At 39.8% G+C, this 121896-nt stretch overlaps 2 protein-coding genes across 5 annotated transcripts; one reads left to right on the forward strand and one right to left on the reverse strand.

Annotated features, from left to right (window-relative positions):
• The first annotated feature begins 27116 nt into the window (after positions 1-27116).
• On the forward strand, positions 27117-93965 carry METAP1 (methionyl aminopeptidase 1). Of its 4 annotated transcripts, none has more exons than XM_054485393.2 (11): positions 27117-27419; positions 59969-60020; positions 65344-65456; positions 66522-66582; positions 70492-70583; positions 72201-72284; positions 74405-74543; positions 76336-76467; positions 79883-80026; positions 88901-88966; positions 92307-93965. In XM_054485393.2, exons 1-11 carry the CDS (start codon positions 27306-27308, stop codon positions 92468-92470), a joined length of 1161 nt encoding a protein of 386 aa, XP_054341368.1. In that variant the 5' UTR covers positions 27117-27305; the 3' UTR covers positions 92471-93965. The 4 variants fall into 4 exon arrangements, with proteins under 4 accessions (XP_054341368.1, XP_054341370.1, XP_054341374.1 ...); XM_054485395.2 differs by having other exon boundaries at positions 27150-27419; positions 74462-74543; XM_054485399.2 differs by lacking the exon at positions 79883-80026 and having other exon boundaries at positions 27217-27419.
• An 8148-nt stretch (positions 93966-102113) lies between these two features.
• On the reverse strand, positions 102114-121041 carry ADH5 (alcohol dehydrogenase 5 (class III), chi polypeptide). The gene is made up of 10 exons (XM_054485402.2): positions 120862-121041; positions 119845-120074; positions 116266-116367; positions 113131-113272; positions 112521-112608; positions 107865-108084; positions 107453-107713; positions 106069-106204; positions 103710-103848; positions 102114-103576 (listed from the first exon to the last, which is right to left on the reverse strand). The coding sequence occupies exons 2-10, from the start codon at positions 119854-119856 to the stop codon at positions 103552-103554; spliced, it is 1125 nt and encodes a 374-aa protein (XP_054341377.1). The 5' UTR covers positions 119857-120074; positions 120862-121041; the 3' UTR covers positions 102114-103551.
• Positions 121042-121896: the final 855 nt, after the last annotated feature.

A 121896-nucleotide genomic window follows, 5' to 3' on the forward strand; every position in this document is an offset into this window, starting at 1 on the left:
AGAGCTAGGATTCTAGCCAGGCAGTCTAGCTTTTTTATAAGCAGTGCTCTCTGCTTGTATTCTGTGAAATCTCTTTATATTAGGATCTGTTCCTTTATTTTCTGAATTGAGACCGATAATTAAGCCAAGAATATTCTTACTAAACTGTTGATTGCATATCAATCTTTGAGTATCACTAACAGTATTAGTAAGGAAGATTCTTTCAACAATCCCAGAAATTCATCAAATGCTTTCTTCCTAAGTGAAAAAGAAAAAAGAGATGTTATTAGGGTAGATATTTTCTTTCAATGTTATTCAGCATTCCAGACCTTCAGGAGCATAACATAATTCTGTTCAGGGACCTGTACTGTTTTTTATATTCAAAGAGGATAGAAGCCTTAAAAGAGCAGCTTCATTAATATCAGATTTTTCAGAGTCCTCCAGAAATGTTTTATGGCATGTCCTATTCAGTTTTTCTAAATTATAGACTCAAGTATTTATAGACAACAATAGCATTGCTTTAAGTAAGATGAAATGATGTTAGGAATTGAAAGCCTATCCTGTTCATCTTTGTAAAAAATATCAGAATAGTGGGAGCTTAAAAAATTAAGACAATTGAACTCATGGAGATAGATAGTAGAATGATGGCTACCAGAGGCTGGGAAAGGTAGTTGAAGAGTGAGTGGTTAACAGGTACAAAAATGTAGTTAGAATGAATTAGCACAACAGGATGACTACAGTACAACAATAATTGCACATTTTAACATAACTAAAATAATATAATTGGATTGTTTGTAGCACAAAGAAAGGATAAATGCTTGACGTGATGGATACTCCCTTTATCCTGATGTGATTATTATGCAATATATGTCTGTAGCAAAATATCTCATGTGCGTCATAAATATATACACCTAGCATGTACCCACACATTTTTTAAAAAATTTTTTAAATATCAGAATACATGTAATAAACAATAATGAAGATAAAATTACTTGAGAATCCCCGTTACTTGTATTCTTGTAGTAAAGACTATTATTGGAAAAAAAAACCTTGCCTAAATGCAGCAAGTGTTTTGAGAAGAAATAAGATTTAACTGTAAGATATGGAAGGAGACTGAAATGCATTATTCAATTGCGTTATTCATTTTGATGCTGATAAGACTGAGATAAAGCAAAGTGGATGGCTTATGCAATCCCAGGTTGCATATTGCCACTTTTGGAATTACCAAGAGACATTTGATTAAATAGCATCACACAGTCACGGTGGTCATTCTCACAACAGCAGCTGTACTCACATCTGGGTGTAGAGGCATTCTCACAAGGCATTCTGACCTTGGTAGCATGTCTGACCTCTCCTTTGAGACTTCTCTGCTAGCCCCTGTGGATCTCCCCTCTTGCGCCACTTTCAGACATGCCCAGAATAGGGCTGAAATGGAGTCCTGCCATAAATCAAAGTCCGTGAATGGATACTATAAAATTCCTAATTTATATGCTATGTGGTGTGTGTTCCTTTGAGATACTTAAAAATGAGCAAATAGAGTAACCAGAAAGGACTGATGTAAAAGTACTATTTTGCTAAGAAAAGAAGCAGCAGCAATCAGTAAACTCACTTCATATGAGTGTACCACTAAGCAGTGTGGAATGGCAGCTGGAGAGGGGCTTGTAAGAAGCTGATAAATGTATATCAAACAGAGGCTTATCTTTCATTTCCAAACTGGTTTGGTGTGATGTAGTTGTCTTTCCTGCTACCTACTTGGAAGACATGACAAAGCATTCTGTGTAATTTGAGCCCAAACTGGAAGGTATGAAAGAATTGTACTTCCCCTTCCTTTTTTCCTCTTTCTGGTCCTCTTTCTGCTAAAAGGGTTGTTATGAACTCAGGCAGAATATAAAAGGTTATTTCCTAACATAAAAATGTCATGTTCCTGGATAATCAAGTCTTTAGATCCTACTAGCCTGTATGATGTATTACTTTCACAGTTCAAATGAGAAATAAAGTTTTGCAATGAGGCTTTGGTGTTAATGTACATATCCAATATTCCACAATTTATGGATATTTGTCTTAACTCTAATTACTCAAAGTTTCCACTTATTTTAAATTTATCACAAGCACTCAAGACAGAAGTCAGAATGGTGCTTATTTTATACCACATCTCCAGACCCACTTTGAAAAAAATTACTTTTAGTTCATCTTGCCTCTATAATCAATCTTAGAACAGTTTTGTAACACACTGTATAATACGTCAGCAGAAATCAATTCAAGCAACCCTTCAGCAGCTCATGCTAACCTCAAAGGAACAGCAGATGACACCACTTGCCATTTTAATTTGTTAAATGGTATGGAGGGAAACAAGATATGGAACACATATTTCCAATTAAACTTTATAATGCTTGGTTGATATTTATCTGAGGCATTGCATTTTAGATGGTAGAATTGTAGTAGCACCAAATTTTAGTCAACTAATTTTGAGGCTGAATTGTAGGATGAAACATGGGTTTAATATGAAAAGTAGAAAGGATAGTACCTGAAGTGTGTTAGGCTTGTGAGTCCAGAACTCTTTCTCATGCTACTTTTTAGAAATGCTGATGTAGAATTCTCCATTGTTATAACTGAACTGAAATCTAGACCCTGTAATAAATTAAAAAGAAATAGAAAATTTTGGACAAATAATGTGGGCATTACATTATTGTAAATAGCATATTATGTAAGTTTAAAAATAATGTTCCTTCTTTTAAAAATAGCTTTTCCCCTTCTTTTAAAATTATTTTTAATTAACGCATAATAATTATGTGTACTTATGATGTTCAGTGTGATATTTCAATTCATGTATACAATGTGTAACGATCAAATCAACCCCTTAATTTATAAAAAAAATTTTTTTGAGAAAGGGTCACACTGACACCCGGGATGGAGTGCAGGATTGCGATCACGGCTCATTGTAGCCTCAACCTCCTAGGCTCAACCAATCCTCCTGCCTCAGCCTCATGTGGCTGGGACCACAGGTGTGTGCCACCACACCCAGACAATTTTTGTATTTTTGTAGAGATGGGAGTCTCGCCATGTTGCCTAGGTTGGTCACGACTCCTAGCCTCAAGCGACCCTCCCACCAATGCCTCCCAAAGTGCTAGGATTACAGATGTGAGCCACTGCACCTGGCTTCAACCCCTTAATTTTAAGAAATCACATATTCATTAATTGATACTAGAAAATATGGAAAAGTATAAAGAAAAAACTGTCATTGTCCACTAAAGATAGGTATTAGCTATATTTAGGTATGTTTCCTTTATACTTTTTTTTTTTTTTTGAGATGGAGTCTTGCTCTGTTGCCCAGGTGGGAGAGCAGTGGCACAATCTTGGCTCAATGCAACCTCCACCTCCCGAGTTCAAGCGATTCTCCTGTCTCAGCCTCCCGAGTAACTGGGATTGTAGGCGTGGGCCACCACGCCTGGCTAATTTTTTATTTTTGTAGAGATGGGGTTTTGCCATGTTGGCCAGGCTGGTCTCAAACTCCTGACCTCAACTGATGCCCCTGCCTCGGCCTCCCAAAGTGCTGGGATTACGGGAGTGAGCCACTGCACCTGGCCGTTTCCTCTATACTTATTCTTTTGTTTTGGGTTGTGTGTTTCATTTATTTTATTATATTATTATTATTGTTTTAGAACTGGGATTTCACTGTGTTGCCCAGGCTGCACTCCAGCTCCTGGGATCAAGTGATATTCCCGCTTCAGCTTCCTGAGTACCTGGAATTACATGTGCATGTTCCACTGTGCCTGGCTCTGGTGTGTTTATTTTTAGAAAATTTTTTAATTCTTGCCTTTTCAGTTAACAATATATAATAGCATTTCTCTGTGAATGCTAATACATACCTTTACAAAGAAATTTAGAGTATAGTACAATTTTCCATTACATGCAGTTTCCATAATTTATTTATTTAGTCTCAGATCTTTTTAGGTTGACCTAAGTTTTCCCTTTCATAAAGTATGCTATTATATCTTTATGTATGGAAAGTACTCTTAATTTTGAATTTTAGATTTTATATTTAGGCTTTTTTTCTCAGAAAGGAAATAAAATTTAAAGACTCATTCAAAAATGAGTATTATCATCAGAAATCTATGACAATGCTTTGCTTGGTGGCAGTCTTGCCAGCATTGAATAGCATCATGTATGTATATATATATATGACTTCCTATTAAACATGGTAGAATGACCATATACATTTATTTTCTCCTCTACTCAGAATTTTATTAAAGAGGCAGCAAAAGAGTAAAATATATGTACAGACCCATAAGATCAAAGAAAATGAGAGTGAAAACAGGAGATTTGGAGCACAGAAAGCTGTGACTTCAGGAGCTGACTAGGAGAATAACATGGAAATACATAAACTCTTCTGGGTTTCCTAGCCTCAAACACAGACAGCCAGATGTATGCCTTTTTGGCATGAAGTAGGAGAGTTTTTTTTTTCTTTTTTGAATTACAAGATTAGGAGAAAGGACAACCAAATAACAATATTCTGGGTTCCCAGTACAATTTCCAGCTTGTTGTCCAAAATATTCAAACAAAAACTAAGAGAAAACAAAGGATAGAAATAGAAAAGAGCTTAGAAACCATATGGAACATGAAGAAGTAATAGAATATATGTGTAATTGAAATTTATTTTTAAAATTTCAGTATAAATTGATAATTGATAATTGTATATATTTGTGGGGTACAAAATGATGTTATGATTTATGAACATGATGTGGAAAAATTAAATCAAGTTAATTAATATATTTATCACTTCAAAAACTTACTATTTTTTGTGGTGAGAACATTTGAAATTTGGTCTCTTAGCAATTTTGAAATGTACAATACACTGTTACTAACTATGCTCACCACACTGTGCAATAGATTTTTTTTAAAACCACCTTATTCCTCTTGTCTAACTGAGATTTGTAGCCCTTTGACCATCATCTACCCATGTTCCCCACCCTCCAGCCTCTCACTACTATTCTACTCTCTACTTCTATGAGTTTGATTGTTTTAGATTTCACATCTAAGTGAGAACATACAGTATTTGTCTTTGTGTGCCAGACTTATTTCACTTAGCATAATGCTCTCTAATTCCATCTAAGTTGTTGAAAATAACTGAAAGCTGAATGGTATTCCACTGTGTGTATGTGCCACATTTTCTTTATTCATTCTTTTGTTGGTGGACACTTAGGTTGACTCCACAATATTGCTGCTGTGAATAACACTGCAATGGCCACGGGAGTACAGATATTTCTTTGACACATTGATTTCAAAATTTTTGAGTAAACACTCAGAAGTAGGTTTACTGGATCGTATGGAATTCTATTTTTAATTTTTGAGAAACCTCTATACAGTTTTCTATAATGGCTGCATTAATTTACACTCCCAACAACAGTTGTACAGGGTTGCCTTTTATCCACATCCTTGCCAACATTTATCTTTTGTCTTTTTGAGAATAGCCATTCTGACCAATGTGAGTTGATTTGTAGTTTTAATGTGCATTTCTCTAATCATTAGTGAAGTAGAACATTTTTTCACCTATCTACTGGCCATTTGTATATCTTCTTTTTTTGAGAAATATCTATTCAAGGTCCTTGTCCCCACCAACTTTTTTTTGAGACAGGATCTTGCTTCTAGGCTGGAGTGCAGTGGCACCATCACAGTTCACTGTAGCATCCAACTCCTGGATTGAAGCAATTCTCCCTCATCCTCCAGAGTAGCTAGGACTACAGGTATGAACCACTGTGCCTGACCTTTTTGCTTTTTTTTTTTTTTTGTCTTTGAGATGGAGTCTTGCTCTGTTGCCCAGGCTGGAGTGCAGTGGCGCGATCTTGGCTCACTGCAAGCTCCACCTCCCGGGTTCATGCCATTCTCCTGCCTCAGCCTCCCGAGTAGCTGGGACTACAGGCGCCCGCCACCACGCCTGGCTAATTTTTTGTATTTTTAGTAGAAACAGGGTTTCACCACGTTAGCCAGGATGATCTTGATCTCCTGACCTCGTGATCCATCCGCCTTGGCCTCCCAAAGTGCTGGGATTACAGGTGTGAGCCACCGCGCCCGGCCCTTTTTGTCTATTATAAATTGAATTTTTTTTTGTTTTCTTGCTATTGAGTGGTTTGAGTTCTTTATATATTTATCAACTCCTTTAGGACGTAGGGCTTTGGCTTACAAATGTTTTCTCCCAATCTGTAGGTTTGAGTCTTCACACTGTTAATTGTTTCTTTTGCTGTGCAGAGGCTTTTTAGTTTGATGACATCACATTTGTCTACTTTTGTTTTTGCTTCATGTGCTTTGGGGACCAAGTCAAAAAAAAAAAAAAATCATGGCCAGAAAAATGTTATACAGTTTCTCTTCTATGTTTTCTTTCGGTAGTTTTACAGTTTCTGGCCTTTAACCCATTTGGGTTGATTTTGTATACAGTGTGAGATAAGGGTCCATTTTCATTCTTCTGCATGTAGATATCCAGTTTTCTCAGCACAATTTCTTGAAGAGATTATCCTTTTCCCATTGTGCATTTTTGGCAGTTTTGTTGAAAATCAATTGACTGTACATGTATGAGTTCACTTCTGGGATCTCTGTTCTGGTCCATTGATGAATGTATCTATTTTTTTTTTATTCCCAGTACTGTAGTGTTTGGGTTACAATTGCTATATAGTATATTTTGAAGTCAGATTACTGTGGTGCCTCCAGCTTTGTTCTTTTTACTCATCGTTGTTTTGGCTATTTTTTTTTGTTTTTTTTTTTATGGTTTCATATGAATTTTAGGATTGTATTTTCTAAAATGACATTGGAATTTTGATAAAGATTGCATTAAATCTGTAGATTGATTTGAGTAATATGGACATTTTAACAATATTAATTCTTCTAATTCATGAACATAGGGTATTTTTCTATTTATTTGTGCCTTCTTAAATTTCTTTCCTCAACTTTTTTTTTTTTCACGAAAATCAAACTATCTTGTGCACCCAAAGACATTATCAAGAAAGTAAAAGGCAACTCACAGTATGGGAGAAAATATTTACAAATCATATAGCTGATAATTTAATATCCAGAAAACACAGTAAATTCCTAAAACTCAACAGTAACAACAACAACAAAAACAACATGTTTAATACCACTTAACTGTTTAAAAATGGTTGAAGTAGTGAATTTTATAATTTTACCATGATAAAAAAATTGGAAAAAAATTTATAGGCTATCCAAGGTTTCAACTACATTCTCAACACTTACACCGCTGTATCTACTGACTCCCTTTCCCAGCCGAAGCGTGTGTTTAAAAAAAAAAAAAAAGAAAATCCAGGATGAAAACACTAAAGAATACTGCAATTTCTTAAATGAGTTAACATATTTAAAGTCTCTCATACATAGTAAGCGTTCATAAAATGTTAGTTATTATTCTATAGATGCTAATTTTTTAGGAACTGGTAGAGGCATTTTTTCAAATTATTTTATTTATTTTTTTGAGATGGAGTCTCGCTTTGTCACCCAGGCTGGAGTGCAGTGATGTCATCCTGGCTCACTACAACCTCCACCTCCTGGGTTCACGCAGTTCTGCCTCAGCCTCCCAAGTAGCTGGTATTACAGGCATGAGCCACCACACTCTGCTAATTGTTGTATTTTTAGTAGAGACAGGGTTTCGCCATGTTGCCCAGGCAGGTCTCTAACTCCTGATCTCAAGTGATCCACCCTCCTTGGCCTCCCCAAGTGCTGGGATTACAGGTGTGAGCCACCATGCCCGGCCATTTTTTCAAATTTAAAAATAGGTTGCAATCTCATTATAGAAAAGTATATTATAATCCAAGAGAAAATATTACAAATAGGATGGAGCAATCCTTTATTTTTTACACACTTTGACAAAAAGGTTTTCAGTAAACAATGTTTCGTGTGAAGAACAGAGAACATGAAAATCAGCCTCCAGCCATCAGCAGCTGCTCTGCTTAGGGCCTAGGATCCCCTTGCCGAATCGGTGAGGTGGAGAGGTATATTACCTTTCCTTTACTAGCTTGTTCTGCTGCTTCTGGATGGTACTCACACGTCTGATTTTTTCTTGCCAAAACAAACACTATGAAATCATCAAATTTTATCTTGCACTCTTTCTCTGTCCGGATACTATGGATTCCTTATGCACATTCTTTCCATTCTTTTTCAAACCCATGGCATTGAGCAGGAATCTTGTAGGGCTGTTCAGCACTTTGGATTGTCATCCATCAATCTATGTTAAGGCCAGACCTTTTTTGCACATCCAAGAAAGGCATGGGCTGGGCGTGGTGGCTCATACCTGTAATCCCAGCACTTTAGGAGGTGGAGGAAGGAGGATCACTTGAGTCCAGGAGTTCAAGAACAGCCTGGGCAACATAGTGAGTCCTCGTCTCTATGAAAAATAAACAAAATTGGCCAGGTGTGGTGACATGCACCTGCCGTCCCAGTTACTTGGGAGGCTGAGGTGGGAGGATGGCTTGAGCACAGGAGATTGAGGCTGCAGTGAACTGAGATTGTAGCACTGAACTCCAGCCTGGGTGATAGGGTGAGACCCTGTTGGAGGAGGAGGAGGAGAAGGAGAAAGTTTGTGGAATTTAGAGGAATTTATTTTTATTTATTTATATTATTATTAATTTTTGAGACAGAGTCTCGCTCCGTCACCCAGGCTGGAGTGCAATGGCATGATCTTGGCTCACTGCAACCTCTACCTCCCGGGTTCAAGCAATTCTCCTGCCTCAGCCTCCCAAGTAGCTAGGATTACAGGCACCCGCAAACATGCCCAGCTACTTTTTTTTGTATTTTTAGTAGAGACGGGGTTTCGCCATGTTTGCCAGGCTGGTCTCAAACTCCTGACCTCAGGTGATCCACCCACTTTGGCCTTCCAAACTACTGGGATTACAGGTGTGAGCCACCACGCCTGGCCAGGAAGTTATTTTTAATATGTGTTGTAATGAGAGATATTGGCTAAGAATTTTCAAAATCTGGCAAGAGACATTCATCCAAAGCATTCATAAGCTCTAGACTCCAAGCAGGATAAATACAAAGAAATCAGATCTATGTACAAATATAGCAAAACTACTGAAAGCCAAAAACAAAGAGAGAAATCTTAAAACCATTTGGAAGGAAAAAAAATTACTTTTGAATAAGCAATAAGACTAACATCCAGCTTTTAAACAAAAGTATGAAAAACAAAAAAGAAAGAGTATGAAAACCAGGAGACATTGGAACAATAACGTTAAAGTCCTTTTCAGGAGCACTTCCAGGAGTCAGCCTTTATATCTTTATCTTTCTTTTCACTTTGCTTCAAAGTTATTTTTGTTTTGTTTTGTTTTTTGAGACGGAGTCTCACTCTGTCACCCAGGCTGGAGTGCAGTGGTGTGATCTCGGCTCACTGCAAGCTCCGACTCTCGGGCTCACGCCATTCTCCTGCCTCAGCCTCCCATGTAGCTGGGACTACAGGCACCCACCAGCACGCCCGGCTAATTTTTTCTATTTTTAGTAGAGACGGGGTTTCACCGTGTTAGCTAGGATGATCTTGATCTCCTGACCTCGTGATCCGCCCTCCTCGGCCTCCCAAAGTGCTGGGATTACAGGCGTGAGACACCGCACCCGGCCGCTTCAAAGTTATTTTTAAAATCATGAAACCACAGGACACAGAGCAAAGTAAATTTTTAAAATTGAAATGCAATTAATCTACCATAAAATACAGCATTTTGCAGTGTACAATTCAATGACTTTTAGCATATTTACAAAGCTGTATAACTATCATCACTATCTAACTCTAGAACATTTTTATCACCCAAAAAGAAACCCTCAGTCACTCCCCATTTTATCCTCCCCTTAACCCCTAGAAATCACTGATTTACTTTCTATGGATTTGCCTGTTCTGGATATTTCATAGAAATGGAATCATAAAATATGTGGTTTTTTATGTTTGGCTTCTTTCACTTATTATAATGTTTTTCAGATTTATCTGAGTTATAGCATGTATTCATTCCTTTATATGGCTGAATGATATAAATTATAGGGATACAGCACTTTTTTAAAAAAAGTCCACTCATGGGTGGGAGGAGGGTAAGGATTGAAAAATTACTTAACAGGTAGTATGCTGATTACCTGGGTAACAAAATTAACTCTACACCAGACCCCCATGACACACAATTTACCCAGGTAATAAACCTGCACATGTACCCCCTGAAAGTTGGAAAGGCAAATAAAATAAAATGTTTTTCATCTCTAGGAAAAAGCAAAGTCCATTTATCAGTGGATGGATATTGGTTTGTGTCTTAGTCTTTTTAGGCTGCTATAACAAAAGACTTTAAACTAGGTAATTTATAAACAACGGAAGTTTACTGCTCACAGTTTTGGAAGTGAGAAAGCCCAAGATCAAGGTGCCAACAGATTCAGTGTCTGGTGAGGGCCTGCTGATCATTGATGGTGCCTTCTATGTATCCTCACATAGTGGAAGGGGTAAACGAGCTCCTTTGGGTCTCTTTTTTTTTTTTTTGAGACAGAGTCTCACTCTGTCACCCAGGCTGGAGTGCAGTGGTGAGATCTTGGCTCACTGCAACCTCTGCCTCTGGTTCAAGCGGTTCTCCTGCCTCAGCCTCCCAAGTAGCTGGGATTACAGGTGTGCACCACCACATCTGGATAATTTTTGTATCTTTAGTAGAAACAGGGTTTCACCATGTTGGCCAGGCTGGTCTCAAGCTCCTGGCTTTGGGCCTCCTTCGTGAGAGTACTAATTCCTTTTATGTGGGTGATGCCCTCATGACCTAATCACCTCCCAAAGGCACCACTTCTTAATACCATCACATTAGGGATTAAGTTTCAACAGATGAATTTTGTGGAGACACAAACATTTAGACCATAGCAGATTATTTTCACGTTTTGAAAAATAAATGTATGAGTTTACTTCTGAACTTTCAATTATATCCCACTGATTTATGTCTATTCATAAGCCTGTATGTTCTTCTTCTTGATAGCAGTTATCTACTCCTGATATTTATTTGATTATTGTCTGAACCTTCAAAAACATAAATTCTATGTTGTCTACTGCTTACTGATGTATCTCGAGAACCTAGAACAGTGCTTGTAATGTTGTAGGTGCTCACTAAATACATGATAAAGTTGAATTTTGGACATATTCTTCCGTTTTTAATAATTTTTAAGTAGAATTTTAGAAAATTCCGATTTTATTTATTTTAGTTATTCTTTGGCCAATCTTGTTATCTTTAATTTTTTACTTTTGCTCTTTCATCAGGATTTTTTCCAAATTGTTAACCACTTTTTCTAAAATTATTTGATCATTCTTCCCTTTTACATTAATTTGTAGTATTTTCATTAGACATCACATATGAAGAAATTATCGTATATAGGAGAGGATAGGGAGAAACTAACTGCAAAGCAGATGAATTAGAACTTGAACTCTGGCCAAGCATGGTGGCTCACACCTGTAATCTTAGCACTTTGGGAGACTGAGACGAGAAGATAGCTTGAGCCCAGGAGTTTGAGACCAGCTTGGGCAACAAAGCAGGATCTCCTCTCTACCCACCCCCCCAAAAAAAAGAAAGAAAAAGGAGAGAGAGAAGAACTTGAACTCAGATATTCTTATTTTTCCCACTCTGCTTTCTAGACTGTTTTGTCCCTTGGGACTATATTATTATTATGGTAGCATCTCTATATGGTAGACTTAGACTTTTCATTTAATTTATGTCTCTTCCATAATTTTGTGGCTATCCTTGCCTTATTCAAAAAATTATTTAAATCATTTCAATACAATTAACAAAATAATATCTCTCACCGGTTTTGTAGTTGTAACTAACCTATATATTAACCTGGAACAAACTGACAATTTTTTTTTCTTTTCTTTTTTTTTTTTTGAGACAGAGTCTCGCTCTGTTGCCCAGGCTGGAGTGCAGTGGCATGAGCTCGGCTCACTGTAACCTCCACCTCCTAGGTTCAAGTGATTCTCCTGCCTCAGCCTCCAGAGTAGCTGGGACTACAGGCCCACACCACCACACCTGGCCAATTTTTGTATTTTTAGTAGAGATAGGGTTTCGCCTTGTTGTTCAGGTTGGTCTCGAACTCCTGACCTCAGGTGATCCACCTGCCTCAGCCTCCCAAAGTGCTGGGATTACAGGCGTTAGCCACTGTGCCCAGCCTCAAACCGACATTTTTTGAAAAATTTGTCTTCCTGTGTATAAATATGTGTCCTTCCATTTATTTAAGTCTCTCAATAAAGTTTTCTAAATGTTTTCATCTTGATATTAACCCATTTCTCAACAAGCTACTCGTTGGTATTTTAAAAATTGCTATTATAAAAGACATATTGGCCGGGTGTGGTGGCTCACGCTTGTAATCCTAGTACTTTGGGAGGCTGAGTAGGGTGAATTGTTTGAGCTCGGGAGTCCAAGACCAGCCTGGGCAACATGGTGAAACCCCCATCTCTACAAAAAATTCAAAAAATTATCCGGGTGTGAGGATGCATGGCTGTAGTCCCAGCTACTTGAGAGGCTTAGGTGGGAGGATCACCTGAGCCTGGGGAGGTCGAGGCCTCAGTGAGCCATGATTGTGCTACTGTGCTCCAGCCTGGGCACAACAGAGTGAGACCCCATCTAAAAAGAAAAAAAAAGAAAAGAAAAGAAGAGAAATATTCTTTGTTATTTTTCTTAGTTTGCTATATCGACTAGATGTTCTTTACAAAGTGAGAAAATCATCCTCTTAAAAGCACTAATAAGGCAGAGGGTGGTGGCTCACACCTGTCTGACCTCAAGAGTTTGAGACAACCCTGAGCAACATGGTGAAATCTCGTCTCCATTAAAATACAAAAAAATTAGCCGGGGTGGTGGGTGCTCCTGTCCAGCTATGCAGGACAGGAGGCTGAGACACGAGAATTGCTAGAAGCCAGGAGGCAGAGGTTGCAGTGAGCTGAGATCATGCCATTGCACTCCAGCCTGGGCAACAGAGAAAGACTCTGTCTCCAAAAAAAAAAAAAAAAAAAAACAAAAAAAAAGCACTAACAGATGTTTATCAGCTAATATTTATTGAAAATCCATTTTTGATATGGTTTTAAATGCAAATTTCATATTTTAAATATTTTAAGAATCGTGTATTTATGTGTAAGACAGGTATGGGAGTTTCTTTTCCCCGATGATGATTCCACATACACATTGGTAATTTAAGACTAATAGAAATTTTGTTATTCATATAATTTAATCAAAACAACTATTAAAATGCATTTAGTTCTTTATAATTTAATAAGAACAAGATACCTTTATTCAGAATTATAAAAAGCCTGTCATAATCTATTTTTTAAAGAAAATTTAAAAAGCATATTCTGGAAAGGCACTCTATGGCAATACAGTAAAGGAAATACTGACTTTTAGAGAGTCTGCAGCAAAACATGCTAATTCTATTGCAATTCCTTGGTAAGAACCATTATTGGAGATGCAATTTACCATATCTACTGTCCAATGACCCCATGGATATTGAGTATAGGCACACAGAGATATGTTTTACATAGCTCACAGCTGAAACGTGCATTTGTGCAACCCTGTTCTTCTGTTATTTTATTACTCTGTGCACATAGACATCCAAAAATGAATGTGCAAGTATATAACATTTGTTTCTTAATTGTAAAAACTATTTTTTAGTAGAATTAAAATAGGCATGTGCTAAAATTAAAGCATTTCAATCAAGTTCAAGCTATCTCCTCAGAATAGGTCAGACAATTTTCACAACATCTGTGGGTCAGGCACTGGCTCTGCCCATCATTTAAAAAATAGTTTATTGTACTATACATTAGAAAAATGCATTAAATTAGCACACATAAGGCATTATTTTATAAATATCTTGCATTGAGTAGGCAACATTTCTTGAAACAATCTGAAACTTACAGAAAAGTTGTAAATATAGTACAAAAATTACTTTTTCTTAAACGGTTTGAGAGTAATTTGCCAGCCTGATGCCCCATCAGTTCCTCATACTTCAGAGTATATTTTCTACAACTGGGACATTCTCCTACATAGCTAAACACTACTAAAAAAATCAGGAAAAACACTACTAAAAAAATCAATTACCATTGGTACATTACTACCATTTAATCCTCAGACCTCGTTTAAGTTTCACCAAATGTTGGAATAATGCCCTTTAGAGCAAAAGGATCAATTTCAGAACCGTGTCTTAACTTTAATCATTACGTCTCATTAGTGTCCTTCAGCCCTGTCTTAGTTCAGACGGAATGGCTTAAACAATCAACATTTATTTCTCACAATTCTGGAGGCTGAGAAATCCAAAACAAGGCACCTGCAGATCTGATGTCTGATGAGGACATCCTTCCTGGTTTACTGGCTGCTTTCTTGCTGTATCTTCATATGGGGTGGCGGAGGGAGAGAGACAGAGAGAGGAAGCAAGCCTTCCTGTCTCTTTTTTATGAAGGCACGAATCTCATTCATTCAGGAGTTCACCTTCATGACTTAATTACCTCCCAAAGGTCTCACCTCCTAGTAGCATCTCATTGGGAGTTAGAAATTCAACATATGAATTTGGGGAGGGGGACACAAAACATTCAGTCCATAACAAATCCAAAAACGTTTCCTTAATCTTTCCATTATTTTCATGACCTTGACTCTTTTGAAAATTATAAGGCATTGTTTGTATAACGTTCCTCAATTTGAGTTTGTCTGATGTTTCCTCATAATTAGATTCAGGTTATGCATTTTTGGGAGGGGCATCACAGAAGTCATGCTACATTCATTTTATTGCAGCCTATCATGTGGAGAGCACAATTTCAATTTGTCCCATTGCTGATATTGTTTACTTTGATTACTTGATTAAGGTGGTGTCTGCCTGGCTTATCAACTCAAATTACTTTTCTCCTTATAATTAATAAGCATTTTGTGGGGAAGTACTTTGGGATTATGTAAATATTCTGTTTCTCATTAAACCATCAGTTTATTCATTTATCATTTTATATCAGTATGATTCATCATTTAATATTAGTTTGAAATCACAGCCTATTTCAACAGGCCGTAATCTATTGCTATCATTATTTATTTTGGAGCTAATATTCTCTGTGATTTTGACTGTGGGAACTTCATCAAGCATACTTTTCTGGTTCTTCTGTATACATCTTTGTTTTACATGTCCCCACAATTCTTTGATTATTGGGGAAATTCACCCCCCATATTTCACATAGGTTCTTTTCTATTTTCCCTAAGTGTCTGCTGGTCTGAGAAGTAAAGCGACAGAGTACAAAAGAGAGAAATTTTAAAGCTGGGTGTCCGGGGGAGACATCACATGTTGGCAGGTCCCGTGATGCCCCCCAAGTTGCAAAACCAGCAAGTTTTTATTAGTGATTTTCAAAAGGGGAGGGAGTGTGCGAATAGGGTGTGGGTCACAGAGATCACGTGCTTCACAAGGTAATAGAATATCACAAGGCAAATGGAGGCAGGGCGAGATCACAGGACCACAGGACCGGGGCGAAATTAAAATTGCTAATGAAGTTTCAGGCACACATTGTCATTGATAACATCTTATCCGGAGACAGGGTTTGAGAGCAGAGAACCGGTCGGACCAAAATTTATTAGGCGGGAATTTCCTTGTCCTAATAAGCCTGGGAGCGCTACCACAGACAGGGGCTTATTTCATCCCACATTAGTCTTCCCTTTCCTTTCTTTTCTCTTTTTTTTTTGAGACTGGGTCTCACTTTGTTACTCAGGCTGGAGTGCAGTGGTGTGATCTTGGCTCACCGCAACCTACACCTCCCAGGCTCAAGCAATCCTCCCGCTCCAGCCTCCAAAGTAGCTGGGACCAATTCACCTACCTCGGCCTCACAAAATGCTGGGATTACAGGTGTAAGCCACCATGCCTGGTCTACGGTCTCTCCTTTCTAAGCGATGACTTCCTCATATGGCTTAGGCTCTGACACCCTATGCCTGCCCCTTTCCCAATGGACTTCTCCTCACCACACTAGGGTTCTGACTCCCATGCTGGTTCACCCCTGGAGGACACCCTCCTGACCCCACCAGGGGCTGACTTTTCATCCTGAGCCTCCTCCTGTGTGGGCACCCTTCTCATCACACTTGGTGGATGATTCCCCTTGCCAGGCTGTCCCTCTGTGGTAATGCTCTTCTCACCATACCCAGGTTATAACATACCAGCCTGGACCCTTACACTGCAGAGACATCCTCATCATTGTTCTGAGGCTCTGACAACCTACTCCAGGCCATCCCCTTCAGGGAGACACCCTCTTGATACTGAGTATTACAGCCTGACCAAGATGAAAAGGGAATTCCCAAAGAGAGGCAGTCTAGGGTGGGAGTTGGAACCTGAGCAAGGTGAGGTGTGTGTCAGGCTCTGGCAGTCAGCCTCAGTGCTGAGCTGTTTCCTTGCATGGACCCCCTCCACATCTTGTGTAGGTTCTGACAGTTTATTCTGAGCTGCATGGATCCCACCCCTGTACGGACTCTTTCCTTTTGAGCTCTTATACTCTCAGCCTCCCTTGGTGTTAAGGACTGCAACTGTCTTGAAAAAAGAACTAAATGTGAGGGTTTGCTCTTTCAGATAGCAAAACTTATTATAAAGCTACAGTAAATAAGGCCGTATTGTATAGAGGCAAGGGATAGCCAAATAGAATAATATAGAATGTTAAGACATGACTCCACTCACATATGGTTACTTGATATAAGACAAAGATGGTCTGCAGAGCAGGGGGTAAAGGGTGGGCTTCAATAAATGAAGTTTTCCTGTCCTCTTTAAGGAATCATTACCTTCCATAAGGTTGTGAGGATACTGTCCAGTGTTATCATCTAGAAGCTATATTGTTTACTTCTCTTATTTATGTCTCCACTTCCCCCAAAATCAAATTTTTAGGCAGCTATCCATACAAGACAAAGAAAAGAAATGTGACCTCTATGCAGAAGTCTTATATGGTTGTTGGGTACCTACTGAGAAAAAGTGTTCTAAGAGGGGTTAAGGTTGAAGCTCCAGATCTCTGAAGGCCTGACTTCAGAAGTTTTAACATTCACTTGATCCAGGGCTGCCCACCTGTGAAGAAGATTGAGGTGGAATAAGAGCAAAACCTCAAGTGGGGCCATTTTTGCTTCAGAATGGAATAGAAAAAGTTAGTTTCTTGGCCAACAGAAACATATTATGAACAATCCAAGTGAGATTTTGCAAGCAAAATTTCAAGAAAAAGAACTTTTGGCTCTGCCTCTTAAGGAAGGTAGATGCTGTCACAACATTATCACAGAATGGGTCTAGTCCGTGAGGCCCATACTAGAGAATGGGCCTAGTAATGGGGAAACAGCAGCATTTGGTGACAAATTTCTCCAAATCCATTCTGGGAAATGGAACTTTTTTTTTTTTTTTTTTTTTGAGCTGGGGGTCTCACTCTGTCAGCCAGGCTGGAGTGCAATGGCCCGATCATAGTTCACTGCAGCCTCAACCTCCAGGGTTCAAGTAATCCTCCTGATTCAGCCTCCCCTGTATCTGGGACTACAGGCATGTGCCACTATGTCTGGCTAATCTTTAAAATTATTTGTAAAAATGGGGGTCTCCCTATGTTGACTGGGCTGGTCTTGAACTCTTGGACTTAAGCCATTTTCCTGCCTTGGCCTCCCAAAGTGCTGGGATTATAGGGATGAGCCACCATGCCCAGCCGGAAATGGGACTTTTGGGAAACTACTATTCTCTCAGTGGGGCCTTAACAGCAAATAGTGAAAATGCTTTAGGCATTTTAGCTGATGCAAATTCAAGTTTAAGGCATTATTGAGAAGCTAAAAAACCAAACCTAAAGGAATATAGGCTACATTTAGATATGTATATTTTATTCATTTATTAATGTATTTATTCTATAAATATTTATCAATTGTTGTAGCGAAGACTGGCTAGATGTTGATCAAACCAATTTTGTTTTATTCCTAAGGCCACAGCTGAACCACATTTTCTAGCAATCCTCAGAATAAGATGTGGTCATTGACTGAATTCTGGACAATGGAATGGAGTAGAGTGAAATACATCACTCCTAGGTTTGGCCTGTCAAATCTCATGCACAATTCTGTACATTCATGTGCCAGCCTCTCCTCGGGTGGGGACTCCAAGCACTTTGGAGTTGGTGGAGCCACAAGATGGATCTGAGATCTTTGCTAAGGTAGGGTTTCCCTGGCTGGCCTATAGCTGACTATGACATAAGAGAGAAATAAATTTTGATTTTCTTAAGCTCCCAAAAGTTTTGAGATTGTTTGTTACAGCCATTAGTCTTTCCTGATTAATACAAATGCAAAGCCTATTCTGTGCCAGCCTTATTCTGGGTACTAGGGATGCAACAGGAAACAAATAAGAGACATGATTCCTCCCTTTCACAGGAGATACCTTATAAAAGGGGTGGCACACAATAAACAGTGACAACTTACATTTGCATGGTGCTTTACTGTTTACACAGTGCTTTCATGGGCACCAACTCATTTAATTTTTTTTTTTTTTTTTTTTTTTTTTTTGAGATGGAGACTTGCTCTATTGCCCAGGCTGGAGTGCAGTGGCGCAATCTCAGCTCACTGCAACCTCTGCCTTCCAGGTTCAAGCGATTCTCCTGCCTCAGCCTCCCGAGTAGCTGGGATTACAGGTGCATGCCACCACAACTGGCTATTTTTTTTTTTATTTTCAGTAGAGACGGGGTTTCTCCATGTTGCCGAGGGTGGTCTCGAACTCTTGACCTCAGGTGATCCACCTGCCTCGGCCTCCCAAAGTGCTGGGATTACAGGCATGAGCCACCGTGCCTGGCCCGATTTTTATAACAATATTTTACAGATAAGGAAACAAAGGCTCAAAGATTTAAGTGTCTTGTATGAGACAAGGAATTAGGAACTAGACACATGAATCAGTTTTTTGGCTCCCAACCCATTACTCACAATGATTCTCAAGTATGAGGATATGACAGAGCAAGGAAAGTGCTAATCCTTGTTAGAAAATTCCATTATTCAATTTTACGTCTTAAAATAATGTATTCCACAGAAGTGTAAGACTATTCATGGCAGCATTGATTGTAAGGGCAAAATACGGAAAACAAGATTTAAATATCCGTTGCCAAGAGAATGCACATATTGTGATATAGTCAGAGAACAGAAAATTATATGGTAGGGAAAATAAAGAAATTAGGGATTCAAGTATCCCTAATTTCAAGGATGAATCTCACAATCATGATGAAGAATAATGAAGGCAAGAATGAAGACTACAGAGTATAATGCCATTACAAAGGTTTAAGGTCTTCATGGGAATGATAAACACCAAATTTAGGATAGTGACTCTGCAGAAGAGAAGGCGGCGGATGGCAATCAGAGAGAGTTACGCTGAGGAGATCAACTGTATTGGCCATATTTCATTTCTTAAGTTGGGTGGTGAATACAACATTATTCTGGATTATCTTCCTTTTGTCCGTCTGAATCCATTTTCTACCTTCTCATTTCGCCCTCTGTCCTGAGAGGCTGACTTGTGTGGTCTTCTGTAGGATCAATGGGCTCCTTGTCCCAGCTTTCAGAAGATCATAAGGTGGAAGAGAATGAAGTCTCAGCTTCCTGACTTTTTAGGATGACTTTGGGCTGGCCAGGTCTCTTAAGCAGAGGTCACATCTCCTGTTTGGAGGCCCTCTCTACCCAGCCCACTGTGAGTTTTGGTAATTGCCCAGACCCCTTGTGCCTGCAGGGCCAGAAATGGAAATGTCCTATTGTTAACACTCAGTTACCACACCATTCCTTACAGTTTTCCGAAACCTTGCCACCCAAGCTGGAGTGCAGTGGCTGGATCATAGCTCGCTGCAGCCTTGAACTCCTGGGCTCAAGCAATCCCAGGGAGCTGAAGCTAAAGGCATATGCTACCACCTGTGGCTAATTTTAACTTTTTGTTTTTTAATTTCTTTTAATATTAATTTTAATTTTTATTATTTTTAGATGGCGTCTTGCTCTGTCGCCCAGGCTGGAGTGCAATGGCGCGATCTCGGCTCACTGCAACCTCCGCCTCCAGGGTTCAAATGATTCTCCCACCTCAGCCTCCCCAGTAGCCGGGATTACAGGCACCCACCATCATGCCTGGATAATTTTTGTATTTTTGTAGAGATGGGGTTTCACCATGTTGTCTGGGCTGGTCTCGAACATCCGCCCACCTTGGCCTCCCAAAGTGCTGGGATTACAGGTGTGAGCCACTGCACCCGGCCTTTTATTTTTTAAAGAGATGAGGGTCTTGCTATATTGCCCAGACTCGTCTGGAACTCCTGGCCTCAAGCCATCTTCCTGCCTCAGCCTCCCAAAGTGCTGGGATTACAGGTAATTTGAAAAGAATGAAGAGTTTAATTGAGACTATAGCTATCCTGAATTAAGGACCAGAGGAGGGGGCAAAGAAAAAGAAGAGACTGTAGTTGGACATGGTGGCTTGCACCTGTAATCCCAACACTTTGGGAGGCTGAGATGGGAGGATGGCTTGAGGCCAGGAATTGGAGACCAGTCTGGGCAACATTTCGAGACCCCATCTCTATAAAAAATAAAAACAAAATAGTTGGGAGTGGTGATAAGTACTTGTAGTGTGAGACACTCTTATTTGAGCCCAGAAGCTCAAGGTTACTGTAAGCCATGACTGAGCCACAGCACTCCAGCCCAGGGGACAGAATGAGACCCTGACTCTAAAATAAATAAACAAAAATACCATTTTATTTATTTGGTATTACCCAGCTTCAGAGTGCCATCTGTTTTTTTGCTGGGTTGCTGAGTTCTGACTGATAGAATAGATATTCTCTCTCTTTTTCTCTCTCCAGACACATGAATCCTTTTTTTGCATATTTGACATAATGTGCTAACAGGTTGAGAAGAAAAAACTTTTATTTTTAATTTTTGATACAGGGACTTGTTCTGTTGCCCAGGCTGCAGTGCAGTGGTGTGATCATAGCTCACCGCAACCTCAATCTCCCAGACTCAGGTGATCCTTCTGCCTCAGCCTCCTAAGTAGCTGGGATGACAGGTGTCCACTACGAGGTCCAGCTAATTTTTAAAATTTTACTTTTAGGCTGGGCACGGTGGCTCATGCCTGTAATCCCAGCACTTTGGGAGGCCAAGGTGGGTGGATCACCTGAGGTCAGGAGTTTGAGACCAGCCTGACCAGCATGGAGAAACCCCGTCTCTACTAAAAATACAAAATGAGCAGGGCATGGTGGCACATGCCTGTAATCCCAGCTACTCGGGAGGCTGAGGCAGGAGAATCGCTTGAACCCAGGAGGTGGAGGTTGCGGTGAGCCAAGATTGCGCCATTGCACTCCAGCCTGGGCAATAAGAGCGAAACTGTCTCAAAAAAAAAAAAATTACTTTTAGCAGAGATGAGATCTCGCTATGTTGCCCAGGCTGGTCCCAAATGCCTGAGCTCAAGTGATCCTCCTGCCTTGGCCTCCCAAAGTGCTGAGATTGTAGGTGAAAGCCACCATGCCCAGCCAAACATTTATTGAGCACCTATTATATATCAAGCATTGTGCTAGGGTTGTTTGGAGATAGAAAGAAAAATAAATTAAATCTGTTGTTAAAAGGAAGTCACAGTCTAGTAGGAGACAGGTGAAAAATTAAAGGCAATGAAGTATAGTGGCTAAAAACATGGGATTTGTAGTCTGAGAAACCTGAGCTCAATTCTAAGCTCTGTTACCTACGGCTATGTGAACTTGGGCTACAGAAATAAAAATGGGATTACTACTGGTACCTTCTTTATAGTGTAGTTGTGAGGATTAAAAGTAAAAGCACTAGTATCTATACTTTTACATCTCACTAGTTATGTGTTGCTTAACCATGGGCATATGCTCTGAGAAACGCAGTTAGGTGATTCTGTGGTTGTGTGAATATCATAGAGTGTCCTTACACAAACCTAGGTGGTATAGCCTACTACACACCTGGCTGTGTGGTGCACAGGCAGTCTACTGCTTTGAGGTTACAAACCTGTACAGCATGTTACTGCACTGAATACTGTAGGCAATTGTAACACAGTGGTATGTGTGTATCTAAATGTATCTCAACATACAAAGTTCCAGTAAAAATATGGTATAATAATCTTATGAGACCACTGTTGTTTATGTGCTCCGCCACTGACCCAAGTGTTGGAATGTCATACACATGACTATATATGCCTAGGATATATTAAGCCCTTAATAAATGTTACCTAAAATTATTGTCAATTGTAACAATCACACTTTGTACTTGGTTTAGAGGTAGCACAGAGGAGGCACTGATTAAGTAGAGCTAAGGAGGTCAGCAGAAGTTTAATGGGTGAAGTGATGTCAGAGCTGGATCTTAAGGAAATGGTACTTTCACCAAGAGATCAAATGCGGAAAGGCAATCCAGACAGAAGAAACAACATGTATAAGAACATAGAAGAATGAAATAGCACTATGTGTTCAGGAAAACATGAGCATCTTGCTATTGCTAAGTGGTCAAGGCCTAGGCATGAAAAATAATGAGATGAGGCTGAATGAAGTGGAGGTATACACAAAAAGCCTGGATTGGACTTGATCCTGCAGTTGAGCATCTAGGAAGAATTTTTAATTCTAATTTTTAATTTTCAGCACCATTTACTTGCTTTTGAGAGGAAGAATTTCTAAAACTTTTATTTTAAAATAATTTCAAAGCTGTATAAAAGTAGCAAATAGAAAAAATAAAAAACTCTGGTATACCCAGGTTCTCCAATTTTTAACGTTCTCTCACATTTGTCTTATCATTCATTTCTCTTTCTGACTTCCACTATGTGTAACTGTCAAAATCAGGGAATTCATAAGGATACAATGCAACCTAATTTCCTTTATAGCAAAAACCTTTCTTTCTTTTGATCCAAAAATCCAACCCATGATCATGTGTTGCATTTAGCTGTCAGGTCTCTTCAGTCTCCTTGAATCTGGAAGAGTTCTTCAAATCTTTGTCTTTTGGGACATTGGCATTTTGAAGAGCATAGGTCAATTATATTGTAGAATGTCTTCAGCTTGCGTTTGTCTGATATTTCCTCATGATTAGAGTCATTTATGCATTTTTTTTCAGGAATACTACAAAAGATAGTGCTGTATTCTCCTCAGTGGTTCACATAGAGAGGTGTACAATATCTATTTGTTACATTATTGGTGATTTTCACTTTGATCACAATAAAGAGAGTATCTCCCAGGTCTCTCCACTTTAAAGTTACTATTTTTCCTTTTTAAATGATAAATGTTTTGTAGGGAGTTACATTGAGATATGTAAAAATGTGGCAAACAATATAAAGGACAAAAGACAGTGAAAACTCTTTAACACAGCAATTCCACTTTTAAGACTGTATCTGAAGACCTCCTCGCCTCATGCCTGCATGCAGGCTGCATGCCTGCTCATCCCAGTACTTTGGGAGGCCAAGGTGGGAGGATGGCTTGAGATCAGGAGTTTGAGACCAGCCTGGGCAACATAGGGAGACCCTGTTGCTATTAAAAAAAAAAAAGAATATATCCTAAGTAAATAAGGATGTATGTAAAGTTTTAGCTAAACAGATAATCACTGAAACCTTGTTTATAATAGATAACAATTTAAAATAACCTAAATGTCCATTATTAGTGGATTTGGTTCAGTAAATTACCCATACAATAGAATATTATGCAGACATTAAAATTATATGGTAAAAGTATAATTGATGACAATAAAGAATGTTGTGTGCAGTGCTTGTGCCAGTAATCCCAGCACTTTGGGAGGCGGGGGTGACAGGATCACTTCAGCCTAGGAGTTCAAGACCAGCCTGGACAACATAGTGAGACCCCCGTCTCCACAAAAAAGCTAAAAAATTAGCTGGGCAAGGTGGCGTGTACCTGTAGTCCTAGCTACTCCAGAGGTTGAGGCAGGAACATCACTTGAGCTCAGGATGTTGAGGCTGCAGTGAGCTGTTGTGTCCGGAATTGGTGGGTTCTTGGTCTTACTGACTTCAAGAATGAAGCCATGGACTCTCGCGGTGAGTGTTACAGTTCTTAAAGGCGGCATGTCCAGAGTTTGTTCCTTTTGATGTTCAGATGTGTTCAGAGTTTCTTCCTTCTGGTGGGTTCGTGGTCTGGCTGGCTCAGGAGTGAAGCTGCAGGCCTTCGCGGCGAGTGTTACAGCTCTTAAGGCGGCACTTCTGGAGTTGCTCGTTCCCCCGGGTGGGTTGGTGGTCTCCATGGCTTCAGGAATGAAGCTGCAGACCTTCATGGTGAGTCTTACAGCTCATAAACGCAGTGTGGACCCAAAGAGTGAGCAGTAGCAAGACTTATAGCAAGCAGTGAAAGAACAAAACTTCCACAGGGCAGAAAGGAACCCCAGTGGGTTGCCACTGCTGGCTTGGGCAGCCTGCTTGTATTCCCTTACTGGCCCCACCCATATCCTGCTGATTGGTCCATTTTACAGAGAGCTGATTGGCCCATTTTGACAGGGTGCTGATTGGTGCGTTTACAAACCTTGAGCTAGACACAAAAGTTCTCCAAGTTCCCACTAGATTAGCTAGACACAGAGCACTGATTGATGCATTTACAAACCTTGAGCTAGACACAGGGTGCTGATTGCTGCATTTACAAACCTTGCGCTAGATACAGAGTGCTGATTGGTGTATTCACAATCCCTTAGCTAGACATAAAGATTCTCCAAGTCCCCACCAGATTAGCTAGATACAGAATGCGGATTGGTGCATCCACAAACCCTGAGCTAGACACAGTGTGCTGACTGGTGTGTTTACAAACCTTCAGCTAGATACAGAGTGCTGATTGTGTATTTACAATTCTTAGCTAGACATAAAGGTTCTCCAACTCCCCACTAGACTCAGGAGCACAGCTGGCTTCACCCAGTGGATCCCGCACTGGGGCCACAGGTGGAGCTGTGTGCCAGTCTGGAGCCGTGAGCCCGCACTCCTCAGCCCTTGGGCGGTCGATGGGACCAGGTGCCATGGAGCAGGGGGTGGCGCTCGTGGGGAGGCTTGGGCCACGTGGGCAGGAGCCCACGGTGTGGCAGGGGGAGGCTCAGGCACGGCGGGCTGCAGGTCCCGAGCTCTGCCCTGCAGGGAGGCAGCTAAGGCCCGGCGAGAAATCCAGCGCAGCACTGGTGGGCCGGCACTGCTGAGGGACCCGGCGCACCCTCCGCAGCTGCTGGCCCGGGTGCTAAGCCCCTCACTGCCTGAGGCCCGGGGGCCGGCAGGCCGCTCCGAGTGTGGGGCCCGCCAAGCCCACGCCCACCCGGAACTCTAGCTGGCCTGCAAGCGCCCCGGTTCTAGCTGGCCCCGCCCCGGTTCTAGCGGGCCCCGCCCCGGTTCTAGCTGGCCCCGCCCCGGTTCTAGCTGGCCTGCAAGCTGGCCTGCAAGGCCCGCGGGGCCGGCAGGCCGCTCGGAGTGTGGGGCCCGCCAAGCCCACGCCCACCCGGAACTCTAGCTGGCCTGCAAGCAGCCCCGGTTACCGCCAGTGCTGCTCCCTCCACACCTCCCGCAAGCCGAGGGAGCCGTCTCCGGCCTCGGCCAGCCCAGAGAAGGGCTCCCACGGTGCAGCGGCGGGCTGAAGGGCTCCTCAAGCGCAGCCAGAATGGGCGCCGAGGCCGAGGAGGCACCGAGAGGGAGCAAGGGCTGCGAGGGCTGCCAGCACGCTGTCACCTCTCACTGTGAGCACCACTGCACTCCAGCCTGGTTGACAGAATGAGATGCTGTCTCAAAGAAAAACCAAATGATAAACAAAAAGTTGACATAGTAACTGAAGAAATCAGGTAAGTAAATTACTTTACATGGTATGGTACAGTTTTTAATATAAAAATATTTTATATATACATATATACATACTTATTGATTTTTCTTTTTTCTTGTATACAAAAGTATATGTATGTATGCATGTAAACATTCCTATTACTTGATTTTATAACATCATTTTTACTGCTTATATTGCAAAACTAAGTTCTTTTTTTTTTTGAGACATGGTCTTGCTCTGTCGTCTAGGCTGGAGTGCAGTGGCAGGATCATAGCTCACCATATCCTTGACTTCTCAGGTTCAACGGATCCTCCCGGCTCAGCCTCCTCAGTAGCTGGGACTACAGGGGCCTGCCACCATGCCTGGCTAATTTTTTAGTTTTTAGTTTTAGCTTTTGTAGAGATGGGGTTTCGCCATATTTCCACGCTGGTCTCGAACTCCTGGCCTCAAAGAATCCGCTGGCCTTGGTGCCCTGGATGCCCTGGCCTCTCAGAGTGCTGGGATTGATTACAGGCGTCAGCCGCCGCTCCTAGCCAAAACAAAGTTCTTAAAAATAAAAGTAATACGAGCTTTGAGCTTTTCTGGTGTATTAAGTACGGAGAAGTTAAAAAAATACAATAACAAAGTTCACAGCCTTTTGTGATCATTAAATGTTAGTTTTTCGCTCCTCCCTAGTGACAGGGAGGCACTCAAGCATGAGTTACAACACAGCCGACCTGGAATACAGCTGAAAAGATTGAAGCAACAGGTTCGCAGCGGAAGGCCTTTACAGCTTCTTTGGACTCTGACATTTCAGGATCAGCACAATTCTCCCCTATTTACCGCTGAAGCAATCAACAGGGATTATACAAAAAAATTATTATTTGTATTGAATACCTGATAGTTGTGTTACTATTACTAGCACTATCGGTTTTGAAAGGGGGGAGGTGGTGTGTGGGAAAAAAAAGGCAGGAGGGAGGGCAGATGTGAATCCCAGCCCACCGTCTCATTGACAGCTCTATGGCTCTCCTTTCTGTGAATGAGCGGTGGTCCTTGGGCCTCAGACCCGACAATGTCAATGAGAAACAGAACTTAACCCAAGGGACTGTTCTCCAAGGAGCGGCGGGGGGAACCAACGCAGAGGAGCGCAGCGCCCTCTCCAGCCGCCTGCGGGTGTCGGGGATGATCAGGGCTCCTGGGTGTTCGTCAGTGAGGACGACTGTCTTATCTGACTGTAGGCACAGAGAGTGCGCCGCGAGAGGGCGACTCCTCACCGCCAGGCGTCCGCAAGTCGCGTTCTCTGCTGGCCGACGCCCGACGGCGCCGAATGGTGGGGCCCTGCCGAGCTCCCTTACAGCCCCAATGTGCGCGCCGCCGGGAGGCTTGGGCACGCAGGCACCACCGGCGAGGGGCGGGGCGAAGGCTGCGGGGCGGGGCACCAGCTGCGCGCGCGGGGCGGGGGCGGGGCGAGCTGAGTGGTCCCGGCCGGCCCTGGGCTCCTCCCCCTCCCGCGCCCAGGCCAGCGGCTGGCCGAGCTCCTCCCCCGACTCGGTCTCTCTCCCCTCCCCTCCGCCCGGCCGTTCCTCCCTCCCGCCGCCGCCTCTTCCTCGGTGAGGCGCTCTTCCAGCGGGTAGGCAGCATGGCGGCCGTGGAGACGCGGGTGTGCGAGACAGACGGCTGCAGCAGTGAGGCCAAGCTCCAGTGTCCCACCTGCATCAAGCTGGGCATCCAGGGCTCGTACTTCTGCTCGCAGGTAGACGCCCGCTGCACCGCGGATCTGCCGCCGCTGCGGGACCCCTCCTCGCCTCTCCCCTGCTGGCTCCTCCCGCCCTCGCGGCGAGTCGGGACGCGCTCCTCCTCTTCCCCCCGGCCGCGTTTCCTCCTCCTCCCACCCGCGTCGCCACCGCCCCCTCTTGCCTCCTGGGGTCCCCGGGTCCTGGGGAACCGCGCGGGGCTCACGCGGGGGCGGGGGCGCCGCCGGCCGCGGCCATGTGGGCTGGGGCGGAAGCAGGCTTGTGCGGAGTCGCGTGGCCGCGCTAGACCTCCGCGTTCTGGGGCGGGTTCCCCACGCTGGGGCGGGGGCCGCCAGGTGTGCGGGCTGCCGGAGGCAGGTAGCGGCGCCGGGAAGGAGGGCAGCCCGAACGTCGCGAGCCTCCACATCCGCAGCACCGGGGGGGCTCGGGTCTGGGCGCTGGAGGCTGCCGAGCCGTCCGTCGGGTCCCTGCGGGGTGGGGGGCTGAAGCGACCCGCCGGGCTCTGAGAGATGGGTGGCCCGAGGACGGTCGGAGTCGCAGAGGGGAGGAACGCTAGCTAGCTCCAGCCCCACTTCTTTGTGCTTTACTACCGTGCTTTGACACTTAAGCAACTTTGGGGGTGGGGAAGGGAGAGGTCTGTGTAATTCATTCTTTTCCTTCGGTATATAAGATTATTAATTTACAAAACTGTAAGCTAACGGGATGAGTCACCTGTGATTGAATTTCCCAGAGTGACAAGGACAGTTCCATTGAGGGTTAGGCGTGAATGCTGTAGTAGTGTATTTTAGTTAAGTTTTGTGCAGTAGAGCAAACCCAGCGTTGAATGGGGTCCTGACTGAAGCGTGTGCTCGTGTTTCTGTTTACTGAAGAGTACTAGTGTTGCTGCTGCACGTCGAGACCCAGGATGAGGGACCCAGGATGAGGGCTGGGCGGCAATAGTATGACTCTTAGTTACAGTCCAGGTTTACTGAAGAGAGGCGCATGAATATTCAAATATTAAATTGGTAGTGTCCTGTCGGGAGGAGAGCAGGAATAAAGAGAAGGCCTGATTGGGGCCCTTCCCTTGCCAATTACTGTGCGATCTTGAATTAGTAAAGTTACTTAATCTTTCTGAGTTCCAGTGTTACCTTGTACAGAGGGGATGATTATAGCTTTCTTTGTAAGTTTCACAAGCTTCTTCTGAGACCCAGATTATCCAAGGAACGTGAAATGCTGTTATAATGTAAAGCCCTTTATTTTTTAAAGGATTCTAGTACGATTTAACTCTGCCATAAATAAAAATATGAATAAGAATGAAGGCAGATATATGAACACAATACAAATAATAAAAGTATTTTCCAACATAAAACATGTAAAAACGTAAAGATATAAATAAATACAATCTTTACGTCACAATACTTGTAGATAAGCCATTGCAAAAGGTCTTAGCTGTGTTATATAGTCTTGTTTTTAGATAGGATATGATCGTTGACCTTGTTAGTATAATTTGGAAAAACTTGCACGTGGAGGAGTGTTGTTTGATCTAAAAATAGCATTACTGAACAATCTAAAGGACCAGTACTAGGTTTAACATGTTGAGCATTACTCATGTTAAACTTAGTACACGTCCTTTAGATTCTTTAAAATTTCCAAATTCTGTCTTGTTGTGGCCTGTGTGGGACCTGAACTTAAGGAACAGTGTTTGCTTTTGACAGTTGTACCATCTGAGTAGAATAACTTTAAAAGTAGGTGGCATTTTGAATTAGTATGTATGACATTCTGCTGTTAAGATTTTAAAAAGGTAGTGTGAAACCACATTTATGAAACAGGTAGAAAGAAGGTTGAATCACTGGGGTTTGTGGAAAAATGCTAGACACATTTGTGAAAACAAAACATCTAGGGTTTATTCCGTGTGTTAGGATTGGAGGTATTTACATGTTGGATTCTGCAGGTATATTTCTGGTGTCACTGTTAGACATGCACTCAAATATTCCCAGAGTGGCTGTCCCAACTGTCTCTTTTTCTTCATTTCTGTTACCACCTCTTATGGTCAGCTTTTAAAATTTCCCACCAAATCAGTTGTCATAGTCTCTTAATTTATTTCTCTACTGTAATTCCTCCCCTTGCAAACAAACGCCCACAAAAAACCCTATCAAACAAAACCTTTTGTACAGAAGTTATTTTTCCCGCAGTCTGATTATGGGTATCCCTCATTGCTTTCATGATTCCAGCCCCACATTCAGGGCCCCTCTTCCGAGTCTCTTGCTGTAGCCAAAGGCTATGTTTACATTCTTTCCTTTCCGAAGTGTCACCTGTCTTCTGAAATCACAGCTATTCCCCCAATCCCAGCTTGAGACCTTGATCAAGTCACTGTAACTTATCCTAAGCCACTTTATACATCTGTGATGAAATATGGGGTTGTCTGGGCATGGTGGCTCACGCCTGTAATCTCAGCACTTTGGGAGGCCTAGGCGGGCGGATCACCTGAGGTCAGGAGTTTGAGACCAGACTGGGCAACATGTCAAAACCCTGTCTCTACTAAAAATACAAAAATTAGCTGAAGCAGTTCTCCTGCCTCAGCCTCGCGAATAGATGGAATTACAGGCATGCACCACCACGCTCAGCTAATTTTGTATTTTTAGTAGAATGGGGTTTCTCCATGTTGAGGCTGGTCTCGAACTCCTGACCTCAGGTGATCCACCCGCCTTGTCCTCCCAAAGTGCTGGGATTACAGGTGTGAGCCACCATGCCCGACCGAGAATGTCTGTTTTTTAGTCAGAAGGTGAACTTCATTAATGATCTTATCTTGTTCACTGCCCTGTTCTCATTTCCCAGTATGATGCTCTGTATGCAGTAGGTGGCCATTAAATGTTTGAATTAATGGATAAATGCATCAAAATAGAGAGGTATACTGCTGTGTTTGAATCACAGCTCCATCATTTACTAGTTATGTGACGGGCAAATAACCTCTCTTTTTCAGCTGTATCTTTTTAAAATGGGGCTATTAATAATAGCTACCTCAGGGTTTTGATGAAGACTAAATCCAAAGTATGTAAAGCTCTTAGCATATTAGTAAACTTAATGGATGTTAGCTCTTTTTATTGTTATACTGTTTTATGTTTAGGAAAGTAGAAATATTTTATCTAGGATGCTTAATTTTTTTTTTTTGAGACCGAGTCTTGCTCTGTCACCCAGGCTGGAGTGCAGTGGTGTGATCTCGGCTCACTGCAACCTCTGCCTCCCGGGTTCAAGCGATTCTGCTGCCTCAGCCTCCCCAGTAGCTGAGATTACAGGTGCGCACCACCACACCTGGCTAATTTTTTTGTATTTTTAGTAGAGACGGGCTTTCACCGTGTTAGCTAGGATGGTCTCTAACTCCTGACCTTGTGATCTGCCTACCTCAGCCTCCCAAAGTGCTGGGATTACAGGCATGAGCCACTGTGCCCAGCCTAAGATGTTTAATTTTAAGGAAAGCTTTTGTTCTTTAGAGGAGTACAACCAGTTTTACTTGAAAATTGAATTTTCCAAGAGTTCTTGATGTTCGATTGTATTTATTAATAGAAGTGTTCCTTTCTATTTAATAGTTTATGTATGTCTTTTTCATTTGTGTGTAAGAATTTTTTGAGGACAGAGGGCGTGTTTTACTCATTTTTGTATTTTCCAAAGTGCCTTGCCCACAGTAGGCCCTCATTTCCTTAAATGAAAGAAAGGAGATCAGTGGGCTTGCAATGGAAAACAAAGAAATTCTGTATTTACATTATCCTTTGTAAACACTGAATCGTATACTATATTGTTGATACACTGTCATTAATTTGCTTATGGTTGAATTTAGTTACTTTTCAGTTTTTTAGCTGATGTTTAACTTTGTGAATAGCATAGGGCAGTTGCTGTCTTCTCTGGTTAGAGGATCAGCTGGGAGGGACCTGAGTGATCTGTAACTATTTATATTTATAAGGCATAAAAGGTAAGCACAGTGTAAGTGGAAGGCGACCTGGATTTTGCTCCCATGACCTTGGGTAAGTCCCCTCCTATGCCTAATGAAGCATCCTCTTCGATGGAGTTGAGCGGAAGGTGACTAAGAGAGCATCCAGGGTGCCTAGTAGAGCATATAGTAAATTTGGGCCTTATTGTGCATATAACCTCATATGTAATGTTATTAAAATCAGTACCAAGGAAGGCTTAAAAATCTTTGAGGAGAAATGGTACTTGTTTATGAACATTTTTGACAAATCCAATAATAGGTTCTTTAAAAGAAGTGGCAGGTAACATGATTAACTGAATCCAGGAAGAAAGTCTTTTTTTTTTTTTTTTTTTTTTAAATAACAAGACAGTTTTTCTTCTCTCTCTCTTTTTTTTTTTTGAGTTGGGGTCTTACTCTGTCAACCCAGGTTGAAGTGCAGTGGCGTGATCTTGGTTCACTGCAACCTTCACCTCCCAGGCTCAAGTGATCCTCCTACCTCAGCCTCCCAGGTAGCTGGGAACACCAGTTTGAGCCACCACACCTGACTAATTTTTTGTGTTTTTGGTAGAGACGGGGTTTCACCATGTTGCCCAGGCTGGTCTTGAATTTCTGAGTTCCACTTTGCCTCAGCCTCCCAAAGTGCTGTCTTTACAGGTGGTGAGCCACTGCACCTGGCTGGAAGAAAGTCTTGTTGAGCATCTTGTAGGTTGGAGTTAGAAGGTAGGGAAGGAATTGCCCTTATAACATGCAGCATCTTTGAAATGCAGCCCTGCCCTCTGAAACTTTCTCCGTCAGTAACAACATTCCTGCCAGTGCAGGGTGTTTCTGGAATTCATCTTCATTAAAGGAGATATTATCATGTTCTGCATTTTTATTTATAGGGATTTTCTTTAAATTCCTCATGTCACTTCAGACCACCCTTAAACACTGCTGTAAGTTAGCTGAGTTTAGGTACAAATGTCATAGCTTCTTATAAGCAAAAAGATAGGATGAGGTAAAGAGAAATTATGAGTCTTTTTAAAACAAAACAAAAATAATTTAATGAATTATTTATTGTAGAAAAATAGAAAATATATGTGAAGATAATCAATTACCCAGACATGATTTCTATAAAATTTTGGTGTGTATTCTTAAGAACATATTTGCATATTTTCATGTGCACATAGTTGTGCATGTTTTTACAAAAATGGCAACCATAATACATATAATCTTAGAGAATTTTCTCATCCTTATGTCTTAACCAGTGTTTTGATAGTGTCATGTCATGGCTACATTTACATGATCCATTATAAAGACTGTTATGGGTGTACTGTCATTTGTTTATTCACTTATAGTTGAATTTAATTTCTTTTCAGTTTTTTAGCTGCTGTTTACTCTTCAATAAATGTTCCTCGAAAATTTAAATCATTTTGACTTACTCAGGAACATATAATAATGGTACATGATTTGGTACATGAACCCAGAATTGAACTGTCCTAAGCTAATTCTATATCCTTGTCCAGAACAGTGGTTCTCACAGTGTAGTTAGTGGGTTATTGTTGGTTTGAGGGCCTTCTGGTAATCTATGAAGTTTTGGCATGAAATATACCTACATTAGAGTAGAATTTGTAAAACAGCAACAACAAACAAGCATCATTTGGTTGGTAGGCAATCAAAAGTTATACAAGTCTTTGAGTTACCTTTTTGGAAATTGAAGTGCTATAGGAAATGTGATCTTATACTGTTCACTTAGTTTGCGGATTGAAATCAAGTTTTAGTCATGGTTTTTTAAGGTGAATCTTTTTCATGTTTAGCATATTTGCAAAATTTTAGTTAAGTTTTAGTAAATTTCATAGGAGTGACAGACATAAGCGCATAGCTAAGCTCATTCCAGCTCTAGATATTCGGAAGAAAAGCAGTGGCACGGTAACTGCTTCTGTAATTGTCTTTGGTATTACTGCAATAGCAAACACTTTTAGATAGATATTAAATAGGCAGAAATACTTTATAAAGCAACCGTTGAGCTTCATTCTGTATCAAATGTTTAATGTAATGGAATATAAATGTAATTACAACCCTTTGTGCTTGATCCTGAACTTCGCCTGACCTCACAGTTTTAACATGAAGCATTCTTTTATTCATGCTTGGGCAGGTAGTGCTCCCAGCTCAACAATTATAAGTCTTTTACTTTGATTTCCTTGATTGGTATCAGTCTTGTCTCTGGCTTTGAATAAAGAGCAATTCAAAACACTCTGTAAACGAGGCCTGCCTTTCTCATTGTGTGTGTGTGTATGTGTGTGGGGCACCTTATGGATGAAATTAGGATAGGGACCCCGTGGAACTTCTCATGCTTTATAAGTTGTAAATAAGTTCTCCCCTGTTTTTATCTCCAGTAACCTGACTTATTGCAAGGCTCAGTAAAGATTTCTTCCTGATATACCAGAGCTGTGCCATGTCTGTTGGAAAACATTTCTAAAAACCCTGTTAAGGCCAGGCGCGGTGGCTTAATGCCTGTAATCCCAGCACTTTGGGAGGCTGAGGCGGGCAGATCTCTTGCTACGAGATCAGCCTGGTCAACATGGGGAAATCCCGTTTCTATTAAAAATACAAAATTAGCTGGGTGGTGATGGTGCATGCCTGTAATCCCAGCTGCTACTCAGGAGGCTGAGGCACAAGAATCTCTTGAACCTGAGAGGTGGAGTTGCAGTGAGCTGAGATTGCGCCAGTGCACTCCAGCCTGGGCGACAGAATAAGACTGTCTCAAAAACAAACAAACAAAAAACAACAAACCAAGAAAAGCCCCTTAATTAGGGTCTGCTATCTGCTAATGTGGCATTTATCTGGGTCACAGGCTCAAGCCTTTAAAGAGTGATTAGGATATAAATGATAAGTGAAATTGTAACTTTAGCAACTTCCCTTATCATTATAAAGTGGGAGGCAACAGAGACTTCTCTGTGTTTTGAATGTGTGTTTAATGATTCTGCTGTGATTTAAGTGCAAAACGCAAACCAATCTTTCCATCACAATCTGAAGGTTAACCCTGTCTTATCCAGCAAGTTACAGGCTTAATCATTCAATAAAATAGGTAAATGTAAGTTCCGTTAGGTTTTAAAAATGTCATAACTTTTTTTTGTCTTCTGAGTGGGGATTTATGTTATTACTGATTATTTCACTAACTGGTAATAGGGATGGGATTGACTATTAGAATACTGTTAACTTCTCACTCCACTAAACAAATGATAGAGAGAAATGTGACTGTTGTTACATGAATAATTTAATATTGCTTTTGAATTAAAGTTTTAAGGACCATAAAGTCAGGATCTATAGATGTATGTTTTCTAAATTGTTTTTGGTATTGAGTAGAATAAAAATATTAGTAAATGTTTGGGAAAAAACTCAAACTTTTTTCCCTCTGTTCTCATACCACAACAGTCATCAACACAGATGATTTCTGTAACCAAACGTATGGGGGTTTCTCCTCACCACCAAGCGAGCAATCATTTCTGCAGTGGACACCAACTGGGTGTCCTTTAGTTCATTTCCTACACTGTTTGACTGGATATAGTGTCAGATCCCACAGATAGAGGGCTTAGTCCTCGAAACTGCCCCATTCCCACCCCGTTCAGACACCAGTCACGAGTTTGGGCCTCCGGAACTTAAAACTTGAGTGGCTTCAAGTTGGGGTTCTCATGCTCCCCCTCTTTGAGTTTGGTTAATTTGCTAGAGCAGCTCACAGAACTCAGGAAAATACTTATTTTACTAGTTTACTATAAAGGATATTGCAGAGGATACAGATGAAGAGATGCATAGGGCAAGGTATGGGGGAAGGGATGCCAAGCTTCCATGAGTTCAGTGTTCAGCTAGCTATTTGGAAACTCTCTGAACCCAATCGTCTTGGGTTTCTATGGAAGCTTCATTCCTTCAGGGTATATGGGGTGGGACCCTCTCTGGAATGAGAGTCTTATGACCCACATCACAAAGGTGGGGGGTGGGGGTTAGAGACCGGCCTTCAGGTGGGGTGAAAGGTAGAGAGCAGGAGAAGGTTGGAGAGAGTCTGTTTCCTGAGGCCTAAAGCACCCAACAATATAACGAGACTGCAACAAGGCTAGGGGAGTTATTAGCCAAGGAACTGTGGACAGATACACACACACACACAAAATAACACAGCAAATCATCCACGGGATGTAAAGAAGCATGATATAGTAAATGCCTATATACCTACCATCTAACTTACTAAAAAGAACATTGCCAGGAAAACAAGTGAAAACAGAAGGCTCCTTTGTCTTTGTCCCTCATCCAAGAGGTATTCCATATCCTGAATTTTGTGTTTATCATTCATTTGCATTTCCATGTTTGATTTCTTAAAAAATGTATTCTTAATGTTTTTGAAATTTTTTTACAAACAAAATGATTACATGTATTCTTCTACAACATGCCTTTTTTTGTTTGTCATTATGTTCCTGAGATTTATCCATGTTTAATTGTAGCTCTGGTTCATTTTCATTGTTTTCACTGCTATGTGATATTCCAGTGAATTAATATGTCATAACTTTTTCATTCTTCTGTCAGTGGAAATTGGGGTGTTACGGTTTTTCTATTATAAATAGCGCTGCTCTAGACATTCTTGTGCCTGATTCTTGGTGCCTGTTTGCAAGAATTTCTCTTGGGTATACCCCTAAGGAGAACATTTTTTGGGTCATAGGATATGTGTTTAGCTTTACTTTGATGATACCAGATTGTTTTCCAAAGTGGTTGTACTTCAAAATAAATAATTGGGACATAATTAAAGTAAAAAGCTTCTGCACAGCAAAAATAATAATAATCACAGTAAACAGACAACCTGTAGGGAGAAAATATTTGCAAACTATGTATCTGACAAAGGACTAATACCCAGAATTACAAGGAACTCAAACAAATGAGCAAGAAAAAAAAATCAAATAATCTCATCAAAAAGTGGGCAAATGACCTGAATAGAATTTTCTCAAAAGAAGATATGGCCAACAAACATATGAAAAAATGCTCAATGTCACTAATCGTCAGGGAAATGCAAATTAAAACCGCAATGAGATACCACCTTACTCCAGCTGGAATGGCCATTACTAAAAAGTCAAAACAATAGATGTTGGCATGGATGTGATGAAAAGGGAATACTTAAACACTGCTGGTGGGAATGTAAATTAGTACAACCACTGTAGAAACCACTGGGTATCTATCCAAAGGAAGAGAAGTCATTATATAAAAAGACACCTGTATATGTATGTTTATCGCAGCACATTTCACAATTGCAAAGATATGGAACCAACCTAAGTGTCAGCTGATGAGTGGATAAAGAAAATTTGATACATATACATCATGAAATACTCCCCAGCCATTAAAAAAAGAATGAAATAATATCTTTTGCAGCAACTTGGAAGGAACCAGAGGCCGTTATTCTAAGTGAAGTAACTCCGGAATGGAAAACCAAGTACCATGTCATCTCACTTACAAGTAGGAGCTAAGCTGTGGGTACTCAAAGACATTCAGAGTGGTATAATGGACTTTGGAGACTCAGAAAGGGGGAGGGCGGGTTGGGGGTGAGGGATAAGAAACTACATATTTAGTACAATGTACGTACTCGGATGACTGCACTAAAATCTCAGACTTTAGCATTAAACAAAAAACAAAAATGGTTGTACTTACAGAGAGTTTATGTTGTTTCATATGCTAGCTAGGACTTGTTAACAGACTTTTTATTTTTGCCAGTCCGGAGTTGTGTATTACTCATGAACAGCAGTGTTCATTGGGCTATTTGCATCAGTACACTTGCAAAAATTTAAAAGGGTTTAACTGTCTTCAAGGGGCTTATGCTATTCTTGTATAGACAAGAAGTACTGGAAAAAAGATAAATAACAGGGAAGTGCTAGTGAAAGTTATAGATAAGGAACTATGTTTTCCTTGAATTTTTTATAATTTTACTGAGTTTCTCTAGCTTTTTACTGTGAAGAATTTCAAACAAATAGAAAAGTTTAAAGAAGAATATAGTATAATTGTAGTATACTCATCACCTAAGTTAACATTTTGCTGTATTTGTTTTATTATGTGTGCTTGTATGTGTATTGGGTGTGTGTGTATATGTGTATTTGTTGAAATATTTTGGGAATAAGACACAGAAAACACGACAGTGAATCTATTAAATATTCAGCAAGCATTTTCTAATGACAAGGGCATTCTTAACTATAATACTATTATTACACCTGAGAAGATTAACAATAATTCTCTGATTTCATCTAATAGGCCAATCTTACTTAAATTTCTCAATTATCTCCCAAATGTCATCCATAAAAGCTTTTTTGTTTGTTTTGCTTTTTGATTATAGAATCAGGAACCTATCAAAGCTCACATACAGCATTTGGCTGTCATGTCTCTTAATTTAGAATAGTCCTCATCTTATTTTCATGATACTAACTTCTTGAAGAGGCTAGTCAGTTGTCTTGTAGAATGTTACACATTTTTGATTAACTGATTATTTCCTCAAAGTGTCTTTAAGTTGTTCTTTTGTCCCTTGTAGTTTCTGTAAGCCAGAAATCAAGCCTAACTGCTGTTAGATTTGTGAAACACTTTTTTTTTCTTTTTTTTTTTTTTTGAGACAGGGTCTCATTCTGTTGCCCAGGCTACAGTGCAGTGGTGCGATCACGGCTCGCTACAGCCTCAACCTCCTGAGCTCAAGTGATGCTCCCGCCTTGGCCTCCTGAGTAGCTGGGACCACAGGCATGCCACCATGCCTGGCTACTTTTTGTACTTTTTGTAGAGATGGAGATCTCCCTATGTTGCCTGGGCTGCTGTCTAACTCCTAGGCTCAAGTGATCTGCCTGCCTCGGCCTCCCAAAGTACTGGGATTACAGGTGTGAGCCACTGCGCCTGACTGTGAAAGGCTGTTGACAAGACTCACAGGTGATGTTATCCACTTCACATTTCATCACATCAGGAGGCACAGAGTGGCTGGTGGTTCTGTTCCTAGCAGATCACCATTGACTGCACAGGTACTTTTTTTAACCTCATAATTGGCATTTAATCTGTGGGATGATATTCTGGCACTTGGAGAGTATGCATTTTCTCAACAGTCTTTCTCTGAGTGGTTTTAGCATTGCGATGATCTTTACCTGATAATTATTTCAGTGGAGGTTGCAAATGGTGATTTTCTCCCTAAGTCTGTCATTCAATAGCTGATTTTTTTTTTTTTTTTTTTTTTTTTTTTCCTGTAAGGAAGAGTTTTCCCTCATCAACTGGTGAATGAACTACGTTCCACCATTCCTACCAAGAAGATAGAAATGGTTGTGTACTGGGCACTAACCAGTAGTTGCAAATGTTTGTTGTTTTCAATTAGGAGCTTTGGATTGTTTTCTTTTTCATGTTCAAATTGTCTCAAATTTGATTAGTGTTACCACCTTCAAAGTGGCTTCTATATCCTTTTGAGTCTCTTTCATTACTCTCTGATAGCTTCCTAGCTTTCTGGCATATGATAAAACACATTCCCTAATACTTTCCCAGCCCCAATTCTGCAATCAGTCTTGTTTCTAAGCAGCCCTGGTTTCTGGCAGGAATGTTTTTAGAAATCTACATCTGAGTGCTAGGTATGCTTCCTCCTGTAATGTCCTTGCCTTTAGAAGAAGGGGTAGTGACATCTTCAAGGAACATTGCTGATGTGGAGGACACAGATAAAACAGCTAAAGAACAGTTTTTAAGTCCAGCACACTAAGTAGCTGGACTAGGTAAAGACAGGCTTTGAAACGCCTCATGAAGGAGTTAAGAACTGAACTTTGATAAATAAAATAGGTGTGAAAATCAAATAGATGAGTAGGTAAATAAAATGGTATATATTAAGGTGAAGGAGAGGACATTCTCTGCAGGGAAAGGATGTGTTTAGGGAAGTAGGAAGCTGAGGCATGTAGGTAGTAGCAAGTAGATTAGCAGCTTTAAGGAAGAGTCCAAGTACAGAAATATAAGGAAATGAAATGATTGTTAGTAGGGATAAAGACCTTGCTGTTCAGTTGAATATTTTTTTCCAAAATGTAAATATTTCCTTTTAAATACATTATTATGAAAAGGAGTACATGATCTTTGCAGAAATTTAAAACAGAAGTGTGTTAGGTGAAAACTGTCATAATTCTAGCATCCTAAAACCAAAGCATTGTTTGGTTTCTTGTCTTTCCAGACGTTTACATATGTATTATATACAGGTTAAGAACATGGATGCTGTCTTAAGAGGGCCTGCATTCAAAACCTGGACTTGTCATTAATTACCCCTGTGTTTTTTGGACATGTTAATCTGTGCCTCAGCTTTCTTATCTGTAAAATGAGATATCTGTGATAATAGTACCTACCTCTTGGTGGTGTTGTGAGGATTAATTCTCTGCCTCATCAGTGCTAGGTATGTAGTAAAATCTCAAATGTTAGCTGCTGTTTTTTTTCTTTCAAAATAAAATAGAATTGTTGCTCTGCATTATATACATCTATACTGTTTTGTAATTTACCATTTTTTACATATCTTTTAAAAATTTGTTATAAAAAGCATTTAACTTTACTGTCTTAATTATCTTTATGTGTATAGTTCAGTAGTGTTAAGCATATTTATATTGTGAAACAGATCTCTAGAACATTTTCATTTTGCAGAACTGAACTCCATACCCCTATAACAGCAACTCTCCTTTGTCCTGTTTCCTAAACCCCTGCTAACTACCATTCTACTTTCTGTATGAATTTGACTACTTTAGACACTTTGTATAAGTCAAATTACACAATATTTGTTCTTTTGTGACTGGCTGATTTCACTTAATGCCCTCAAAGTTCCTTCATGTTGTACCTGTCACAGGATTTCCTTTGTAAGGCTGCATAGTATTTCATTTTATGTATACCGCATGTTGTGTTTATCCATTCTTCTCTTGATGGACATTTGGGTTGTCTCTACCTCTTGGTTATTGTAAATAGTGCTTATGAACATGAGTGTGCAAATATTTCCTTGAGACCCTGCTTTCAGTTCTTTTGGATCTATACCCAGAAGTGGGATTACTGGATCACACGATTATTTGTTTTTAGTTTTTTGAGGAGCAGTCATTCTGTTTTCTGTAGTAGTTGGATTGTTTTACAATTCCAGCACAATGTACAAGGGTTCTGATTTCTCCATATCCCCACCAACATTTGTTCTTTTTTCTGTTTTGTTTTTTTTTCATAGTAGTCATCCTAATGGGTATGAGCTGATATTTCATAGAGGTTTTGATTTGCACTTTTCTGATGATTAGTGATGTTGAGCACGTTTCATATGCCTGTTGGCTAGTATATATCATCTTTGGAGAAATGTCTGCTTAAGTCTTTTGCCCATTTTAAAAATTGGGTTAATTCATTTTTTGATGCTATGTTGTAGGAGTTTTAAAATATAATCTAGATATCAACCCATTACCAGGTATGTTATTTACAAATCTTTTCTCCTATTCCATAGGTTGCCTTTTACTCTGTTGATTGTGTCCTTTGATGAACGAAAGTTTTTAAGTTTGAGTAGTCTCATCTGTCTGTCTTTGCTTTTAATTAGCTGTGCTTTTGGTGTCATCTCCAAACAATCATTGCCTAGTCCATTGTTACAAAGTATTTCCCCATTTCCCTTATGTTTTCATCTAGGAGTTTTATAGTTTTGGGTCTCATGTTCAGGTCTTTAATCTATTTTGAGTTAATTTTTATATATGGTTAAGATAAGGGCACAACTTTATTCCTTGGCATTTGGATCCAGTTTTCCCAACAGTGTTTATTGAAGAGACTATTCTTTGCCTGTTGGCACCCTTGTCAAAAATCATCTGAGGCCAGGTGTGGTGCCTCACACCTGTAATCGCTGCACTTTGGGAGGCTGAAGCTGGAGGATTGCTTGAGCCCAGGAATTCGAGACCGGTTTGGGCAAGATGGCGAAAGCCTGTCTCTACAAAGAATACAAAAATTAGCCAGGCATGTTGGCATGCGCCTGTAGTGCCAACTACTTGGGAGGCTGAGGCAGGAGGACCCCTTGAGCCCTAAAGAGTTTGAGGTGGCAGTGAGCTATGATTGTGCCACTGCACTCCAGCTTAGGTGACAAGGTGAGACCCCATCTTTAAAAAACAAAAACCTCCCAAAAAACACATATGACCAAATACACAAGGATTTATTTCTGGATTCTGTTCCATTTGTCTGTGTATCTGTTTTTATGCCAGTGCCAGTATTACACCGTTTTCATTACTGTAGCTCTGTAGTATGTTTTGATATCAGGAAGTGTGAGTCTTCCAAATTTGCTCTTTTTCAGAATTGTTTTGGCTGTTTGGGTCCCTTGAAATTTCATATGAATTTTAGAATTTTTTTCAATTTCTGCAAAATATGCCATTGGGATTTTGGTAAGGATTGCATTGAATCTGTAAACTGCTTTGGGTAATATTGACATGTTAACCGTATCGTTTTCAGATCCATGAACATGGGATGTCTCTCTATTTGTGTTGTCTTTACTTTCTTTTGGCAATGTGTTGTAGTTTGCAGTAAACAAGTCGTTTAACCTCCTTAGTTTAGGTTTATTTCTAGGTATTTTATTTTTAATGGAAATTTATTTTTAAATGGAATTGTTCCTTAATTTATCTTAAAATTATTCATTGTTAGTGTATAGAAATGCAACTGATTTTTGTGTGTTGATTATCCTGCAACTTTAGTTTATTAGCTCTAACAGTTTTTTTTTAATGAAATCTTTAAGGTTTTCTACATGTATAAGATCATGTCATCTGTGAACAGAGATAATTTTACTTCTTCCTTTTTAATTTGGATGCCTTTTATTTCTTTTTCTTGCCTAATTGCTCTGGCTAGGACTTCCAATACAATGTTGAATAGAAGTGATGAGAGCTGGCATCTTTATCTTGTTCCTGGACTTAGATGAAAAGCTTTCTGTCTTTCACCATTGAGTTTGATGTTAGTTATGGGCATCATCTTATATATGAGCTTTGTTATGTTGAGGTAGTTTTCATGTATTCCTAGTTTGTTGAGTGTCTTTATTTTGAAGGAGTATCAGATCTTGTCAGATGGTTTTTCTGAATCAATTGAGATGATTATGTGATTTTTATCCTTCATTCTGTTAATGTGATGTATTAAATTGATTTTTGTTTTTGAATATTCTCGCATTCCCGGAATAAATTCCACTTGGTCATGGTGTATAGTCCTTTCAATGTGCTGTTGAATTCATTTGTTAGTGTTTTGTTCAAGATTTTGCATCAATATTTATATTGATATAAATATATCAATATATAAGGGATACTGGTCTTTAGTCTTTATCTGACTTTGGTATAAAGGTAATGCTGGTTTCAAAGTATGAGCTTGGGGCAGGCGTGGTGGCTGATGCCTGTAATCCCAGCACTTTGGGAGGCTGAGGCAGGCGGATCACCTGAGGTTGGGAGTTCGAGACCAGCCTGACCAACATGGAGAAACGCTATCTCTACTAAAAATACAAAATTAGCCAGGCGTGGTGGCGCATGCCTGTAATCCCAGCTACTCGAGAGGCTGAGGCAGGAGAATTGCTTGAACCCAGGAGGCGGAGGTTGTGGTGAGCAGAGATCGCTCTGTTGCACTCTATCCTGGGCAACAAGAGTGAAACTCCATCTCAAAAACAAAACAAAACAAAACAAAATGAGCTTGGAAGTTTTCTCTCCTCCTTTTTAGTTACTGAGTCTTATCTCTTTTTTTCTTCGGTAGTCTAGCTAAGAGTTGGCCACTTTTTTTCTTTTCATTGTTTTTATTTTTTTGGGTAAAGATGGGGTCTTGCTGTGTTGTCCAGGCCGGTCTTGCATTCCTGGCCTCAGGCAGTCCTTCCACCTCAGTCTTCCTTATTGACTATTAATTTCTAATATTTATTATTTCCTTCTGTTAGCCTTAGGTTTTATCTTTTTTTCTTTTTCTAGTTCTTGAGGTAAAAGTTGGGTTGTTAATGTGAGTTTTTTTTTTTTTTTTTTTTAAGACAGTGTCTCGCTCTGTCACCCAGGCTGGAGTGCAGTGGCGCAATCTTGGCTTACTGCAACCTTTGCCTCCTGGATTCAAGCGATTCTCCTGCCTCAGCCTCTCGAGTAGCTGGACTTACAGGTGCCTGCCACCACGCCCTGGCTAATTTTTGTATTTTTAGTAGAGACAGGGTTTCACCGTGTTGGCCAGGCTAGTCTCGAACTGCTGACATCAGGTGATCTGCCCCGCTTGGCCTCCCAAAGTGCTGGGATTACAGGCATGAGCCACCACGCCCGGCCGAGGTGTTTCTTTTTTAGTGTATATGTTTACAGCTGTAGACTTTCCTTTTAAAACATCTTTGGCTGTATCCCATAAGTTTTTTTTTTTTTTTTTTTAAAGATTTAAAGAGGTTTATTCTGAGCCAAATAAGAGTGACCAAGGTCTGTGACACAGCCTCAGGAGTTCTTGAAAACTTGTACCCAAGGTGGTTGGGTTACAGCTTGATTTTATACATTTTAGGGGGACAGAAGTTACAGGCAGACATTAATCAGTACATGTAAGGTGTGCACTAGTTTGGCCCGCAAAAGTGGGACAACTTGAAGTGGGGTCTTCCAGGTCATAGGTGGGTTCAAAGATTTTCTGATTAGCAGTTGGTTGAAAGAGGCAAGTTATTGTCTAGGGGACTGGAATTAATAGAAAGGAGTGTCTGGATTAAAATAAGGGATTGTGAAGACCAAGGTTCTTATTATGCAGCCCATAAGTTTTGCATACCAAATGTTTTTGTTTTTATTTGTGTTGAAGTTCCCTTGTGACTTTTTCTTTGACACATTGGATTGAGAGTATGTTTCATTTCCACATATTTGTGGATTTTTCACTTTTCTAACTTACCTATTTTTTAAAACCTAAGACACTGTAGACTTCTTTGCACATGTAAGATTAATTTCATTACTTCTTTCTTTTATAAAAATATTTTTATTTTCTATAAATACATTTGGAAGAAATTATTTCTTCCCAACCCAGTCCACCCCATTAACTGTCAATTTTTTCTGCCTAAACAAGATGCTAATACCATCCTCACCTGTGACTGCTAAACAGAAAAAGATTGCCTGGACTGCGAAACAGAAAAAGAATAATGCCTGGAGGCATTATTCCCCTAGTTGGAAATAAAGGCTGTTGGGCATGGGAGTTTGATCTTGTAAAGAAATCAACACCGAGACAAAGGATCTCTCAGCAAGGCTGGTTTACTTTCTGCCGAAAGGGTGCACTCACCAGCAGTCCAGCCACGAGAGCACACCAAACAAAAGGAGACGGGGACATTTATAACCTTTACATCCTGATGCAATCCCCTATGGCTGTGTCTTGTTCCCATTGGCTGAGATGGGACCTCATACTCTAAACTTAACTGGATTGGCTAATAATTTAAAACTTTCCTAAATAGGAAGAAGGGAAAAAGGACAAAGAAAAGAGGAAGTTAGTGATGAGAGGTCAGAGGGGTTCCCAAATAAGGAATGGCATGTATCCTGATCTGGGACTCATTTTAGCCTTATCTCAACCTACCGGAACAAGCTGGAGCAGCCTTGGAAATACACCCATACTAACATTTAACCGGGGAATGATAAATCCTGTATGGATTTAAGAAACTTTGAAGAACTTCTCCATTCCTTTTAATTCCCTCCTCTTTTTGTTTTATAATTCTTCAAACTTGTCTAGCAAGTCTCTGCTTTGTTGTTTGGCTTGATCCCCTTATAAAAGCAACCTTTCCGAATAGAGTGAGGGAGAAGCAGAGGATAGATTATTAAGGGTTGTACTGATGAGCCTTTGTACAAGCCGTCGAATACAGGGTATGACACAACATCCAGCAAGTAGAAGTATACCTAACACAGTTATTGAGGAAGTGAGGATTGAGGTTAAAGTATCTTTCCAATTTCCAAACCGGTTTTCTAGCCAGCTAGAGACGGGTTATTTATGCCAGAGTTCTTAGCTAGCTCGTTTGATAAAGCAGTAAATCCCTCTAGGGCTCTTGTTATACTTCTATCTGGGGCCGTGTTATTTGGAATGAATGTGCGGTATTGGGTCTTAATCATTACACAAACACCACCTTTCTCAGCTAGCATCATATCAAGAGTGATTCTGTTCTCCTGTGTCATTTGGCTGGTAGATCTTAATTGATCTGCAATTCCCCTGACCACTTTGGTGTAGTTAACTAATCATTGTTGATTATAGTAAATACAGTTTATCCAGTCTACATTTTTGTTTATCGTGACCCACCAAAATAATGTCGACTTGAATCTAGCAGCTATCTGATCTCTGGCCTTAAATTCATCAGGAACCCCCCTTGCAACACCCATTGCATCTAGATGGATATGAGGATAAAAGGATCTGTAAGGAGCTCTTCTAGCATGTTGGTGGTGGGGTGTTTCCTTTTTTTGTCAATGAAATGCCAGGGTAAAAGGGATAGCCAATTGGACTAGAGTGCAAGTACCATTCCAGTTATATGGCAGAGTATCCAGTAAGTGCCCCCCCCCACATTACCACCATATGTCCCACTCAAGGATGGCTGATGGAGGCTTCATGGGTTAGCTCTTAGAAGTGCCTTACCTCCCTGCATCCTGTGAAATTTCCAAGGAGTATTGAGTTCTTCTCCTGCCGTGAGAGGCACGAGGCAAACTCTACCCTGGAAGATGGAGGCTGGAATGGCCCTCGGGGGCTGACCCTCAGGGTGTTATACTTCAGGATATAGCAGAGAGAGAGCTTGGCAAGATTCATCATTCCAGGCTGTAGAATCTTGAAAGAGAGCTACCATACACTCCAAATCCGTCGCATGTGAAGAACACTTAAGTGGAAAGGGGATAATCTGGGCCTCCGGCTTACCGTGTGCACAAGTGTAACAGTTGCTTTTGTTTAGAGTGTGGACAGAATATTTAATCCATTCTAACCAGGCATTTGCATCTTGATACCCTGTCTCAATAGCTAAAGTCTGCTTTAAGTCATTTACTTGTACTACTGATGCTTTTGTCTTAATCATTTAGTAAGGGACTATTTGGGATAATAGAAGTTTAATTTAAAGCCGAGACTACTGGGGTTGGAGAAGGGAAAGGAGGAGGAGGGAGAAGGCGTATTTCAAACCTCTCTATAGGATCCTTCCCCTTTGACATTTGTCCAATACCGTAGAGATGGCTGATAGCTGGCTGATTATCTATATTAGAAGTAAGAATAGGGTTACACTGATAAAGCTTGCAATCAGGGGAAATGCTTCCTTTGGTGAAATAAAGATTAGGCCTAAGCTCAGTACAAACCCCTCCTGTAGAGGTCCAGCCTGTATATTGACTGGTCCATAGAACATAGAACCTCATTTCAACTGCTGCAAGGCTGCCATTTGGTAGGAATGAAGAAGTGGTGTCTTGGCTGTAATTGATCGCATCTATGGGAGTGAGAGACTGTTAGATTAAATGGGGGACCAGGACATACATATTTTTCTGAGGAGGCTAGTTGCCTTTGGTTATGTAGGTCCCCGCATGGCATCACTAGAGAAGCATCAAAGGATGTCACTTGAGGTGATTCCAATCTAGTTATGTTAATAATAAAATGAGAGATAGTGAGAGGAAAGAAAGAAAAATAGAAATAAAGGTATGTTAGGTTCTTCTTAATTTTAACTTGGTGGGACTTGGCCCAGGGACCACAACCCAGGATTCTGAGGGTGTCGACGCTTTCTTGACTCGAGTGTGATGGGTCCACCCCTTCTCGGCAGTGTGAACTGTGGTTTCGGTGGTCAATAACACGAGGTAGGGTTCTTCCCAGGCTGGCTCAAGCCTTCCTTCCTTCCATCCCTTTATGAAGACGTGGTCTCCAGGCTGATGCGAGTGTACTGGGAATTCCAAGGGTGGTGCTTGTGCTAAAAGACCTTTGGTTTTAAGGGAAGAAAAAGTAGAGGAGAGTCCAAATATGTGATTTCTAAGGAACTGATCTTTGGTTTCAAAGGTAGGCACGTCAGCTGAGGAATGTAAGTAAGGCAATCCATATAACATTTCATAGGGGGATGAACCTATATCTCTTCGGGGAGCTGTCCTGATTCTGAATAAAGCAATAGGGAGGCATTTGGTCCATGGTAGGCGAGTCTCTAAAATTTAGTTAGATGACTTTTCTGATTCATTCTTTCTACTCTCCCGGAGGAGGAGGGGTGCCACCGAATGTGGTATTCCCATTCTATGTCCAGCACCTGGGCCAGTTTTATAATAATGTGTGCCGTAAAGTGGGTCCCATTATCTGAGTCAACATTTTCTATTAATCCAAACCTGGGTATAATATGTTCAATTAAGGCCGTCACTATATTACCGGTGGTGGCCTTTGAGAAAGGAGTGGCCTCTACCCAATGAGTGAGATGGTCTACTATCACTAATAGGTATTTTAGCCTACTGGCAGCATTTCAGTATAATCAACTTGAACACTTTGGAATGGTCTTAGCCTAGGTGTTCTTCCTCCTAGAGGTAGTTTCTTTAGGGCCTGCTTATTAGTTTTCTTACAGATAATGCAGCTGTCAGTGACCTGTCTGGCCAGGGTATAGATCCCAGTACATCCATAGACTGAGGACAGCATCACATCGGGCCTGAGGGCTCCAGTGCGTTCCTTGGTGTAAGTGGGACAGAACTTCTCTCATAAGGGGTTTGGAGAGCATCTCTCTCTGATCTGGGAGAATCCATCTCCCTTCTGTATTTTCTTTAGCCCACATTTTGCTCAGTTTTTCCTTTTAGGCCGAAGAGAAAATAGGAGCTAATTTGGGGGAGAGGAGGGAGGGAGTTAGATGAAATATTTGTTTCACAGCCATTGCTGCTGTTTTGGCTACCTGATCTGCAAGATTATTACCTCGACTTTCAAATGAAAAGTCATGCTGGTGTCCAGGGACATGTACAATAGCTATTTCTCCTGGTAGCTGGAGATTATTTAAAACACAAGTCACTAATGACTCATGAGCAAGCTCTCGGCCTTGGCTGTTCATCAGGCCTCTTTCTGTCCCAATTTTTCCAAATGTATGCGCTACCCCAAAAGCATACTTAGAGCCTGTATAAGTGTTCCTATCTCATTTTCTAGATATTTAAGGGCCTGACTGAGAGCAAATAGTTCACAGCCTTCAGCAGAATAGCTATCAGGTAATTGCCCCGATTCAGTTTCCTCAAGAGTTTCTCCATCCACCACAGCATATCCACTGTGCCTGTTTCCATCAAACATCTGAGAGGACCCATCTAGGAACAAATGTTGTCTTGTTTTATAAGGGGTTTCAGATAGGTCTGGTCGAACCTTGGTATCATAATTAATTAAATCTAGATACAAATGTTCTGTTTGCAGCAATGGATTCCCTGTTAAGAATCCAGCAGGGTGGAGTGAACTATCAGTGGTTATAGTTAGATCATCTCTTTCTAATAGGATAGCCTCATTCTTTAAAATCCTAGAATCAGTTAGCCATCTTTCCGCTTTTTGATTTAGGATGACATTGACCTTATGGGGTGTACTTACTGTTAAGTATCCCCCAAAGGTAATCTTTCTGCTTTCTTCCACTAATATGCCATTGGCTGCCACAGACTGGAAGCACTGGGGACACCCGCTGGCAACTGGATCTAAGACTTTGGACAGAAAGCCAACTGGTTGCTGGTGGTCTCCATGTCTTGAGTGAGTACTCCAAGGGCCACTCCATTGTCTATATGCTAACAAAAAGATGAAAGGGTTTTTCTAAAGAAGGCAGGGCTAAGACATGGGCAGATATTAATCATGCTTTTAAATTCATTTATTTGGTCTACTTCATCAGAAGCCCTTATAAGCGGGTCTGGCCTATTTTTAGTTAATTTCTCATAAAGCAATTTACTTCTTAATGTGTAAGAATCAATCCGTAATCTACAGTATCCAGTCAATCCCAGAAATAAGTTCCTGTTTTGTTTGAGGCAGGGGCAGGGAGACATTTCCCTCGATCTGTTCAGGTCCTATTCTCCTTTTGGCCGTGCTAATTAGATGACCTAAATGTCTAACTTCTGGTTCTACATATTGGAGCTCTTCTTTGGAGACCCGCAGTCCCTTAGAGTATAAATGATTCAGGAAGTACACAGAGTATTCACTTACTTTTTCTATATCTTCTCCAGATATAAGTATGTCATCCATATATAGGATTAATTGTAAATGTGGTGGAGTGTCTGTCTTTCTAATAATCCTATCTAGAGCATGAGTAAAAATATTCAGTGAATCCGCAAATCCTGGGGTAATACTATCCGCCGGTACTGCTGCTTCTGTCCTGTATGGAGGTCCTCCCATTTGAATGTGAATAGATCTCGGCTGTCCTCAGCCAAGGGACATGCCCAAAAAGCATCCTTTAAGTCTATTACAGTAAACCATTGATGACTTTACGGAATTTTACTAAGGTTAATATATGGATTTGTCATAGTAGGGTGAGTGGTTTGAACTATTTCATTTATAGCTGTGAGATCTTGTACTAATAGGTAGGATCCATCAGGCTTCCTGACAGGTAGGATAAGGGTATTATACGGAGACATGCAAGGCTCTGAAAGTCCATCTTTAATAAGGCCTTCAATCACAGGTTTTAGTCCTACCTGGCCTTCCAAGGAGATCAGGTATTACTTTCTCTGGGCTACTCCCCCTTGGAACCTTTAAATGTATTTGTATCGGGGGAATCTGTAACTCCCTTGGTTTCCTTCTCTTGACCATAAGTCCGGATGAATTTTCCTCTCATCAACAGTAGTTAGCAGGTGGAGAGAGGGAAGGAACCCCTTTGGCCCTACTTGCAGTCCAAGAGCTAACTTTAGCATTAAGTCTCTTCCTAACAAATTAGTGCCTGCTTCAGGAATTAATAGAAATTGAATATTAGCTGCCTGATTTTTGTGTCTGATTTCCATATCTTCTAGGATTTTGGCCTTAAACCTCTCTCCTTTCACTCCAGATAGTAGTAGCTCTTCTGGAGAACAGCTGAGGCCACTTGGAGAAAAGCATAAGGAGGAACAAGTAGCTCGAGAATCAATGAGGAATGTTATTAGTTAATGGTTTGGTCCCACCTCCAAATTTATCAAGGGCTCTTGGTGGGACTCAAGGTGGTAAAGAAAGATCCCCTGACTCCCGTATTCTTCCTCTCCGAAGGTTGGCACGAGAGGAGGAATTTCCTCTGTGGCCTTTAGGTCAGGGCATTCTCTCTTAAAATGGCCTGTTTTTACACATTTATAATACCTATCTTGTCCCCCTTCTTGTTCTATTCTGGAGTCCCTTTGTTTTAGTTTCTCTTCATCTGCTTTACGTCTCCACCCTTTATGACATATGCTGTGGTCTTCCCATGTTCCGTTTCAACCTCGACCCCTACCTCTCTGTGAGATGGCACCCCTGGGCGCTGGTCAAAATCTCATCCCAGGTATATTTGGTCCTAGTGAAATCTGCCAAAAAATTTTTGCCTTTTGCTTTTGTCTGTCTTCATTCCTTCCCACGTATGCTTTCTCTGCTGCTTCTAAAAGTTCTTCAATTGACCTATTTTTCCACCTCTCTATCTTTTGTAGCTTCCTCGCGATATCTGGCCAACTATTGGTAACAAAATGTAATTTTAACATACCTTGTCCTAGTGGACTGTCAGGATCTAAATCAGCATATCTTCTCATCTGCTCCCTTAGTCTAAAAAGTGCATAGGTCCCTCATCTTTCTCTTGTTGTTCATCAAAGCCCTTAGTGAGGTTTTGGGGTCTGGGTGCAGACTCCTTGATACCTTTTACAATTAATTCTTGTAGATCCCTCATATTCTCCTGGTGAACAGCATTATTCTTATTCCATTGTGGGTCCCGAGCAGGAAATGTAACATCCGCTGCTGGAATATTTTGACCGGCAGGGTAATCACGTTCCCAGGCCCCAATAGCTCTGCGGATCATGTTCCGCTCTTCCTTTGAAAAGAGGATACCCAGGATTGACATTAATTCAGTCCAAGTACATAGTTTGGAACCTAAAAACTGGTCAGTTTGCTCTGCTACTCTCTCTGGGTCATCTAGCAAAGGCTTAAGCTCTTTCTTTAGACCTCGGACTTCAGAGGTGGTTAAAGGGGTGTTCATGAATCCAGTTGTACCCCTACCCTGTGGCACCTCCTTTAGAGGGAAGAGCTGAGAAGCCAGCTCTTCGGAAGCGCAGGGAAAGGGAAAATTTTGAATATCCCTTCTACATTGTTCTATCTCTCTCTGAAGCCCTCTTTTTAAGGAGATATCAGAGGCTTCTGCCTCCGGAGCCTGAGGAGGAGGAGGCGGGGACTACCACCTGAGGAGGAGGTGGGACTAACCGCTGCCTGAGGAGGAGGAGGAGGCGGGACTAGAAACAGAGGAAGATGGTTTAGGGGATCCCGCTGGATATTCTCTTTTTACCCTCCTCCATCCCTTGCTTCAGATCCCTTAGGGGATAAAGAGAAACTGGCCCCAGCTGCCAGCACATGGCATAGTGTATCTCTTCTGAAGACATAGCACTTTTGCTACTAACATACAGTATTAGAAGCTGGCAGACCCAGTCTTCATTCGAGCCATATTTTGGCCAGAAAACAGCAGGTTTTAAAATTGGCTCTTGGGTCCACAGAAAGCAACAATACTTGATCATTAGTTGCTTTTTCTTGTGTTTAGTCCTTTCATTTTCTTTCCAGTGTGTAAGCATAAGTCCTAAAGGACTATCAGGAGGGATTCAGTCTTTCTTGCCTCCTTCGTCTCTGGCCTTGTTTCCAGTTCCAGGCCTACTAGAAGTATTCCCCATGTTGGGTGAGACTTTTTCCCAGTAGACTCAATCCCCCAGATCCTCCAGCTCAGGGATATCTTGTCTGCTCAAATGTATTTCCTCCTTTTCCCCGGGGATTAGCCTTCCCCTTTTTAGTCTTAGTTTCTTATTGCCTGTATTCTCAGTTCCCTGGAGATAACTTTCTCCCGTCTGTTCCCTGTTCTGAAGATAATCCACATTCATCTTACTGTCACTTTCTCTCAACCACAATCATTCACTCACATACATCACACATATTCCCTTCAAGGAAGGACCACCAAAGAAGTACTTTGCCGTCTCTAGCAGTTTTTCCTGCCTTGGCTCATGCACAAGGTCTCCTGGTCCCACGGTTTTTAAAAGTCTCCTTGTCCCCTGCATTGCTGAGAATCCAGATGTATTCCTCGCACCGGGTGAGCCCTGGCTATCTCCCTGGGGCTGCCGCAACAGGGTGGCTGGGTGCCTCCCCAAAAGAGAGGGCCAAGGACTGGAGGGGAAACAGTGTCCCCATACGGGCCACAAAATTGATGGGCATGGGAGTTCGATGTTGTAAAGAAACCAACACCGAGACAAAGGATCTGTCAGCGAGGCTAGTTTACTTTCTGCAGAAAGGGTGCACTCACCAGCAGTCCAGCCACGAGAGCACACCAAACAAAGGAGACGGGGACATTTATAACCTTTACATCCTGACACAATCCCCTGTGGCTGTGTCCCGTTCCCATTGGCTGGGATGGGACCTCACACTCTAAACTTAACTGGATTGGCTAATAATTTAAAACTTTCCTAAATAGGAAGAAGGGAAAGAGGATTGGCTAATAATTTAAAACTTTCCTAAATAGGAAGAAGGGAAAGAGGATAAAGAAAAGAAAAAGTTAGTGATGAGAGGTCAGAGGGGTTCCCAAATAAGGAATGGCATGTATCCTGATCTGGGACTCATTTAGCCTTATCTCAACCTACCGGAACAAGCTGGAGCAGCCTGGGAATATACACATACTAACATTTAACCGGGGAATGATAAATCCTTTATGGATTTAAGAAACTTTGTAGAAGAACTTCTTCATGCCTTATAAGGCCCTTCCTGGGGTCAGGAAGTGGGATTCTAAGAGGACCCTATAGCAGTAGGCAACCAAGAGTCAAAACAAGCATATGCAGTAGTCATAATCATGCTAGTATGACAGTATGAATTAGCCAGGCATGTATAGGAGTTCAGATGGGGGAATAGTGGAAGCCCACAAAACTTCCACGTTTGGGCCCTCACCAGAGACACTGGTCTGAGAAACACAATAAAATGTCTGCCTGGGTAGTCACGATCATTCTATTATGAGGTAGACAGGAAGCAGACCAGGGCCAGGAGATGGAAGGGGCCTCCCTTGCCCTCAGGAGTCCCTGACCAGGGAAGGTCCCTCCATGCTCTCTGAGGGTGGCGGGGCTCCAAAGATCCTGGCCAGGAGTGCTTTGTTGGAGTGGGCCTTGTCCTAGGCAGTTGCCAGGTGAGCCCATTCACACCCCCCTGGCTGTGCTGCTTTCCGGGCCCTCAGTTCCTGCTCAGTAGGACGTTGGGCAAATGTCAAGGAGCCATCTGGGTGAGCAAGATCTCCATCAGCAGCAAGAAAGCATTGTCCCCGTTCCACACTTCGAAGATAGAAGATGGTCTCACACTTGGCCTGAGTGACCTCCACTCTCAGGTGCTGCCTGTGTGCGCACCTGGCGCTCAAAGGCAAGGTGCTCGCTGTGGTGGGACCAGGTGAAACGGTGCAAGTACTTGAGATTCCATAGGTCATAACGGAAGGGGCTGCACCTGTGGGTACCCATAGGCATGTTGTGTAGACTGGCTGCCATGCTCTTGGCTATGCGCTTGTCACGGAACTCCACCCATCCCTCGGTGTAGTCCTTGCTGTGGGACTGCTTTTTTCCCTCCCACGGCTGCTGCTGCCTTCTTTTTGTGTCTCACAAACCTGTCCTCAGCCTGAAAGAACGCGTCTGACCTCACCTCAGGCACTGAGAAGGTTGCGGACGTGTAGGGGCTGGAAGTGTGGTGGGATATGGCCCAGTTACACGATACCTGGCACTACCCGCTTCTTGCTGCACAGGCTGCTGCTTTGGATTCCTCCTGCTCCTCCTCCACATCTAGTGTCTGGTCTGTCCCTTCCAGCGCCTTTGCTCTGTTGCGGCCTTCTCCAATTCCTCTGCCTCAGTGTTGAGTGACATGAGCAGCACGACCTAATTTCATTACTTCTAATGACTGCATAGATTCATTTGCATGGTTAAATCACAATTTAACCTATTTTATATTGATGTATATCTAAATTCTCTTTTTCACAGTTGTAAGTAATGCTATAGTAGTGAGCATTAAGTTGCATATGTTTTGCTCGTTTGTCAGATTATTTCCTTTGGTTAACTATTTGGAATTGAGCTACTGGGTCAAAGTATTTTTTTTGTCTTTGTATATGTGTTTATATATTAAGTATTTGTAAGTACTTATATATATGTTTTATCTTGATACATACAAATCCTTTTAGTTACCAGGTGACTACTCAGCATTCTTGCTAACATTGTATGGTGTGCTTATTTGCTCACACTCTCATCAACATGAATTGATGTTAGATTTGAGATGGTGGAAAAGAGAGAGGTAATACAGGATCTTAAGGTAATAGGACACATTATGGGTGGTCACATTATGAAAACCATTTAATGTTAATTCTAGCCATTACTTTAGGATGGTTTGGAATAGGAAAGAATTTGAGAGAGGTTCAAGTTGAGGAGATACATTGTGAAGCCGTTGTAGTTTGGCAAGTCAGTGGGGCCTAAAATAAGGTGGGAGTTAGTTGCATCGGTTAATTTGATAGATACTAAGTATAACCATACAACAGGTTCACCTTGCTCACTGCCTAGACAGAGCTGATTTATCAAGACAAGGGAATTGCAGTAGAGAAAGAGTTACTTATTCATGCAGAGCCAGCTGTGTGGGAGATGGGAGTTTTATTACTCAAATCAGTCTCCCAAGCATTTGGGTAAGGGAGGAGACTACCCCTCATGTTGTCTTATGCCCAATTTCTGCCTCCAAAGAAGTAAAAACTAAAAGGCAGAAATGAAATCCACAAGCCCACAGCCTGGGGCCATGCCCTGGGCCCGGTAGTTAAAGATCAACCCCTGACCTAACTGGTTATCTATAGGTTCCAGACATTGTATGGAAAAGCACTGTAAAAATCCCTGTCCTGTTGTGTTGCTTTGTGATTACCGGTACATGCAGCCCCCAGTCATGTACCCCCTGCTTGCTCAATTGATGATGACCCTCTCATGCGGGTCATGACCCTTAGAGTTGCGAGCCTTTAAAAGGGACAGGAATTGCTCACTTGGAGAGCTCGGCTCTTGAGACAGGAGTCTTGCGATGTTCCTGGCCAAATAAACCCCTTTCTTCTTTAACTTGGTGTCTGAGGGGTTTTGTCTGCGGCTCTTCCTGCTACAAGGGGATCAGAGTTTTTACGGATAATTTGGTTGGGGGCTGGGCAGTGAGTTGGGAGTACTGATTGGTTGGGTTGGAGATAAAATCATAGAGAGTCAAAGCTGTCCTCTTGTGCCGAGTCAGTTCCTGGGTGGGGGCCACAAGACCACATGAGCCAGTTTACTGATCTGGGTGATGGCAGCTGATCCATCAAGTGCAGAGTCTGCAAAATATTTCAAGCACTGATTGTAGGTTTTACAATAGTGTTGTTATCCCCAGGGGCAATTTGGGGAGGGTCAGAATCTTGTAGCCTCCAGCTGCATAACTCCTGAAACATAATTTCTAATCTTTTGGCTAATTTGTTAGTCCTACAAAGGCAGTCTGGTCTCCAGGAAGAAGGGTTTGGTTTGTCAAAGAGCTGTTATTGTCTTTGTTTTAAGTGGTTCCTAACCTGTTTGGCACCAGGGAAAAGTTTTGTGGAAGACAATTTTTCCATGGACTTGGGGGTGGTGGGGATATGGTTTCAGGATGAAACTGTTCCACCTCAGATCTTCAAGAATTAGTTAGATTCTCATAAGGAGTGTGCAACCTGGCTCCTTGCATGTGCAGTTCAAAATAGAGTTTGTGCGCTGCTATGAGAATCTAATGCCACTGCTGATCTGACAGGAGGTGGAGCTCAGGCTCTACCCGGTAATGTGGTAATGCCAGCCCATCTGCTGCTCACCTCCTGCTGTGCGGCCTGGTTCCTAACAGGCCACTGACCAGTAGCAGTCCATGGCCTGGGGTTTGGGGACCCCTGTTTTAAACTATAAACTAAGTTTCTCCCAAAGTTAGTTTGGCCTGTGCCCAGGAATGAACAAATTTGGCCTGTGCCTAGGAATGAACAAGGACAGCTTGGAGGTTGGAAGCAAGACAGAGTTGGTTAGGTCAGATCTCTTTCACTGTTTGAGGTATAATTTTGCAGTAGCGGTTTCAGTAGGAAATGACTTGTTCTAGAAGTGAAATGAGAGCACCTTCTCTTACCTCTGACTCTTTTCCTCTTCAGTGATTCACAGTACTGGAAATAAATAAGAATTACCTACATAGCAAATTCCCAGAGATTCTGATTGAATTTGAAGTGGGGAATAACATGGCTGTTTATTTGTAAAGAAAAGCATTTCATAGGATTTTAATGAGGAGCCAGAGCTGAGAACCACACTATCCCATTTTAGCTTGTAAACCAAAAAAATAACATTTGAACTGCCCACCACGCTGGCCCCCAGCAGCCATCTGAATGCACCTCTCCCTCCTTGGCCAGGGCACTCTAACCTGAAAGACTGGTTCAGGCCATGACTAGAAGTGGGATTTGGACATGCCTCATTATACCCTTCCAGCATTAGCATCAACACAGACCTTGAGTCTGATAAGAAATATTTACAGTCTATGTTCTCTGAAGCCTGTTACGTTTCCTGGAGGCTTCATCTGCATGGTAAAAACCTTGGTCTCCACAACCCCTTGTCTTAACCCAAACATTCCTTTCTACAGATAATAACACTTTCAACCAATTGCCAATCAGAATATGTTTAAATCTACCTGTTACCTAGAAGGCTCCTTCCCCACTTTGAGTTGTCCCACCCTTCCAGATGGAACCAGTTAAGTCTTACATGTATTCATTGATGTATTACGTCTCCCTAAAATGTATAAAAGCAAACTGTACCCTGACCACCTTGGGCACATGTCATCAGTACCTCCTGAGGCTGTCACTGGTGCATCCTTAACTTTGGCAAAGTAAACTTTCTAAAGTGACTGAGACCTGTCTCAGATATTTTGGGTTCATAAGCTCCTAAATTTAGTAAATTCCTGTTGGTGCTAAAGAAAAAGCGTGTTGTGTTGGATTGAAAACTAAAGTTTTACCTACTAGTTATAATAATGCTTTGGTGTTATTAAATAAGTGGAGAATAAAATAGTAAAACAAAGTGCTCTTCAGCGAGTATTGAATAAGTACATGTGACATGTTAAGCTTGTGGGTGGAGTGAAGTGTGGACATTTTTTAGAGAAAGTAGCATTTGAAACGACCTAATGGAATGGGTAAAGCCTCTGAGGACACAGTTATAACGGTGAGTGTTAGGATTAGGTAGGTCAGGTTATACAAAGGGAAGAGATTGGGAAGTGTGGTGTTTGCCTGGGGAACTCTAAATCTAGGTTAGTTAGGTCTTTGATTCATTTGTTAGAGATGAGGAGGGAAAGATTGCCCAGTTAAGGAGTCAGAAATTAACTCTTCAGAGAATGGATAGTCTTTCAGGATTTTGAGTATTCCTCTTCTACTGGGGAATAAGAGGAAGAAAAAGACTGAAGTTGTGGTTTAGAGAAGGAACATTATTTAGGCTTAGAGAGTTCTTAGGAGATGTGGGAATGTTTTGATACCGTTAATGATGTTGAAGACCATGACTTGGTTGCCTCATGGCCCCAGTAAGGAAGAGAAAGATGGGTGTCCTTACAGAGGTGAGAGGTGTTTATTATGAATATTTTGGTTACTTTATGCTCATATATCTTGAAATACAAGCCCTTAGCTAATGAATCTGTTTTGTGAGACAAGTCCTTAGTTTATTTAATGAGAATAATTCTATCAGCCCTCTTGTTAAAAAGCTAGAATTTGATGGATGTTTCATGAACCAAGTATAAAGCACTCTGAAATCCTCTGAGGAGAATACAAGGCTATTTGAGTACCTACTTTTCAATGAATATGCTGAATTTCAAAATATTAGTTAATGATGGCTGTGTAGACCCAAGGGAAAATTTCCCCTTTGCCCTCTGAAGGTTCACTGAAAAATCAACTTACAAAAATCAGATTAATATAAGAAATGGTATACAAATTTATTAGTGTGCATGGGGGAGAATCACAGAATGATTGTCTAATAACCCACTGGGATACAGATGCTTATACTCTAGTTCTTAGGGGAAAAGGAGATGGGGAAATGTGGATGTTTTTATGGGGATTGTAAATGATTTTTAGGGGAACTCAGTGGGCTTGAAGGACAAGTGGCCTGGGACAGTCTTTTAGGCCTGCAGAACAGACATGGTTTGTGAAAAGTCCTTCCAGGTGTGTTGACAGACTTTAGTTTTTCTTCCTGTGGTATGAGTTCAGTTAATGAAAACTCAGGGAAGGGACAAGAGGTCAACCCCCCCCCCCACCTTTGTCATATAATCTAACATATTTACACATTCCTTGGGTTCTGAGGAATAGGAAGTGGACATCTTCGAAGTGCCATTATTCTGCTTACCAGACTAACCCAACCTCCCCAAAAGACTGAGCTCAGTTTTAGCTTCAAAACTGAAAAATCTCTAATGTTGTAGATACCTTTTTATACATTTAGAATCTGTTTAGGTTGTAGGTTGTAGAGATAGGGATGACCTGAATTTTCTTTGCTTAACTGTTGCGGGCTGTGGAGGCTACAGGAAGAGTAAAGAGAAAGTAGTGAAGATTCTAGCTGAGGTTGGAGAAACTGATCTTTCAGAGTCCCCTGGGCAAACCTTTACAGAAGGCAGCTTTAGTGTAATACGATTTGGTTAACTGCGTAGTCCTAGGGATTTTTTTTTCACATGCTTTTTTTTCTTAGCTTTCTTCTTATCCGTGTCTTACTAGTTTTATGTCTACAAAGATAACACATTTGTAGGACTTTGTGAATTCTCTTAGCATTTTTAATAATTTATTTGAGTAACTTTGAACTCTTTGAAGGAGAGGCCATCAACCTCAAAACATAAATAAAGTCTATGTCTGGTTGAATTATTCTTTTTCTTTATTACTTGAGTTCCTTACTTGAATTCAATTAATTACTTGAATTCATTTTCCCAGTTTGCCACTTCTTACTAGTGCCTGAAATATGTTACATGAACATTTTTTCCTAAATGAACAGTCTTTCTAGTTACTCATTAGTTCTGATCATTCAATCAAGCATTTACTGAAACCCTAGCACATGCCAGGCACTCTGCTTGGCTCTGAGCAGTAGTGGTAAACTTTGATACCATCCCTTCCCTCACACAGCTTATGGCCTCAGGGCTGTGTCACATAGTAACTACTCACATGGGTGATTTTAGTGTGTATGACTGATTGGGAATCTAACTACTATAAATAAAAGAATCTGCAAAAATTTTCTTGCAGTTTTTTCCAGTGTATGATTGGTTAATTGTCTAATGATTCTTTTGAAATACTTCATAATAGTTTGTTGACATAAAATTGAAATATAACTATGACTACTATATAACATTTAGCCTAATATTCCTTGCTTATTTGAAATTAAGTTTAGGTTGCTTTTTGAAGTGAATATTGAACAGGTGTCATTTCTTAAACTTTTCCCAAATATTTAATTTGCAAAGTTACAGGTCTTGGTTTTTGCAAATAGTTTACAATAACTCTTGCTTATATACAATATTCCTTAAAATGTTTCTTATTAAGGAAGGCCTGACACTAATTTTCCTTTTTTGTTCTTTTAGGAATGTTTTAAAGGAAGTTGGGCTACTCACAAGTTACTACATAAGAAAGCAAGTAAGTACAATCACAAATTTTTATACCATTTGTCTTAGAAGTGGCATTTGTGCCAGAAAGCAAGAATTCTTCTAGTTCTGAAAGTGTATATTTGAATGTTCTGAAAGTATAATCCTGAATACTAGAATTACGACGTATTTTAAATCTTTGTGATATGTAAATAAAATATGTCTGAATAATATCTTAATCTTGTATTACATATTTAACATGAAAACATGAGATAGTTGTTAGTATAGATGGATCTTGCTTGAGCCATACCTGATGATGCTCTAATCTTTTGACACCCTGTTATGTTGCTGGAAGTGTTTGCATTTTGTAGTCAGGGGTTATGCGAGTGATTTGGCTTCATTTAACCAGTCCCTTTTGGTTTCTTTTAGTTTCAATTTGTATTGCTTTTTCTACTCAAAACTATATTACTTTGTTTTTTGGTGTAATGTTATTACCTGCAGTCTAATGTTTAATTTTCTTTTTTGAAGTTTTTTGTGTGACACTACAAAGTAAAACTATTAGCTGCTCTTTAGCTATTACTGTCAGCCACACTGATGTAGCTGAGATTCACATAGCCTTTTTTGCTCCAGCTAATTTATCCTGTAAATTCATGTCATTAGTGTGGCTGGTCTAAGACAACCTGTCACAGTTGCCTGAAAGTTGACAAGGGCTTTCTGTTCTATATAGCATTGCCATCCTGATGGATCAAAGCTTGATTTAATTTGAAGTGGGAAATAACGTGGCTATTTATTTACATGGTTCTTCGTATAAGGTTTCTGTTTCTACATACCTGATCTTGGTGTCTTATATTCATCTACTTGTGTATTTTTTTTTTAGGAGTTAGCTGATTTAATGAAGTTTGAATGTAGTTTGTTTTTACCAAAACAAATCTAATTGAGGTCAGCCAAACCACCATTTGAAGGAACAGGGAAATACAAATTTTAAAAAGACACATTTTCTGTAGTTGTATAAAGCGACATCTACATTTAATGGACATGCTAGGCTGTTGTGGGAGAAATGTGGTTAGAGATGAGGAAAAATGGTGTGACTCCGTGTAAGTTTATCAACGCATAAAAGACGGGACTTGTTGATTTGTTACCTCTGTCAAAGTTTAGAGATGGATTTAAATAATCTCACTTAACTTTATTCATTCATGCATTACATACATCCTGTATTTCTAATGTGTTAGGTATTTTGCAGAGCTCTTTGAGCCAGTTACTGGCATTTTATACCCAGGAAGTTAAAGCATTGGTAAATAATAAAGGGTTGAGGTTGAACAGTATGTTAGTAAAAAAGCTTAAAATGGTCCTCTCCCTCAGATTTGCTAACTCATTGTTGTGTGCCTGTTTCTTCAATACTGGATATTTAGGGGCAGGGCTATTTCCATTTGACTTACACTACAAGGGAATAAACAGCAGGTGTTCCCTATGTAAAAAGAAGGTAATTATTACAACACTTTATTTAGGCTATTTGCATTTTACTTATACGTCTAGTGTTTAGTATGGTGCCATCTTGTAGCTGTTGCTCTGTTGGATCTTTTGGGATAACTTTTTTCAGTGGATGAGCCTGCTGTTCTTAATCTCTTTGGCTGTGGTGGATAGAGATCATCCTCAGGTGGCCATATAGGATATATCTTTCATATCCTAATAAGTTGACTACAGTAAATTTTGAGTGGCAGTCCTAGAGGGAGGGAATGGTGTGGGGAAGGGTGATCTCCAGAGACAAGAAGAGTATTAGGAAAAGCACTGGGGAAACAGAATGTTACACTAGGAAGGAACCAATGCATCTTTAAAGTTAGCACTTCAGTCCAAGAAGCGATAGTGAGATAACACATAGCAAGCATTTCTTGTCATGGAGATGATATAGTTAGGTTTTTTTTTTTTTTTTTTAGTATAGTGTCTACTGATCTCTGATTAATATTCATATGGGATATTGATCTATAATTTGCTTTTAATATATTTGACTGGTTTTGGTATTGGAGCAATTCTGGACTCTTAAAATGGGATATATTTCCCACTTCTATTTTCTGGAAGAGATTATGTAGAATTGATATTTCTTCTTTAAATGTTTGATAGAATTCACCACTGAAACATCTGGATCTGGAGTTTGCTTAATCATAGAAGCTTAATTTTTTTATGCAGGCCTTAGGAAATTTTCAAGCGAGTTAAATGACTCAAAGGTAGATTTTTTTTTTTTTTTTACTTGTCATAGTAAAGAAGACCATTCAGATGGTGAAGTCCTTAATTAAAAGCACATAATGCTGATTCTTGGGTGCATATTTTTAATACTGTATCTTCTGTCACAGTGTACCTTAAGCAGCATTTACTTTTAGTATGATCTGTAGAAGTTGTAGCATTTCACATCTCAAGTCTGTATTATTTTACACTTTTTAATGTATCGCTGGCATATTCAGTGTGTTTGTTTCTCATTTTCCTGAAGTAAAGGTGGAAGAATTTGACAAGTATCTTGAATAGCCAAAATTAAGGTATAAAAGCTGCATTTAATAAGAGAACTCTAAGTAATACTTTTTCTTCCACTCCCCTACCCATTCATACTAGTGTGCCTGATTTTTGGATTACAGAGAGAAAGTGTTATGTAATGTCTTAAACTGGCTCCACCAAACTTTGTGACCATGGGTTACTCTAAGTCTCACCTCCAAGATGCTGGAATCATAGGTTTGTGTGAGGATTAAATAAAGAAATCCATGAGAAGTGCTTAGCTTGTGTACCATGCATAGTAAGTACTCAAAAACTAATAATCATCTCTGGAAGACTTGAGTCAGAATTTTGATCAGAAAATCCTGTCCCATGCAAAGCTTAGACACGTGTAGTTATTTTGTGTCAGCTGACCAGAGGAAGCAGCCTGCATACAACTTTTTAAAGAATAAAGCCTGACTGTGATGAACTTTGGGCCAGACTTTGCATGTATCACGTACTTATGACACTACCTGCATTGTGATGTTTGGAAGACAGCTTACAAATGTTTATTTATACTGCCCTGTTGTTGTACAGTCTTTTCAAAAAGACTAGTTATTATGCAGTTGTGCTACCATCATCAGCTCAATTCAGATTTATTAATGGTCTGTTATGTGGTTAGCACCTAAGGCTCAGATCAAATTGATCCTAAAATGTAAACGAATTTTCTTTTCAAGTGTGAATTTTCCGTTAAGTAAATTGTATGTAGAGATGAGAGAAGAACTTGCCATATTCAGCTTTAGTTGTCTTGGTAGTTTTGGGTTATATTATTTGTTTGCTTTACATTCTTTTTTTTTTTTTTTTGAGACAGGGTGTTCCTCTGTTGCCCAGGCTGGAGTGCAGTGGTGCAGTCGTGGCTCACTGCAGCCTTAACCTCCTGGGCTCGAGCAATCCCTCTATCTCACCTCAGCCTTCCGAGTAGTTGGGACTACAGGCCTGCGCCACCATGCCCAGCTAAGTTTCGTGTTTTTTGTGGAGACGGGTTTTTCCATGTTGTCCAAGCTAGTCTTGAACTTCTGAGCTCAAGCAGTCCACCTGCCTTGGCCTCCCAAGTGCTGGTATTACAGGCGTGGGCTGCTGCACCTGTACCTAAATTCTCTTTTGAATATAGACTGTGAAAGGGTAAAATCTAGAGCAACAGGAAGCTTTAAAAGATTTTTACATATGTATAATAATAATAATAATAATAATAATAATAATAAAAAGAAAAAAAAAAAAGATTTTTACACCCTCACCTTCTCCTGTTCCCCTCCCCAGGAGTATGCTAGTGCAAAAAGCCTGCGTCTTGATTGCTATTCTCTCCTAGGTTTTGGGAGAAAGTTATTCTTGAGGTTCATGTTTCAGACAAAATCACTTGATACACTTCATAGCTGAAGCAGACTCAGTTGACCCCCATTTTAAACTGTTTTCTGTCATGTTTGACCCAACTAGCAATGAATGAAGTTTTTGTCCTGTGATGAGAAAGTTTTCCTATTGATATTAACATTCACAGTGGCTTTCTTGAATTGCAGAGGGGAGAAAGATATTTTAAAATTCAATAGCATGGTATCTTTCTATTCCTTTATATGTAATGGTATAAATATATTCTCTTCCAAAGTAATATGAATGGATTTTCTATATTTTTGCATTCTTGTCAATTGTACCTTAAGGGCCTTTCCAGAGTTAGCCACATGCTCTTTAAGAGTACTGGACTGGGGCTGGCATTCTTGTGTCACAGCTCATGTGAACCACACAGTCTCTGTTTCCTCATATGTACAATAAACAACACTATATTGTCTTTAAGATCCTCTCTAAGTTTAACATTTTATGATTCCATCTAGTTTCCTTTATTTTGTATTTTAAATAGATTGTTTAAGAGGGGAGTTAATCATTATTATTATTTTTTTGGACACTTCTAAAATCAGTTTGAAGTTTGACTTTTAAAACCTATGGTAGAATGACAATAATCAGGAAAAGGTCTGAGTGCACTGGGAGATGTTTAGGCCAATACTTGGTCTACGAGGGACTTGTATTCCTGCTATTTAAAGTCTTACTTTACTATGTGGATAAGAGTTGTATTTTACTATGTGGATAAGAGGTGCAGCCAGTATGTTGACATCACAGGCACCAAAGAGTGTCTTCTGTGTGAGTAGAATTCTTGCGTATATTTCAGTCAGCACACATAAGATTAGTAACTGACATGATTGTGTGTATGGATGTGATTGTTAATTTTTCTGCTGAACTTTAAACAGACCGTTCCCTCCCTTGTCTTTGCCTTTTTCCTGCCTCTTTCCTGCCTCTTTCCTTTACCCCTTTCTGAAAAGAGGCAAATGATGATCATAAAGTTTTCAAAGCAATTTGAAATATTGACTTGAAAGCAATTGATCAGCTTTGTGAGAAATAATTATTTTTGATTTTAAATTTGCTTTGGGATTAGTTAGGATCTCTTCTTTTAGTAAGAACATAATTCATTTGTAACATCTGATCTCAGTTGGGTAGGTTTTACTAGGGCTTATGTTTCATATTTTAAAATGGGCTTTCTATAAATTGATGTGGCCAGAATACATTTAGAAAAGCTGCCTATGAGCTGTTCCTGTTCGATATTATGTAAAAACTTAGTATATGTTTACATGGAGTTTTTTTCTTCCAAGACCTTTAGATCTTCAAAAAGGAGTTATAAGGGTTTTGAATATAGCAGTAAAGCAGTTGCTTTGGTGGTTTAGATTAGGGTAAAAGTTTGGTGGATTTTTGTGCCTGGGCTTGTTGGCTTGGTTTTAAACAAGAGATATTCAAAGTATGCTGCTGCTCATTAGCTTGAACACTGAAACATTCCTTTCTCTCCTTCTCGTCTTTCCTCTCACATCTATTCCTCCGTCTCCCAGAAGATGAAAAGGCAAAGCGAGAAGTGTCTTCCTGGACTGTGGAAGGTGATATTAATACTGACCCATGGGCAGGTTATCGATATACTGGTAAACTCAGACCACATTATCCACTGGTGAGTAAATAAGGTAATAAAAACAACATTCCAATTTTGAATTTTCCAAAAATGATACTCGTAATTTGTTTTCCAGTAGTGAATCATATAATCAGGATTGTGTTGTTTACAAAGGAACTTGCATTTTAGCTCTTGAGCTCTTATGGTGCATCATTTGGGAGCTGGTAGTTTGGCAATCATGGAAGAAGTGGGAAAAATTTTAGATGAAAGAATTAAAACTTTTAAAAAGAAGTGTAGGGTAAGGTAGAATAGATATTTTGTCGCTGGCATGATGGTAGTGTGTACAGTCGTCCCTTGATACCCATGGACGATTGGTTCCAGGACATCCTCACTCCCCATACAGTTACCAAAATCCACTGACACTCAAGTCCCTTAAAGTCAACCTTCCATATCACGGATTGTGCGTCAACAGATGTAGAACCAGGAGATATGGAGGACTGACTGTATTACACTTTTCTAAAGTTATTTTATTATGATATATTTCTCCCTTAATTTAGGTATGGCTTTTCTGCCACTCTTTTCCCTTCCTCTATTCTTGGCAGATAGGACTTGGAGTTTTAATGTAAGAATTCATTCAAGTTGAAATCTATGTGTCACCCTTAAATATTTAAATTCTCTTTACTAATGATTTTCTTTTTATAAAGGGAATACATCTTTAATCTTTAAAATTTGGAAAAATAGGAAAAGCATAACAAAAATCTCCTTAATTCTGCCTCCCAGAGATAATGACTAGGAACACGCTGGTATTTATGTACTTTGAGACATGATTTTATTGTTGTTAGCTTGCCAATTTGTTTGGAGTAACATGGGTGTGTTGTTACTAGTCTCTGTCTAATCTTAAATACTTAGTGGCCTTGGCCACTTTCCCCCTTTCTAAAATACCCTGAAAAAGGGGTGGCATTACCACTAGGAAAAGTAAAGCATAATCTTAATGAAACATATATCTGCTATAATATTTAAGATGCCATTTAAAACTTCTAAAAACTTTTGAATGGACTTTTTTCTCCCCCCGTTTTATTTATTTGTTGTTGGTAAATCAGTTTTAACTAACTTTGATGTTTTTAGATGCCAACAAGGCCAGTGCCAAGTTATATTCAAAGACCAGATTATGCTGATCATCCCTTAGGTAAGCTCTGCTATATTGATTCTTCATTTTTCAATTTGTGGGCTTGATGACTACTGCAAAGGGAAGGAATGCTTTTCTTGTAGAAATTTTTCAGTGCTGGACTTCTAATAAATGTGTTTTCAGGCAGCATTAGAACATTGAAGAGAATTAAAGATTCTTGCCCCCCATTAGAAATCTACCTACCTCTGAAAACGCTATGTAGCTGTTAAAGACTATATTTAAAATAATACTGTATTTTATGTTGTTAAAACAACTTCTAGACTTACTAAAAAACAGTTTTAGTTTTAATATTCTCTCCTGTCTAAATTAAACGATATCTATTTAGGTAAAAGCAGATGGTAGAGGCCTGAGTGAATGCATAACTAAAGACTTTGGATTGTAACATTAACAGAAGTAGTAATGGTGGTGATAGTGATAGTAATGATGAGAATGATATGATGATGATGGTTCTCTAATAATAACTGGTATTTATTTTTGCTTAACTATGTGTCAGGCACTGTGCTAAGTTCTTTGCACGTGTTATTCCATTTAACACTTTCAACACTGCTGAGATAGGTTCTGTTGTCTTCTCCATTTTTATAGATAATGATACTGAGACACCCAGTGAAGATAGGTAATTTGCAACACAGGTCAGTGGAACAATCTCTGACCTTAGGGCCTGTACACATAATTAATTTAGACTTTGTGAAATTACTGATTTTGCATGTCAAAGAAGGTCAACTCTCAGCAATTTTGTGGTTTTATCTAGCAAGCTAAGCTATCCTTGCTTTGTTCTCTAAGAAGTGGGGAACTGTATTACACAACATTCTTATGAATATCATTTTTAAATTTTAGTTAAACCCTACTGTTTCAGAAAAATTTAAGGGAAAGGTAGTCTAAACGATAGCATACTGTTGAAGATATATAATTTCATTATTTTTCTGTTTAATCTTAAATGTAGTATTAGCTTGTATTTTAGAAAAACAAGCATAGACAAGGTAAATTCTAACAAATGTTATGCAGTGAAAGTAAGTCCTAGTCCTTAGAGGTAACTGCTATTCCCCTTTATGTACAGAACTTTTCAGAAATATTCTATATATGTAAACACATTAGGACCCCATCTCTGCCATCTATACACAAATGGAAAAAACTATATATACCTTTTCACCTTGCTGTATTCGCTTAATATGTCTTACAAATGTGTCATATAAAGCCACCTCCTTTTTAGTGAATTAAGTATTTGGTTATGTGGATGTATCATATTTCTTAAGCCAGGTTCTTACTACTGAGTGTTTAGATCATTTCGAGGTTTTTGCTTATTGTAATTTGACTGCAAATTTGTTGCAATTTGACTGCAGTAACTACTCTTATATTTATATCTTTGTCCATGTGTCAAAGTATTTCTGTAGGTTGATAGTCTAAAATATAGCTGGATCAAAGGATATATACATTTTTGATTCTGAGAGATATTACAAATTTCAGAGATTTTTCCAGTTGTTACTTCCATTAAAAATACATGGATGTCTCTTTTCTCCTATATTTTTCACAGCATAGTGTGTTATAGAGCTTTATGATCTTTGCTAATCTGAAAGACGAAAAATGTTATTTTGCTGTTATTTTAATCTGCATTTTAAAATTTTGAGTAAGGTTGAGCATCTTTTCATATATTAAAGTCATTTATATTTTCTTCCCTTTTGAAATGTTTATTCATATCCTTAGCCTTTTTTTCCCTGTTAGAGTACTAGTTTTTTCCATATTGATTTATAAATGTTCTTAGTATATTAACGAAAATAACCTTTTGATGTATGTTTTTACAACTGTTTTTTACCAATTGACCATTTATGTGTTGTCATTACATTTATTACAGACTTTGAGTATCCGAACATAGTAAAATTTATCAGTGTTGTATTTTACAGTGTGTATGGCTCTATGACCTAGAAAGACCTTTTTGGTGCAGAAGTTATAAAAAATATATTCGTATGTTTTCTTCCAGCATTTTTCAGTCTTTTTTATGTATGATAGAAATCATTTGTATATCTGAAACTTACTTGGAATAAGGAGTTAAATAGGGATGCAGCTTAATTTTTTTTCTCAGAAGAATACCTGGTTATTATATCACCAGTTATTTAAAAAATCAGCCTTTCCTTATTGATTTGAAGTGCAACCTATATTGTTGTATTACGTTCTCACATGTCTTTGGGTCTATTTCTGGATTCTATTCTGTTTCATTAACCCATTTGTCTAATCATGTACCACTGCCAAACTTTTAATTATCATAGCTATATAATGTATAATATTTGGTAGGCCTTGTTGCCCCTACCTTTCCTCTTTTTCAGAATTTTCCTGGCTATTCTTGCATGTTTGTTTTTCCATGTGAAATTTAGAATTAGCTTGTCTGGTTCTCAAAATTATCCTGTTGACATTTTTTTATTGGGATAGTATTAAATTTATAGATTAATTTTGGAAGAATTGACATCTTTACAATATTGAGTCTTCCTGTCCAGGAACAGGGTATGTTTTTAAAATTTTATTTGACTCCTTTTATGTCTTTCAGTGGTGTTTTCAGATTTTCTTCATGTAGGGATTTTATTGTTAAATTTATTCCTGGGTACTTTATCTTTTTAGTTGTTTTTGTACATAATAGCTTCTGTATTTTTTAGCTGATTATTTGTATGTGGGAAAGTTATTGATTTTGATAAATTTATTTTACAATATGCCAACTTGCTGAATTCATGTTTCTAGTCATTTACCAGGTGATTCTTCTGTTCTAGAGATATATAATCATACCTGAAATTGATAAGAATTTTGTCTTTTCCTTTCTAGTTTTATATGTTTTATTTCTTTCTCTTGTTTAATTGCATCTGCTAGTATTGCCAGGACAGTGTTAAATAATAGTGCTGATAGTGGGCATTCTGTGATGTTGGTTCTGAGTTTGAGATTTATATTTATCATGTCAAGGTGGTAGCTGGCCATGTTATCAGAATTAACTTTCCTCCTAGATGATTATTTACTTTTACTTTATTTATGAATGATGAATTGGATTAATAGATTTGTCAGTATTGAACTATCCTTGCCTTCTGGTATGAATCTCACTTGCATCCTGATGTATTATGTTTTTTTGTTAATATTTTTATTTGGAATTTTTCCATTAGTACTTGATAAATAAGATAAGTTGACATTATTTTTGTTAGATTTTGAGTTAATTGCTATCCTGGCTTTATTACTTTTCATGTATGTAAAACTTTAACGAATTTTATTAGTGAAGATTTTTAGGGCAATATTTTAAAAACTTTTTTGACTATGACTCATAGTTAGAAATGGCTTTTATAACATGATCTTTGTATGTGTATGTAAATAACAAAGATTTCATGGCAGCACTTATTCCTACTCCATATAATATGAGTATAATACTTTGTTATGCCGTTTTAATATTTTCTGTCCCATTTATTTACTTTTAAAAAATGTTCAGTGTAGCCCAATAAAAGGTCACAAACTGGAGTTTGAAAAACACTTAACTTTGGTTCCTTTTTCAGAAAATAGTGTAATTAATTCATCAGTTGTTGATGTATAGTTGCTTCATGAGATGATTATGAAAGTAATTTGTAAATTCTATGGTACTTTTCAAATGTATATCATTTACTGAGTTTGATTATTACACTGCCTGGCATATAATAAGTACTCCATAAGTATTGGCTGATTTCTCATAGGTCTGAAAATTTATCCTTTAGAATTTTTTCTTCAGTTGGTTTAGCAAGTTTCCCTTTGATGTTGAAAATGTTTTTTTAAAAAATCTAACCTAGACCATCCCAAATTATGAATTACTGTTGTGTGAAACAGTGAGACTACTGTTTTTATGCCACAGGTATATAATTATGCAAATAAATACTACATCTTTGCATTCATTTTGGTTTTATCGAATTTTCATTCCAGGAATGTCTGAATCTGAACAGGCTCTTAAAGGTACTTCTCAGATTAAATTACTCTCATCTGAAGATATAGAAGGGATGCGACTTGTATGTAGGGTAAGAGTTATTTTTTCGCCATGGGGTAGGAAATGTTTAAGCAGTACTTAGACATGAAGTCAGTGGTTTGCTGATTTATAAAGATAGCAAATGTTATATTGTTAGACTGACTAGCCATGCCTTTTTTTTTTTTTTTAACTTTTTTTTGAGGTGGAGTTTCACTCTGTCGCCCGGGCTGGAGTACAGTGGCGTGATCTCCACTCACTGCAACCTCCACCTTCTGGTTTCAAGCGATTCTCCTGCCTCAGCCTCCTGAGTAGCTAGGATTACAGGTGCCTGCCACCACACCTGGCTAATTTTTGTATTTTTAGTAGAGACGGAGTTTCACCATGTTGCCCAGGCTGGTCTCGAACTCCTGACCTCATGATCTGCCCACCTCGGCCTCCCAAAATGCTGGGATTACAGGCATGAGCCACCACGCCTGGCCTTTTTTTGTATTTTTAGTAGATACAGGGTTTCACCATGTTGGCCAGGCTGGTCTCTAACTCCTGACGTAAGGTGATCTGCCCGCCTCCGCCTCCCACAGTGCTGGGATTACAGGTGTGATCCACTGTGCCTGGTTTAGCCATGCTTTTCATTAAACTATTGTTAGTGTATAATTTTAGTCAACAGTTTTCTTCTTAAAAGCCTATTTCAGAATTAATCTGGTGGATAGTCTATATTTATATGACAATCTTTTTCATTTATTTTCTGTATTCTTTTTTAAAAGAAATTTTTAATGATATTTAAAAACATTTTGTCATTTTATTTTCACAAGTCGTCATAACATAGGACAGAGTTTAAGGCTCAGAGGGTTATGCTGTAGGCCTTTTTGTGAAATACCTATGATGAGTGGTAGTAGTGGTTGGTACTCATCAGGTGAAATCACATATTTATTCTGAAGAAAAATATAATACATTGATATTATTCATTTAGGTAAGATTCTTAAGGTTTCTATTCAGTGCTTTAAAAGTGATTTGATTCTGATTTTGTTTGATATTCTGGAGAACTTTCTATTCCTATGACTTGCTGTGATTCTTTGAGGAATTCATTCATCTATTTTTATTATTATTATTTTTTTTGAGACAAGGTCTTGCTGTCACTCAGGCTAGAGTACAGTGGCACAATCATAGATCATATAGATCATAGCTCATAGCTTACTGTAACTCCAAACTCCTGGGTTCAAGCTATCCTTCCACCTCAGCCTCCTGAGTAGCTGGGATCACAGGCGTGTGCCACTACACCTGACTACTTTTTTTTTTTTTTTTTTTTAAGAGACAGGATCTCACTATGTTGCCCAGGCTTATCTGTTCTTTTTTCTTTTCCTCTACTTTTCCCCATTATAGAAATGAGAGAAGACTACCTCTATCAGTTGATGATAGTTTAGATTTCTTAGGATGTATATTTTCACATAGAAATCAGCCAAGCTTACTGCTGCTTGCTTGTTAACCCAATTTTTATATAAAATTAATGTCTGTTTTTATGTATTTACATATTATATGTTTATATATTTTCTATAAAATTATAATATTCAAGGGGAGATTCATTTTTACCAATCTTCCACAGTCAAACAGTAGAAAGGGTATAGATTTCTATTTCTGTGTCTTTTTTAATGTATTGAGTGTTCCTTTTTTACAGCTTGCTAGAGAAGTTTTGGATATTGCTGCCGGCATGATTAAACCAGGTGTAACTACTGAAGAAATAGATCATGCTGTACACTTAGTAAGAACTTCACTTTTTTACTTTGAGAAATTTTGTTATATTACTAGAAGCTTTGAACTTAAACATTAAGTAGACTTAAGTTCTGAGTGTCTAAGGTAACTTGGGTAAGCTCATTTGAAAGCAAATTTTTGCTTTGTTTCAAATATGGAAAACATTCAACAGTCATTATTCTCATCTTTAAGAATCTATGATAGTAAGGTCTGAGGTAAGCTTGAAATATCTTGTTTCTGAAACAAGATATTCGTAATAAGCATTTCAGTTGAGCTTTTATAAAATGATTAATTTTATCTGCTTTAAATAAATCCTGCCACTACAGACATCAAATATTCTGAAATAAAAAAAAGAATATGACTTCTGATGGTAGATTAGTTAAATGTTTCCTCAAGGCAATGAACAATCCAGATAAATATTTGTAGTAAGTATAGGAATTAAAAATAAATAAATAAAGATTGTCTGTCCATCAAAGAGAGACCTTAAGACTTTATTAGATGAGTGTACACATCATATGAATTAAAAAAAAATGAGTGATAAGTAGTTAATACATGGAAAGCAGATCACATGTGTTCTAGTAAACAAATACAAATTATAAAGACCTAGTAAATTTTTATTTTAAAGATGTTTATATGCATTGCTTGTGTGGAAACGATGAAACTGGTCCTCTCTTCTGCTTGGTGATGGTATTGTAAATTGGAAGAACCCTTTTGGAAGGATTTGACGGTCTATCTTGAGCTATGAAAATGTTTATAAATTTTTTATTCAGAATCTTATTAATCCTGACTTTTGGGTATTGTTTCATATGTTAGTATAAGATGTATCGTATGCAATAATAGCATTTTGAGTATGCTCTGTGGGCCAGGTGCTCAAGTGCTTCTTTTACATTAACTCATTAATTTTACCAACAACCTCTTGAGGGTAGGTACTATTGTAATCTCCATTTTATAGGTAAGGAAATTGAGGAAGAGAGAGGTTAATTAATTAAATTGGTAAAAGTTACATAACTTGTAAGTGATGGAATTGGCATTTTCAATCTAGAAAGTCTAATTCTGTATGCTCTAAACTGTTATTTGTAATGCTATGAGAAGTAGAGAAGTATATTCCTAAATGAGGGAAAAGCCACAAATGTAGTTATTGGTTGTAAGATTTTTTTTTTTTTTTGGTAATGAGGAAACTTCATATTAATTTAGATTTTCAGTAAGAATGGTATAGCTGGTAAAATTATGGTATATTCTACATATTCTGCAAATGGTATATTGTGCAACCATTAAAAAATATTAGCCTGAAGACTAGAGCAGGTTGGAAACAGAAATTATGTGTGCTGTGATTGCCACTGTGTAAAAGCATCCAGTAAAGTAAGACTTGTTATGGAGAGCAGACCATGTTTTTCTGTAAGAGTTCTTTTGTTGTTCCACTGAATGTGGTTATTAAAATATCTGGAAGTACTTTACCATTTCTTAATTATACTAGTAGTAGTCATTTTTGGGTCATAGTGATACAGGCTTGTTTCAACATAAGAATTATAATTACATCAAAAATGCTTGTTAATATTTACTTCAAATATTTTATTTTTACTTTAACATTTTTCATAAGGACTAGTTAATTCTAAAGTAAAATCTTCGTATGTGGTAATATTTATATATATATTTGTTATAGAGGTTGAGTATCCCTTATCTGAAATGCTTTGGACCAGAAGTGTTTTGGATTTTGAATTTTTTTGGATTTTGGAATATTTGTATTATACATAACTGGTTAAGCATCTGTAATTTCAAATTTGAAATTCTAAATGCTCCAATGGGCATTTCTTTGAATGTCCTGTCGGTGTTCAGAAAGTTTCAGATTTTGGAGGATTTCAGATTTTTGGATTAGGAATACTTAACCTGTATGTCATTTTACTTTTCCTTTGTGCAGTTACTAGTAAACTGGTTTGTGTATGTGTACCTGACTGGCACAAACCCTGTTGTATATTGTTTAAGATAATATCCACTACTATTACTAAAATAAAATACTGAGTTCTTTATAGTGGCATGTGTCCAACTTTTTTCACATTTTTCAAATTTTAAAATCTGTAATTTCATACAGATTTTTTCTTTCGTATATTCCAAATTATTTTTTCTGTATTATAGGCATGTATTGCAAGAAATTGCTACCCTTCTCCCCTGAATTATTATAATTTCCCAAAGTCTTGTTGTACCTCAGTGAATGAAGTCATTTGCCATGGAATACCAGACAGACGGCCCTTGCAAGAAGGTGACATTGTTAATGGTAAGAAAAATATGCTACTTTCATCACCATGGGCAAAGAAACAACAAAGCTTGGGGAATCTGACAGTGACTTGTGTTTTCTTGACTTGCTTCCTGTAGTTAAACTTTTTCCTTTTTAAAATTCAGTATCACTAACTCTTAAATCTACGGAAAGCTCTCTTACGGTTTTGTGCATGTTGCTTTTAAGATACTTCCGGTGTGATGTGTTTGGTGCAGTGTGTATTTCTTTAATGCTTATCTCATATGTGATTGGTAAATAGGTCAAAGATGTCAGTGAAATGTGGAGTCTAGTTTTTTTCCCCCAGAAGTTCACTAATGGTTTTGAAGAGACCAGGGCAGGCTTTGTTATAGATACAGGAAAACACTTCATAATATATGAAGACCCAAAGGAAAGCTGAAAATCTTGCAGAAGCGTCTTACTTGAGTGGAAGTAGCTTTAAAGACCCCTATGTTAAGCTACCTTGGGAAGTTACAAGTATAGAGAGTAGAGGAAGTAGTTTAAAAGACATTAATGAAGGCTTTCCTAGATGGTATTTGTTTTTGTTTTGTGTATTATTTTATTTTTTGGAGACAGGGTCTCACCGTCACCCAGGCTCGAGTGCAGTGGCACCATCATGGCTCACTGCAGTCTTGACTTCCCTGGCTTAGGTGATCCTCCCACCTCAGAGGTAGATGAGACTGCAGGCTCATTGCTACCATGCCCAGCTCATTTTTTGTATTTTTTGTAGAGATGGGGTTTTGCCATGTTGCCCAGGCTGGTCTCAAACTCCTGGACTCAAGCATCTGCCCACCTTGGCCTCCCAAAGTCTTGGGATTACAGGCATGAGCCACTGTGCCTGGCCTAGATGGTATTTTAATATTGATGAAATTAGACTCTTTGTTAATAAGATATCTTAAAGGAACTGCCTATCAAATGAGGAAGCATGAGCATGTTAGAGGCTGCAGATAATTGACTGATTGTGATGCTAGCTGTGAATGATAGCCGAAATTTAACTGTGACACTATTTTTATTAGAATTGCTACTGCTTTAGTTAGGGTATCTGTTCATAAAGTTCCATAGGTTTTGAGGCCAACCCTGTTTTTCAAATATAAACCCTGTTATTTTTATTATATGCAGAATGTGTGAGGTTTTTCAGGAATGTATGTGTTGTGCTAGAACCAAAATATCTATATTGTGATGTTACAGGTTGATTGAAATATGTGGTTTAAAAATACTCAATGTGCTCTCTAGATACATTATAATGGTATAATAGTATATAGTATATAGTATAATAGTAATCTGTATTCTTAAACATGGGGACAAAGAGAAGAATGAATATTCACAAATAAGAGAAAAGCAAATGAGTTTTAAAAAAACAGGTGTAGAGCAGTGTAAATTTTTCTGTTATTCCCTAGCAGGAGTAAGGAACTTGTAAAAGATAAGTGAAAATGGTATTTTGTAGCAATGTAGCAAAGTCTTCAATTTAATGTTACTAACTCTGGTAATTTATCTTGCATGATTGTGTCCCACATACATTTTTCTTTTGCCACAAGTGATACAATTACTATAAGAGTATACAAATCCACTATCTGTCTTATGTTACATGGCCATATTCCTGCTCTCCACAGTGAGTTCAGTTACATTACACTCAGGGAGCTTCTGTTGGGCAATAACTATCTATCCATTGGTGTCTAATTTGAGAATGCAGAAGTTATCTTTTTCATTAAGTTGCTAGATGCTGTCATGTTGGAAAAACACTTGAATTTTGAAATGAAAATAAGTATGGTCTTTATATTTGCACATTCTCTTGCAGTGGACATCACTCTTTATCGCAATGGTTATCATGGGGACCTGAATGAGACATTTTTTGTTGGAGAAGTGGATGATGGAGCACGGAAACTTGTTCAGACCACATATGAGTGCCTGATGCAAGCCATCGATGCAGGTCAGCCTCAGTGTTGAGCACCTGTTGGCAGTCCTGTGCGTTGATGGGCCAGGAATGACTGGGCGCTGCAGTTCTATGCATTCCTTGTACCTTCCAGGTTGCCTCTGTTCTACCTGAGTTAGCTTTGGTTGTTAGCAGTAATGGATAGAAGGATGATCTGGGGATCTCTTGGTGGTGATAGACCAGATGATTGGTTAGCATCTTTTGTTTCTTCTGTCATTTATCTTCCTTTTCTTTGCCTGATAAATGAAGAGGACTGTGCAGATGGTTTTTTAGTGCAACTTTTATTCTATTTTTAAAATTCTTTCCACTACATAAATATTACGTTCTCCTTATAAAAAATTAAAACTGAAGATTATGAATGAAAAATGTGTTATCCTCCTTTACACTTGCCTCCCCTCTTATCTCTCTCTTCTGTCTAGAGATATCCCATTGCCATTTAGGTTTTTTCTCTCTCCTGTGCATTAATGTACACACGTATGTGTATGTGTTAAATTAGGTTAAATGTAATCATAATATTTTTAATGTGTAACTGGGCTGTTTTTTTCAACTATCATAGAGATCTTTTCAAGTTAGCGTATGTACCTACAGACATAGATTTACCTCATTCTTTTAATGGCTATGTATTATATTCTATAGTATTATAATTTATGTAACTAATTCTGTTGGATTTTGGTGATTTCCAGATTTCTTACTATTGTAGTAATGGGTAGAGGTGTATTTCTGGAGGATTTTTCTCAGGCTGTCTGTCTTTGTACATATGAACAACTTATTGAGGCTTTTTTGTTTAATCAGTATTTTATGGGGATAAGAGAAGGAAAGGAGCTGGGCATGGTGGCTCACTCCTGTAGTCCCAGCACCTTGGGAGGCTGAGATTGGCAGATCACTTGAGGTCAAGAGTTCGAGACCAGCCCGGCCAACATGGTGAAACCCTGTCTCTAATAAAAATACAAAAATTAGCCAGGTGTGGTGGCGGGTGCCTGTAATCCCAGCTACTCAGGAGGCTGAGGCAGGAGAGTTGCTGGAACCTGGGAAGTGGATTGTGCCACTGCATTCCAGCTTGGGCAACAGAGTGAGAATCCATTTCAAAAAAAGAAGAAAAAAAAAAAAAAGGAAAGGAAAGCTGTTAACAGCATCTTGTTGGAGTTGTTAACAAACTGTTAATAAATGGGCAAACAGCCTTCTGGTTAAATCATTACCATATCAACTTTATTACCAGTGTACTACCTGCAACCCTCCCCAGTCTCTCCAAATCTTGATGTCATCAACAGAATAGTGAACAGGACAGAGTTCTTAGACAAACATACAGTTATCTCTAATAACGTTGATCCAGTATTTTTATTGTTTTTAGTGCGTTCTTTAATGTGTACGGGGGATGAAGTTTTTACTCAAGTTGGAGGAATGGAAATGAAGGAATATGATATTTTTGTGTATCAGGTGAAATTTTGAAAACTTATTACTCATTGTTGATTATTTTAAAACATTAATACAGGAGGTGGAATTGAAGAAATTTAATGTTTAGTTTGTCATTTGTGAAAGCTTAAGTTTGAAATAATTTTTAGAGTTTCTGCCAGATAATGTTGTCAATGTTTCTATTCTTTTTGCTTCTCTGTGAATCAACTGAAGAAACAAAAAAAAAAAAAAAAAGAAAAAGAAAAAACCAGATAGTTAGAATGCTGTTTTATATGACGTATGACTGGAACTTGCCAGTAGTTTTCATAACAGCAGCCAGGAAAGAATGAAAGTGGCTTGATCTTTTTTGGAAAGTGCTGTGAATTCCTTTGTGTATGTCATTTTTGCCCCTCATTTGCACCCCCTTCCTCCCCCGGTATGGGGTTTGAAAAGCTGTTGAAATTAGGCTTCTGAAGTAGGGTTTCTTAGTCTATGCACTTAGTGGCTTTTGGGCCTGATAATTTTTTTGTTGTAGAGGCCTGTTCTGTACATGTAAGATGCCCCACAAGCATTCCTGGTCTCTACCCAGTAAATGCCAGTTATGCCACCACCCTGTGTTTGACAACCAGAAATATTAATATCTCTAGATACTACCCGTGGGGCCACAGTTGGAGCAGTTTGAAAATTAGGGAAGACTTCCCCTGTCACTCTTTCTATGCAACATGGATTACAGTTTTGTTCCCCCTCCCACCCCAGGCCGATAGGAAGGCCTGGATAGGAATGAAAGAAAATCATTACGAAAGTCAGCATGATTTTTCAAAACCAGAAACCTCCTTCCTTCTCCCCCCAAAATCAAGCTGGAAGATACAGTTAAGAGCAAGTAAAAATGTTAATTAAAGTGATTCCTTGAGCTATTTACCCTGAAATGGATGGGAAAGATACATTGTATCTGAACCTCAGTCTGGGAATCAGGCTGAGTAGGAGAGTATAGAGAGTTAAGGATCCCCAGAGCCATCTTGAGGTTCTCTAGGAGTCTGACAGTGCCCATCTCCTGGATCTTAGTGTGAGGGAGAACCTTATAGTGATGAGAACCACTTTTTTTTGTTTTGTGTTTTATTGAAACACCAGTAAAAGTCATAAAAACTAAACAGAGCAGAAAGTGTATATAGTGAGAAGTATCTTTCCTGTACTGTACCTCTAGGGTTGTCTGTAGAGGCAGTCATGGAAAGTTTGAGAACTATTTTTATGGGGATAAAGAAGCCCAGGGGAAGTAAGTCTTTCAGAAGTTGTCCAGGCTGAAACTCAGGACAATTTGTTACTTTTTGGACATTCCTTTTACTCCTAGTGCACTTTCTTATCTCTTCTGCTCACATTAATAGAATGGAACACTTGGCCTTAGGGAAGGATGCGAAAAGAAGTATATTTTCCTCTCTATTGTTCTCTGTTGTTAAAGAAAGCAAAAGGTACTTACTTCCAACCCTTTAGTGCTGCTATGAGTCTAACGTTTTTGGCATGAAAGGAGGAACTACAGATGCCCTTGGTTTGAATTAGAACTTTACCAATTACTGGCTGTTTGGCCTCCCTGTGCCTCATCTGTAAGTTGAGGCATGGATGCATAGAAGTGTTTCAAAAACTTCCTAGCACAAAGATAGTAATTACTTTTTTTTTTTTTCTTTTTCTATTTTGAGACAAGGTCTCTCTTTTGCCCAGGCCAGAGTACAGTGGCAGGAACACTGCAGCCTTGACCTCTCGGGTTCTAGTGATCCTCCTAGCACAGCCTCCCAAATGTAGCTGGGACTATAGGCATGCACCACTGTGCGGGACTAATTTTCGTATTTTTTGCAGAGACAGAGCTTTGCCCCGTTGCCCAGGCTGGTCTTGAACGCCTGAGCTCAGGCGATCTTCCTGCCTTGACCTCTCAAAGTGCTGGGATTACAGGCATGAGCCACTGCACCTGGTTGATAGTAATTGCTTAGTACGTGTTAGTTATTAGTTTATCATGAATTTTCTTTTTTCCTTTCAGTGAAGCCTGGTGTTCGGTACAGAGAATTGGGAAACATTATCCAGAAGCATGCCCAAGCAAATGGGTTTTCAGTTGTTCGAAGCTATTGTGGACATGGAATCCACAAGCTTTTTCATACAGCTCCCAATGTACCCCACTATGCCAGTAAGTACTATCCAGAGATTTGGTATAAGCTCACCATTTATTCAACAAATACTTATTCATACATTTAACAGTACCTACTATTTTGTATTCACTAGAGTAATCTCTTAGCTGTAATAGATAGATTCCCAAAATGTGTATTTGCTGAAACACAGTGCAAGTTTGTATCTTACTCACATAATAGTCCAAGGCAGGTGTGTTTGGTCACTGTGGGGGCAGGGCAGTTACTATGTGACACAGGCTGTGTCATCTTCGACCTATGGCTTTCAAAGTCACTTTGGGAGTTGCCCTCCTGGTCAGTAGATAGTGGAGATGTTGGGGGTTGAAGCTTGGAGGGGTATACTTGGGAGTTTTTAACAGTCAGCTGGAATTGGCATAAATCAAATTTATTTTCCATTGGCAGGAATTCAGTCACATGGCTGCATCTAAATGCAAGGGAGATGGGAAAACGTAATCTAATTGTGTTATGGAAGAAAAGTAACCTTATTTTGGCAAACAATCAACAGTCTGCCACAGGCCTAGCCATTACTGTTCTGATTCCTTAGGCGAAGTCAGTTCATCTTGCTTGGTTTGAGTGCTTAATGTATGTCAGATCCTGTAATATTTGTTTATATAAATAGAGGGGAATAAACAAAGTACCTTTCCTTAGGTTGAATGCCGTATGATACAATAACAAAGTGTAAGAGATAATGTCTTACAGAAACATTTTCTGTAGAGAGAGAACATGTACAGGAATGAATCTGTTATTTAGTGTCAGAAATGAAAGCTGTCCACGGTAAGTGACCTAGGAAGGAACTTAGCACATATATATTGAGCCACTGCTAGATAAACACTTTCATCTCCTTGTGCTTAATTTTTTTCATCTGTACAATAGTAGGGAATGGCACTTACTGTAGAATTGTCATGAGGATTAAGTGAGATGATACATGGAAAGCACTGAGGACTCTGCATGAAAACAGTACGCGAAAGCATTTAATGTTAATGTTTACAATGACAGTAATATGCATTATCTCATTTGATCATCGCAACTCTATGGATAACTTCTTAGCCCAATTTTTTTAAAGCAACTCTGTGCTTACAGAGGTAATTGACTTGCTCAAGGTCACACAAACTAGTAATTAAATGCCAGACTAGCATTGATACCTGGGTTCTGTCTTGCTTTCTGGAGTCAGTCTTTTCTCCCATACTTCATGCTGATGAGTAAGGATTGAAGAAATTTGGTGCAGGGTGCGGTGGGAGAACTAAAGAGTGGTTGAGGTTTTGATTGGGTGGAGAGGAGAAAAAGCTTTCCAGTTGGTGGGTGAACATGGGTGCTTCAAATAGAGATGAACAGAGAAAATATAAGGTTGGCTGAGTTATATGTTAAGGACTAGCAGCAGGCAGTCCAGGTGTGCCAAATGCCAGACTGAAGAAATTTGACTTGTATGTCGGAATCTTCAGAAATATTTTTGAGCAGAAGAATGGCATAATGAAGCTGATATTTTGAGAAGGCTAATTTGGCAGTGGTGACTAAGATGGATTGCAGGTGGGAGTTCTGAAGATAGTTGGCCTGATGGGCAGTTGTTGCTGTAGTTCAGGTGTGAGGTGGTAAAATCCTAGACATGGATAGTTGTGAAGAGAACGTGAAATGAGTGAGCAACCTTTCTAAAGGAGAAGCTGGAGCAGTCATTCAGAGTAGGGGTCCCCAACCCCTGGGCCGCAGACAGGTACCAATCCATGGCCTGTTAGGAGCTGGGCTGCACAGCATGAGGGGAGCGGCAAGCAGGCGAGCTTTACCACCTGAGCTCCGCCTCCTGTCAGATCATCAGTGGCATTAGATTCTCATAAGAGTTTGAACCCTGTTGTGAACTGTGCATGTGCGGGATCTAGGTTGCGCACTCCGTATGAGAATCTAATGCCTGATGATCTGAGGTGGAACAGTTTCATCCTGAACCATCCCCCCAAGGCTCATACCCTCAAAATCCTCCTGGTCTGTGGAAAAATTCTATTCTACAAAACCAGTCCCTAGTGCAAAATAGGTTGGGGACTGCTGGTTTAGAGCACAGCATCTAATGTGTGTCAATAAATGGTTATTAGCAGACACCTAATTCTTTTTATTTAAAATGTGAATCATGCTTGAAATAAAAGCTAGCAACAGAAAATAGGTAACTGACTTCATTCCTTCCTGTTATACCCTGTAATCATCTGAATATGCATTCCCTTTCACAGAATGGAAGTAGCTATTCTAGTTACAGTGGGGTGTGTGTATGTAAGAGTATGTGCAGGGGAGGGAATGAAAACAGTCCCCTTACTCTCAGAAGCAATAAAATTTGAGTTTAGATATTGATTTGAGTGAGAGGGAAAGAGAGAGACTGAAGACAATAATATTTATGGGAGAAGGGGATTTTGGTCAGTGGTTATAGTGTCAGCAAAATATGTTGTCACTGTTACACAAAAGATGTCATGTGAGTTTCCTATTAAAGCGTTTGATTAGACATAAGAAGCAATTATGAAAAGAGGAACAAGGACCCAGGTGTACTTTATTTATATAGTTTTTTTGAGACAGGGTCTCGCTGTGTCGCCTAGGCTAAAGTGTAGTTGTGCAGTCACGGCTCACTGGAGCCTTGACCTCCGAGAGCTCAAGCACTCCTCCTACCTCAGCCTCCTGAGTAGCTGGTACTTCAGGTGTGGGCCACCATCCCTGGCTAATTTTTATATTTTTGTAGAGACAGAGTTTCTCCATGTTGCCCAAGCTGATATCAAACCCCTGGGCTCAAGCAGTCTGCTCATCTCAGGCTCCCAAGGAGCTAGGGCTACAGGCGTGAGCTACCACACCCAGCCTTATATATAATGTTTATGAAGAGTCACGTTTATGTAAAACAAAATATGCTATGATCACTGTAGGGAAGTATTAAACTATTGAGGGTTTTTTTTTTTTTGTATAGCAGAGATATCTTTTGAAATGTAAATCTCTGCTTTAGTTTGTAACTGTATATTCCTAGCCCAAATGAGGGAAGAACCAGGAAATTGTATAACGTTCCTCCATTCCTTCTATGTAGGAGAAATCCTTGTTAGGTGAGAGTTTATTTGCTTCTATGTTTGAATCAATGGGTGGGAAGTAATGATGATAATCTCTACATTTAAACTGTACAGGCATACCTCAGAGATAACTGTTTGGTTCCAGACCCTTGCAATATAGTGGATATCGCAATAAAGCAAGTCATACAGATTTTTTGGTTTCCCGGTGTAGTGCATAAAAAGTTATGTTTATACAGTAGTCTATTGTGTGTAGTCTAACAGTGCACAAACCTTGATTTAAAAATACTCTATTGCTAAAAAATGCTAACAGTCATCTGAGTCTTCAGTGAGTTGTAATCCTCTTGCTGGTGAAAGGTCTTCTCTTGATGTTGATGGCTACTGACTGATCAGGGTGGTGGTTGCTGAAGGCTGGGGTTTGTATTACATTCTCACATTGTTAGAAATTCCTGGTAGAATTCTTCTAAGAACCTGGGTAATTTATAAAGAAAAGAGGCTTAATTGGCTCACGGTTCTGCAGGCTCTACAAGCATGGCAGCATCAGCTTCTGGAGAGGCCTCAGGGAACTTAGAATCATGGCGGAAGGCAAAGAGGGAGTGAGTATCTCACATGGTGGGAGCAGGAGCAAGAGAGAGAGCGCATGGGAGGAGAAACAACCAGATCTCATGACAACTCATTCACTGTGCAGTACCAAGGGAGGTGGTGCTAAACCATTCATGAGAACTCTGCCCCCATGATCCAGTCACTTTCCACCAGGCCTCTCCTCCAACACTGGGAATTACATTTCAACATAAGATTTGGGTGGGAACGCAGATCCAAACTATATCAGGGTTGTCGTGGCAATTTCTTGAAATAAGACAACAAAGTTTGTCATATTGATTGACTCTTCCTTTCATGAAGAATTTTTCTGTAGCTTGTGATGCTGTTTGATAGCATTTTATTCACAGAATTTCTTTCAAAATTGGAATCAGTTCTCTCAAACCCTGCTCCTGTTTTATCAACTAAGTTTATGTAATATTCCAAATCTTTTGTTGTCATCTCAGCATCTTCACTATGGGTAGATTCCATCTCAAGAAACTACTTTCTTTGTTTATCCATAAGAAGCAGCTACTCAACTGTCAAGTTTCATCATGAGATTGCAGCAATCCACTCACATCCTCAGGCTCCATTACTAATTCTGGTTCTCTTGCTCTTTCCACCACATCTGCAGTTACTTGCTCCACTAAGTTTCAAACCCCTTATAGTCATCCAAAAGGGTTGAAATCACTTTCTGCCCAACTCGTGTTAATATTGATATTTGACTTCCTCTCATGCATCACACAATATCCTCCCGTGAATCACGATTTTTTGGTTTTGTTTTTGTTTGTTTTGAGACAGGGTCTCACTCTGGTTGCCCAGGCTGGAGTGCAGTGGCACGATCTCAGCTCACTGCAGCCTCCACCTCCTGGGCTCAGGTGATTCCCCCACCTCAGCCTCCCGAGTGACTGGGATTACAGGCACGTACCACCATGCCTGGCTACTTTTTTTGTATTTTTAGTAGAAGTGGGATTTTACTGTGTTGCCCAGGCTGATCTTGAACTTCTGGAGTCATACATTCCACCCGTCTCTGCCTCCCAGAGTGCTGGGATTACAGGCGTGTGCCACCGTACCCAGCCTACAGATGTTTTTAATGGCATCGAGAATGGTGAGTCCTTTCAAGAAGGTTTTTCAGTTTACTTTTGTCCAGATTCATCAGAGGAATCACTGTCTATGGCAGCCTTAGAAAATGTATTTCTTAAATAATAAGACTTGAAAGTCAAAATTCCTTCTTGATCCATGAGCTACAGAATAGATGCCATGTTAGCAGGCATGAAACCAACATTCATCTCCTTGTACATCTCTGTTAGAGCTCTTGGGCGACCAGGTGCATTGTCAGCGAGCCATAATATTTTGAAAGGAATCTTTTTCTCTGAGCAGTAGGTTTCAGCATGAGTATTATTAATTATATTAACTATATATTATATATTAATTATATATTAATATTATTAAAATATTCAGTAAACCATGCTATAAATCGAGGTGCTGTCATCCAGGCTTTGTTGTTCCGCTTCTAGAGCACAGGCAGAGTAGATTTCGCTTCATTCTTAAGGAATCTTAAGGAATGGTAGATGAGCATTGGCTTCAACTTAAAGTGACAAGCTGCAGGATCCCCTAATGAGAAAGTCAGCCTGTTCTTTGAAGCCAGTTGTTGACCTCTCTCTAGTTAGAAAGTCCTAGGTGGCATTTCCGTCCATTAGAAGGCTGTTTTGGTCTGCATTGAAAATCTGTTTGTTAGTATAGCCATCTTCATCAATTATCTTAGCTATATCTTCTGGCAAATTTGCTGAAGTTTCTATATCAGCACTTGCCGCTTCACCGTGCACTTTTATGTAATGGAGATGGATTCTTTAGACCTCATGAACCAACCTCTGCTAGCTTTCAACTTTTCTTCTGCAGCTTTGTCACCTCTCTCAGCCTTCGTAGAATTGAAGAGAATGCCTTGCTCTGGATTGGGCTTTGGCTTAAGGGAATGTTGTCGGTTGTGTGATCTTCTATCCAGACCATTCAAACTTCCTCCATAACAGCAGTAAGACTGTTTTACTTTCTTGCGTTTGTGGGTTCAGTGAAGTAGCGCTTTCAATTTCCTTCAAGAACTTTCCCTCTGCATTCACAACATGGCTCTTTGGCACGAGAGACCTAGCTTTTGGCCTATTTAGGCTATTGACATGCCTTCCTCATTAAGTTTAATCATTTCTAGCTTTTGATTCAAAGTGAGAGACATGTGACTCTTCCTTTCAGTTAAACACTTGGAGGCCATTGTAGGGCTATTAAGTGGCCTAATTTCAGTTTTGTGTTTCAGGGACTAGGGAGCCCTGAGGAGAGGGAGAGAGAAGTGGGACAGGCTGATGGAGCCTTCAGAACATGCACACACACATTTGTTTGCCGTCTTTACATGGGCACAGTTTGTGGTGCTCCAAAACAATTAAAATTTTAACATCAAAAATCATTGATCACAGATCACTATAACTGATAGGATAATAATGAACATGTTTGAAAGATTGTGAAAATTACCAAATCGTGACACAGAGACATGAAGTGAACATGCACTGTTGGAAAAATGACATTGTTAGACTTGGTCAGTGCAGGGTTGCCACAAATCTTCAATTTATTTAAAAAAAAAAAAAAAAAAGCATCTGAGTCAGATGTGGTGGCTCATACCTGTAATTCCAGCACCTTGGGAGGCTGAAGCAGGTGGATCACTTGAGGTCAGGAGTTCTAGACCAGCCTGGCCAAAATGGTGAAACCACACTTCTACTAAAAATACAAAAATTAGCCGGCCATGGTGCATGCACCTGTAGTCCCCAGCTACTCAGGAGCCTGAGGTGGGAGGATCACTTGAACCTGGAAGGTGGAGGTTGCAGTGAGCCGAGATCGTGCCACTGCACTCCAGCCTGGACAACAGAGCAAGAGTCCGTCTCAAAAAAAAAAAAAAAAACCCAGAGAGAAAGAAAGAAAAGAAAGAAGGAAGCAGTGTCTGTGAAGCATAATACAGTGAAGTGCAATAAAACAAGGTATGCCTGCATATTACAGTCATTCTTTGAAAGACTATAGATCAGGTACAGATTTTTAAAAAAGTGCCTAAGAGTGTCCGCGATAGTATAGTCACTCAGATAATGTGTATTTGTTGAGTGAGGTATGTTGGGAAACTGAAACTTTAGTCAGTGTAAAAATTATTGAGAGATATGTTACATGTTGTTTTAGTCTTTGAAATCCAAAGGGCTTTTGCACTGATAGCCTCAGTTCTGATTAGTCACTTTTCAAGTATTTTCTAGCTATGCATGGCCAATGCTGCTGTATTGGATGGCAGAGTTCAAGATTCTTTCATCATTTTTACTTTCTGTGACGCCACACTGATATTCTTGACGTTTTCTTTTTGCTTTCTCCAAGGAAATATAGACCAATTCTGTATATGTATTAAGCATGTCATTTTGAAAGTTTATGAGTTTAGAAATTAAAAGTCAAATGTTTGTTTTTCTTTTCTTCCTTTTTTTAAATGACCTTAGGATTTTATAACAGTTTAGAAGCTCCAGATTTGAAATCTGCAGTAAGTGTATTTTGGCAATACCTAAGATAGTGGAAAGCAGCACGATAGCTATTCATCTGGAAAATTATGCAGGAATATAAACGTGTAGGGGAGGTTAGACCATTCCTGGAAAGAGGAGAGTTTAGTTGAGTCAGCCTCAAAGGGTGGGCAAATTTGCCATTCATAACAAAGTTGCAGATCAGAACAACCTCACAGAGGAACCCTGAAAAGCTGATGTATTAGCCATCTGGTGGTCAGGTTGGGCATTGCAGTCATTCACTTAGCTGATACCCTTATTAGGTTTTGTTTAACTTGGAATTTAAATTAGTTCTCCATTTTTGTCTAAAAAAGCCTATTCCTAGTTTTAACATTTTTGGCATTTTTGAGGGGTGTGGCAGGTCTGGTTGCTGTAATTTATTGTTGTATTTCTCATGATGATCCTGAAAAAAACTTATATTAGTGAACTTGGACAAAGAAGCTAAAAAGTACTTGGAGGGAGAAATGGAGTTTGCTCTTTTGCTTTCAATTAAAAAATAATTGTCTCCTTAGTTGTTTGTTTTTTGTTTTTTTTTTTGTTTGCTTGTTTCTTTGTTTTCGAGACGGAGTCTTGCTCTGTCGCCCAGGCTGGAGTGCATGGCACGATCTCGGCTCACTGCAAGCTCCGCCTCCCAGATTCACGCCATTCTCCTGCCTCAGCCTCCCGAGTAGCTGGGACTACAGGCGCCCGCCAACACGCCCGGCTAATTTTTTGTGTTTTTAGTAGAGACAGGGTTTCACCATGTTAGCCAGGATGGTTTTGATCTCCTGACCTCGTGATCCACCCACCTCGGCCTCCCAAAGTGCTGAAATTACAGGTGTGAGCCACCGTGCCTGGCCTTGTTTTTATTTTTGAGAGAGTCTCGCTGAATCGCCCAGGCTGGAGTGCAGTGGCGCAATCGATCTCAGCTCACTTCAACCTCTGTCTTCTGGGTTCCAGTGATTCCCTGCTTCAGCCCCTTGAGTAGCTGGGATTTCAGGTGCACGCCACCACACCTGGCTAATTTTTGTATTTTTGGTAGAGACAGGGTTTCTCCATGTTGGCCAGGCTGGTCTCAAACTCCTGACCTGCCTCAGGTGATCCACCTGCCTTGGCTTCCCGAAGTGCTGGGATTATAGGCATGAGCCACTGTGCCCAGCTTATTTTTTAAAAAGTAGGTTAGTGTGCATAGACTTTGTTCTTCTTTGAAGATGAGAAAAAGACAACAGCTTATGAAACGTTATGAAAATCATGTAGTTTCTATGGGCTGTGTGCCCCTGTGTACAAACACATACTTACCCCCCAAAGTGGTGGGAAATTTCTGGCATAATCTGAAACATCTGTCATTCTCCTTTAAACTTCTCTACCCGGATGAGTAGTGGAACTCTTGGTTCTGTGATTGCAATTCTAATCATGAGGTAATAGAAATCAAGGCACTTTTCTTTTATTCTTTATTTGTCACTTTTCTTTTTATAGAAGTGATACTCATATCTGAAATACAGCCTACAAATACCTCTGTTTTCCTAGAGAACACATAAGCATAATGAAATGTGCCTAGGACAATACGTGCACCATATTAGATGGCTGCCAGTATAATACCTGTGTGTTGAACTTTAAGAAAGGGAATCGGTAATTAATTTAACAATCACTGATGGGAATTTGAGTTGTGTACTCTTTCTAGTTAGCTGTTCAACGGTACACTGTTGGTTTTGCTACCTTTTGAGATTTTTTTCTTTAATTTCAGAAAATAAAGCAGTTGGAGTGATGAAGTCGGGCCATGTATTTACAATTGAGCCAATGATTTGTGAAGGTGAGAAAAAAGGATGCCATGATATTTTTCAATTGAATTTATATGTATTTTAGATAATTCATCATGTCAGTGGTCTTTTCTACCTGCTTGCTTTTTGCTTCGTACTCACTCCCTGTCCCACCTCAAACTTGATTCAGTATCGTGGAGAACTGAAAATTGTGAGGGTTGGCAAGAACGACATGGGTTCTGCGTGGTAGTCTTCTGTCAGGAGATGCTGAAATGCTTGAATTCTGGTCCCTTTTCATAAAGATCATGTCAGAGGGTGCGTTGTAATAATGAGGTGCCCAGGTCAAGTCTGTGCTGACGTTCTTGCTTGATATAGGAGAGGGAAGAGGAGAGAACAGAGCAGAGCATTTGATGAGCCACCCAGTTTGAGGCAGACATGATTATATGATTTAATTCTTCACAATTTATAAGGTAGGTGTTATCCCCATTATAGAAATGAGGAAACCAGTCCTTGAAGAGGGTGAGTAGCTTGCCTGTAACTTAGCTTGTTACCTGGCAGAATTTGTCAGACTCAGCTCATGAGCTGTTCTGACCCTTCATGGTCTGTACTCATGCCATCACGTGGCATCATATAGCTATTGTGGGGAAAGCACACCAAGGACACTTGGAAAGCACACTTGGTTCTGGCAGACTCCCCACTGTTGTCATCTCCTCCAGACAGGCTTGTAGCAGTGATAGGAGACTTGGAGTCACAATTAGGGCTCCTCACTGAGATTTTCAGAGTGATTCTGGTAATGGAGCTTTCTGGTTAGGGGATGCAAAGTGAGGCAGTGGCAGTAGAGCTTGTGTGTCCTGAGCCCTGTTTTAAAGGATACTCCCTGTCTGGATCCTTCCAGTCTTTTTATAACCCAGTCTTGGGAGTGACTTCTATATTCTCTTTCTTAGAAGTGATTCACTGAATCCAGCCTGCACTCAAGGGGAGCAGGAGCTCACACAAGGGCGTGCACGCCAGAAGGCTGGGATGCACTGAAGTCACTTTAGAGGCTGCCTTCTAAAGCTGATTCCTTATTGCGTTTCTGTAAAATGAAAATTAGAATCCCTATCTTGCCAACACCCAGGGCTGCTAGACTGAGATGATTTATATTATGTTATATACTTTAAAAGACTGCACAAATGTGCAGTAAAGTTTTTGTCATCCTCTTGTAATAAGGATAAAGTTCTGATCATGTGCAACCAGTTGTAAAGATGGTAAGTATTTAGCAGTGAAAAGAAAGATAGTGGGAGGAAATTGTCATTTTGGCTACGTATTTCCATTAACTAGCACCTGGTTGGTGAGCCATGATGTAGTATTTTCAGTAAGCAAATAACTTTCTATACAGCTAGCACAGGTAATTAATCATCAAATTATAGCAGATATACTTTAAGTGTAACTCAGCTAGGTTAAATCCCTGGACTAGAAAGTCTCAAATCTGCAGGAGAATTTCCTCAGAATAGCCAAATAAATTTGACTTGACATTACTAAAAATCCTGTTTTATCAGATCATAATAAAATTATAGTAGTAATGTTTTAAATTTGTGGAAAGGCCATTTGTGTAAAGGCCATTACATTGAAAAACATTGATGTACTCATCTTTAGTTGCTTGATGAGGCTTGAGTTAACTTTTTTAGGCCGCCTCATATTTTCTTTTTGGCCTGGGATTTAATATTGCAAAAGTAGTTTACTTCACTAGAGTTTATGTTCTGGGATTTGTCTGTCTGAGGCAGTGAGTCCTAGAGGTAATATGTTTCACCTAAAGATTACTGAAAATGAAGAAAGTATTGATTTTTTTTTAACATCTAATTTTGAAAGAAGAAAGCTCGCAAATACATCTTTTACAGTAGTATCTAGAATTGCCTTTCTCATTCCACCTCTGCTTCACATTCTCTTGGGCCTTTGCTTTCTGCTTTCCCTCATTATGCCCCCTTCACCCCCTTTCCCTCCTTTCCCTGAGTTTTCTTTCATGGCCTCCCAGATTCACTGTCCCTTTGCTTCCCTTCTCTGGTTTCAACTCCTATCCAGACCATTCTGCTTCATATTTTTCTTATCCTCTCACACCAGTCTTTCTTTTGCCTCTCTTTCTGGTTCCAGGGGTATAGTTCACAAAAATTTCACTGTATAATCTGTTCTCACCATCTGTTTGTGTGCCTACTATTTTGAAATTATATCAGGAATTGAATGCTGTAATAAAACTGTAAACATTTACATGATTTCCTTCACGATATATGCTGAGTATAGTTTTGTCAGATGCCAAAGTTATACTAGGAAAGAGCTAAATTCATTAATTCAAGTTTTTTTCTTTCTGATTTTTTAATTGTAAAATACACATCTCATTTTTAAGTGTACAGTTCAGTATTATTAAATACATTCATAACATTGTGCACCCATCACCACCATCCATCTCCAAAAGTCTTTTCATCTTGTAGAACTGAAACTCAGCCCATTAAACATCCCCTTCCTATTCCTCACTACTCCCAGACCTTGGCACCCACTGTTCTGCTTTCTATCTCCATGATTTCGACTACTGTACTCTACCTCATAGAAGTGGAATCATTAAGCACATGCTTTTTTTTTTTTTTTTGCGATGGAGTCTTGGTCTGTCTCCCAGGCTGGAATGCAGTGGCGCGACCTGAGCTCACTGCAAGCTCCGCCTCCCAGGTTCACGCCATTCTTCTGCCTCAGCTTCCCGAGTAGCTGGGACTACAGGCACCCAACACCATGCCCGGGTGATTTTTTGTATTTTTAGTAGAGACGGGGTTTCACTATGTTAGCCAGGATGGTCTCAATCTCCTGACCTCGTGATCTGCCCGCCTCGGCCTCCCAAAGTGCTGGGATTACAGGCGTGAGCCACCGCGCCTGGCCAAGCATATGCTTTTTTATGACTGGCTTATTTCACTTAGCATTATGCCGTCAAGGTTCATCTGTGTTGTAGCATATTGCAGAATGTCCTTTTTAAAAAATTTCCTATTTTAAAATGGACAATTATTGTACATATTCATAGGGTACATAGTGATGCTTTGATACATATAATGATACATATAATTAATTAAAGTTGTTACTCGAAGTCGTGGTGATTGGTATCAATATGTTGTTAAAATGAAATCCAGTGCCTTTATTTTGGAAATTCCATCTTGATTTGATATTTAGGATATATAAAAAATGTGGTTGTAATACATCTGACGAAATTTAAACATCAAACATACTGAACACCAAAATGAAGTTGGAAAGGCATTAGCTAAAACAATTGGCATGTAAATAAGGATCTTAGTAGTGAATTTTCTTCTTGGCTTTCTTCTTGATAGAGTTCATTTAGAAAACTGAATGATTGAACTAAGAAATTGTTTTTGTTTGTTGAAGGCGGATGGCAGGATGAAACCTGGCCAGATGGTTGGACTGCGGTGACAAGAGACGGAAAGCGGTCTGCTCAGTTTGAGCACACCCTCCTGGTCACAGACACTGGCTGCGAAATCCTAACCCGGCGACTTGACAGTGCACGGCCTCACTTCATGTCTCAATTTTAATTTCTCCCAAGATGGCACATCTCAGTGATACCTTCTTACTGTACTGTGCATTTTATTGAGAGTACAGAAAGGAAGAGGAACCTTTTTTTAATCACTTGTTTTGTTTTGACTGTAGATAAGAAAGGACTACAGCATTTGATGTGTGTCCTCAAGAACTTGTCTTGGGTCTGAAAAAGCTGAGAAGAATAAAGGAAACATTGCTCAACTCTTCAGCCCCCTCCCCCTGCACACCTGTTTTCTCCTTTGCCCTTTGAGCACTTTTACTTAAACTTGCTTCTAGTTGCTTTTATCACTGCCACAAAACAGCCATCAAGAGCCAGCTGCTTTCCAGGTGAACATTGGAAATAAGAATCTTTGAAACTTTAGCAATATATGTTGCACCAGATTTTTAAAATTGTATATATGGAAATATATATGTATACATTTTAAATTCTGTATACATAATTACCAAACACTATGTGACCTGGGGTTTGTGTTGTTTCTGCTCTGACAGGTTTATATGCTCTTACAAATGGATCCATAGTTTGCAGTGATTTAATTCCTGGTTGGGATTTGGCCTCCCCTACCCCCATGCTAATTATTTACCCTTGTAATTGTGCATAGGGAAGCACTCACCCAATGAGACTTTCTCCAATGTGGACTGTGTGTGTGTGTCAGTGAATGAATGTAGTAAAATTCACTTTGGAAGGTTATCAGGCTTTTAAAAATCTAGTTTATGGCAAAAATAGCCATTTTCCAAGTGGTGGCTGACTGTTGCAGGGAATGAGAATTTCATAATACATTGCTATTTCAGACCTCTGGTCAGAAATGGAAAAGAAAAAGCCCCCTTTCTTCCCTTTTCTGTTTTACTTCAAGGGCATACCTTGGAGGTGCTCAGAGAAGTGTGAAGGTTGCACTATGGCGGAGGATGGAGAAAGAGTTCTAAAGTGTCTCCAGCTGTGAGCCCAGGCGGTCAAGTGGGCTATTAAAATCTAACGTTGAGTAAACGTGATAGTGATGAGAAAGGAATTTTGTGTACTGTAACCTTGCAGTAGAGATGCAGCTGTCCTTCGTGTGTGGAAACACACCTCTCCTTTACATAGTTGGGAACCTCATTAGAAATGACCTCAGCTGCCCAATATCTACGTTCCTTTCAGCAGTTGTCCAAGTAGGAGTGTATCCAATGAAGACATATCAGATCACAAAGTCATTGTCATTAGAGTGTACTTGATTACTGGGCATCCTTGTAATACAATTTCATACCACTGACACATTATACTTGTAAGAGAACATCTTTTCCAGAGTGCCTCAGACCTTATTGCTTTAAAATATAATAATGTTTTCATTACTTTTATTATTTGAGTGATTTAGTAAAGTTGACTGAATCTGGTATAGACTTTGGGAGTATGTGTGTGAAGTTTTTATCAAACTGTAGTATTTGTGAATGGAATGCCTTGCAATATGAATGTTAATATAATGTGTAAAGGGAGATTAAAAAGTTTGAATGATTATCCTACCATGTAGTCATTAACTTTGGTGCATTTCTTTGGGATTTCAGAGGAAAATGGTGGGAATGGGGAGGCTGTTTGATAATCTAAAATAAATTCATGATCATTTGAGTAGAAATGCTTTTTCAGGTGTAATGGCTGTACATAAACTCAGTAGAGTGCCAGCAGCATTTGAGATGCAACCATATTTTTGAGAGCTTTTAAGACAGAATGCCCAATATTAGGGGAGCATTTTATGTACTGATTGTGGAATTAACAATGTGGGCTTACTCAGTGTCTGTCATTAGAAGATTAGCTGAAGGAAAAAAGATCTTGGTATGATAGTTTTTTGGTTAAAAGATAAAACACCACACTGGTGATAATGCTTTTCTTAGTTTGGGAGATTTTAAAACAATATGGACTCTAGTCTAATTGCATATATCTAGTTGCAAATGTTCATTGGATTTAGGTGACAAAACACCTAGTTTCATCATTCTGCCACCTTTTTACAAAATAAGTCAGAGCATGGTGTGCGAGCCTGTAGCACTAGCTACTCGTGAGACAGAGAGGGGGATTGCTTGAGCCCAGGAGTTCAAGGTTACAGTGAGCTATGATTGTGCCACTACACTCCAGCCTGGGTGAGAGAGTAAGACGCCATCTCAAAAAAAAAAAAAAAAAAAAAAAAAAAAATCAAAGTATTAACTTCTTTTTTTACATTAACTTTTAGAATAATTTTCTCCCCCCGCCGCCAGTCTTCCAACTCCTTTGGAATTATAACTTAGAAGAAGGGAAACATGAACTTCATTTTATGTCTTTTGTTGATAAAAAGGATTAACCAACACCTTTATACCACTTGCACCCACATATCTAAATTAATAGGCAAGAGTTGGTGAGGAGGTTTAGGAATTTGTTTGCTTGATTCCTCAGTTTGTTCTCTAACGACTTCTGGATTTTCATTGGATTTGGTTAAAACTGAGAGCAGGATGCTCCACTTTGCTTAACCTCTACCCTAATGGTATCTGTAAGCAATTTCCTTCTTGTTTTTCCCTTCTTTTAAAATTTTTATTTTTTTATCTCCAACTTTTTATATTGAAAATTTTCAAATTATAGAAAAGTTGAAAGTATAGTACAGTGAAATAATCATATATCCTTTACCTTTATCTAACAAATGTCATTTTGTCACCTTTGCTTTATCTCTGTATAAGCACTTTTCTTTTGAAAGAAGCAACGTTGTACTTCACCCTACTACATCAGCATGTATCTCTGAACCTAATGACATTATTTTACATGATCATAATACAATTAGAAATTTAATATTAATACAGAATTATATAATGTATAGGGTATAAACTTTAATTTTCCCCCAAAATGTTATTTAAAGCTTCTAAATTCATGGCATTTGGTTGTCATGTATCTGTAGTCTCCTTTTTTTTTTTTTTTAGATGGAGTTTCACTCTTGTTCAGGCTGGAGTGCAGTGGTACAATCTTGGCTCACTGCAACCTCCACCTCCTGGGTTCAAGCGATTCTCCTGCCTCAGCCTCCTGAGTAGCTGGGATAGGCCCCTGCCACGACACAGGCTAATTTTTGTATTTTTAGTAGAGACGGTTTCACCATGTTGATGCCAGGCTGGTCTCGAACTCCTGACCCCTGGTGATCCACCTGACTCAGCCTCCCAAAATGCTGTGATTACAGGAGTGAGCCACCATACCTGGTCTTAGTCTTCTTAACTCTAGCAGCCGTGTCTAATCCTTTGAATGCGAGGATCTTTTATCTGTGGTGGTGGATATCACGAAAATTATGCACAGGCCTTTATTTGAGCTCATCAGCTATCGTTGGTGTATTTTATGTGTGGCCCAAGATAATTATTCTTCCACTGTGGCCCAGGGAAGCTAAAAAGTTGGACACCCATGCTAGAGTAACCCTCACACCTTTTTTGATGTCTTATAAAATGGACACTTGAAAAATCAGATTAGTTTTCAAAAGTCCGTTTGTCTGATCGTTCCTCATGAGGATAGAGTCAGGATAAACATCTTGGTGGAAGACTACAGAGATGGCAGTTGTATGCCCCACTCATTGTACAACATGAGGCACATAATGTTCTTGTCACCTTATTGCTGATGCGAAGTTTGATCACCTGGTGTTTGTCAGACCTTTTCACTGTGAAAATACCTTTTTTTCCTAAACAAGTAATCTGGGAGATAAATATTTGCTTGATGCTACCAGACAGATGTAAAATTGTTTCAAAATTACTACACCAAAATCACTGCTAACAATAAAGTACACAATTTCTTTATGATTCTTTTTTTCTTAGAACATATCATTGAAGTAATTTAGATCTTATTCTGAATTTCATAAACCATGGGCTATTTTAAGAATGCAGTGAATCTCGGGGGCAAAAAATACAGTAGAGGTGGGGAGGGATATATTAGTGGTCTGGCAGTTAGAAATACTGGAACTGTTTGAGACAGTGTAGTAAGATTCTGTCTACATTTGATGGCGTTTAACTTTTACCAAGCTCTCCAGCTACAAGAGGAGCAAATTATACCATTTGTAAATTATACCACACTTGTGGCAGTGTGGCTCATTTTCCAACTCCTTTATTTTTTTATTTATTTTTCTTTTTTTCTTTTTTTTTTTATTATACTTTAAGTTCTAGGGTACATGTGCACAACATGCAGGTTTCTTACATAGGTATACATGTGCCACATTGGTGTGCTGCACCCATTAACTCGTCATTTACATTAGGTATATCTCCTAATGCTATCCCTCCCCCCTCCTCCTACCCCACGACAGGCCCCAGTGTGTGATGTTACCCTTCCTGTGTCCAAGTGTTCTCATTGTTCAATTCCCACCTATGAGTGAGAACATGTGGTGGTTGGTTTTTTGCCCTTGCGATAGTTTGCTGAGAATGATGGTTTCCAGCTTCATCCATGTCCCTACAAAGGACATGAACTCATCATTTTTTATGGCTGCATAGTATTCCATGGTGTATATGTGCCACATTTTCTTAATCCAGTCTATCATTGTTGGACATTTGGGTCAGTTCCAAGTCTTTGCTATTGTGAATAGTGCCGCAATAAACATACGTGTGCATGTGTCTTTATAGCAGCATGATTTATAATCCTTTGGGTATATACCCAGTAATGGGATGGCTGCGTCAAATGGTATTTCTGGTTCTAGATCCCTGAGGAATCGCCACACTGACTTCCACAATGGTTGAACTAGTTTACAGTCCCACCAACAGTGTAAAAGTGTTCCTATTTCTCCACATCCTCTCCAGCACCTGTTGTTTCCTGACTTTTTAATGATCGCTATTCTAACTGGTGTGAGATGGTATCTCATGGTGGTTTTGATTTGCATTTCTCTGATGGCCAGTGATGATGAGCATTTTTTCATGTGTCTGTTGGCTGCATAAATGTCTTCTTTTGAGAAGTGTCTGTTCATACCCTTCGCCCACTTTTTGATGGGGCCAACTCCTTTATATTAGAACATAACATCTAGACATTCATGTTTTAGGAACAAACTTTCATAACATAGGCTGCATTAGGCTAAAACCTATAAAAGTTGTGTTTTGTTCTATTTTGAAAATGGACACCTAAGGAAAGGTTAGCTTAGCACAGTCTATGTATGGAAACTCTGGCCCTCTTATGGCAGCCTTCTCTCATCTTCCTTTTGGTGCTAAGTAGGAAAAAGAGAAAAATAGTTTGCATTTATTTGGGTGTTTTGCAAGATGAAGCAGGAATAAGGTGGCCCTGGCTACGTGTTTGCTGCTTTTCATTTTGGGGACTGTGGGTGAGCAACAATAGAACTGTCTGTAAATGGTGATTCTGGTTATTTTTGAAAAAAGGTCGACACTGCTATTTTACTAGAATACTCCAAAAAGTTAATACATGGAGCACTCAAGAAGGACTTCCTATAAAAATTTTCACTTATCACAATTGTGCTGTTAGTCGTTCACAGTATTTCAATAGTTTTTTTTTTGTTGTTGTTGTTCCTCAGGCTGGAGGCAGTGGCATGATCATGGCTAACTGCAGCGTTGACCTCCTGGGCTCAAGCAGTCCTCCCACCTCAGCTGGCCATGTAACTAGGACTACAAGCATGTTCCAACACACCTGATTATTATTATTTTTCTATAGAGACAGGGTCTCACTATGTTGCCCAGGCTGGTCTTGAACTCCTGGCGTCAAGTGATCCTCCCACATCAGCCTCCCAAAGTGCTTGGATTACAGGCGTAAGCCACCACACCTAGCCAATTTCTACAATTTTTAAATTGATTCTGTGGCTAGGAGAACAAATCACCACACTTCTCTGTGGCAATCTCCTATTTGTGCAGTGATAATGACAACTACCAACTGTTTTATTCTATATAGAATGTGACTGGCTATAAAGCAAATTTGCTTTGTTTCAGTAGTTGGGTCAGAGATCACCAGACAATTCCAGATAGAATTTTTTAAACTTAAATCTGAATTTGAGCCCTGGATGATTCTGAGGAAACAATGCCAAGGATAAGAACATTTAGTATTAACATGTAGATTAGAGAAAGAGATCAACATATTTTAAAGCGTGTTCTGCTGTTTTATCTTGCTTAACATATCTCGATATTTTTGGCAGTCAAGAGTACATGTTTAAACTGGAGGTAATTCCATGGTGGGTTATCACTCCTTTCTTGAAAGGAGCATGTGCATATTTCTCTTACACATAAGGAATTCTGATATGTCCAGTTTGATAAAAATCAATCTGCTTAAGAGCCCGTTACACTGCTTTGTCACTGTAATGTTCCACCAAAGGAAATCTTGTATAATAGAGGACTTTGCACATCTTGTTCACTTGGTAGTTGTTCCTTAAAGACACAATTACCTTGGTATAGTTCTATGCAATTATTATCTAAATAGCTGTTTATACAGTACTTAATAAAATTTTTCCAAATGTGTTTGTAGTGTACTTTTTCTAAAAGGTATTTGCTGACAAAGAAATTGATCTTATGTGTGAACTGAAAAAAATTGGCTGAAACCAGTTAGTCAACAAGGTGTCCCTGTAGGCCCAAAGAACTAAACTGTACTTTAGGACTTTGATTATCAGCCTACATGGCACATTGGTAGCCGAGCAGAAAAGTTCTGAAGCATTCTGTGCATGTAAAATATGTTTCCCCTTCCCTGAGTCAACAAAACATTTTAAGAATTACCAGCTAAGTAAAATTTTCCATTCAGATGGGATGAACAGAAATAGTGCTATGTATACTTTTTGGAGCCATTTTTGTTAGGTGTTAAGTTGTACACATGTTGACTGGCTCCACTGTAGTAAAGTTTTGGACATAATGCAGTTTTTTCCATACCTCTATCCCAAACGACCTCATTATCCCATACATTCTACCCTATATGTTAGTTTTGTGTGAATAAAGAACTTGTGCCTATCAGACATGCCTGTAGACGGACTGTCTCCAGCGAGTATCACTAGGTAGGTTAAATAGCAGAATAGCCAAATATGCTAAAAATGGCAATGCAGGAAATACTTGAAGAGAAATTTTTATATTGGGAATATAAACATTTTCCAATTAAACATAAAGATGCTTAAGTTCCTTACATGGCAAAATTTTAGATCCTTTAAAAAAATTTTACTAGCTTTAATGAAATATACAATGGAAGTTAATATCCATCTGTATTGCAATTATATACCTCTTGTCCAAAAAAGCAGCTTAAAGATAACTTTCAAAAGTTTTCCAACAATTAATAATTTATTGTATATTTCAAAACAGCTAAAAGAGCAGCTTTGGAATGTTCTTTTAGAAATGATCATTGTTTGAGGTGATGGATATTCCAGTTACTCTGATGTGATCATTATACATTGTATGCACATATCAATATCACATGCCCCGTAAGTATGTACAACTATTACGTATCAATTGAAAAAATTTCTAAGAATACTTCTAAAGTGGTTGAATCCCAATTTGGGACAACCAGGGTACATTTGCTTACATGCACTTAGTGAATGGTTGGTTTATTTTTTTTTTGAGACTGAGTCTTCCTTTGTCGCTCAGGCTGTAGTGCAGTGGCGCGATCTCGGCTCACTGCAACCTCTGCCTCCTGGCTTCAAGCCTCCCAAGTAGCTGGGATTACAGGTGTTGTGCGCCACCACACTCAGCTGATTTTTGTATTTTTAGTAGCAACAGGGTTTCACCATGTTGGCCAGGCTGGTCTCAAACTCCTGACCTCAAGTGATCCACCTGCCTCGGCCTCCCAAAGTGCCGGGATTACAGGTGTGAGCCACCACGCCTGGCAGATTTTAGCATATATAACATATGTATGTTAAGCAATTCCTCAATTCAAGATGATGTATTAAAATGACCTTAGAAAGACTTGGCTAGGCACACTGGCTCATGCCTGTAATCCCAGCACTTTGGGAGGCTGAGGTGGGTGGATCACCTGAGGTCAGGAGTTCAAGACCAGCCTGGCCAACATGGTGAAACCCCGTCTCTACAAAAAATACAAAAATTAGCCGGGCATGGTGGCATGCGCCTGTAATCCCAGCTACTCGGGAGGCTGAGGCAGGAGAATCGCTTGAACCCGGGAGGTGGAGGTTGCAGTGAGCTGAGATCGTGCCACTTCACTCCAGCCTGGGCAACACAGACTCCATCTCAAAAAAAAAAAAAAAAAAAAAAGACTTGACAACTATAGCCGAGTCTCATGACCCCTGGAATTCTAATAGTAAAGATTTTGTAAAATTGATTATTTTTATTGTTTTTGTGACAGGGTTTCACTCCGCGACCCAGGCTGGAGTGCGGTAGTGCAATCACAGCTCAAAGCAGCCTCGACTTCCCGGGCTCAAGCACAGATTTTGTAAAACTGATTCTTTATACTGGATCTCTGAAAGAGATAGTTGTGCTTTCAGCCAGGAAATGCTAATACTAAACTTAATCATCAGCTGGCTCAAGAGTATGTACTTAACTGTGCCAGAAATGAAAAGCAAATTCAATAATAGGCTAGCTACAAAAATTAGAGTAGTATTTTAATTTTTTTTTTTGACAGGGTCTCACTCTGTTGCCCAGGCTGTGCAGTGTTGCGATTATGACTCACTGCAGTCTCGACCTCCTGGGATCAAGCCATCTTTCTAACTCAGCCTCCTTAGTAGCTAGGACCACAGGCACATGCCACCATGCCCGGCCAATTAAAAAAAATTTTTTTTTTCTAGAGATGACATCTGTGTTGCCCAGGTTGGTCTTGAACTTCTGCGGCCAAGTGATCCTCCCACTTTGGGCTCTCAAAGTGCTGGAATTACAGTTGTGAGCCACCGCTGTTGGCCTATTTTAATATTAATCTTAAAACTGCTTTACATTTTCATATTGGCGAACCTAAAAAACGTTTGCCATTGCAATTCATGTATATCTCATGTTTGAGAAGAAAAGTCAAAGGAACAAGACCTTTAGGAGTTACTGGCTCTCCTCCATACTCTCCATAACTGTTTTGTTATTGCAGTTGCCAACATAGGATACTTTTGTTCCTAGAAGGCTGGGCTACACCAAAGATTAGAAGCACATTTCCTACAAGTGGAGTAGAAGCCTCTTTAGGCCCTTATCTCCAGCCCTCTAGGTAAAACAGGAGGGAAGCTGGACTACATTGTCAGGCACTTCAAATGCACCAAAGTTCTGAAAAGGGGAAGTCCTGACCATTACTACCAGTTTCCCAGTTTTCAATCAATGACATATTGCTCTCTCACACACAATTCTGTGGGAGCATTTAAACTATATCATCAATAAATTGAAAAAGCACATAGCATCAATCCAACCAAAAGATATTTGCATGGTAAACGTGATGCACTGATACAAACTCTACGTTATCATGTGGAGAAAAAAGTTCACAGAATAGTGTTGATAGTATTCCTTTTGTGTAATTTTAAAGGATACATATGCTATTGTGTGCATAGAAACTCCTAAAAAGATGATAGATACATAAGAAACTTAACAGTAATCACCCATTTTTTTGCGGGTGTATAGCTTTTCTTTCTCATTATATAATTTCCTAACAATTTGTATTTTTTTAACCCTTAGGTATATTGCATTCATTAATTTATTTTTATGTCAAGGATTATCAGCATGGTAAGATCCTGGACCATTTTTGTTTGCTTCTTTATACTTCTCAGGATAAAATAACCTAAATAATGTTACTTACCACCACCAGGAAGATTTATGTGACTGTATTAAAACTTTATTCAACAAAATACCATAAAGTAAAAAGAAAAGTCACAAGATAGGCTAGAAGATATTTGCAACATATAAAACTGACAAATGATTGATGTCTAGAATAGAAGAACTCCTAAAAATTATTCAGAGAAAAATAATTCAATACAAAGTTGAGCACAGGATATGAACAGGTTCTTCACAATAAAATGTCCATTAGAATGAAGGATTTAACGAGAATTGAGGAAAATGCAAACTAAAGTCATAATAAAACACCATTCCACGCTCACGTAATTCACAAAAACTCACATTTACTTTGAAGAGCAATTTGGCAATGTCTATAAGGCTAAATGTGTTTATTCTGTGATACATGTCTTAAGTAACACGCAGTGAGCCCAATGCAGAATGTTCCACTACAGTGTTATAATACAGAAACTGGCAACAACTTCATGCCTTCAACTAGGGAACAGATAAAATTACGGTAGTTCCCGTAATTGAATACTGCTACACAGTACTAAAATGAATGAACGAGAGCTTCACATATAATTATACAATAATGAGTGAAAAAAGCTGTAGAATGAGCAAGTATAAGGCTTAAAAATATATAAAACACTACTAAAGAGTAGATGGTTTATGTTATACACAGTGAAAGTACAACAACACAGGAATGATAAACATCAAATTTTGGATAATTGTTACCTCTGGAGGGGAGGAATGGCAATGTGATCTCGAAGTGGCAAAATGTTAAGATTTGACAAAAGTAGGTGCTGAGAACTTGGATATTCAGTATGTAATTCACTATACTAGAAATAGTACAGTCACAACCAACACACATACACCTATTTAAGCCCAGAATGCTGTTTCAATAATACATTTTAGTGCCCCCTTAGGGGCAGATGCCATACTAGGAATTTGGGGTACACGTATGAACAAGGCACAGTACCTCCCTTCAAGATAATATCACAGAAGCAGACTTGGGTCCTGATTAACTTTGTCACTGATGGCTAGGATCTGTTCTTTAATCAACGGGACTGAGACCCTTAAAAGTTCAACATATGTTTCTGAGGTTTCAGACACCCAGCACTGCCCTGCTTCCTTTCCCTTTCCCTTACAGAATGAAGATAATGGGCAGACAAACCGTGACAATGATTACAGCATAAAACAAAGAAGACAATTTCCACACAAATGTAGAAATTACTTTTATTACGTTAAAATATTCCTTAATAAGCTAGCAATTATTTAGTGGAGGAGCATCCAGAAAACAGGTTCATGACTGAATTATCCTTGTCCTTGATTATAGAGATTCATGAATTACACACATAACACTATTATCTGGAGTAGCTGTGAAGCTCTACGAGGCTGTGAAGTTGGAGGCGCTTCTCCCTGCCTGTTAAGCTGCTCCCATCACATCACGACAGGATGGACATTATTTTTCTCTTTTGAATTAAATCTTTACAACAGTTCGAATGCTGTAAAAGGAAGCAACATACTAAGTTTTAAATGATACCTTTAAGACAACTAAAATTGTGTTTTTCGACTCCATCTCCTCAAACTCAACATCATTATTACATTCTATGATATATAGTTACAGAGAAAGCTTACCTCTTTCCAGAATGCATCAGTTCAAAGGCTTTGTTGATTTCATCAAAAGACAGATTGTGAGTCACAAATTCATCAACTTTTATCTTTTTGGACATATATTCAGACACCAACTTTGGGACACTTTCTACACTCTTCCATCCTAAAAGAAATCACACATTAATTTATTCAACAAATTTCTGCAGTATGCTTGTTACTTAGCTGAGGACACAAAGGCATTTAAAAGAATGAATTTTTTGATGAGTTAAAGAGTAATGAGAAACTCCAAAATAGCATGGAGATGAAGAATTTGACGAACACCTTTCAGTTAAGAAGTAAATACTTTTGAAATTTTCCTTTCTCTGTATTAAGATTTACTAAAACCTCATTAAAGTTTTGGCCAATTGAGACTTTTAAATACCCAGGACAGAACTCTGGAAGTCTCAACAACAAGCTTATTTAGGTCCACATCAGCAAAGGTTCCTATGATCATGATATTCAAGGAAGAAAAAAACTGATATAATACAGGACTTTATTTCCTTGGTTTCAAATTTAACAATGAAATAGGGATAGCATCTCAGAACAGAAAACTATGAAACTGAAAAATGAAGTAGAACTCTTTAGCTAAATGGTAAGTTTTTGTTGTTGTTTTTTTTTTTTTTTTTTTTGAGATGGAGTCTCGCTCTGTTGCCTAGGCTGGAGTACAGTTGCGTGATCTCGGCTCACTGCAAGCTCTGCCTCCCAGGTTCACTCCATTCTCCTGCCTCAGCCTCCCGGGTAGCTGGGACTACAGGCGCCTGCCGCCACGCCCAGCTAATTTTTTGTATTTTTAGTAAAGATGGGGTTTCACCATGTTAGCCAGGATGGTCTTGATCTCCCGACCTCGTGATCTGCCTGCCTCGGCCTCCCAAAGTACTGGGATTACAGGTGTGAGCCACCAGGCCTGACTAAATGGTAAGATTTTAAATAAAATTAGGTGCTTCAATTTCTCACTGTATCTAAAGAAGCAATACAATCAACAAGAAGCCTTCTCACCTTCTAAGGATGCTTTCAATGATATTTCAAACCTCTTTTGAGCCTTTTCCAAATCTCCTCCCTTATATTCTCCACTAATTATTCTTTCCCCACAAATTGTGGGGATTTTTTTCTTTTGCCTTTAAATGTCCTGGTAACTGAGATGACCACAGCCACTCCTGTTCTCTAGACAAAAGCTTCTATTATCTTTAGATCAGCAATGCAAGGGGCCTCAATGATACAGTGAATTTCCCAACCAGCATGTGCTCGAATGAGGCTTCAGTTAGAGGTTACTACCAAGATACCCTGGATCAGCCAGGCTTAGAATGCCCTTTAAAATACAGCTATGGACTCCAAAATGATACCCCCGAATAGCATACATGGCTTAAAAAGTTTCTTCTATGATACTCTGCTGTGACATGTATCTAGAGCTTTGAAGAGGAGGGCAAGTCAGACTGACACCTTCTAAGGCAAATTCTGTAGTTATAAAGAAGGAAGATTTTGGCCAAACCCCTCATTTTAGCATATTTTCCAAATCTTTTCTTCTGGCCTTCAAAAAAGCTGGCATAATATGAGGTAGAGGACCTTAAAAGACAACCCGTTAAACACAGATCAATCAAAACACACACTATGTGATTTTTTTTCTTTAGGAGGATGATGAAATATAAATATATATTTTTAAAGCCCTTTAAAAACTTTAGACTCATTCATTCACAACTGTTGGGAAATACAAACATGTTGTGACATCTTTTCTCTCCTCTGGCTGAGCAACCATGGAAAAGATAGAAACTGTTTCCCCGCAACCCCAAACCACTAAGGACTTTTTAGGATCACAAAGGGAAAAATGATCAGTCTAGCAGCTTTTTGATTTTATGATAAGGCTTTGTCCAATTAAATATTTTCAGTTTGAGACTCAATATTGGTTACTGCTAAAATCAGACAGATGTATGATCACATCCAGTGATCACTGCACTCCTGGAAAAATGAATAAAAATGTAACAAGCTACTTGAGTCCACAAGAAACACACCATGGCTGATACTGCTGTTTGCTTACTTTGCAATCAACTTCCTGCCCCTGCTACACCCATAACTACTTCCTCACTATCAGAATATTGATTTTTTTTCTTTTATAGAATATGCACCAAGTGGCCCTATGTTTCAGGGGAAGGTGAGCACCTCCCCAGTCCCAGGGGTAAATAGTGATTGAGTCTGAATCCCTTCTAATAAAACAGGCTTGCATGCAACAACTTATAATGAGAAGGCAGCCCATGAAGATTCTTGTTAATATAAAAAAATTAGGCTGGGATTAAACATCTGCCAATGCAAATAACAAAAGAGAAAATGCAGTCATCTCATCCATCGAATTTACCTCCAAAGGCAGTGCCTTTCCATGTGCGACCTGTTACCAGCTGGAATGGACGAGTGGCAATTTCTTCACCTGAAGCAGCTACTCCAACCACCACGCTGACGCCCCAGCCCTTGTGACATGCCTCAAGTGCTGCTCTCTGCAGGCACAGAGATACGACCAAATCACAGAAGTCAGTGCATTTTCCTGAGAACAACTGCTTCCCAGAAACTTCTAGAGATGGCATAGTTTTTAAAGATAATGGAAACAAAAGGCCAAACTTAGCATTTAGTGAGCTCAATTTTATTGAACAATTTATATTTTTATTTATTTTTTGTTTTTTTTTGAGATAGAGTCTCCCTCTGGCACTCAGGCTGGAGTGTAGTGCATGATCTTGGCTCATGGCACCATCCGCCTCCTGGGTTCAAGCGATTCTCGTGCCTCAGCCTCCCTAGTAGCTGGGATTACAGGCGTGTGCCACGACACCCAGCTAATTTTCGTATTTCTAGTAGAGATGGGGTTTCGTCATGTTGCCCTGGCTGGTCTTGAACTCCTGGCCTCAAGTATCCACCCGCCTTGGCCTCCCAAAGTGCTGGGATTACAGGCGTGAGCCACCATGCCCAGCCTGAACAATTTATTTTAACAAATTAACCTGGTTACATATTAACATAAATTAAAATAATTTGAAGTGTTTATTTGCTCTCTATTTTAAAAAGTAAACGGTAGTTCAAAACTCTAAAGGATTTAATTTTAAAAAGCAGGCAGTAGAATTAATAGTAATACTTTTACTGAGTGTCTATGTAGGTTTAAGTAGGTATTGTTACTACAGGTTGATTATCTTTTATCTGAGATGCTTGGGACCAGAGTGTTTTGAATTTTGGATTTTTTCGGATTTGGAATATTTGCATCGTATTTATTGGCTGAGCATTCCTAATCTGAAATGCCCCGGTGAGCATTTCCTTTGAGCATCATGTTGGTGCTCAAAGTTACAGATTTGGAGCATTCTGGATTTTTGGATTAGGGATAGATGTTCAACCTGTACCTGCATTTTATAGATGAGGAAACTGAGGTTGAGAGAAGCTGTTTGTTCAGGGTCACTGAGTTAGTAAGTGGATGTGTATTTGATTCCAAAGGTCATGCTCTGCACAACTGCTTTATTTTGTCTTTTCATTTCATGAGACATGCACTTAGCAGGCATTGAAAGGCAAAGAAACATCTTTTCCCATCCTTCCCTGAGCTGTTCTTGTATCATTTCCCATTGTAGTTCAAATAGATATTTTCCCCTTCTTTCACTAGAATAATTCTTATTAAGAGACTTCCTTTGCCAAAACAAAACAATTTTTAATCTAAAACTGCACTTCAAAAAAAGCAGTTCCATAAACTAAAAAAGAATGAAGCCCATACTCACCATGACCTTCACATTACCAATACATTCAAAGGAATAGTCCACTCCTCCATCAGTCATCTCAATGAGCATTTCCTGGATGGGTTTACTAAAATCCTGAGGGTTAATACATTCAGTGGCTCCAAACTCTTTGGCCCTTGCAAATTTATCTTTATTGATGTCCACACCAATGATCCGGGATGCACCAGCCACTTTACAGCCCATGATAACTGCCAATCCAACTCCTCCCAGACCAAAGACGGCACAAACAGAGCCAGGCTCCACCTAGGAGTAAAGAAAGTTTATAAAGTACTCATTCTACCAGAGTCAAGAGAATCACTGGGTTTCATACAGATGGGCCAATTTCACTATTCCAGGAAAGTTTCACTGAATTAAATTAGAAGGCAGAAGCAAAAAACCCAAGTCAGTCTCTTACCTTGGCAGTGTTCACAGCAGCACCATAACCAGTTGAAATGCCACAACCTAGAAGGCAGACTTTATCCAAAGGTGCTAAAGGATCTATTTTAGCAACAGAGATATCAGCCACAACTGTGTATTCAGAAAATGTGCTGGTTCCCATGTAATGCAAAACTGTCTTTCCTTTGCAAGTAAATCTGCTGGTACCATCTGGCATTAATCCTTTCCCCTGAGTGACTCTAAAGAAAAAAAAAGTTAAAAGGTAAGTTGGAATTAGGTTTCTTAAAACCCACAGGAAAAAGAAATCAGTTTTAAAAATAATGACCAGTAAATATTAAGAAAGTGTTGTAAACTATAATTTCAAATATATTCATTAGTAATTTAGCACCTTGCAGCAATGCCTTATAAAGGAAATTTATAAGATATTTATAATCTTATCCATCTTTTCCAATATTCACTATCCTTCTAGATCATACTGTCAGAATATTGAACTCATTTTAAGAGGTACAACTTATGGATCAGATGGAATTATTTTAAAATCCCATCATTAAAACGGTGGGCCAGGTGCAGTGGCTCACTCCTATAATCCCAGTACTTTGGAAAGTTGAGACAGGAGGACAACTTGAACCCAGGAGTTCAAGAGTAGCCTGGGCAACATAGCAACACCCTATCTCTACAAAAAATAAAATTAGCCAGGTGTAGTGGAGCACGTGCCTCCAGGAGGTTCACTTCAGCCCAGGAGTTTGAGGCTGCAGTGAGCCATGACTGTGCCACTACATTCCAACCTGGGTGACAGAATGAGATCCTGTCTCAAAAATAAAAAAAAAATAAAAAAACCTCTGTGAGCAAATATAACATCATAAAGGATAAAGCCAAAACCAGTATCTATGCAAGCAGAGATTACAAACCATTAACCAGATCAGCTGATGAAAACAGATGGCCAAACTGGCTAATTTATATCTTTCAGGAGGCATTTTTTCTGAAGTGTAACTAAGTCCTCAATAATGCAAGTTAAATTACTTCTTCACTTTGTTTTGCCTGTGACTTGGTTACACCAATAGGAAAGAAAACCCAAAAAGCTTACAAAGGCCACCGATATAATAAATGGTAACAAAAATTACTTTTGCTATTCTAAACAGAGGTGATGTAATATCTTGCTTAGGAGTACCCACCCTAAAGTCAGAGCACTTGGGTTCAAATCCTGTGTGATCTGAGCAAGTTAATTAATCTTTATGCCTTCATTTTCTCACTAGAAAATGCTGAGAAACATAGGTAACTTCCTTTACAAAGTGCTATAAAAGTCTAATGAGATGTTATATGAGGCTTTAGCATTGTGTCTGGCACAGAGTTGATGTTTAGTAATTACGTTATTTTAAATAAAATAGACACTATAATTGCTTTTTTTGAGACAGCCCAGGCTGGAGTGCATAGCTCACCACAGCCTTGAACACTGAGGCAGGAGGATCGCCTGAGCTCAAGTGATCCTCCTGCATCTCAGTACCAAGTAGCTGGTACTACAGGGGCATAGAGACGGGGTCTCGCTATGTTGCCCAGGCTGAACATTATAATTTGATGTATACTCTTAAACTCTTTCGAACACACATATGAATACGCAGATGAAGAGAAAATGGACTGCCTCTAGATTCAAGAGCAAATACATTTCCTTTGAGAGAAAAATAAATATGACCAGAAACAAAGAACAGGTGACAAAGCTCCATCAAAAAGAATTTTTTTTTTGAGACAGGGTTTTACTCAGTCGCCCAGGTTGGAATGCAGTGGCACATCATGGCTCACTGCAACCTCCACCTCCAGGGCTCGTGATCCTCCCACCACAGCCACTGAGCAGCTGGGACCACAAGCATGTGCCACCAAGCCCAGCTAATTTTTTAAATTTTTTATAGAGTGGGGGTTTTACCAAGGTGTGCAGGCTGTTCTCTAACTGTTGGACTCAAGTGAACCACCTGCCTCAGCCTCCCAAAGGGCTGGGATTACAGGTGTGATCCACTGCACCTGACTAAAAATAACTGCTATATCTTAATGAGAACAATTTAAGTTTGTTTAGCCTTCCTTAATGTGAGAAATCACTGTATTCCAGAGGAGTTTCTTGAACAAAAGGTGATGTGGAATACATTTTATGCTTTGAAAGAATTTCTCTAAATGGTTACAATCACAAAGAACCCATCACCACTATTATATTTGATGTGTTGCAAAATCTTTCAGACTGTGTTTAAAATTCCCTTTCAAAGTGATTAGTTTTTTTTTTTTTTTGGTTCTGGTTTTACGAAAGTAACTGGATTTGCTTTATAAAATAAATGGAATTTCCAAAAATATAAACTAATTTTGTCAATGGCATTATAAACAAATGGATCTCCCATACAGTGCTGGTGCAAGTGTAAACTGGTAAAAGTACACGAGAGAGCTGTAGATGCATATCTTATGACTCAGCAATTATAATCTCAAGAAAATGCTCAAGAGAAAGCAATGCCTATATCCATCAAAAGACATGTATAAATAAGAATGTTCCTAGCAGCATTAACTGTAACCACCCAAAACTGGGAGTAATCTAAATGTCCATCAACAGGAGAATGGATCAATACTGGTATTTTGAATGGAATAAGACAGAGCAACAAAAAGGAACTACTGACACATATGCAGCTTGGATATATCTCACAGACATTATGAAAGAAAGAAACCTGACAAAAGAGCACGCACTGCATGACTCTATTTATACAAAGTCATAGTGAAAAGAATCAGGACAGTGGTTATCTAAGAGGAGGTAGGTTCTGACTTGGAAGGGACATGAGGGACCTTATCAGGTGCTGGCAGGGTTCTCTATCTTGATCTGGGTGATGTTCAAACCAACAGGTGTTTATATACATAATCATTCATTGAGCTGTACACTTAAGATCTATATACCTTAAGTGCTTTATAATATGCATGCTCTACCTCAATTAAAAAAAAATGGAACACACACAAGGGGATCTTAAATTTCCTCAAAGAGGTAGTTGTTTCAGTGTTGTTACCTAGTACAATAAAAACAACTACCTTTTCTGTGTCAAGGAGTTAGGTTATCTCCTGCAGTCTTCCTAATAGCCTTAGTGGGTAAGTTTTATTACTCTCACTTACTGGACAGTCAAATGGTTCATAAAAATGATTTCGTTTAATCTCACAAGCATGTCTTTCCTTACTACATGGTTTGGCAAATTTAGCCTGCTGCTGTGTGAAGAGAATGGGTACGGAAAATTCTGTTTTATATCTTAACAGCTGGTGATACTGGGCACGCCCCTTTAGTTTCTCTTTTATCTGTAAGAAAAGTCAGTATATTTATGGTTTGCTTTATAAAAAGTTACTATAATACAATGGTACATAGTATTGAATTCACAAAAATATGAACAAATATTTACAGCAAGAGACACCCACAACGGAAACACTGCTTCAAAGCAAGTTACACCCGGATGACAATGTCTATACACACAAAAATCCCTAAAACTTATTGGTTCTTTTCTTTGCAGCAGGAGGGAGGGAGAGAAAAGAAAAAAAGATAGCAGATACCCTCAACTCTTCAAAAGCAGAGATTTGTTCAATGAAAAATAAAGGAGTTGAAGGAAAAATGAGCCAACAAATTTCCAGATTATGACAAACCATTCTGGGGGGGTGGTTAGGGGATCCTGGGACAGGGAGGGCCCAGGGCCCAGTTGCCTTTGTGAAGACCAGCCAAGGTTAACATAGGGCACCACAGCTGGGCAAGGTGAGGCCAGGGTGAGGCATAAGGTGGAGTCACTCCCCTGGTCTCTTCACATCCCCCCACTTCTTTCTTTTATGGGCTAGAGAGGAGACAGAATGCAGATACCCCTTGAGGGCTGCACAAATTACTCAAATCAGCCACCTCTACAAGCTACACATTTCCTCATGTGAAAAATAAATGTTTCTTCAGTTGCACAATTAGGCAGAAAACCACAAATGGTAGAGAAGGTCGTTGCTGTGCCCAGGTACCCTCTCTGTGTCAAAACCTCTTAATTTCTGAGTCTTCTCTCATCTGTGAAAATGGGGATAGTAGTGAGGTTGCTATAAAGATGGAATGAAACCACTGATGTACAACGCACTACATAAACTGCCACACAATTATTTATTCTTATCACTGTTAATATGACCTTGTGGAACAAGAATTAAAAGAAATTAAAGAATGTGTAAGCAAAACCTCAGTTGTGTGTAAGACAACCCAATTCCTCCTGAGGAAGAGAAAGAGCCGGAGTCCTTTAAAATTAACTGCCTGTTTTTCTGTGGCTAGTGAGCCTTATCTCTCCCTTTCCCAGGCATTGTGAAGACTCTGTTTCTCTAGCTGTGCAGCTGCAAGGTCACTAGACAGATCATCTCAAGTCATAAAACACATTGTTCCTTGAAAAGTAAGAAATGATGTAATGCATGTCTCAGTTGAATAACTGTCTTTGTTTCTCGCTTCTGTAATATGCTCCCCCTACACAGGTCTCCCCCCACCACACGAAATGCTTAAAAGGTAGCTTGACTCTTTGTTCGGGGCTCAGTCCTTTGGATGTTAATCCGACTGGGTTGGTGAACCTAAATTATTAAATAATTCCTCCTCAACCCCTCGGTCTCTGTGATTCCTTAATTATCCCACAGCACTTGTGTTTTAAGAAGAACATAAAAAGATACTAACCTTATCTTCTGGCAAAGGTTAGTTTTAGGATTTAGACAAAATTTGCATTCTCCACACTGTGGGATGTAAAGTGGGATGACAGTGTCACCTGGAAACAAATGCAAAGACATCCTGAATAGGTAGTATCTATTTCTAAATGAAAACATCAGCCCTTGCAAATTCCTGTCAACTGATGTGGCTTTGCAAAGTTAAAAACTTCAAGTCTTAGAACTTTACCTAGGTAACATCATTCAGATACTGTCTGACCATGCAAAAAGTATGTTTCAATATTTTTATCTAAATGAAACTCTTTAAACAATAACTGAAGAACAATGAAGTTATATGCTTCAAAATCCTGCTTCATTGATGCATCTCTAAAAATTCTTGCTGAACATGCCAAAACTGGTTTTGGAAATGTACTTGGAAAAGTTTCACAAAAATAGTAGCCTGCAAAATCAGAGAGAAAAAAATATCCAAATATTTGTGCTTCCCAGATGAGGAATCAACTGAATCTAGACAATCTACTTAGATGATACCTATTCATAAATAGTGGGTAGTTTTATCAGAGAAACAATTTCCCCATAGGAATAAGCCAAAATTATCAAACAAGTGGTTCAAGTATTCTCCTTACCCGCCTTCAGCTTAGTAACTCCCTCACCAACACTTTCCACAATTCCAGCACCTTCATGTCCCAAGATCACTGGAAAACAACCCTCAGGATCAGCTCCGCTCAGGGTATAGGCATCGGTGTGGCAAACCGCAGTGGCAATGATCTATCAGGACATTAAAACAACGAATGTTTAAGTGTGTGCATGCAATTCAGAGGTACAGATACAAGAAAAGTCATTTTATTATAATACTATATTTCATTGACTCTAAGACACATTTCTTTCATGTTTTAACCTCTCTAAAATCAGCATGTGCTTATAATCCATGGCATCTTAACAATTAGAATTGGCAGCAATTTTTTAGTGGTACATAAAAGCCATGGTAAATTTATATGCAATGAAATAGGGAACATCTAGTTCCCCTTTCAGTGCACGTTAGCAAGAGAAGGTAAACAAGGTCATTTTATGGGCACTATGCCTTCAAGCATGGAGAGAAACATCGCCTGTGTGCAAAACAGGTGGAATCCATCTCACTTCTAGTTTTCTCATGACAGCTGGGAAATAAGATTTTTAAAGAGGTAATGACTATTTCTGAAAGAGGCCAGTCTGCTTGAGTCCGGACCAAATTTCAGAACTTTTAGAGGAACCAACTCCCTTTTTACAAACCACACACAAGTTCTATTTAAATAAGCCTGTTATCTCTATCTCTCTGGCTTTCAAGTAACTTAGTAGTTTTTTTTGAGACAAGAGTCTCGCTCTATCGCCCAGGCTGGAGTGCAGTGGCATGATCTCGGCTCACTGCAAACTCTGCCTCCTGGGTTCAAGTGATTCTCCTTGCCTCAGCCTTCTGAGTAGCTGGGATTGCAGGCGGGTACCACCAGGCCTGGCTAATTTTTTATATTTTTAGTAGAGATGGGGTTTCACCATGCTGGCCAGGATAGTCTTGAACTCCTGACCTCATTATCTGCCCGCCTTGGCCTCCCAAAGTGCTGGGATTATAGGCATGAGCCACCAAGCCCAGCCGTAACTTATTTTTTAAAGCCACCAAAAGCACAGAAAGGCATAATCTTGGAGTATTTCTATTTATGCGTCTCTACTCCTGGCTTATATATCCACTTACAATGTAACAATCTTTGCTACCTGTCTGCAGTTTTGCAGGGAAGATGGCTGTACTCATTGTGTCCATACAGCTCAATGAGCACAATGAATACCCATTGAGCTGTATGGGCACTTAATACATCCAGGACAAACATCTTCTTCAGTGGCAAAATCAGTCATCTTAATTTCTGAATTCGAAGAAAAAAAACACTATTACAAGATTTCAAATTCCTGGGTATGGGTTGCGAAGGACTTTAAGATGTTATTTGGGCCAGGTGCGGTGGCTCACACCTGTAATCCCAGCACTTTGGGAGGCTGAGGCATGTGGATCACTTGAGGTCAGGAGTTGGAGATCAGCCTGGCCAACAGGGTGAAACTCCGTCTCTACTAACAATACAAAAATTAGCCAGGCGAGGTGGCGCATATCTGTAATCCCAGCTACCAGGGAGGCTGAGGCAGGAGAATTGCTTGAACCTGGGAGGCAGGGGTTGCAGTGAGTTGAGATCGCACCACTGCACTCCAGCCTGGGCAACAGAGTGAACTCTGTCTCAAAAAAAAAAAAAAAAAAAAAAAAAAAAAGAAAAAAAAGACGTTATTTGGTCCTGGTCTGCTCCACCTGATATTTGTGATCTTTGGGAGCATGAGCCAGTATGTGTGGTGCGTTTTGAAAGTGAGATGGTAGGGGAAGTATACTCCAAGTCACAGCTCTTTTTTGCTGTGACTCTTTTCCTAGAATGTTAATGATCACTACTCTAAAGCACTAATTTTATATCAAAACAAGTAGAGAGTAGTAGAATGCTAAACACATGAAGTTTTCTACATGCCAAGGTTTCAAAGATCTCTCCAGCTGGCTGCCTTGTACAATATGCCTCTCTCCAAGGGTAACATCATTTCTCTGCCACCAGAGGTTGACAAGCACTAGAATAATGAATTCCCTGAACCCTACCCTTGTCCGCCAGGGTGGGCGCATTTTAAAGCTCTCTAAGCAAGCTGACTTCATTTGCTTGTCACTCTATTCAATCAGGAGCCTCTTCTCAAACCTTGTTTAAGTCACTGTAGCAAAACTGAAGACCATTTCTGTCAGAGGCATTTTAACCAGAGCGACTCCACCTTGAACAGGCGCTGGGTAAAATAAGGCTGAGACCTACTGGGCTGCATTCCCAGGATGCTACGCATTCTTAGTCACATAATGAAATAGGAGGTTGGCACAAGATACATGTCACAAAGACCCTGCTGATAAGACAGGCTGGGGTAAAGAAGCCAGCAAAAACCCATCAAAACCAAGATGGCGATGAAAGTGACCGCTGGTCATCCTTAAGGCTCATTATAGGCTAATTATACTGCATTTGTACACCAAAAGGCAGTCTCACCAGTGCCATGAGTTTACAAATGCCATGGCAATGTCATGAAGTTACCCTATATGGTCTAAAAAGGGGAGGAATCCTTAGTTCTGGGAATTGCCCACCCGCTTCTTAGAAAACTCATGAATAATCCATCCTTTATTTAGCATATAATCAAGAAATAACTATAAGTATACTCGGTTGAGCAGCCCATACTGCTGCTCTGTCTATGGAGTAGGCATTCTTTTATTTCTTTGCTTCTCTAATAAACTTGCTTCCACTTTAGCCTATGAACTCACTCCAAATTCTTTCTTGCGTGAGGTACAAGAACCCTCTCTGGGGTCAGAATAAGGACCCCTTTCTGGTAACATTTCTTTTGTTTCTAACGTGTCAGCATATATTTAAAGTTATGTAATCAGCAGAAAAATGAGTATCCTACAGAGTTACCTTAAACCCAAACTGCAGAAGGTGAATTGCAATAATCCAGTGACCCATGGGGATAGCTGCTCAGCCCAAGATCAAAGCTAAAAGAGATGGAGAAGCATGCTGCAAAGGTGAGGGATAAGAGAAGGATGTTGTGATTGTAAGGCTGGATGACTTTCAACACCTTTTTTTGACACTGTCCTTTGGGATTTATCCTCTGCAGATCTCAGATCTACTCATCTATCCAGAGACCTCATTGTGTCTCTTTTTTTTGCAGTGCTTTAAATGTATCATTACCTTGATTCGAACTTCATGAGCCTTTGGGGGTGCCACCTCTATCTCCTCTATGGAGAGTGGCTTTCCAGCCTCCCAAGCAACTGCAGCCTTGCACTTGATAACCTGAAGTGGGGAAAAAAGGGAGTAAGCTGTTTATCCTCCTAAACAAATAACTACTTAATAGCCAATTTAGATACAGATTAATGCTAATCTTAAAAAGTATATCACAAATTCACAAAGAAACATATGCTTCCAAGTGATATGTTTTTATATTTCACACAAATAGTACACATCAAAAATGATTTAATTGAGATGATTACCTGGTCAGATAGAAAAGTATCTTTTGGTTAAAAAGTTGTACTCATCAAAAATTTAATGGCCCTCTACAATGCATACGCAAGAGCAGGTTAAGAACACAAGTTCCGAAAGAATCTGATTTAGCAGGTCTGGCATGGGGTCCAAGAAATCTGCATGTTTAACACGTGCCTGAAGAAATTCTTTTGCTCACGCTGTTCTGAATACCACCCGCTTGGTGCAAAACTGCAGGGTGGGAAAGACGATTAGGAGTGTAACAATGAGGAGTTATATCCCTTGTAACTGCACCGGCCAATGCAGCAGCCACCTGCCAAATATGACTACTGAGCACTTAGAAAATGACCACTGGCCGGGCGTGGTGGCTCACGCCTGTAATCCCAGTACTTTGGGAGGACAAGGTGGGCAGATCACGAAGTCAGGAGTTCAAGACCAACCTGGCCAGCATGGTGAAACCTCTTCTCTACAAAAATACAAAAATTAGCTGGGCATGGTGGTGCGCATCTGTGTGGTCCCAGCTACTCAGGAGGCTGAGGCAGGAGAATGGCTTGAACCCGGGAGGTGGAGGTTGCAGTGAGCCGAGATTGTGCCACTGCACTCCAGCCTGGGCAACAGAGCGAGACATCGTCTCAAAACAAACAAAAAAAACTGAGATATGCTATAAATATAGCTGGACTTTGAAGACTTAGTTCAAAGAAAAGTAAAAATATCTCATCAACAGTATTTTTAAAAATACTGCTTACATGTTGAAATAGTATTTTAATTATGTTAAATGACATTATAATGTTATTATAAATAAACTATTAAAACTTCACTTTTTCCTTTTTAATGAGGCTACTGAAAATTTAAAATTACACGTGACCAATATATCTATAACACACAGACCTGCTTTAGAGATTATAGTCAAGTATACCCTCCACTACCAGAGAATCACACGTAATGAGAAAGGTTCTGATTAGTTTACATTACACTTGAGAAATGTGTGGACAGACTAAAGGTTGTAAACCACTGGGTTTACAGGAGACAGATTTTAAAGTTAATAATTACAAAGAGTGTGATTTAAAGAGACAGGCACAAAGTAATACAGAAAGCAAAAAAAGTAGGTTAAGAGTGTAACTTTGCTTGGTTTGGGAGAGCTTCACTTCTAACCAGGACACTGAAGGATGAGGAAAAGGTAATTATAAATGGTGATAAAACACCCATATATAGGGTGATTGTGGGAACTGAATAAGAAAGAATATGAAGTCCCTGGCCGGGCGCGGTGGCTCAAGCCTGTAATCCCAGCACTTTGGGAGGCCGAGGTGGGCGGATCAGGAGGTCAGGAGATCGAGACCATCCTGGCTAGGTGAAACCCCATCTCTACTAAAAATACAAAAAACTAGCCGGGTGAGGTGGCAGTCGCCTGTAGTCACAGCTACAGAGGAGGCTGAGGCAGGAGAAGGGCGTGAACCCAGGAGGCGAAGCTTGTAGTGACCCGAGATCGCGCCACTACATTCCAGCCTGGGTGTCAGAGCGAGACTCTGTCTCAAAAAAAAAAGAATACGAAGTCCCTAACACAATCCTTGGCACAGCATAGCTTTGCAAAATAAGTTAGTAGTTATTGGTAGCCAACAGAACAAATGGTTGAGGGAAAGGAGAGGTGAACTATATAGAGATATAAAAAATGGCCTCTGTAGGCCGGGTGCGGTGGCTCACGCCTGTAATCCCAGCACTTTGGGAGGCCGAGATGGGCGGATCACCTGAGGTCAGGAGTTCGAGACCAGCCTGGCCAACATGGCGAAACCCTGTCTCTACTAAAAATACAAAAATTAGCCGAGCATGGTGGTGGGCGCCGGTAATCCCAGCTACTCGGGAGGCTGAGACAGGAGAATCGCTTGAACCCGGGAGGCAGAGGTTGCAGTGACCCAAGATCGCACCACTGCACTCCAGCCTGGGCAACAAAGAGCGAAACTCCGTCTGAACTTGTGGTTGGGGGGGGTGGGGGGGGTGGGGGGGGAGCGGGGAAGAATGGCCTCTGTAAATTGGTGAGGCTGGAAATGTGGAAATGATCGTTTTTAAAATTAAATTGCAGATATTAAATCTCATAGTACAAAGAATCAGACACTGCATTAGAAACTTTTTCACTTCAATGTGCCATAAATTTCAACTCCACAAGTCAGATTCAGAATACTAACAATTAAGTTACGCAACATAAAAATCCAAAGAAACAAGAATACTAAATTTGATGGCGTGCTCCCCTTTAAAAAATGTCTTAATGGAGCCTAACCTTTTCCTTTTACTGACAATTCTAAGCAAAACAAAGCCCCACTCTAAATCCGCAGGAAATGGCCCTACTTCAACATTTGAACTATAGTAACAATTATAATCTTTCACCTTCTCTGAATAAAGACACTCAGTAATAAGGAAAAGCAACTACCAGTTTAAGTCTGAAAGACTGTTTAGAGTTTATTTCTTTCAATATGTTTAAGGCCATATGTCTTACTAGAAAATGTCCAAAATTGCAAAGCATTAAAATAATCAGCAACTTTAGACAGAGTATGTTATTCGTAATTTCTGCCTTTCTTTACTGTCTAATTTGTATTTTATGAATTTGTCACAGAGGAGCAGACCTGGGTCGGAATCCCAGCTCGCCATCGTTGGTGTGACCAAGCACAACCAACCTCAAACCTCAGTTTTGGTAAGATGGGGATAACACCTCGCAGAGGTGTTTTTATGTGAGGAATAGAGGGAATATAAATCTCTTGGTATTTAAGTGCTCGAAAATGTTTCTGAAAGGGACGTAGGGGTCTTTCCAAAATACACTCCTTGGAGGCACAATAATTAAGGCGTAGGCTCAATTACGCAACACAAGCAACCTAGGAGTTAGAAGCACGGGATCTGGCTGCAGCTCTGCCAAGTATGCAAGCTGCAAGAATGACCCAGAGCGAGTTATTTAATTTCGTGTAAGAAGCAATGCATGGCCGCTCCTAAGCCATTTCCACTGGGATACCGACCTGACCAGCCCCTGCCCCCGACTCTCCGGCTCTCCCACCCCCACCCCGTTCCGGCTGTCCCAGAAGCAGCAAAGAAAGCTGCTTCCCAGCTGAAGAGCCGAGACAAAGCTTCCTTCTCTTTCTGCTCCGCTGAGCCGCTCGCCGGGGGCCCAGTTTCAGAACCAGGAGCCAGATCCCGTCTTGGGCGCCGAGCCTCGCGCGCCCCTGAGGATAGGAGCCTAGTCCCATGCCATGCACTCCCTCCCTCGGACTCAGGGCCCTACGCTCAGCGGGCCCTACGCTCAGCGGGCCCTACCTGGTTCGCCATGTCCACGGATCCTGGTCGGTGCGGGGGGCTGACATCCGGGGTGGGCCGCGCAGCGACGGAGGCATGGGCGTGGCGAGCGCCTAGCGAGGGGGCGGGGCGCGGGGGGAGCTTTCCATGGCTCCAACCGGAAGGGCGGTGATTGAGCTGTGGTGCGTGCCACTAAGTTGTGGGTTCCCGGGAGCACTCGCCGGCGAGTCTGCACGGGGCCGGTTTCATTGCTAAAATCCGACAGACTTGTTGCAGAACTCGTTTTTTTGTCGGGAAAGGGCTTCCCCGTGTAACTTTACACCATTTATGGTAGATAAGACTTGCAAATTACAGATGTGGACGGTGAGGGAACGAGAATTTCACTGAAAGCGCCTGAGAAACAGTAAGAGACCTGCAACAGCTTTGTGCTCCACTGGCAAATGCTTCCTCCTCTAATACACATTATGTGTGCTTGGAGACACAAGGAGTAAGATACAGCCCCTCAAGGGACGACTCGTCATAGGGAGAGGACACAGCTTTGGGAATAAAGGGGCCACAAAGGAGGAGAGAGGCATTTGCTGAAAACTTCCCAAGCTCCCATTCCAGCAGTTCCTGAAGGGTAGGTAGGATTTTGGGGAGACAGTAGAACGTGGGCAGAGAACTTTGGAAGGAGGAGATGAGGAGAACAAAATGTCTCCTGATCCTGGACAGTTTGATGTGCTAAGAAGGGGCCAGAGTGTAGAGAGAGAGAACGTAGTATTTGCCAGTTTACTCTTTGTTTGTTTGTTTGAGACGGAGTCTCGCTCTGTCGCCCAGGCTGGAGTGCAGTGGCGCGATCTCGGGTCACTGCAACCTCTGCCTCCTAGGTTCAAGCGATTCTCGTGCCTCAGCCTCCTGAGTAGTTGGGATTACAGGCACACGCCACCACGCTGGCTCAATTTTGTATTTTTAGTAGCGATGGGGAGTGGGGGCAAGGGGTTGGTCTCACCATGTATGCCAGTCTGGTCTCGAACTCCTAACCTCACGTGATTCACCCACCTCAGCCTCCCAAAGTGCTGGGATTACAGGCGTGAGCCACCGCACCTGGCCTGCCAGTTTACTCTTAAACTCTGTTGTAAACGCTGAATTTTGTTAAAATAGCTCTGTCAGACACACTGCTCTTTTCTGTTTTTCAGTCTTTTTCTTGGCTCTTTTCTCGGGTACATATGGTAAGATGATGTCCAAAGTCTTTCCGTCCCTTCACTCCACTCTCTCACTCACACTTTGGCTTTTAACGTCTATTTATGGAAAGATGACTAGCAGATTATTATCTCCAATCAGGATGGCTCCCCTAAACTCCAGACTTGGACATGTGACTGCCTACTGGATTTCTGTCTCCATTAGGATATCTCACAATCGAATGCAACTCCTAAAACTCATATTAATATTTTCTCCTTAAAGGGACTCTTTCCTCTGTGTGTTGACACTCTCCACGTACTTGCCCTAGCCACAAACATGAGAGTCACAACTTCTCCCTCTCCCTCAGTCCCTGCATTCAGTTTGTCACCAAGCCCTAAATATCTCTCTGGTCTTGTGCCCCTCTCTCCCCACTGCTGCTGCATTAGTTCAGGCTTTCATAATTTCTTACAGGATTACTGAAAGAGCCTCCCATCTGATTTCTTTGATGCCAGGCCCTTGAATCTAATACTTAAAAAGGAATGCCCTGTTAGTGATCTTTCCAAAACGTAACATCAATCAATGCCATTTCCTATTTTCCTTCAATAATTTTTGAATGAGGTAGGCTATAAATAAATAAATACCATTCTTCTATTTAAAAATATTCAAGGGAGAACAAATGGATAAAATCCAAACTCTAGGCCAGTCAGGCCCTGAATTACTTCATTCTGTATATATCTCTATCCTTATTTCCTGCTCTCCTGCCAAATTTCACACCAACTTTTAAGGAACATTCGTAGTTCCTTAAAGGGACTATGCTTTTTCTTGATTTCAGGCCTTTGTGTATGTCAATACCTCTGCTTGGAATGCAGCAAGCAATTTCTAGTGGGGAAAACAAAGACTTTTGGCAGAGAGTTT

This window comes from Pongo pygmaeus, chromosome 3 (genome assembly GCF_028885625.2).
Source record: "Pongo pygmaeus isolate AG05252 chromosome 3, NHGRI_mPonPyg2-v2.0_pri, whole genome shotgun sequence".
Taxonomy (NCBI): domain Eukaryota; kingdom Metazoa; phylum Chordata; class Mammalia; order Primates; family Hominidae; genus Pongo; species Pongo pygmaeus.

Bases quoted from the DNA above. Each gene is read 5' to 3' on its own strand.
- METAP1 (XM_054485393.2), top strand. From the start codon at position 27,306: ATGGCGGCCGTGGAGACGCGGGTGTGCGAGACAGACGGCTGCAGCAGT. The intron at 66,583-70,491 runs GTAAGCTCTGCT...TTTTCATTCCAG, and splicing joins TTATGCTGATCATCCCTTAG to GAATGTCTGAATCTGAACAG. The intron at 74,544-76,335 runs GTAAGAAAAATA...ATTCTCTTGCAG, and splicing joins AGAAGGTGACATTGTTAATG to TGGACATCACTCTTTATCGC.
- ADH5 (XM_054485402.2), bottom strand. The intron at 108,085-112,520 runs GTTAGTATCTTT...TTTTTTCTTTAG, and splicing joins AACCTTTGCCAGAAGATAAG to AGTCACTCAGGGGAAAGGAT. The intron at 107,714-107,864 runs GTAAGAGACTGA...CTTTACTCCTAG, and splicing joins CTGCTGTGAACACTGCCAAG to GTGGAGCCTGGCTCTGTTTG.